The sequence below is a fragment of the Rhinoraja longicauda genome, chromosome 1, assembly GCF_053455715.1.
Source record: "Rhinoraja longicauda isolate Sanriku21f chromosome 1, sRhiLon1.1, whole genome shotgun sequence".
NCBI classification, from domain to species: Eukaryota; Metazoa; Chordata; class Chondrichthyes; order Rajiformes; family Arhynchobatidae; genus Rhinoraja; species Rhinoraja longicauda.
Window position 1 is genome coordinate 112,409,419 of NC_135953.1, and position 144,179 is coordinate 112,553,597.

General features: G+C 41.9%; 1 pseudogene; it reads right to left on the reverse strand.

Annotated features, from left to right (window-relative positions):
* Positions 1–14,775: 14,775 nt before the first annotated feature.
* On the reverse strand, positions 14,776–94,607 carry LOC144592751 (uncharacterized; annotated as a pseudogene).
* Between the last annotated feature and the right edge of the window lie 49,572 nt (positions 94,608–144,179).

Consider the following 144,179-nt stretch of genomic DNA (forward strand, 5'->3'; position numbering starts at 1 on the left):
CCCAGTCTGAGGTTCAGAACGCTCTGGAGCAGGTTTTCATCAAGGATCTCTCTGTACTTTGCTCCATTCATCTTTCCCTCGATCCTGACTAGTCTCCCAGTTCCTGTCCCTGAAAAACATCCCTACAGTATGATGCTGCCACCACCATGCTTCACCATAGGTATGGTATTGGCCAGGTGATGAGCTGTGCCGCTTGGCATTCAGGCCAAAGAGTTAAATCTTGGTTTCAGCAGACCAGAGAATCTTGTCAACTGTGGGACCTTATAAGACAGGTGTGTGCCCTTCCAAATCATGTCCAATCAATTTAATTTACCACTGGTGGACTCCAATCAAGTTGTAGAAATATCTCAAGGATAATCAATGGAAATGGGATGAACATAAGCTCAATGTTGAGTGTCATAGCAAAGGGTCTGAATACTTATGTAAATGTGAAATTTCAGTTATTTCTTTTTAATTACTTTGCAAACATTTCTAAACATCTGCTTTCGCTTCTTTATTCTGGGGTATTGTGTGTAGATTGCTGATATATATATTTTTTAATCCATTTTAAAATAAGGCTTTAACGTAAAAAAATGTGGAATAAAGTGAAGGGGTCTGAATACTTTCTGAATGCACTGTATATTACAATTTCTCATCCCTTTTGAACAAATTCATGACAGGAGCACAACCAAACTGGAACTGGTAACCCATAGGATGTGACACACAAAAAAGTAATTTGGTGAATTTGCATTCAAAAGCATACTAAATTAGCCATAATGCTGTGAATATTCACAGCAAGCCTTAGAGATGGATGCAAAACTAATTGAAGGGTAGAAAACAATGAATTGGATATTTGAGGGTTCAATAATTCGGTAGCTACAATTTCTAAATTACGTTTTAAGGAAAAGAATCATTGTATTGTTCAATAAAATAACAGATACAAATTGGCCCATAAATCAGTGATGACTTCCTGCAGGTGCAACCTATCTTCCATTCATTTCTCCTAAGTACGACCTATATCTCTTGTTCCCTTCTCCACTGACTCAGTCTGAAGAAGGGTCTCAACCCAAAACATCACTATTTCTTTTCTCCAGAGATGCTGCCTGACTCACAGAGTTATTCCAGCCTTTTGTGTCTGTCGTCAGCTACATTACTTGGCTCTTATCCTGGAGCATTGCAATTATTTGCTCTCTGTCAAATCAACAACTAATTCCAATTTGAGTTAAATTTGCTCCCACTTTCCTTTCAGGCCATGATCATAACTCGGTTTGTGAATCTAAGTGCGAATTTGCATATGATACCAAAGTGTATGATTCTGACACTATGGAATTAATTAAAAAATATATGAGTTGGCATATGAAATTTAATCCAGACGAGTGTGAAGTATCAAAGAAAATAGGCAACATGCATACTTCATAATGACATGGAAAAGCTAAAAGAGATGTTGAGAGCTCTAATTACCATGGGGATCCCAACAAAAATTGGCCTTGTATTGCATTTTAAAAAAATGATGATCAGTGAGAGTATGGGAATAAATTAAATTGAAACTGAGAAGGGACAGATGGAAGCAAAAATGTTTCATTGTTTGCCTGAAAATATTAGCCTCTTGCCAAAAATGAAGGCGCAAATCAAAAATGATTGACATAGGCATCTTCATAAAATTATAATATGCACTGAGTCCATCTGCAGCCATCCTGGGAATCCAGGGGTAATACAATTCTGGGTATTCCAGGATTCCTTGATATAAGAATGACAGTCGATTAACAAGATTGTCCCAGATGACACAGAAGAATTGGAGAAATTGTAAAGCAGCATAAAGAGGAAGGTTGAAGAAATTTTCACAGCACTGTCATGATTAACTCTCCATTCAACTTCGATATGTACTTTGCTCATGACTTTTGCACAGAGTTTTTGGGCAATTTATATCTAATCTAATGTAATATTGCATAAAAGTGATATTGTATCTATTTCCATCCACTTCCAGGTTAGAAATTGAAGTTCAAATTATCACCTGTGTCCACCTTGAAACTCAGAGGTCTTGGGTTAAAGTTGTGTGACTGTTGTGCTTTTGATGGAATCATAATTTTCCCCAGGACTGATAGTCTAATATAGAGTTCCCAATTTTATAGAGTAAACCATTGCCATGATCATCTCAGGATTGTGAACATTGTGCTGTGCTGTGCTGGAGCTGGAGATAAATTTACACACTAACATCTGTTAAGGCATAATATCTCTTAATATGATATTACTATAATATCTCTAAGACATGTATGCCTTGACTTTGATACTTTTCTTCACATCCCCATCACTGTCTCCACTTCCCACACTTTCACAGCCCTGCATTCTGCCACTGCGACACAACCAACATGTTATACAGGATTGTGAGATGACGTATATTCCCAATAAGGTGGCAAGGAAAGTTGTGACAGCCATCACACTGGAAATGTTCAAAATGTCAATTTGTACCCACACCTGAAACAAGGTTCAGAACAGGGCAGCACAGTGGCGCAGCGGTAGAGTTGCTGCCTTACGGCGAATGCAGTGCCGGAGACCGGGTTCGATCCTGACTACGGGTGCTGCTTCTACGGAGTTTGTAGGTTCTCCCTGTGACCTGCATGGGTTTTCTCCGAGATTTTCGGTTTCCTCCCACACTCCAAAGACGTACAGGTTTGTAGGTTAATGTAAAACCTGGTAAAGGTTGGTAAATGTAAAAATTGTCTCTAGTGGGTGTAGGAAAATGTTAATGCACGGGGACCGCTGGTTGGCGCGGACCCAGTGGGCCGAAGGGCCTGTTTCTGCCCTGTATCTCTAAACTAAACTAAACCATGTTGTCTGCAAGTACTGGCTTCTAGGAACTGTTTGAGAATCAAGTTTCAAAAAAGACCTGTGTCAACTACAGTATATAGTATATTTACATGCAAATCCTTCAATCTTTTAAAGGAAATTATGCTCCTTTTGAGTCACATTTAAAGAAAACACATTACTTGCTATTGTTCCTAACCTTGGGCATTCTCCCCTGAAGCCCTGATCCATCTCTGCTGATCTTTCATCATCCTGACCTAAGCCACTTTCATCAGCCTCCTACATTTTTCCATTCATCTTCAAATTCATTCCTGCTCTTCCTTCCTGCTGATTCTCATCTCAACCCCTTGATCCCCAAACCTTTCCAATATTCCTGAGTTATTACCATGGTAATTGTATATCAATGCTCTTGTAGGAATGAGGCCCAATGTCAGGCTATTCAGGACCAAAAGTAGGTGGTCTATCTAACAGCGTGTCTAATCGTTCTGCAGCTGCGGCTCACCGGCAGTCTCTCTGTCTTTTTTTTGTTTTTTTGTCTATTGTCATCTTTTAATGTACGTTTTGTTCTATTTTTAACTCTGTTTATGTGGGGGGTGGTGGGGGGGTGGTGGGGGGGGTGGGGGAAACCTTTTTTCTAATCTCCTCCTCAACGGAGATGCGACCTTTACCGTGTCGTGTCTCCGGTCGCGCTACGGCCTAACACCGTGGAGTCGGCGGCCTCCAGCTGGGATCGACTTTGAAGACTCCGGTCGCAGGGCCTGGACTTACCATCTCGGAGGCTTCGGCTGTGGGCCCTGCAGACCGCAACATCGGGAGTTCGCAGGTCCCTGGCTGGCGACCGGCTTTCGGGAGCTCCAGCCGTAGCAGCTTCGACCGCCCCGGAGCGTGAGGTTTGATCGACCCGCCCGCAGGGCCTTCATCGCCCTGCGTGGCCTGGCCGCGGCACTTTCCATCGCCCGGTGGGGGCTCAGGACTTTCATCGGCCTGCTCGGCTCGGCCCTGGGACTTTCCATCGCCCGGTGGGGGCTTCAAAAGTTGGGAGCCTCGATCGCCTCGTGGCGCCACGGGAGAAGAATGAGGAGGAGATAATGACTTTTCTTTGCCTTCCATCACAGTGAGGGTGTGCCTGGAGCAATCACTGTGATGGCTGTTTGTGTTCAAATTGTATCTGTGTGTCCTGTGCTTTTTGTTGTCTACTGCTGGACCCTGACGTGAGAGGACGCTGGCGCTGTTTGTTCGCCGCTTCTCCGTCAGGATAGTTTGTCTGTTTGTTTTTATGTTATGACTGTTTTTGTAAAGCGCTTTGAGCACCTGGTAAAGCGCTATATAAAATAAATGCTTATTATTATTATTATTATAATCATGTTTGAGATAGTTATGGTCCACGTGTATATATTGCACCTGATGAGATATTTTTGATAACGACTATAAAGTGTAAAGAAGATGAGGTTTTTGACATGTACAACAAAGCATTCAAATGGGCCGTCGTTTATGTCCCAAAGAGTTTCAATACCAATAAAGGATTTTTCAATTGCAATTGCTGTTGTATTATTACTTTGTAACAGCCCAATATCGACAGCTGCAATCACAAAGTTTTTGTGGTTAAACCACCCATAATTTTACTCTATTTTACGCTTTTGCTGGCAAATATATGCACTTACCATAAAACTCAATAACACTAAAACCAGTGTCAATAGGACCAGATTCAATACATTAATTACAGAAATAATCTACCTGATTTTGACAAACACTTATTGACTTCAGCAGACTTTAACAGAGGTCAATGGGAGTAGACGTAAAATCACTAATACACCACAGGCTTTGACAAATCATGTACCAGCTGGAGATGAGAGGGATGAGGGGCCAAGATAGGAAGGAATAATGCTTGTACTCTACGAGCTTTCCCCTGCGCAGTATTGTGACTGAAATACTGCGGGCAGCATGGACTGCCTGAGAATTTAATACAAGAGAATGGCTGGGAGCGATGTCATCACATGTTAACAAAGTATTTACTCATTTACTGTGGTTAATTATCCTATTTGCCAAGGACAAACAATGCACTGGAGGAACTCAACGAGTCAGGCAGCATCTGTGGAAGAAAATAAACAGATGACGTTTGGGGTCTGTCCATTTTTCTCCACAGATGTTGCTTGACCCGCTGAATTTGTCCAGCACTTTTTTCTAACTCAAGGTTCCAGCATCTGCAATCTCTTGTGCCAGCATGGAATCTATTTACCAACACATCTTTTGATGTGGGAGGGGATGGAGCACCCAGGGAACAGCCGCACAATTACGAGAAAGTGCAAACCACACACAGACAGCACCTGAGATCAGAATTGAGACCAAGTCACTGGAGCTGTGAGACAGCAGCACTGTTTGTTGCACCTTTTGTGGTCGAATCTCCAAGGAAAGCCACTTCCACTGTCAGCATAGCCATGGTTGTGGAGCAGTTCATGACGCAAACGCGCCATGACTTCATGCAATAATCTTGTCTGGTACTCAGTTGAATTTGCTCGTGTTCATTTAATAAGCAGGACATCATGGGAGTTACAGATGTTGGAATCTTGTGCATGACACGAAGTGCTGGAGCAACTTAGTGGGTCAGGCAACATCTGTGGAGGGAATGGACAGATGACATTTTGAGTTGGACCTTAATCTGACTGATAGTTCTCCCCCCGTTTTGGTTTAGATCATAGAATGTATATGTATACAGCTACCAGACTTGGAGGGCATCTACAACATACGATGCCTCAGAAAAGCCACCAGCATCCACAAAGACTCGTCACACCCCTGCAACAGTCTGTTCGAATTCCTTCCATCGGGCAGACGATACAAGGCCTTCTACGCCCACACCTCCAGACTCAGGAACAGCTTCATCCCCAGGGCCATAGCTGCTATGAACCGGTCCTGCTGAGCCGGATTGTCACATTGCACAGTGATCCAGCACAGATCTACTTGCACATTATTCTGTCTTAAAACTGTTACAATTTGTTTCGTTGGGTTGCTGTTGTTTAAATTAACTAAATTATTGCATCGTATGGGAGGCGCATTCCCAATCTCGTTGTACCCCTGTACAATGACAATAAAAATATATTGTATTCTATTGTATTGTACTGTATATGCTTTGGACTTTTATAATCAGTGTGTATGTAGTGGACATAAAACTTGTGTATATGAACATAAAATTTCCTATTCAATGAAGGTGGATTACCATTTTCAGTTATAGGGTGTGAAGGATGAATAACTACCCATGAAGTCTCCACTCCGACTACATTTTATGCTAAGAACTTGTATGCAGCGCTGGACTTATATAGGCCGCAGATGTGGTTCCATCGTGAGTACATTGCAAACCATCATTAGGAGGCACAATTTCCTGCAAATGAAAGAACCTACGACAACAAAAAAACTACTGGAGGAACTTAGTACATTCAACAGGATCTGTAGAGGTAATTACTGCTTTGGGTAAAGACCTTGCACCAAGACAGTTCAAAAGTAGCACACAAATCTTTGTTTTCATATGGGAGGGTGAAACCAAGGTTCAAAAAATTAGCTGAAGAAAAATGAATGAGGGCTGATATCAGGGACTTACGTTGTGAGCTGGAATTGCAGAAGCTGATAATGCTCAGTCAGACTGTGGAGTGAAGGTTCTGATGATGATGTTGATGAGCCTATATTTATGTGATAACTTACTCCACTCAGGACGTCCCAGAGCACTTAATAGTTAATGGAATTATGAAGTCACTGAATTATGTAACACACATAGGAAGCATTTGGCTCATTATGCCTCATGTTCATTCTTTGGAAGGGCACATCAATTAAACACACAGCCAAAAATATATTTTCACAAATATTATTGGAAGTTCTTACTGAATTGTTTTTTCATTGCAACTGATTCCAAATCAAAGTATTTTTTTATATTTAAAATAAATCTTGATGTGACCCCTGGTTCCTTTGTCAACTATGTAAAATGTGTTCATGACTCTCCCCCTTTCCCACCTCTATCCCCACTACTGGCTACTGGAGTTTTTCTTTATTTGTCCCATCAAAATCTGTCATGTATTTTTTACACCACAATTTGAAACCTTCCTCAAGCTAGTAAATGTGGAGCAACATTGCTCCATTGCCCAGAACACTCTCTGCAGAGTTTTCTACAGAAAAAAACCCAACACACTCTATGAAAAACGGCTTTCAGAGTCATTCAAGGCTGCAGTTGTGGCCGCTGCATTCATCATGAGATTACTTTGTCAGCCCAACTCCCATTCATGCTACCCTCATTAGTTCCTTTACTGTGAGTTACAGAGCTTGGAAAACCTTTGACCTCTGGTTATATTACTTAAACTCATTTTTATTGAGCAATTCAAACTTAACTTATTTAAATTACCAACTGCCTCCCCTTAAGGGATTATTGGATCAGTGCAGAGCTTGGTCCTGATAAATCCTGAAATTGGCTGGTATGCAGAACATTTCTGAACTGCTTTCAGTTTTTTGTGGGAACCTACATTCCAGCCCCCATTATAGCGAATAACTCACTCACTCTCAGGTGGAAAACCCACATCCCTCATCTCACTCCACTCCTGTAAGAAACTTTTGACTACTTCCAAATGAAGATTTATTTTCTAATGAACTGCTCCAGAGTAACTTACCTCTAAAACACAAATGCGACTTGGTATTGATGCAGTAAGATAGACTCAGTAACTTCTTCAGGGTGGCACAATGGCGTGGCGATAGAGTAGTTGCCTTACAGTGTTGAGACCCTGGTTCGATCCTGACAATGGGCACTGTCTGTATAGAGTTTGTACATCCTCCCTGTGAATGCGTGGGTTTTCTCCGGGTGCTCCATTTTCCCCCCACATTCCGGAGACGTGAGGGTTTCTGTTCATTGGCTTCTGTAAAATTGTCACAAGTGTGTAGGAACTAACTAGTGTAGGGGGATCGCTGGTCAGTCTGGACTTAATGGGTCGCAGGGCCTGTTTCCACACTGTTTCTCTATGGTAAACTAAATTCATCTGCATAAAAGAGTTGACAGATCTTAGCACTCGTAGCTTTTCTGTTACATAATCAGTTTATCATTCTAGGTAAACAATTCATTGCCTTTTCTTGCCAGTTCCGTTATATGCCATCAACCTTTAATATTGACTGAGCATTTCTCCCTGCACTAGCATGGCCTTGACGCTGCCAGACCCGTTAAGTGTTTATGGCATTTTTCTTTATGTTACTTCAAATTTCTACCATTTGCAGTTTTTCTTTTACTGGCATTTGTGTTTCTCGCTATACAGTCCCCATCCTCACATTATGACCTCTCAATGGTTCAATGGTGCATTTATTGTCACATGTGTGAAGTGCTAACACAGTGAAATACTTTTTCTTACAAACAGTCCGATCCTCAATAAGCAAGTGTACAGAAATAGTCTACTGAACCCGCATGCAAGAGGCGCCATGTTTTGGCGCCATTTTCAAAGTCCATACTCCAATTCTTATGAGCGATGCCTGTTCCAGGAAAACCCCAGTCTGTTGCGAGCTTCCAGCCATTTCCTTCCTTGGACGCCGCGCCCCTCTTCTTGCCCATCCACCTTTGTTTTCTGGGGGTGCCTCCCGCAGCTTATCATGGGGGTGCGGTAGGCCAGACCCCAGTTCCCATTCCTATCCTACCAGACTTGCTCCTCGCCCCTCGTCATCATCACCAGCTCCCTCCACTGAATCTCTGTTCTTTGGGGCAAGCAGGGGCTGATGCAGTGGGCTCCCCCTTCTAGGCCGGCGGTCCACCAGGTCCAACAAACTGCGCCCAGGATGAGGTGTTCCATTCTAGGGCATTGGAGATGTCCTAATTCTTTAGGAAACGGGGGTTCCCCTCTTCCATTATAGATGAGGCTCTCACTATGGTCTCCTCCGTATCCCGCAGCTCCGCTCTTGCTCCTCCTCCCCCCATTCATAACAAGGATAGTGTTCCCCTTGTCCTCACCTTCCACCCCATCAGCCGTCGCATACAACAAATCATCCTCCAACATTTCCGCCACCTCCAACGGGATCCCACTACTGGCCACATCTTCCCATCTCCACCCTTTTCTGCTTTCCGCAGAGACCGTTCCCTCCATAACTCCCTGGTCCACTCGTCCCTTCACACCCAAACCACCCCCTCCCCACATACTTTCCCCTGCAACCGCCCTTTACCACCCCCCTCGACTCCATCCAAGGACCCAAACAGCCTTTCCAGGTGAGGCAGAGGTTCACCTGCACCTCCTCCAACCTCATCTATTGTATCCGTTGTTCTAGATGTCAACTTCTCTACACCGGCGAGACCAAGCGCAGGCTCGGTGATCGTTTCGCTGAACACCTCCGCTCATTCCGACTCAACCAACCTGATCTCCCGCTGGCTCAGCACTTCAACTCCCCTTCCCATTCCCAATTTGACCTTTCTGGCCTGGGCCTCCTCCATTGTCAGAGTGAGGTCCAGCACAAATTGGAGGAACAGCACCTCATATTTCGCTTGGGCAGTTTACACCCCAGCGGTATGAATGTTGACTTCTCCCACTTCAGGTAGTCCCTCTATATCCTCTGCCCCTTCCCAGTTCTCCCACCATTCTTCCTGTCTCCGACTACATCCTATATTTGTCTCGCTCCTTCCCCTGACATCAGTCTGAAGAAGGGCCTCGACCTGAAACGTCACCCATTCCTTCTCTCCTGAGAAGCTGCCTGATCCGCTGAGTTACTCTAGCACTTTGTGTCTACATCCAACAAACTGGTGTCCGGCTCGGTGGGGTCCCCCTGAAGCCCAATCTGCCAGTTCTTCCATAAGGCGCAGGGACTGGCTGGGTGGGTTCCCCCCTGAACCCACAATCTGCCGGCCCAGGTCTTCAGTTCAGTTGCACTTCAATTTACTCCTCAGAGTAAATTCAAGTTTTGATGAGTGGTATTCTCGGTAAACTTGTGCGAGGTGTAGGATACTCAAATCAGGAGGGATAGCTGGCTGTGAAGACAGAAAATTAAATTACGAGGAGGCAGTGCTCTTTTGTTGACAAATAACATTTCACGTAGCTCTGTTGGTTGCTGTACATCAATCTAGTCTCAAACCTTCTAGCAGTGCTGGTATCCTGTACAGGCACATATCTAGTCTTAAACCTTCTAGCAGTGCTGGTATCCTGTACAGGCACATATCACCACAAGAAAGGGCTGCAGAGAGGGTCAATAGGCTAAGTTCTCATGAATGGCTTCCACTCGAATGGCTTCCACTTTAAATGTGCTATACAAATAAAATTGACTTGACTTGACTTGACTCTGAAAGCTATGGATTCATAAAAAGGGTTTTTGAAAACTGAAGAGGAGTTATTGAAAATTAAATTAACCAGTCAAGATACTACCCATCTTGTTTAGATCAACTCGATGAAAATCTGATTTCGTTGGATCCCGATGACCCTGAATCACTCACATTTCTGAGTCAGTTCCAACCCTTTTGGTGGTGGACTGCAATAGATAAATCCATGGAGTCAACTTTCTAGGTGATGGTTATAGCGTTTATCTACCAATTGTCGACCCCTCAGCATTAATCACATTAAATAAATTGCATTGGCATTTACTGTCTGCTCTTTCTTTCTTGATTAGTACGGGTGTCAGGGGTTATGAGGAGAAGGCAGGAGATTGGAGTTAAGAGGGAGAGATAGATCACACATGCTTGAATGGCGGAGTAGACAATGTGTCGAATGGCCTAATTCTGCTCCTAGAACTTATGAACGCTAAACAAGGGTCGAATCGATGACAGCAGCAGAGTGTTTTAACATTTTGGAAGAGAGTTGCCTTTTAGTTCAGGTGGCAGCCTTATACAAATAAAGTGTTGGTAATTAAGCATTTGATTGATCGGTCCACCATTATAGCTATTTTTTGTTCTCTGTAGACAGGTTTCTTATTAGTTCCTTTAATTATACCAAGCTGTTAAGAGAACCAGAAGCATTGGAAACCTGAGGAGAAGTTTTTGAAAAGTAAGTTAATCAGGCAGAAAAATGAAAAGACAAAACAACACAAGAAGGTACAAGTGATTAAAAAAAATGCAGGTATTATTGAATTTCAAACTAAACCAATAACATTTTATCAACACTTATTATAGGCCAAGATGAAATTTCTACTTTGGTATTATGAACCCAATTGTTCTACAACAAATACCCTTGATATTGATTGAGGCATTTGCCTGAAATATAATACAGCCTGCACAACCACACCACTGTTGAGGAACAGACACTTAACAATGTATTGATTATTTTATTTTAAGCTATCTGTTAACTATCTGAGTGTACTGAGGTAGAATGATTTCCTGGTAATTGCTCAGTAATAGAAGTTGGACATTGTTATCTTTAGGTTGAAAGCCATTGTTCAATTATGTCATAGTCCAAATTGAGTATCATAGGGACATTGGTACATTGCGAATCACAGATCAAACTGAATTTTAACTATTCCATAAGCATGTTATATGTTCCAGACTGCTGCATCAAAATCCTACACAAAATTCAACATAAATAGAAAAAGTAATTTATTTAACATTAATTATGGGTTTAATGGGATATGTGTCTTCTGGGAAATTTTAACATCCACCAGAGCTTTGCTTTCATATGTAAACATAATACTCATAGAACTTAAAACAAGGGCTTCTAATGGACCACATCTGGATCTTTCTACAAATATTGCTGCATCCTGAGAGCTGTTTGACACATGACACAAGCCTTAATGAAGTCGGCTTCAAGGGAACAATATGTGTTTGTGGGCAATATTACATTTACTACTTTGCTTCCTTTTATTGAATACAGGCATTTAAATTGAATTAACATACTTATTTTTTTAATCAAATTGCTAAATGTAACAGTTACCTGTCGTGCACATCTTGTGTGTGCACCTTAACAATAGTCTCAAGGTTGTACATTATCCTGAGTATTGTCCAGTTCAGGACTCAGTGATTTTTATCATCATGGCTCTCATCAGCAATATCATGGGCTGACTTCTTCACCAGTTGTGGGATACAAACTCAACATCACAGATTTAAAAAAAATTATTATGGTCTCAGGATTGTGCTCTGTGGAGTTTCTGAAGTCTATCACCAATTTTCACAATTCGAAACAATTCATAATTCTAAACCCTGCACTCTTGCACCTTCTTCAATTTCTGATCCATTGGGATGTCTCAGACCACAGTCTTTAATGCAGACTGAACCAATTTTCCTTGTGTATTGAGTCAGAATCTTTACACCTTTACCTCTATTTTCTTCTCCAGATTGTTTGGAAAAGTCATCCAACTTCTGAGTATATTATTCACTGACATTTCATAGGGAGTATATCCTTGTGTTAGTGAGATAAAGTTTGATAGCTCTAAAATAATTCTGCAGGATGTGTATTCAATCGATCATCCATGACCTGTTTCTTCAAAACCTTCTTTACAGAGCAAACTGATCTTTCCACTACCTCTTTGTGAGGTGGGGATAAATCAAATGATGCTCTATTCTATGACTCATCAAGAACTGTTCAAACTGAAAGATCTGAAGTGTGAACAAATATCTGACATAACTTGATCAGACTGTGTGAGACAAATATTAATCTTTATTCATTAATTATATGGTCTGCAGTAGTGCAAGTGTCTATATCTTTGACTTCATGCCACTTTGAATGGTTGATGATGTCTAAAGGAGTGATCCACTTTGGTTTGGAAAGTCAACATGAACTCAATTCAAGCTGACGTCAGCTATTTCCACAACTGAAATGGTGTTTTAGGACAGTTCCACCAAACATACCATACATCACCTAGTTGGGTCGTCTATCTTTGTTGCTGCCAAGTGAAAAGACAATTACCTCAGCCACTACCTTTATTTTTACTGTATCTTACCATCATGAATAAATCCTTCAATGATTAAATTCTGGCATTCCTTTGGGTAAACTTCTCTGTGTCCCAGGTTGGTAGGCAATTCGTGCTGTTTTGTGTTAAAACGGCTTCCTGTCTTCAAACAGACTTGTTACTGAATTTTTCAGTCTATTCAACGCCAAACTGTACATCGCGTTCAAAATCCATAGAATGGGTCTTTCTGTGAGTATCTAGTCACGTCAAATTTAGTCTATTGTCATGTGTACGTACAATGAGGCACACATACAATGAAAGCCTTGCTTGCAGCTGTATCACCGGTACATAGACTCAGAGAATACACTAAACATAAATTTTACATATTGTAGATGTACACGACAGTGAAAATAAATAGAATAAACAAGGCAGTAGAGCAAAAACACAATTCAAAAATAAATCCATGGGAGTGCAGGAGCTGGTCCACAGTGTTCTGTTTCTGAGTTGGGATTAGGGCTGTGCAGGTCCATTCAAGAACCTTATGGTTGTAGGAAAATAGCTGCTCCTGTGCCCGGTGGTGTGGGACTTCAGGCTTTTGTGCCTTCTGCCCCATGGTAGCAGTGAGAAGAGGTTCCAAGTCCAGATGCTGGGGATCCCTGATTCTTGAGGCAGCACCTCACGTGGATACTGTCGATGGTGGGGTGGGCTGTGCTGATGATGAACCAGGCTGAGTCCACTGTACTCTGTAGCCTCTAGCATTCAGTGCATTGCAGTTGCTGCGATGCAACCAGTCAGGGCACTTTCCATAGAGCTTCTGTCAACGTTTGTTAGTGTATTCATGTAACATGCCAAATCTTTTTACATTTCCAAGAAAACGGAGGCGCTTGCATGCTTTATTAATTTATGCATCTATGTACTGCGCCCAGGACAGGTCAACTGAGATATTAACACCCAGGAACTCTTAACTCTTTCCATCACTGACCTACCAATTAAAATTGGCATGTAGTTTCCTGTCTTCTTCTTTCTGAAATCAATGATTAATTGCTTGGTTTTGTTCACTTTGAGTGAAAGAGTGTTGTTGCAGCAACCAAGTGTCCTATCTCCCTCTGAACGTTGACTCATCACCACCTGTGTTTCGGCCAACGATAGTGGTGTCATCGGTGAATTTGCAGATGGAATAGGAACTGTACTTAGCCACACATTCATTGGTATAAAGACAATAAAGCAAGGGATTTGCATGCAGCCCTGAGGTGTACCTGTATTGATGGCCAGTAAGGAGGTGATGTTGTTACTGATCATTACCTCCACATCTGGATACAAACACAGCTTCTTCCCACAAGCGGTAGTTCCACTTAACAGCTGCAATACATCACTACATTCTGATCTCTAAGCCAAACACATGAATTCTCCAAGTGCTCTTTAGATATTTACATGTGCAATATATACTAAAGCTGCCCATTTTTACTCTTGCACTTTACATTTTTTTATTATAATGTTTTCTTTAATTATCTGCTGCATATTCTGTTTTTGCCATGTGCGAACAAATCACCAAATTCATTGTATGTGTACATATTTGGCCAATAAATTGATTCTGGTTCTGTTTCTGATTCTGATTCTGATTCTGATTCTGATTCTGATTCTGATTCTGATTCTGATTCTGATTCTGATTCTGATTCTGATTCTGATTCTGATTCTGATCCTGATTCTGATTCTGATTCTGATTCTGATTCTGATCCAGACTGATTGAGGTCTGGCAATGAGTAAGTCACACATCCGGTTGCAAAGGAAGGTGCAGAGGATCAGGTCTTGAATTTTGGTGATGTTGAATGTTGAGCTGTAGTCGATGAGCAGAGCTTGTGTTCCTGCAATCCAGATGGTCAAGAGCAGAGATGAGGACCTGTGGGATAGCATCTGCTGTTGATATGTTGCGATGATAGAAAAATCAAAATGAAATCAGGTAATTTCTGAGGCAGGAGTTGATTCATGTCACAACCAATCTCCTGAAGTACTTGTTTACAGTGGAAGTAAGTGCTACCTGCAGTGGTCAGCGCCATAACTCTCATCACCATGTCAGAGACATTGATAAAATACATCTCTTGATGCTCCTGAACACATCATCAGTGATGTAACCTGGGTGTTTCGGGTCTTTCAACATCGGACACCCTCGCCCAGCGATCCAGCCGTGGTTGATCAGACCACGACTTGTGTGCAGGTAGTATTCGCTCCTCCCCATGGACCTCCTCTCCTGATCCAAAGCATCTCTGCTGCCTCTTTGGTGTTCTTGATGACTCTTCTCCTCTCCATTCCGGTGATGCCCAATGCACTCAAGGCCTTGCAGAACGATTGCCCTGCAAACTTTCTGCAGCCAACCTCGATGGGCATACACCTTGCCTTTGCCTTTGCTTATGGCAGTCTATGACCAGCTCTCATACTTGGTCTTCTTCCTCTCGTGGGCCTCCTCCAGACGGTCCTCCCACCGCACTCAGTTCCAACAAAATGATGTTTTTGGTAGCCTCTGAGACCAGGAGGATGTCTGACCTCAGCTTGGTCATGGCGATGTGCCATGGGAACTTCAGCTGTTTCACCAGGTCTACAGAAATCTGCCAGTCCTGTGCAATCGCCAGGATTCCCGACGGATTCTTGGCTGCTGTGGTTCTTGGCAGCTGCACTCCAGCCTTCACAAAGGTGATCATCTGGGTGGTGGGGCGTACTCGTCTGCAGCTGCTGATCCCCATGCTGATGGCTTCTGCAATGGGTTTCAGAAGCTGGTGATGACGCCAGGGGTACCGGCTTTGCCAGGATGTGTTCCAACATCCCCTTGCCTGAGCATTGCGGACAACCCGGAGATTCCCCTTTGCCCCAGATGAAGAGGTTTGATGGGCTGGGCAGGACATCGTACACTGCCTGGACCAGGAACTTGATACACAATGGTTCAGCCTGCCAGAGCTCAGTCCATGTGGCTTTTTGATCCATGGCCTGCTCCCACCTTGTCCAGGCCCCCTGCTGCCTCAAGCCAACCGCTTTGCTAGACCTCTCCTCCTCCACCGCTGCCCTCACTTCCTCCTGGACCAGCCTGCGCCTCTCCTTCCCCTTGTCCTTGTCAAACTGGGGAGTTGGGAAGGTTCCCAGACCAGATCTTCCCAAGTCACTACTCCCACCAGGACTCCGTGGCGTATCCGAGACTCCGCTTGCAGCACAGCTTTGCTGGCTCTCCACATCCTTCCAGTTTTCACCTCCACCCCTGCCTGAGCCACCTTGGGGTCACTGGAGTCCCTGTACAGCATCACCTCTCAGGCCCAAGTCACCTTAAGCTCCTCCTCTAGGGACTTCAGGGGCAGCTGGAGCTTGGTGTTATTACCATAAAGGGCGATGCTGCTAAAGGTCCTGGACAGTCCCAGCCACCTCCTGAGGAAGCTGCTGACTTTCCTTTCCAAGCTCTCTACGATGGAGATTGTAACTTTGTAAACATCAGTGGCCAGAGTATCCTTGGCAGGATACCAGGCTGGTAGATCCACACCTTGAACTGACCGGTCCACCGCGCTCAACCAGCTGGTCTCCAGATCCTGACAGCTTGCCTGGATTGATACTGTATCCTTCGGGCTGCTGTTAAACTCCTTGCCAAGACTCCTCACTGGCCTTTCGGAGACAGTTGGGATTGGTGTCCCTTCGATGCTGAAGCGGAAACTGTCCATGACTTTGCCCTTCTTCAGCACCAGCGTCCTTGATTTTCCTGGCTTAAACCTCATCCTTGCCCATCCAATCAGTTTCTCCAACCCTTGCAGGATCCACCTGCCTCCCGGCACTGACACAGTGGTGACAGTCAGGTCGTCCATGAAGGCCCTGATTGGTGGTTGGCGCATTCCTGACTTGGTCCAAGGGCACCGGCACTCTGGTTCAGCAGACTTGACGATCATGTTCATTGCCAAGGCATAAAGGATCACAGAGATGGTACAGCCTGTGATGATCCCAACCTCTAGTCTGTGCCACTCTGATGTTACTGACACTGCTGTGACTCTCATGCTGAACTGGTTGTAATAGTCCAGGATGAGATCTGCCACTTGGCCCGGCACATGACGCTTGGCCATTACTGTCTGGATCAGCTTGTGTGGGATGGAGCCATAGGCGTTGGCCAGGTCAAGCCAGAGCACTGCCAGGTCTCCCTTGTTCTCCTTGGCTTCTCTGATGAGCTGGATCACGACTCCCTTGTGCTCTAGACACCCTGGCACTCTAGATACGCCTCCCGTTTGCACTGATGTGTTGATGTAGTCATTGTTGGAGAGGAAGTTGGTCAGCCGCCTCGCTACTATGCTGAAGAAAATCTTGCCTTCAACGCTTAGCAAGGAGATGATCCTGAACTGGTCGATTCTCTTGGAATCTTCTTCCTTTGGGATCCAGACTCCTTCAACGAATCGCCACTGATGCACCACTTTCCCTCTCCTCCAGATGACTTTCAGGATCTTCCACAACCGTTTCAGTAACGGGCAGTTCTTATAGATCTTGCAGGGGACTTTGCTTGGGCCAAGGGCTGAGGCAGATCTTGCTCTCTTCACAACGTCCTGGACCTCTTTCAGGAGTGGCTCCCTACTGTCAAACTCCTTGATGGGTGAAGGTGGTTTTATGAAGATGTTGCACTGGCCCAGCTCCTGCTGCCTGACTGGGTCACTGTAGGTGGTCTGGATGTGCCGATCGATCTCCTTAGAGCAAGGTAAACTCCCACTGTGCTTCTGCCCTAGCAGTTGTTTGGTGAAGCCGAAGGGGTTGGCTGTGAAGGATGCTCCTTTCCTGGCTCTTTCCTTCCATCTTCTTCGATGCCACTCAGTTCTACGGAGGGTTAAAAGCGTCCTCCTCAGGATATTTCGCAGCTCAGCCAAGGCTGTTCTTGCTGACCTTTCCACATCTGCATTTCATACTTATAGTTGGTTGTCCATTGCCATCAGTCATTAGCCTTTTGTCCATCAAATTGGGGTGCTCATCCTCCCCGCCCTCTCGGGCACCCCTGGGGGTATTTATCCATGAGTTGATCTGTAGCTAAGTTGGGTCTCCTCCTCACAGAGGATGCGGGATGGGCTGCCAACCAACCCCGCCCCGGTTGCCGTCTTTCCGAGCTGCCCACTGTCTCTCCAGTCGTCACCACCCTGTTCTTGGTTGTCAACCAGCCTATTCCTGGTCGCCACTGGTTTTGCCAGCACAGTGATTGATAAAATACATCTCTTGATGCTCCTGAACACATCATCAGTGATGTAACCTGGGGTCATTGGGTGTTTCAGGTATTTCGACATCAGACGCCCTCGCCCGGGCGACCCAGCCATGGTTGATCAGACCGTGGCATTCGCTTCTCCGCATGGACTTCCTCTCCTGATCCAGAGCCATCTCGAGGCTTTCTCTGCTGCCTCTGTGGTGTTCTGGATGACTCTTCTCCTCTCCATTCCGGTGATGCCCAGTTATGGAATGGCAAAAAAAATCTCCATGTTTTATGTGGCTTCTACATGGAGTAACTTTGATAAAACATTCACTGTGGAACTTTGTTTCAATGTTGTAAAACCCATTTCTTTATCACGCTGAGACAGTTGTGTCACTTTCCTCTGCATTCATTATGGGAAAGATTGTATTCATACCGAGTACCCTATGGAGAAGTATGTAGACCGTGACCAGAGTAAGTTTTGGGTGAAAATTTGTCACTCATATACTATTTCCAATGCTTCCTTCTCAATTTGTGCATTAAACAAAAATAAATCAGTGTGAGGGATACAGCCACAATGGTATCTGTGTTGTACTAACAATGACTCACTGCACAGGAGTTACTTGGACTAGTTATAGTTTTTTGCTAATCTCTATTCCAATACCATGTGTCATTTTTATTAAGAACAAGTGAAATGGTATCTGCAGCAAAATCTGGTAGGAATCTGGTACAGTATTGAATCAGCCAGTCTGGAATTCTGTGTTAGGAAAAATATAAGTGTTATAAACCTTAATACTTGTAAATGTGTCCTCAAATATACTTTCACATTGTTGCAAGAGGCTGCTCAAAGCTGTTAATGACTTCTTTACATTCCATACATCTTCCTAACAGGTGAGCTTGTTAACAAAACACAGCCACTATAATTGGTAGATTTGTCTTCTGCCTATTGCAAATGGCCACACGTATGATTTATCCTAATGTCCTCAGGGCTCCCCAGAATATGTTGTTCATTTGGAAGTGCTTCTCACAAAGGCATCTGTCTAATCTTCCAATGAGAAGTGCTCCTTTCAATGACAACAGTTTGTGGGCCATGTCAATATTCGTATCAATACTGATTATTGATCCTTCCATTAATTGTGAAATCACTGTTAGAATTTTATTTATAATCGGTGTTGATGTTCATTGTATTCAAGCAAAGATAAATACAAAATGCTGGAGTAACTCAGCGAGTCAGGCAGCATCTTTGGAGAAAAGGAATAGGTGATTGGTCCATTGTTGGCTGGGGACGTGGTGATACAAACGGTGAAATTAGCATAAGGACTGTGGCGGGGGAGGGATGGAGAGAGAGGGAAAGCAAGGGTTACGTGAAATTAGAGAAATCAATATTCATGCTGCTGGGTTGTAAGCTGTCCAAGCGAAATATGAGGTGCTGTTCCTCCGATTTGCATGTGGCTTCACTCTGACAGTGGAGAAGGCCCAAGACAGAAAGATCAGTATGGGAGTGGGAAGGGGAGTTAAAATGTTTGGGAACTGGGAGATTGCATAGGCCAAAGCGGACTGAGTGTAGGTGTTCAGTGAAACTGCCGTATTCAAGCAATAAACCTTATATTGGCCTTCCATCTCTTTGTTTTGTAAACATCCTTTCTGTGGTCTTGACTATAATTGTTTCCCATCCATTGGCATTTTTTTCAATTGCTTTTATACTTGTTCAGTGTGTGTTGCCAAGCTTTCTATATGAATGATCTGTGTCTTTTCTGCCACAATTAATAGCATTTTGCACCTCTAAATATATTTGCTTGAGTGAGTAGTTCCTAGAACAATGGTACTAAGGTTTCTCTCTCTCATCTATGTTTGAGACCACTTGCTCTCACATGACCTAGACTTGCTTCTTAAATGTGCACCAATTTTCCTGCCATTGGTGTGTGTACTATATTTACATGCGCATGCTGCACTAGCTGAAACACTGGTATTTATCGAGGTTGCTTGCAGAGGAGAGCCTTTCTTGTGTTCTGCTTGCATAACTTGAACTGGATTCATCCATGAGTCCACACACAAATCTATCTTTTAGAGTGTGATCCAAAGTCTAAATGCTGTGACAGGTTTTCCAGAATTTTTAAATCATTCCTCCTTCCTCTGTCTTCTAATTGTAATGCTATTATTTCTGATGGTGATGGTTTTCTAACTTTTATGCTACGTTACTGAATGGGACATTGATTGTCCAATTGAATGCACATAGATTTGACAACAGCACATAGTGTCAGGCTCTATTTAAACTAAGGCCATTTTACATTTGCATTTGTTGGTACCATGCAGAGATTCACCTTTGCTCAAAATCAATAATGCTGGAGGATTCCATCCTTTTGATTGATTAAATAAATGAAAAGGCTTCTCTCCATGGTGTCAGGACAACTACCTCTCTCTTTAATGTCAGCAAGACGAAGGAGTTACAGTAGTTATCAACTTCAGGAAGTAAGGTGGAGTACATGCCCCAATCAAGATCAATGGAGTGGTATTGAAAATGGTTGAGAGCTTCAAGTTCCGAGGCATAAATATTACCCATAATTTGCAGTGGACTAACTACATTGAATTGACACCAACACGTCTACTTTCTCAGAAGACTGACAAAATTTGTCCAACAACTCTGACAAACTTCTACATGTACACTGTAGGAAGCATATAATTGGATTGCATCACAGCATGATGTGGGAACAGCTCTGCCTAAGACCGCAAGAATTTGCATTGAGTTGTGAATGTAAACCAGTCCATCACACAGACCAGGCTCCCTACCATCGACTCCATCTATACTTCTCACTGCCTCGGGAAAGCAGCTAACATAATTAAGGAGTAGACAAAATTAACTGCAGATGTTGATTTACAAATAATGACACAACATGTTGGAGTCACTCAGCAGGTCAGACAGCATCACTGGTGAACATGGATAGGTGATGTTTCGGGTTGGGACCTTCCTTCATGACCGTTTTCACCCTGGCCAATCCTTCTCCCAGCACTATCAGGCAGAAGATACAGAGAAGCTTGATATCACCAGACTCAGGAAGATTTTTGCTTCTGTAATATGACTTCTGAATGGCCCTTCCATAAATCAGGGTACTGTCCAGATTTTTAAGTCTACATCACCTTGCATTTAACAGAATTAAAATCCTATGCCAATGACCCATTTGATCAAGATATCATTATATTCCTCGATAATCTTCTAAATTGTTCACTATACCAAACTATTTAATGTTATTCACAAACTTACTTACAATGCCACCTTTATTCACATCCAAACCATTAATATAATAACGAATAATTGTGGACCCAGCACAGATCCATGTGGTAAATCATTTGTTATTGGCCTCTAGTCTTAAAAAAAAGCCTTGTATTACCATCCTCTCTTTCATATCTATAAGCCGATTTTGTCTCCAATTGGCTTGTTGACCCTAGATCCCACATGATCTAACCTTCCAGGCCATCTGACTATGCACGGCCTTGTCAAGTATGTCTTTGAAACGATTTATTAGCATCTGCACTGGTGTAAGGTTCGTTAACTGTTATCAGAGACATAAATATTATGTCTGAAATCAGAAAGAAAAATTAATTAGTGACAATTCGAAGCCAAACTTCAAATTAGATAACAATCATGGACTACTACCCACACCATTCGTGAATTGTAGAAGAAACAAGACCATAATGAGTTTACAAAATGGAATGTAGCATTTTGCTATTTTAACTTTTTTTTAATCTTCAAAGTGAAGGATTAATGATGTGGAATGAATTAGTTTGCTGCTGTATTACCTTGTGCCAAAACAAATAGTCATGTCTGATGTAGCATGGGTGAAACTTTCTTCCCTTTACCACATTAACCAATTGGATTCTGAGTATTAATGCCAAGAGTGTATTTTATAATGATCCTACGATTAATATGCTGCTTTTACACAGTGGAACAATATATAATTAATATGCTTTGATGAATAGTGATTTATACATTGGCAAGTTTCATGATGTGCTCACGCTCAATTGAAACTGCTAACAATAATTTTATGTTGGATTTCTTTTCCAGCATGCAAAATATGTTTCTTATTACCTTTTCATTGTTCAGAATAAAACTTACTCCAAAATTAGCATTTAACTGTCTATTATGATTGTCACACTGCATTAAAGATTGGTTATTATGTTAGTGTACCTAACTGGGGTATTATTATTGAGATCCAAATGATTTAATATAAAGAATTTGGTTAATAACACAGCTGTAGCTGAATGACTATTATTTGCTGAGGTTTTGTTTGCAATTAAATGAATATTTTGTACAGTGATTCAAGATTTCGGTTTTCCTCTGGGCACCACTTTATATATGCTCCTGCATTTCACATTAACGTGATATTTTCATGACTTAAATAATATTCTAGCACAAAGTGGACATAAATGGTATTGGCTTTAGAATGGGAGTAGAGCTACATGAACTGGAATGGTAAGCTCATTATCAACATGATGATTGACCTTTATTAACATGATGTGAGCCACTTGAAATAGTTTCAAGGGTTTGCTTCACCTTGGTAATTTTCTAATTGACTAACTCTAATTCTCTGCATAGACTGCATTTATGTTGCAATGTCAGATCCATGTCAATACCATTCAAGGCAAGACGCCCTCAATCCCTGATTAAAGAAAATCATGTAAGGAGGCGCATTACAATGATAAAAGCTGGGATTGCTATGGCAATCTATTTTGAAATTTGAAACAGGGGATTCATTCTGCTTGAAACAGAGCTTTGCATTTGTTTTAAGTTTTCTTTGATGACCAGTTTTGTTTCATTTTTAATCCCTGTGTATTTTGCAAGAGATTGACTTTTTTTCATGTTTACGCGGTACCACAGCAGACTAATATATACCAGAGGTTTAGAATATGATCTATAGAAGTATTCTCAAATCCCACCATGGAAGCATTGAATTTAAATTATTTAAAAACAAATTCTTAATGCAATTAAAAAAACCCTAATATCAATAACAGTGATCCTCAAAGCAACCAGACTGACAAATGACCAATCTCACTTTTATAGAATGAAGCCTTTTGAAGCTCATCTGATCTTTTTATTACTCCATACAAACTGAATTACAGTTAGCTTTTAATGGTTAACTTGTAACTGCCCTCTGAAGGAGACAATAAATGGCCAATAGTTAGGATTTTGTATTCCTTCAATAGATATTTTTATCATTGGCAATAGATATATATCTACATCAAGGCTACAGATGATTTAGGATGGTCAATAAATGTCAATGCTGCGTTTTCTAGTGAATAAATTAAACACTATACCAGCGGATCTCTAGAATATATATATATTGCATTACCAGTCTGCATCCATGTCCTCCCACACACCCCAATAATGCCATTGAGATCTATTTTTCTTATCCTTCGGTTTCAGGAACTCAGTTGTTTACAACCTCAACCCATCACAAGTTAGTTCTTTCTCCTTATTTGCTTTGTTATTTTAAAGCACTCAAAAGAGGAAAGTTGAATTCACCAAAAGGCCAGGAAAATGATAGGATTGGTTAGAATAGAAAATTTGCAATTTACGTCTGACTTTTGACTATGTAATATTGGGCAAAGTGTGAAGCCTGAAGTGCATCTGATTCTGTTCGATCTCAGAGGACGGTTTTGGTAAAATTACACTTTTTAAAAATTGATAAATGTCCACATCAAGGCTATTGTTAATTACAAAAGAAAGATAAATGTTGTCACTTCAGTTATATGGCATTTGCTGGGAAAAAATATCTTTACATCTTTTGCATGGGTAACACAGTGGCGCAGCAGTAGAGTTGCTGCCTTACAGCGCTCGAGCACTGGGTTTGATCTTGACTATGGATGCTGTATTTATGGAGTTTGTGTGTTCTCCCTGTGACCGCAACACTGGCGCAAACACTGGTTGGTGGCTGTGGGATTCCTCTAGGTGTTGCAGGTTTCCTCCCGCATTCCAAAGACGTGCAGGTTGGTAGGTCAATTGGCTTCTGTAAATTGCCCCTAGTTTGCAGGATAGAGCTAGTGTATGGGCGATCATTAGTCGGCATGGGCTCGGTGAGCTAAACTGTCTGTTTCCACATGGTCTTTTTAAAGGTAAAACCAATGGAGACATATATATATTTTTTAAATTTGAGTATTTCTGTAAGGGATAAATGACCTGCTTCAGTCTGGAACCACATGATATAAAGGAAGAAAGTGTAGTCAGAATTCAGAATAGTTAAACCTCCTGAGTAGGCTCGCTGTAGTTGGGAAGCAATTGTGGAGTCAATAGATCTTTATGAATTATTCATTTGTTGTTCATATGATTAATTTTATTTTTAGTGATGTCTTGTGGGATGTTTGTGGAATTTTTTGCAGCATAGTCTCCAGGCAAAATGATTGCTGGAATGTGAATGTTTAATTATGAAGCACCAGCAATTGAATTGTAATAGGACTAATATTAAGGCTAAAGGGCTTACAAGAATACATCCTTAAAGAAAAAAGGAAAGTAGGATTAAAAATTAGGTAGTTAACGACCCAAGAGGCTTAGTATTGAAAGACAAATTCTATATTGTATTTTCACAAGACACTCAAAAACAATATCATGAAAGTTCAACTTCACTTAAATAAAGATAACTTTTGGATTTTTCAAACAATAATCTAATGCAATATCATGCATCCTCCAATTAAATATATTATTTCAGAAATTTCCAAAGGGGATCGTTTACTGTAGTAATGACAACACTTTGGCAAGAGAATGAAGTAAATGGCTAAGAATGCATTTCATGGCATTTTTGTCAGAGTTCAACTGGTGTTCTGCAGTCAGTAAAGCTGATGTAGAAATTTAGGACTATTATATTCATAATTATAATATAGAGTGTGAATTAATGAGCTACAAAAGTGGTTCGGAGTACACATTATTGAAGTGTCTAATTGCAGAAAATGGTAATAAGGAAACAGTAGCCAACCAAAATTAATTATTGAGAAACAATCTTCCTTTTTAGCAGACATAAATATCAACAACCAAGTTGCCTATGCAGCTGTGATAATCACAACTATAACACAGGATATGGCAACAAGTGGGAAGAGAATCAAACAGATTTTTAAAATGGCCCAGACGCTGGTTGCTGGCTATATGGCTGTGTTTAGTGGAAAATCCAAACTAGTCAAGATAATTATTGTCCATCAAGCTTGTTGACATTACTAACATAAGTCACTGAGATTATTCGATTTGAATGCAATTAGAACATAGAACAGTACAGCACAGGAACAAACAAATGTAGGTCCCTTACAGTCAGAGACAGGTGAATTTATAATGGGAAACAAAAAAATGGCAGAACAGTTAAACAAATACTTTGGTTCTGTCTTCACTAAGGAAGACATAAGACATAAGGAAGGGATGAACTGAAGGGAATCCACATTAGTCAGGAAATGGTGTTAGGTAAACTGTTGGGACTGAAGGCAGATAAATTCCCGGGGCTTGATGGTCTGCAACCCAGAGTACTCAAGGAGGTGGCCCTCGATATCGTGGATGCATTGGTGATCATTTTCCAACATTCTCTCAGCTCTGGAGTAGTTCCTGTGAATTGGAGGGTAGCCAATGTAACTCCACTTTTTAAGAAAGGAGGGAGCGAGAAAATTGGGAATTATAGACCAGTTAGCTTTATATCGGTAGAGGGGAAGATGCTTGAGACGATTGTTAAAGATGTTATAGCAGCACATTTGGAAAGCAGTGACAGGATTGGTCAAAGACAGCATAGATTTATGAAAGGGAAATCATGCTTGACTAATCATCTGGAATTTTTTGAGGATGTAACAAGTAGAATGAATAAGGGAGAGCAAGTAGATGTGGTGTACCTGGACTTTCATAAAGTCTTTGACAAGGTCCCACAGAAGAGATTGGTGTGCAAAATTAGAGCACATGGTCTTGGGGGCTAGGGTATTGACATGGATAGAGAATTGGTTAGCAGATAGGAAACAAAAAGTAGGAATTACCGGGTCCGTTTCAGAATGGCAGGCAGTGACTACTGGGGTGCCGCAAGGCTCTGTGCTGGGACCCCAGTTATTTACAATATATATTAACGATTTAGACGAGGGAATTAAATGAGACATCTCCAAGTTTGCGGATGACACAAAGCTGGGTGGCAGTGTGAGCTGCAATGAGGATGCTATGAGACTGCAGGGTGACTTGGATAGGTTGGGTGTGTGCAAATGCATGGCAGATGCAGTGTAATGGTATAATGTGGATAAATGTGAGGTTATCCACTTTAGTGGCAAAAACAGGAAGGCAGATTATTATTTGAATGGTGTCAGATTAGGAAAAGGGGAGGTGCAACGAGACCTTGGTGTGCTTGTACATCAGTCAATGAAAGTAAGCGTGCAGGTACAGCAAGCAGTGAAGAAGGCTAATGGCATGTGGCCGTCATTGCGAGAGGATTTGAGTTTAGAAGCAAGGAGGTCAGAAGAAGGATCTCAACCCGAAACGTCATCCATTTCTTTTCTCCAGAGATGCTGCCTATCCCGCTGAGTTACTCCAGCTTTCTGTTTCTATCTTAGGTCCTAATGCAGTTGTACAGGGCCCTGGTGAGACCCCACCTGCAGTATTGTGTGCAATTTTGGTCTCCGAATTTGAGGAAGGATATTATTGCTAATGATGGAGTGCAGCGTAGATTCACCAGCTTAATTCCAGTTGCAGTTTAAGTGTAGGAAGTAAATGCAGATGCTGGTTTACACCAAAGATAGACATAAAGTGCTGGTGTAACTCAACGGGTCAGGTAGCATCTCTGGAGAAAAGCAATAGATGACGTCTTGGGTCAGAAACCTTCCTCGGACAATTTAGGTGATCACTTTGTGGGACACTTCCATTTATTTCACAAAGGTGACACTGAACTTCCTGCATCTCTGATTCTTCAACCTACTCTGATTCTCTCCCCTTTGTCTTTGGCTTACACTCTCCCAATCGGATCTTCTTGTGCAGGATTGGGCCAGTTGTGCTACAAGATTATCTATCTCAATGTTTTTTTTTCACCGTTCACAGTCCTTGCCTAAACTGCCAGGCTTTTTCAGAATTGGTTTCAAGTGCAGCAACAGATTTGACCTGTATTTCACAGCTTAAACATGTCCCTTGGTTGGTTGCTGTCTTTTTTTATAATCATCCCTCATTGATTTAACAATAGAATGACTCCATGAACAACATAATCACCTTGACCACCAAGGCCTTAGCAAATTAAAAATATTCACTGTGGCCTTTCTATCCCTCTCACAACTATTCTCTGTAACTTAAAAGTAAGTTGTTGTTTTCGCATTTAAATAAAAACAGGAATGTTAGGACATAGTTCACTATGACTGTGTGGTTACCATAGCGTACTACGGTTTCCTCCCACACCCTAAAGATATGCAGGTTGGTAAATTGAATGGCCACCGTAAATCATCCCCAGTGTGTAGGTGAGAGGTAGACTCTAGCGGGAAGATAATGGGAAAGTGTGGAGAACAAAATTAGATTAGGATTCATGTAAAAATAGGTGCTTGATGGTTGGCATGGACTCTGTGGGCCAAAGAGCCATGTTTTGTGTTGAATTTCTCTATGCCTTTATGACCATGAGGTGTTTTGTGGTACTCTGCCCATTGTTGTTTTGTTTTTGTTTTGTTTTGTTTTTATTTCAGAGTCCCAGTGTCTACAACTTTAGATATACAATTACTGTTTCTCACTTTCCACGTTTTGATGAAGAGTCTTTGACCTGAAATATTAACTCAATTTCTCTGGGTGTTTCAACACTCAGCGAGCAGGTAGCGTCTGTGCAAACTAAATAGAGTATTTACTATTTTTTGATGTCATATTTATATGGATTTTTATCTGACTGGATTCACACCTCCATCAACACCGCCCTCTGATTTATTAGTCTACTTTGACTGCTGGAAAGGTGAGACTATCCGATTTTCCCCTTTTCTCCCCCTGGAGATAAACGCTGCAACCAACGCTTAGAAGCTTTGCTGCTCTGCACAACACAGATTGGCAACTCAATGGACTGTGTTGAATCAAGTCTGTGTGCAATGTCATTTTGCTACTTCCCAGTGAAACCACGCAGCCCAAGCTTGCAAAACCTGAGGAACTTACGATTCTGACAATTGTAATCACGACTTTGCAGCCTGCAATATCTTGGCACAACATGCTTGCTACTGAGAGAATTGTTTTATTGAACCTACAGCTGAAGTTATCATTTTCCATCTTCCATTTACTGCTTTTTAAAGATTAAATTGGTGCAAAATACACTTTCTGTTTGCATAAGGATTGAAAAACATGTTCTATAAAATGTATTTTTAGTCTGTTTTAATTAAAATTTAATATTTACATCCAGATTACTATTTGTTCTTCAATGTTCTGAAGTTGGGTAAATTTGCCAAAGAACTCTCTGTGGCAGGAATGAATAATACTCCTTGCAACATGAAAATAAGTCATTTTTGCAGGTGGCAAATGCTGGCCTAATGATTTTCATTCACTTAAAATGTTTCACAACAATGAAACATTCAGTCTCATTAGATGATCAAGAACCATAAATCCAATGCGGACAGAATACATGTTTAACTATCTGTTAAGTGTAGGATCAAAGCACAAATCTAGTTCAGTACTCAACAGCTGGAATCATAGGTTTAGAGGGATATGAAGCAAACACAGGCAGGTGGGACCAGTGTAGATGGGGCATGTTAGTCGGCGTGGGCCAGTTGGGCCAAACGGCTTGTTTCCATGCTGTATAACTCTATGGAAAGAACAAAAGGAATGTCTGTGATCACATGGGAACCAAGAGAGTCTCAATGGCACGAGTGATGGCGGTGCTGGCATGTGAAGGTGATGAAGCTTGTTAATCACAGCTGGGGAAGATGCATATGGAAGAAGATGAATGGAGGTACAAGGAACTGCAGATGCTGGAATCTTGTGCCAAATAGCAAATGCTGGTGAAACTCAGTTGGTCAGGCAGCAGCTTTGGAGGGAATGGAGAGGCACCATTTCTGCTTTAGTCTGATTTTAAGTAAGGTGGAGAAAGCTGATAACAATCGTTGGGGCCAGGACAAAGCTTGGCAGGTGAAAGGTGTAAAACGGGAGGCAAGTCTGGCTCAGAACATGGTCGTAAAGCAGGAGAGCAGCAAGAATCATAGAGGGAGAGCCATGAGAGATGATCAAACAGAATTCCAATTGGAATGAGGAGCACTTCTTCAAAGTAGACAAACATTGAGGGTATTTTGCAGTTGAGCAGTGAAATTGAAACACAAGGAACTGAATTTTGAGCAAAATATAAATTACCAAAAACATTGCTACAGCTAAGGGATATAACATATTCTTTGGCCCGGAAGAAAATGTTGGGAATAATCAGCTGGTCAGGCAGCATCTGTGGAAGAGGGAAACCAGATGTAATGTTACAGCTTGACAACCTTTGTCAGATATGGTCAGCTCTGCTCCAAATTGGAATGACTGATTATCTGAAACTGTTCTTACCTTAACCAGAGAGCAGTGCTGATGGTGACCCTTGGACTATTCTTGATCGGAATTTGTTGGCTTTACCTTGCACTAAAGGTTATTCCCTTATAATGTTTCTACACACTGTAAATGGATCGATTGTAATCATGCATTGTCTTTCTGCTGACTGGTTAGCAAGCAACAAAAGCTTTTCACTGTACCTCGGAACATGTGACAATAATCTAAACTGAACTGAACTGTTGAATCTAATGTTGAGTCATAAGTTCGGTAACATCCCTTGGTGGAAAACCACTGCCATTATTTCTGCTTATATCCGGTTTTATTGAAACAGGTTAAGAGCCTAAAGATAGACACATTTGATTCACTCGTGTCCTTCAGAAAATATCTGCAATCTTTATCTGGTCTGGCCTGCATGTGACTTCAAATCCATCAATGCTATTCATTCTTAAACGGCCCTGCAGGATAGGACTCTGAAGGACTTGCTAGTGACACTCAAATCTTAATAAATGAACAAATAGACAAAAACAATTACAGGTTTACACCAAAGATAGACACAAAATGCTGGAGTAACAGTGGGACAGGCAGCATCTCTGGAGAGAAGGAATAAGTGACACTTTGGGTCGAGACTCTTCTTCAGACCGAGAGTCAGGGGAGAGGGAAACAATATATGGAAGGGTACAAAGAACATGTAAGGTGTGAAAGGAACAAATCAAAACAGATGCTGATCAATGAAATGTACAATGGTTCATTATGTACAATATACAATGTTTCCCTAACGTTTCTAGATCTCACTGTCTCCATCACAGGAGACGGACTATCGACTGACATCTATCACAAACCCACTGACTCACACAGCTATCTAGACTACACTTCTTCACACCCTGCTTCCTGTAAAGACTATATCCCCTACTCCCAATTCCTCCGTCTACACCCCATCTGCAGCCAGGATGAGGTGTTCCATACTAGAACATCTGGGATGTCCTCATTCTTTAGGGACCGAGGGTTCCCGTCTTCCATTATAGATGAGGCTCTCACTAGGGTCTCTTCAATATCCTGCAGCTCCGTTCTTGCTCCCCCTCCCCCCATTCATAACAAAGACAGAGTCCCCCTTGTCCTCACCTTCCACCCCATCAGCCATCGCATACAGCACATAATTCCTCATGGGATCCCACTACTAGCCGCATCTTCCATCTCCACCCCTTTCCACTTTACGCAGAAACCGTTCCCTCCGCAACTCCCTGATCAACTGGTCCCTTCCCACTCAAACCACCCCTTCCCCAAGTACTTTCCCCTGCAACCACAGGAGGTGCAACACCTGTCCCTATACCTACCCCCTCGACTCCGTCCAAGGACCCCAACAGTCTTTTCCGGTGAGGCAGAGGTTCACTGGCACTTCCTCCAACTTCATCTATTGTATCCGTTATTCCAGGTGTGGACACATGTATATCGGTCAGACCAAGCGCAGGCTCGGCGATCGTTTCGTGGAACACTTCCACTCCGTCCGCCTAAACCTACCTGATCTCCCGGTTGCTCAAAATTTTAACTCCCCCTCCCATTCCCACACTGACCTTTCTATCCTGTTCCTCCTCCATTGTCAGAGTGAGGCCCAGCGTAAATATTTCACTTGGGTAGCTTGCACCCCAGCGGTATGAACATTGATTTCTCTAACTTCAAGTAGCCCTTGCTTTCCCTCTTTCTCCATCCCCTCCCCTTCCCAGTTCTCCTACCAGTCTTACTGTCTCCGACTACATTTTATCTCTGTACCGCCCACTCCTTTGACATCAGTCTGAAGAAGGGTCTCGACCAGAAACATCATCCATTTCTTCTCTCCAGAGATGCTGCCTGTCCCATTGAGTTACTCCAGAATTTTGTGTCTAACTACAATGGTTCATTGTTGGATGAGGGGAAGATGACAACAAGGCATAGAAACAGTAATATTAATCAGGAGGAAAGTGAAACTAGTAGAACTAGGGCAGGGCAGACATCGAGAGAGAGGGAAAGCAAGGGTTACTTGGAGTTAGGGAAATCAATGTTCATACCATTGGGTTAAAAGCTGCCCAAGCGAAACTTCGACCTGCCTTACAGTCCCTGTTGATATTTCCAACATGATCTGTTTTTATTTTTAATTTTATTGTCATTTAAGATTGGTCAGTGTGTATTTCTAAACAGCAAACTGATGTTGAAATAGTAAGAATTAAATATTTGTAAATGGCTTGGTCTATTTTATTAACAGAAAGAATATCCAGCTGACCCTGTTATGAGCACGTAAACCGCCCCACTCAATTTATTTCGTGTATTCTGCAGAGTTAACAACTGGGAAAAAGAAAACACAAGTCTGTGCACAAACTGTGCCACAGATTCATCTGGCCATTAACTCCATTTACCATGACAATAATGTAGCAAGGCAACAAGATTTTTTTTTACCTTACATCTGCACTATCTTACAGGAAATCCATAAAATGAATGACTTTCATAAGGACTTCCATGCACAGCAGATTGCAAGAAAATTTCAGACTATTCCCAAAGGATTTAAATTGTCAATATTAAATGTTCCTATGCTGAGGAAAGGGAAAGCACCTGCTGAAAGTTTGGGATGTCCAAAATGCTTAATAGCAACAATTGAGTTTCACAACTGACTGAACGACGAATATAATACAAGCACTTCTATTACCCATTATTTGCTGACTTTTCTAGAGTAATTTGAATGTATTTAAAGAGGTATATTTCATTTTCATTTTAGATATTGATGGGAAACGCCAAAATGATACATTTTGGTTCATTGGGAATATATTACAGCCATAGATATCATTCATATCAATGTTACCTTGCAGTATTTTAATTCTTCCAAATACTTTGATGACAACATAATTCAATGAATAGTCTTGTGGATATATATCTCCACCTTTCAAGGAAATTTTGCACTTCCTAAATTCAACTTGCAATCACAACAAATATTTAGACTTACACCTTGACTTGTTGGATGGCAGGAGGCAAGTATCTGCTGAAGTAATGAAGGATGAAGTTGAACAAGACTTTAGAATCACAGTAGGCTTAACAGGTAATAAAATCATGAACCGTTGCAGTTAAAGGAGGCTTCATCTTCGGACACTTGTATTAAGACATCAAATGTGACACATCATTTATTGTATATTGGAGAGCAGTGATCTCTATCCTTCTATGTGCTTTTGAGGTTGGAGCTACCTACAGCGGATGCCTCGACATTGGAAATATATAGCTAACACTGATTCTTCTTACCCTCCAAATTCAATGGATATGCAAACCAAAGTTAACATCCTGTCTCAGATCAAGGTTCCTCAGCATTGAAGTCCTGGTCACTCTTAATTGGCTACATTGGGTTTGACTCATCAATCACATACTTGACACCTGACACCCAAAACAGATACTCTATTCCAAGTTCTGCCAAGGGAGGAGATTACCAATGTGACAAAGAAAAAGATTCAATTATGTGCTCAAAGCTATATTGAAGAAGGTTCCACGCCATCACCATATCCTGGGAATCTCTGACCCAGTACCACTCACAATGGGGATGGAGTATTCGAGATGATATTGAGTACATCAATACATGCTTCAGGAGCACAAATAAACAATGTTTGGTCTTCAATTGTGCATTGATTTCCCTTTGAGTTTTGCTATTGAAGTTATTTCCTCACACTTCTGTGCAGCATATCCCAGTTCATTCAGCTCACTGAATAAACATCTTTCCTCCTATTCCCCTGATTCTTTTGTGAATTATATTACATCTGTGTTCAATCGTTACCAGATTTTATGCTATTGGAAAAACTTTCCTTCTGTCTTCTACCAGTATAAAAATTACTCATGATTTTAGTATGTCCATCAGATCTCCTCTTACCCTTTTTGCTTCAATCTTTCCACAGAATTGTTGTCCTCCATCCATGACCAATTCTAAGAAATCTTTCGTACAATTTCTGATCAATGTTGCTTAGAATCAGCCACATGATTCCGGTTGATTCATCACCTATGATTTATAAAGGTTCAACCTATTTTTACTGCTTTAGCATGCTATAATAAAGGCCAGAATTGCATATATTTTCAAAATTGCCCTCCTAACTTGCCTTGCCACCTTCAAAGATTTGTATACATACACTCCCAGGTAGCTCAATCTCTTTACAACAAGCTTATATTGTTTCTCTTTTCCTGTGAGAACGCATTAAACATGTTCAACCGATGCAGAGCAGCATTCAATAAAATAGTTAAGACTCTGAACTACAAAACCTCGACAATAGAATATAAATCAGAAGAAATAATAAATTTTATGTGGCTCCAGTTCATCTGCCAAGTAATATTTTCACCCACTCTCAGCAGCATCTGTGCAATGATGCAATTAAAACACAGGCAGTACTTACCACCACTTCCCTCCCAATGACATACAAGCAATTTTGCTAGAACTGGAAGCAGGCATCCTTTGCGTATTTATTTCTTATGACATCAATAGGCCTATTGGCATTTGGCTTAAAAGTAATTCTACAAGTCATTCACAAAAACAATTTCAAAATAAGTTAGGAATTATTTTTTGACAAAATAATCTCTTTTTATCAGGACAATTGCTTATTCCTCCAATATCCAACCTTGTACGTTCTCCCTACCATTATATCAACACATCCTAATTTCCCATATTCCTGGCTCGCTATCAACTTACTTGGACTAGTTAATACATCCTTTCATGATGCAGCTGCCCATGGAGGGATTCAACTAAGCCTCTAAATTACCTTGACATCAACGTAGATGGGTTGCTCAGTAAGCCTGGTGATGACACCAGAAGTGGATCTATTGCAGATGGTGAGGAATGCTATCAGAAGATGTAGCAGGATATAGACCAGCTGCACAAATGAGCAGAGAAACGGCAGATTGAGTTTAACCTGAGCAAGCGTGAGGTGTTGCACTTTGGCAGGTTGAATGTAAGCGAGAGAGTATACAGTTAATGGCAAGACCCATTATTGTATTGATGTGCAGAAGGATTTTGGAGTCCAAGTTCATAACTGACTGAAGGTGGCCGCACAGGTAGATCGGGGGGTTAAGAAGGCACATGGTATGCTTGCCTTTATTGCTATTGGCATTGAATATAAGAGTCAGCAAGTCATGATGCAGCTCTATAGATTCATCGTGGAAACAGGGCTTTCGACCCACCATATCTAAATGGACCAACAATCATCCATACACTAGTTCTATGTTATCCCAGTTTTGCATTCTAGACACTAGGGGCAATTTGCAGAAACCAATTAACTTACAAGGCTGCACATCTTTGGAATGTGGGAGGAAACCGGAGCACCCGGAGAAAACACATGTGGTCACAGGCAGAACGAACAAACTTCACACAGACAGCTCCAGTAGTAGGAATCGAACCTGGGTCTGGTATAATGCAATAGCTCTACCACTGCCCCACTGTGTTGCCCCTTTTGTAAGGCTGCATTTGGAGTATTGCAATACAGTTTTGGTCACCCCATTACAGGAAAGAGGTGGAGGTTTTGGTGAGGGTACAGAATAGTTTTACCAGAATGCATCCGAATAGAGGTTTTCAGTTACAGGGAGAGGTTGGATAGACTTGGATAGTTTTCTCTGGAATGTTGGAGGTTGAGAGAAGATTTGATGGAATCATGTAAATTATGAGAAATGTCCAACACTAGAAGGCATAGCTATAAGGTTAAAGGGGTAAGTTTAATGGAGATGTACAGGTAAGTTTTTTACCCAGTGAATGGTGGGAGCCTGAAATGCACTGCCAGGGGTGGTGGTGGAGACAGTGACATTTAAAAGGCTTTCAGAGAGGCACATGAAAATGCAGGAATAAAGGGATATGGATCAAGTACAGACAGGTAAGATCACTTTAACTTGGCATCATGTTTGGCAGAAGGGCCCATTACTGGTTTGCGCTGTTCTATATTATAAATGGCACAATTACATCTTCTTGCGCCATTACCCACGGCACAGAAATTCTTATGCCCTACCAGCACAATTTCAAATACTCTCTGTACAACATAACTTGATCCAGACATCTGCTTTCAACTTTCTCCCTCTCACCTTTGATGTATGGATTCTAATATTTGACATTTCCACCTTGGGAAGAAATATTTTGGCTGCCTACCCTATCTACACCCCTCTTTATTTTAAAAACTTCTATCATGTCACCGCTCAACCTCCAATCTATTGATGCAACAATAATGAGACCATTATTGGTGCAAACTTTTCCAAACAGGCAAGTGTTAGAATGAATCTACCCATTTCTTGCCTGTTAGAAAAGTCTGATGAAAATCTATTGCAGAAGAGAATGTCAACTGCTGAAGGCTGCACAAGGAAGAAGCTACAGTAGTGATAACATTGTGAGATGAGGAAATTGTTGGGGAAAAAAAAAACTTTAACAGTTTGGAAAGGATGTGACTGAGTGAGGTACATGAGGCTGATAAAGGCTAAAAAAAACGTTAATCAAAAACCATACCAAATAAAATGATTGCGAATTCACAGAATTAAGAATAGAATATTTTTAACGGAGGATTCAAGAGGCTGTTTTTCAAATAAATAATAAATTATATGGACTAAAATAATGGTGGAGGCAAAAATCTCATTTAATATTTATATACACTGAGGTGGTGTGAAGATTTCTGTGCAGATGAATCAATAAGAATCATTGAGTCTTTTGTACTTGCTGTGATATTCTGATTTTGACTTATATCAAACACTCAGCATAAATGAAGGGGCTCTTTTTAGATCCATCTTACCAGAAAAACTTTAGAGCACAAGCTGGGCCACTTCTTCCCCAACTATGTATGGATACAAGGTTTGACGGGTCTATCATCTTCTCATTCTATTAGTTAGATATTCATGTCGGCAATACAATTTCCTGGAAATAGCTCTGCAATCTTTGATATTTACAAAGTCTGTACTTACATATCTTATTCCATCTGGTTTCACTGTAGTTTCTAGTGAGTCAGACCAAAGAGGCAAATTTTTTTAAAAGGCGCTAGAAATCTGAAACATATACAGAAAATGCAAGGAACACTCAGCAGGTCAGGCAGCAACAGTGGAAAGAATAACAGAGTCAATGCTTCAGGTTGAAAACTCTTCAAGCACTTTGTTGTGAACGCTTCTTCCATTGCCAAACAATATAACATTATCATCAGGCCTGGTTGTCAGGGCACAAAGAATTTGCCACCAGACAATTGAGCAGAGGCAACATGTTAGGTTTTAAATTTTTGTTGATTTAAAACAGAAGCGAAGATGCAGAATTTTATGTCATTTTTAGATACAAAAAATAATATCATATACATGTGTAAATCAATTCTGTCACAACCAAAACTGATGGGATTGAAGATGACTTATTTGCATGTGTTTTATCAGTTCTGAGGTGGCTAATGAGCCCAGTATGTGAACTATACATTCCTCCATGGATGAGGAAGATGACAGTTAATAGGCCGAGGCTGTATCATTTCCCCAACACTTTTTTTCAATCTTTCTTGCCACGTTAAAATCTCACTTCCAGTAAACTTCCACAGGAATGAAGCAATTCTTCAGAACTAATAGGAAACTATTCACTCCAGAAGCAGGCATCCTAATTTCAATAGAGACCTACAGTAAGCAGTTGCATTCAAAGCCTCCTTAAAAGATTGCTACAGTTTATATTGGGTGGCACCATACTGCAGCTGATAGAGCCACTGCCTCACAGGACCAGGGACCCGAGTTTACTTCTAATCTTGGATGCAGTCTGTGTGGAGTTTGCACCTTTTCCCTGTGACTGCATGGGTTTCCTCCGGGTGCTTCAGTTTCCTCCTGTGTGCCAAAGACATGCAGGTTTTCAGGGTAATTGGCCTCTGTGAAATTTCCCCTTGTGTACAGTGAGATAGAGCAAAAGTAGGATAATATAGAACTAGTGTGAATGGGTGATCAATGGTCGATATAGACTTGGTGGGCTGAAGGGCCTGTTTTCCTGCTGTATCTAAATAATTAAACTAAATAAACAAGTTTCACTGACTCCTGAGTCACTGGCCCATGATAGCGTAAAGTAGAGAAGAAGCTTCAAGGCCATGCAAGGGCAAGGAAAGGAGCATCTCACAGCTGATCGCTCCAACTGTGAATTAGTCTAGAAACAAGGAACTGCAGATACAGGTTAACACACGAAAGGGCACAAATTGCTGAATTAACTAAGCAGGTCAGTCAGCATCTCTAGAGAACATGGATAAGTGACATTTCAGGTCGAGAGCTGACCTGAAATGGACTGAAGAAGGGTCTTGACACAAAGCATCAACTATCCATGATCTTCGGAGATGCGGCTAACATGCTGAGTTACTCAAGCATGTTGTGTCCTTTCATGAATATGTCTGCATTGGTCTCATCGGTCACTTTGGAATCTACAAAAACTGGAGTGGAAACAAACCAACTTCAATCCCAAGGGACTTCCAAAGAAAGAGAAGAAGTGTCTCGACCCAAAACGTCACCCACTCTTTCTCTCCAGAAATGCTGCCTGTCCCACTGAGTTACTCCAGCTTTTTGTTTCTTTCTAAAGAGAAGACTTTGTTGTCTAATTACTATGATATATGAGATTAAATGAAACAAAACAAATTAACACAATTGAGTGAAACTTTGGGGTAATGGAAAATGAATTAATGTAAAAAGTCTATTTGACAAGAAAATATTCTTGATTTAAAGGGAAAATAAGGGCTCAAAGGGATCTTCACCCAGAAAATGGCATTCAGAGTTCTGTGCAAAAGTCCATTTTTTGTTTCAGATGAAGAAATCTTTAATCATGCTGTATACAATATGACAGCATTCAATGCTACCAATCGAATATAGATAAAAAGCATGTTCTATTGGCACTCCATCTTTGGAAAACACGAAAGCAAATTACTGCGATAACATTCAATAAAAAAATTATCAGAATATTACTGAATTTAGGACAAGGAATAAATGATGTATCAAATCATAAATTGAATGGCCTGGGATAAAAATGGATTGCTCAACCTTTGTTTGCGGGACAAACTTATTTTTTTGTTTCAATCATTGGTTCCCTTTTCAATTTCACTTCATTGCTTTTGTGCAGGTTTCTCTTGCTTTTAACATCAAACACCTTTGTCACATTTCATATCTCTTTAATTTATTAGTATTGCCATGGTTACTGGAATTTCTGCCCTCCATCCTTAGGGCCATTTTGCTATCGTTGGAGAGCTAAAAGTAGAATCAAGGAACAGGACTAGGTTATTTAGCCTCATGAACCTGTCCTGCTATTATTTTCATATTCCCTATTGCCTTTCTTTTCTCCATTTCTAGTAACACCTTCAGTTAACAAAAATCTATTAACATCAGATTTAAAATGAACTGTTAACCTTGCATTAATATGGGTTGACAGGGGAAAATCCCAATTTTTTCCCACTTTTTTCTTCCTAACTTTACTCATGAAAGGCTGGATTTTAATGCTGATACAATGCTATACGAGCCCCCCCCCCCCCCCCCCACCCCCACCACCACCACCACCACAAATCAGTGATCTTCCAAACAATGGATGTGACTTCTCAATTTTTATTATCAGTTCTTCTCTATTTAATCTTCTAAAGCAGCACCAGATAATGTCTTGTAATAAATCGTTGATGTCCAGATATCTTTCTGGTCGAGAATGAAACTTTAATGTCCACTTACTGATAGAATCGTAGAGTTATATTGTGCAGAAACATGCCCTTCAGCTCAACTAGCCCACACCTACAACATGTCCCTTCTACAATAGTCCCATCTGCCTGCGTTTGGCCCATATCCCTCTAAATATGTCTTATCCGCGTTCCTGCCATAATGTTTCTTAAACATTACAGTAGTACCTGCATCAACTACCTCCTGCAGCAGCTCGCTCCATATACCCACCACCCTTCGTGTGAAAAGGTTACCCCTCGGGTTCCTATTAAATCTTTCCCCCCTCGCCTTAAACCTATGTCCTCTGGTTTTTGATTCCACAACTCTGGAAAAGAGACTCTGTGCGCCTATTCCTCTCATGATTTTGTACACCGCTATAAGACTTCTATATTGCTGTGTATATAATTATATTCAAACCTAGTTTGATCTCCTACTAAGGTAACTTCTGGGGTAGCTCATATATTTTTGAAGCTTCCCTAAACAAGAGCACATTTTTAATTTGTATTTGTTATTTTTCTAATGAAAATCTATCAACATAACAAGAAATTTAAGTTTCACTTTCTGAATTAACTTTGAAAGTAACAATTATGTGCTCGGTACTAACTGATGACTATCAGTTGATTGGAAGGGGCATAAAGTTGATTGATTCTGAAAAAAATTGTGGATATCATGATGTGTTGTTAACATGCAACCTTTTTTATTTAAAGCAGTCTTGATATAAAATTATAATGACTGGAAGCACTAATGATCATTGATTGTTTTGCTTATTGGGTGGATGCTTTGGTACAGAGTCAATAGAAGATGGAACAATACAGCACAGGAGCAGACTCTTTGGCCATAATGACAGTGCCTAGCATGGTACCAAGATCAAGTCTTATCTGCCTGTACATAATCCTCATTCCTCCTTTCCCTGCATATCAATGTGCCTGTCCAAAAGTATTTAAAAATGTCTCTGTCATATCTACTTCCAACACCACCCTACCCGCCACACGTTCTAGCTCTGTGTAAAAAAAAACTTGCCACGTGCATCTCCTTTAAAATTTGCTCCACTCACCCAAAGCTATACTCTCTAGTATTTGATATTTCCATTCCGGGAAAAAGGTTCTGACTGTCTACCTTATCTGCGTCAATGTTGAATGTGGCTCACAAAAAGCAAATTAGCCCTGCATTATTTAAAATTTAAACGTAACAGAAGTTGTTAGTAATACTCAACAGGTTAGGCAGTATTTCTGGAGAGAGAAACAGGGGTAATAGTTCTAGTCAATTACCTTTTATCAGAACACTAGACATGCTGGCTTGAAGGGCCGAATGGCATACTCCTGCACCTATTGTCTATTGTCTATTGACATGTTTGTTCTGCACATGTGCGGATGCGGCGGCCATCTTAGGTGAGTGCCAGATCAACGGGGCCCCCAACTGCGCATGCGCGGTTTTTTAAACTTTAATATGTGAATAACTTTAAAAATATAACACCAATTTGCATGAAATTGCATCCATAGCACCACAGGACAATGGCCCAAAATTGCTGCACTATCGTGTACCATTTTGACTGTAATTCAGGAACAAACAAGAGTGTTAGTATACAGATGTCATTGAAAATGGGTGATGTTCATCATGATTTCTCATTGAACCATACAGAATTCTTAAGAAGCTTAGCAGGGCAGATGTAATGGTGATGCTTCCCCGGACAGTATGTCTAGATCCAAAGGTCACAATTTCAAATAAATCAGTCAGCCTTTCAGGACATAGTTGAGAAAAAAAAATCACTCAGAAGGTGATTAACTTCTGGAATTCTCAAACAGGTTTAGAGGCTCAGTAACTAGTCATATTCAAGTCAGAGAGACTGAACTCGGTGGTGAGATGTGAGTTTACTGTAGGAAAATGACACTGAGGTTAAAGATCAGCTGTAATCTTATTTAACGATGGAGCATAAATGAGGGCCTGCTCCGTCTTCTGCTTTCGGCATTCCTATTGTCTTGTGCAGCAGCAATCATGGGTTTTTTCACCAGTGTGCCACAGATGTTTGCACATAGCTTGGTCCATCCAACCAAAAGTTGTGGTGGTGATTATTTCCACTTATACAATCAGGAGGGAACATTTGATTGACAATGTGACACCTTCCACTTCAGCACAAGTGCCGCGTGACTATTGCAGTAGAATCTCAGAACATTGACATTCAGAACCTATTTGCAGCAGGCTAAACTTGGCTACCATTATAACTATGGATTATAGTAACAACAGGGCTTGCAATGCCTCAGAGCAGTCCAGCAATTGTTCCTCCATCTGAAGGGTGGCTTGATGACCATGATGATCCAGTGTGCAGACAGCCTGCAGTTGTTCATTATCATCTCCAATAATTCTCATTGATTTTTAAAAATCTCATTGCTGCTAGCAAAGCTAGGATTTATCACCCATCCTGGATGGGTGGAGAGAACAGACCCAATGTCTATGATATGATAGAGACCAAGAGTGACTGGTTAGCATAACTAACAGCAATGCTGACTGACAGGGGGTGGTGAAAGGTTGCTAATTACAGCTGATCTGTCTGGATGAGATGTAAATAAAAGGAAATGAATGAAAACAAAGCAATGCTATGAATGCAAGATGCACAAACTGCTGGTGGTCATGTTAAATAAGGTAAGTTTTCATTTTTTAATTGAAAATGATGAACTGAATTTAAATTCCACAGCTGACATGGTGGGATTTGAACGTGGCTCTTTGCAGTATTTGTTCAGGCATCAGGAATACAAGTCCAGCAACATTGCCACTGCACCCCCGTCCTATCTAATTAAGGCTCATCCACACAAAGGTTTGATGAATTTGTTGTTTAAAAAAATGAAGATGTTTATATTGGTACTGTGGACAAATGGAGGCTCAAGGTAAGATTTGGGAATATTAGTGAATAGGAATTCCAGCTCCTCGAATTGGACTTGAATAACATTTTTTTTTAGAGAGAATGCTTTGAAAATGGTTTTTGTTCGTTCCCTTCCCACTAATGCCCTCTTCTCCACCTCATCCTCCACCAGAACACGTTGCTCCGAATCATCGGTTGTCTGGTCGAAAAAGATCTGCCCCTTCATGTTCTTGTGTAGCACACCATGACAATTCTTCACTCCACCTCTGCTGAATACAGTACAGCTCCTCCAGAGAATGTTGGCAGTGAAAGCATTGTTTCAGCTTACCTGTAATCTGCTCCATCATCTTTCAGATGATTATATACTTCTTATGTGCCCAAGCTCTGCACTGGGCTCATCAGACATGTTTTTATGGGTGGCTTTTGTTGCCCAACAGTCACTCTTTGGTTTTCCTTCATGACTCGTGAGGTGGATTGAGGCAGAGGGAAATCATTAAGCTGGCAGCCAGGATATCTAATTTATATAAATGGCTTCCTTACTTATCAGACTCCAGCACCTTTGTGTCCTCGCTCATTACCTGTTGCCTCTGCCTCCATTTTTACTGTCTGCTCCCTCCAACTGGCTCCTCCTGCCCTCACTTTTTATTTTCCTTTTCTCCCTTGTCCGTATCCACCTATCGCTCACCTGCATCTTTCTCCCAAATGCACTTTTTCCTCTCCCCTACCTGGCTCTATCTGCCCATCCTCCTTCACTCCTTTTCGGACCATCTATCATCTTCTACTCTCTGTCTCAACCCTCTCCTTCTCTTCTTTACACTGGCTATCTTGCCTCTTTACTTTCTCTTGTCCAGCTTTCTTCTCACCCCCCCCCTATAATCAGTCTAAAGAACGTTTCCTGACCCAAAATTTCACCTATCCATTTTCTCGAGAGATGCAGCCTTACCAGCTGATGCTGACTTACTCCACCACTTTGTGTCCTTCTCTTTACTCTCAATCCTGATACAGGATCCCAACTCAACACATCAATGTTTTCTTTAAAGTTGACAGATGCTTCTCAATCCATTGTGTTTATCCAGCATTCTGTTTTATGCTCCAGATTTCAGCTTCTGCAGTCCCTTGTGTCTCCAGCAAAATCACATGTTGTCTCCAGCTTCTGGACTCGTGCAAAGTAAAATGTAGTTCTGATGAAGATTAATATGCTGTAACTGATATATTAACTACACTTCGCTTTTCACAGGTACAAAATGAGATGCTCATTGTTTCCAACATCTCCGGTTTTAATTTCCGATTTTTGCATTTTTTTCATGTTTTAACTGTAGTTAGTTCTCACTAGGTTGAGAGTTAGGAATGTCCCTTTTGAAAAATTAGGTGACAAACTGTGAAACATTGCAAAGATCCATTGCACCAGGTTGGAAAGAGCTAGTGGAATAAATAAAAAAAAGACACAATATGCTGGAGTAACTCAACGGGTCAGGCAGCATCTCTGGAGAACATGGACAGGCGACATTTTGGCTCGGGACTTTTCTTTAGATTGGTGTACATGTTAATTTCTTGGTCAGCTTGATTGCCTTAGGTAACGTAGTCCTGAGCTTATGCTGAGGTGGTCCAGCAAGAGTAGATGTTGGTTGATGAGAACTGGGGGATTTCTGTGACTTTAATAGCAGAGAATGTGAGACTGAGGACTTTGCTAGTAGAATAGTGATTCCTGCCATAAACATGACAATGTTTGTGTGCATAGAGAGTTGAAGATAAATTGGAACATAGGGTTGATGCATTTCAACAGTGGTCCTGGCAATAAACATCCAAACTCCATTGATGAAATAATATTTTCTCATGTTGTAACTTCCAGGTAAATTGTCAAACAGTGGACCAAATATTTATAAAAGAATAACCGATTTTGTTTCTTTCATTTTGGTGAAGAATAGACAATATTGGGGATCAAAATTTAACTTGCGAGACACGATGGTCAAGTACAAGGATAACCAAGCTGATTCGCTGGTTGCGAAATTGGGCCACCATGTCTTGTTCTTCTGTAAAACACAAAGTGCTGAAGTAACTCGGGGATATTCTGTGGGTGGAATGAATAGATTATGTTTTCGGTTGGGACGTCTTCAGTTCCTTGTATCTCCGTTGTACTTCCCTGTTGAGCTTCAATAGTCAATAGTCAATAGTCGTTTATTTGTCACATACACATAAATGTGTAGTGAAATGAAACATTACCCGCAGTTAAACAATAAGACCAATAAGAATAATCAATAAAAATGCAATAACACATACAATCACAACTAACACCAAACAAAAAGAAACATCCATCACAGTGAGTCTCCTCCAGTCCCTCCTCACTGTGATGGAAGGCCATAAATGTATTTTTCTCTTCCCTGCCGTCTTCTCCCGCGGTCAGGCTGTTGGAGTTGCCACATCGGGGCGGTCGGGGCTCCCGACATTGAAGCCCCCGCTGGACGGTGAAAGGTCCACGGCCTATTCCAGGCCGCGCCGGACGGTGAAAGGTCCGCGGCGGGCCGACCCAAGCCCCGCGATTCGGGGCGGGCGAAGACGCTGTCGCTGCCGCTGCCGGTGCTCCCGATGTCGGGGCCCATCCAGGGGCCTGCGGGCTTCCCACGTCCACGCGGCCCACGCCGGAGCCTCCGGAGACGAGTCGCAGCCGCTCCCGCAGCATCCGCAGGCCAGCGCCGCAGGTGGTGAGTCCGGGCCACGGGCTCTGCGAACCAGAGCCCCAGGTGGTCCCAGGTGCATGGCCGCTGGTAGGCCGCAGCGGGAACAGAGACACGACACAGAAACAAAGGTCGCGTCTCCGTTCGGGAGAGAGAATTTTACAGTTCCCGTTCCCTCCCACCCCCCCCCCCCCCTCAAACATAACATACAAACCCTACACCATATTAAAACTACAATTCAGACAAAAACAACAAAAAACACAAAAGACAGACGGACTGCAGGCAAGCCGCAGCTGCGACGGCACATGCATGGCCCCCAAAACAAGTAAAAGACAGTAACTAGCACATCAATATCTCCGACCCACCTCTGGACTCAACATTTGTACCGAGCCCCATAGCTTTAAGCAATGACTTTGCTGATAAACAAAAAGTGACACCATTCATTTCACTTCGGTTGTCGAGCCTGTGGTGACAGATAAGTGCAGATAGGTAGTAATTTAAAAAATACAATTAGTTCTATTTGAATAGTTTTTAATGTTTCTGAGCATATCAGAGAGTACTCGGCCTCCTCAGTAAGGTAACCTTGCTTGGCTTTTCTTGTCTGGCAAAAGTAAGTCCACATGAATAACAAATCTGAGCTGAACAATGCAGCCTGCCATTTCGAACTGTGCCTACAAAATCTGGATTTATGGGCTAACTAGTTCCTACCCTTCCACCATTTAGGTGCTAGCTACAGAATACAATAGCTTCAAGTGATACTGATATATTAGTGATGCATTTTGTTCAAATATCTAGACAGTTCATTACGATTAAGTAACTGGATGTGAAAGCTTGTTCTTCCTTTTTGTCTTTGTCACTATTGTTCATCTTAAATATTTTCAAGTAATTTGGTTTATTTAAGCAAGATTAGGAAGTTGGGAGAATAGCATTATCCACCTGTGCAGCTCTAACCATTCATATGAACAAAGCAGAATTATTTTAAAAATTTAGCAAAATGCTGATTAATGCAAGAAAGATCTTTTCATTTACAAAATTGCAGAGAACATCCCACCATTGAATATGCTCCCTATGATCATTTGTGAAATTCTTATTCAGCCTCATGTAATTTTCTCTTTCCATCTCGAATTAGGTTTATTTTAACGCTGAATGCTTTTAATTTGCTTTTGTGTACTGCCACAGCAAACTATTCTTTATTTCATCTCCCTCTGGCACTCTAAACTGGAAAAGTTGTTTATGAATCTTGCTTGCAGGTTTCATATTCGGATTGGTAATTTCTAAAGCCTCCCCACTGAGTAATGTAGCTTGAGTCCACTGTGCTGAGCTGCAGAATTCAAATGGATATGAGGTGAACTGTACAAATTAACCTTGAATTTGTTTATTTGTACATTGAATTCCAACATGCCTTGAATACCAGAGGCATCAACACAAAAATAGCATGTGTGCTGCAGTCATCAGTGTGCAATGGTGCTGCTTGAAAGTCTCAAGGCTTTTATTTGTTCTGCTCTGATCAGAAGCTCCATCTGTGGCTGTTTTGCTTTGTGTGTTTCCCTTACCCTGTCCGTTTTAGTGTGCTTCTCTTTTCCTTGGGAATTATAATTCACCCCCTTTGTTTCACTTCCCTTTGGCATATTCATCATAAACACTTTGAGGGCTTGAAAGTCACATCTCCTCATTTTTAGGCACTAAATAGAGTGTATCAGTTGCTATAAAGAATGACCCACAAACCCAAGAAAATATCCCACTAAATGTCCGAAGCATTGAAGCAAATATTAAGCATGTCATAAAAGGTGGGAACATATGAACAGGCAGTCAATCGATACCTAAATGTTAATCAACATATTCTGGTCTAGAATGTATTTCCGAGTCTCTCTTCAGTTTGCAGAAGTGTTCCCACCTGAAATGCTGTCTATCCATTTACTTCCATATTCTGGCCCATTGAATTCCTCCAGCAGTCTCCGCAAGATTCAAGCTTCAGCAGTCTGTGGTGTTTGCGTATTTCAGACACTCTTGGGTGAGGCTGGTGATGACCACTGGAAAATTGGTAGTTTGTACTCTATCAATAATGATCTCCTCCTCGAAACGTTAACTCTTTTACTCTTTCCACACAGGCCAAACAAAATTTTCCAGCATTTTCTGTTTTCACTTTATAACATATAGTGTTTAAAGAATATATTTATCTGGATAAATGTAATCTAAGGGGGGAGGAGTGTGACAAAGTGAGTTGCACAATTTGTTGTACTTGTCTGCCTTGAGCCTCTATAGTGCATGCGTTCCAGGGGCACACTGCAGCAGCAGAAAAGAGGAGTGGGCTACGTTCAAGTTAATAGCACATGGTTCTGTTTTATTCTCTGAATTATTATAATGTAGCAAATTGGGGACCAGTTTTTAATTATTACTGGTGTTTTAATTATTTAAGGGTGGGATATGTGAGACAAATGGTGTAGGGGTGGAATTATTGTCAAGGCCATTGCTGTTAGAAGTCAGCAGTTGCATGTATTGGATCAAGATCCACTTGCTGAATTACCTCCAATCTACAAAATGTTTTTTGTGACCTTGCAATACTAGTTACATTCCTGCTCAATACATTTGAGAAACTTGACTTACTGAATTATGACACAAAATGTTGGCGTAACTCAACTGGTCAGGCACTATTCTTTTGGGTAGGGTCCAGGCGTAAAACGTCACCAACCAATGTTCTCTAGAGATGCTGCCTAGCTGGCTGAGCTACTCCAGCTCTTTGTGTCTTTTTATGTAGAAAATTGCCAAACATAATAAATCCGCAGCTTGCAAATGTGTCATGGTGGGTTAAGTTAACATTTTGATCTGTTTACAGCACTGATGCATATAGTCTTTTTGATTTTTGATTACTTTCAACTTCACCTCTTTCATATGCTAGGGTCGATATTTGACTGTCTGTTGCCTATTCCTCACTTGTAAGATAGAAAACCAGAAAATGAAAATTAGTATGGCCCCTCAGCCTCCCCATTAATGCCCCATCATGACTAATATTTTTTTGTCTGATTAATGTATGATTTGACTTTTACTCCCTTCAGTATGTGGCTGCTTAAATAAGGAAATTGACTTTGTTTTACTCAAAGAATCACATTTGCAATTTCCAAGTACAGATGTTTGAAGCATCTGCTTGTCACACAATACTTCTTGACTGCCAGTTCTTACCCTTTGGGTCAACTAACTGTTTGGCATATCTTTGCTTCTTTGGAAATTTTAGTGGAAGTGAAACATTCTGTTCCTGATTCCCATACGTGATTCTTCTTCTTCTTATTATTATTATTATTATTATTATTATTGGGTGTCCATTATGAACAATGGTGACTGCCTTCCACTCTAGTCTTGCATATTCTGCTCATATGGCTGTGTTCCACCTGCACTCCTTTCGTCACATCTGTCTGTTGTCTCTACTTTTAAATTAACAGTAAACTTTACACCCAAAGATAGTTCAGTGCCATCACTGGCTTGGGCAAACAGTATGACCCCCTTTTGGTTGTGTCTGAAATATGCCCGACAGTGAAGTAGACTAAAACAAACTCAATAATCTATCATATATTTTCCAAAACTATATCATACACATGGAACATTATTATATCCTGAGTAGTTGCGCATCATTTGGAAATGTCTTTCTATAAAAGGCTTATATTGATGAATGTCAGCAATAGAACACATTAAAGCAAGCTATATCTTCTGCCTTGCACAGCATATTAGAAATAGTTATATGTATTATGGTTCTGTAATAATGTCATGCTAATAAAGAAAAACATTTACACTCATTCTTTCCTTAATCTATTGGAATTGATGATTGTGTGTTAAAACTTAGTTTCAGTTTAGTTTATTGGCACATGTATCAAGGCTTTTGTTGCGTGCTAATCAATCAGCAGAAAGACAAAACATGATCACAATCGAACGACTCAAAGTGTACAGATACATGATAAGGGAATAACATTTAGTGCAAGATAAAGCCAGTAAAGTCCGATCAAAGATAGTCTCAGGGTCACCAATGAGGTAGATTGTATCTTTGATCGGACTTTACTGGCTTTATCTTGCCTAAAACAAAAACTAGCAGATGTGTTTCAATTACATAACATTATTTCAATATATTGAACCTGACTTTAAATATCCTTATAAATAACAATACTTTGTTTTCTCTCCAGTAATGGTGAGTAGATAAATTCAGCCGTTAATTAACACCTATTTTCAAGGCATGAGGATTCAGTGGCCAAGAGTAAATTTGTGTGAATTCCCAACCATGTACCTTGGGGAATTTGCTCAAAGTATCAGAGGTAGATCTAAGAACGTGCTTTCATTAATTTCAAGCAGGAATGGCTGCCAGATATACACCGATCAGCCAAAACATTATAACCTGATGAGCCAAAACATTATGACCACCTGCCTAATATGCTGTTGGTCCTCCATGTGCAGCCCCATGCGCAGCAGGGTGCGATGCACTGTGTATTGTCACATTCCTCCCGTGATCACCATTAAAATTTTCTGTGACTTGTGCCATAGTAGACCTTCTGTCGGTTCGGACCAGACGGGATAGCTTTCGTTGCCCTCGCACATCGATGAGCCTTGGGTGCCCAACACCCTGTCACCAGTTTGTGGTTTGTCCCTCCTCGGACCACTGTCGGTAGGTACTCACCACTGCTGACCGGGAGCACCCCACAAGCCTTGCTGTTTCAGAGATGCTCTGACCCAGTCGTCTGGCAATAACAATTTGGCCCTTGTGAAAGTCGCTCAGGTCTATACTCCTGCCCATTTCTCCTGCATCCATAATATCAACTTCAAGAACTGACTGTTCACTTCTTGCCTAATATATCCCACCCCCTGACAGGTGCCATTGTAACAAGATAACCAATGTTATTCACTTCACCTGTCAGTGGTCATAATGTTTTGGCTGATCAGTGTATATGTCTCTGTTATTACTTTCAGATTTAGTTAAGTAAAGCAATTTATTTTAAGCATTTTTAACATCTGTATATTTTGTTAAATTATGAAACACATCAATATTATTGAAATCTTCTTGAATGTTTCTGCATGCCAGAAGAATTTGTCGCGACTTGCCAGCTTTAATAGCCACCCATGTCAAACAGCTCTACTGACTGTCAGTCATTTCAACAGTTGCATGACCAGGGCTTATTCTAGCCTCGTAATATGAGGGGTTTACAAGCCAATTCCTCTGCTGTTGTACAGGGTCTCAGTCCTGAAAGTTGCAGCTGGGATTTTTAATTAAGTGGATCTCAAGCGATGCACATATCTTTATCCATTGGCGATCAGTGAACATTGGTCAGTAACCTCACAAATCAAGAGGTCCAACACTATTAGTTTTAGTTTAGTTGAGAGATACAGTGCAGAAACAGGCCCTTCGGTCCACCAAGTCTGCGCCGACCAGCGATCACCCCATACACTAGCACTATCCTACATACGAGGGCAATTTTACAATTGTACCAAAGCCAATTAACCTACAAACCTGCATGGCTTTGGAATGTGGGAGGAAACCAGAGCACCTGGAGAAACCCATATGGTCAAGGGGAAAACGTACAAACACCATATAGACAGGATCAAACCCAGGTCTCTGACGCTGCAAGGCAGCAACTCTATCACTGCACCACCTTGTGATATTAGTGATATTGAAAACTAATTTGTGTTACTTAAACCCATTATGGCACAATACAGAGGTTCATGGTTGGCACATTGAACCTCAAATTACTGGCCATTAAGGTAAGCAATGTTGCAAAAACCCTTCCGATTACGCTGCTTACTTAAAAATGCCCGACAGGATATATATGCACATGGAAATCACTCACCAAAATTCCTGGCCCAAATTGGCATGGGTTACCGTGCAGTTCCATTTTAGCCTCAGATTTTATAAACCTCTGTACCAGAGGGAATAAATAAATACATTTTAAGAAAACTATCAGGATGAGATTCCATTGAGAGGTACACTACTAAAATGCTGGTGAATTGTTATGCAGGCCTTACATGTGATCCAGCATTAGAACGCTAATCCAGTCGATAAGATATAGTGTTTTCCCGGTGTAAGAAAAGAGATCTCCACAAATCGCTAGACCAACGGACATCAGCAATGCATGAAAAGGGTATGTTCATGAGTTGCAAATAAACATTAGCAGAATGAAACAACCAGGCAATAGAAGTAGGACTAAAGTTTAATACTTTGAAATAGAGAAGAAAGTCACATAATTAAGGAACATATGTAGCACAGTAAAGAATACAGGCAGAAAACCCCCCCAATTATTTTAAACAGAAAAGATTATCAGTTTATTCTCATACAGTTTATGTTTTGTGTAGAGAGGTTAGGGTTATGCAGAGCTGGGGAATGTAAATATCTCGCTCATTAGCTTGGGTTAGCATGCAAACATCAGAAAAAGCAAGAATGTCAAATACAACAATTGGATTTTCCTATCATAAATGTTAACATAAGGTCATCTTATTAGGTTTCCAGAAAAAGCTTTGCTCACTGAATATGAAACAAAAAGTACAGTGAGCATAGAAAGTGTGTGCCATGTGTAATTGCTGATTATATCAGTGGAGCTGCCAAAAACATAATTTTGAGGATACACTGTGCAATGTTTTTATCTTTTAACTGATAAATGCAATTATTTTCAAAATGTGTATGAAAGCATGCTTTTTCTGTTTTGCATCAAGACGATATTTTTGAAAAGTATTTTATTGATTCCATTCAGACATCATGAGGACATCAAATACATCAATAAATCCAAGTTTCTTCTTTCTTTCTTCCTTCACCCGCAAGATCACTATCTCCTAAAGGGGCATGCTTCAGCAGGTTTTAGAAGCCCAATGTTACCTCACCCATGTGATTATATTTCATCTGTAAGATTTAGGCTGTGAAGATCATCAGCCTGTTTGATCATGAGCAGATTTATGAACGTCATATCCTCAACCAAGAACCACATTGACATCAGGATCATGGATCATGGATCATGGATTATTTTACTTCTCCTAGCCTGGTCTCACACTACCAAAGAATTCTCCTTGGTCAAGATAGCTTAAGAGTACATAAGCCTAAAGGAGACACAAAATGCTAAAGTAACTCAGTGGGACAGGCAGCATCTCTGGAGAGTAGGAATGGGTGATGTTTTGGGTTGAGACCTTCAGTTTGAAGAAGGATCTGGTTTAAACCTTTAATTTAAACCAACATCTGCAGTTCTTTCCTACACATCCAGTACATAAGCCTACTCTGCTTCTTCAACAACTTATCTAATGTGTCTCTTATAAGTGGTTAATATATTGTAAGAGAGGCCAATAACACCACCTGTTCTTTTGCCTTGTCCTGTTTTCCCGAATACAATTGTCATTTTCTTTTAAAATCTAAGAGAAAAGCAATCACCCTTAATTAATCAAATTGCAATTAAAGGGACTAATATCTAAAAGTGACCCAAATGTTTGCTAACAAAGCAACTCCCAATAAAGTTTAGCATCTAAATCACTGCCTTATGGAGCAGATTTATTTATAATTTATGAGAGTTATTTTGCATTTTCGAAACAAAACCCCAGGGAATTGTTTCCTTTATTTTTCTTTCTGAAAAATGTCTGAAGTCTGAACTTGCTTTCACAACCTGACTGGTTTCACAGCTTGCTTTCACAACCTGACTAATATCAAAGGATGATATTTATCTAAAGCTGAACTTAAAAATGTAGGCTTAAAAATCACTAAAACTTTAAATAGTTTGTCGATATAAAATACAATTTGAGTAATAAGCTGAAAAATGTTGTACATTAACTTCTCTGATGCTTCTTCCACATTTATTCAAGGCCATAAATGCGGCCTTCCCATCATTTTAATTTCAAATTACAGCTAAAATGGACTGCATATTTTGATTAAAAAATCTCAAACGTTAATTGGTCACTATTGGCTGCCAAAGACCTAACCCACCACACTCTTCCACTGAAAATACAAGTTAGGAGGGATTTTAGTTTGGAAAGATGCTAAATTGCTTTTCAATATTCTAAGTAGGTGCTAGAGACATTTGCTGTAGAATTTAAATTACTATTGATGGATGTTTTATTTAACAGTTTATGCAACAGTTTTAAAACGATGCGTGGTTACCTAAAAACACCCTGATAATTACATTACTTTTCCTGGTTTTTGGCAGTGAGACACACCTACTGGAATCATCGTTTGCACTTAATTATGGACTAATTCATTTAATGGTTAGAAAATCACTGATAATGCATGCCTGAGCTTGCTTACAAACTAACTTACTCGTGTACACTGAAAATTGACTGTTTTTGTAATCATATAGATGAGGTTATTTTTGGTTGTTCTTCTTTTAATTTCGAGAGGCTGATTTTAGCTCCTGACAGGAACTGGGCAGGAGTGAGTCAAGTTTAACTGTTCCTCACTTCATTCTCATCTATTCATGTTCATAAGAGATAGGAGCAGAATTAGGCCATTCGGCCCATCAAGTCTGCTCAGCCATTCAATCATGGCTGATCTATCTCTCCCTCCTAACCCCATTCTCCTGCCTTCTCCTCATAACCCCTGAAACGATACAATACGATACGATAGAACTTTATTTATCTCAGGAGGGAAATCGATCCTCACCCGTACTAATCAAGAATTTATCTATCTCTGCCTTAAAAATATCCAGTGACTTAGCCTCCACAGCCTTCAGTGGCAATAAATTCCACAGATTCACCACCCTCGGAATAGATAAATTCCTCTTCATCTCCTTCCTAAAGGAACGTCTTTTAATTCTGAGACTATGACCTCTGGTCCTAGACTCCCCCACTAGTGGAAACATCCTCTCCACATTCACTCTATCCGGTAAGTTTCAATGAGGTCCCCCCCTCATCCTTCAAAATACATATTATTGAAGCTCGAGATTCCCTAAAAACAATTTTAAATTGCACAACCATAAAAATGGAGAACCCTGAAAGGTGATTGAAAAGATATGATTTCTCCCATTTTGATTAAAATGAACGTAAATGTAAACAAAATTGAAACTTACCAGATTTAAATTTAATTTAATGTTATTTAATTTAAAATGGAAGTTTAAAATAAATGACACTTGTCGTAAGATAAAGCAAACATCATTAAAATAAATCTAAAGTGAATACTCAGTGTTTTGTTAGACTTGCCATGATTGAATTTTCTGAACAAAATGTTTCAGAAAAATGCAACTTCCCTTCACTTGTCTTGTTTTCTATCCTTTAGATGCACTGTGTAATTGTCTGTGAAGGAAAGAATGACAGTCAGAGAGCAATGAGCCATCGTGATGAAAAAATGGCTGAAAACCCATCTTTGATGAATCAGTGTTTAATCCACAGTTAATACCCCAGAAATAAGAAAGATCGAGATGCAGCGGGAAAACGTTATGAGGATATGCCATTCATCCAATTAATCATCTAGAGCACACTTCCAATGGCAGTTCAAATTAAGGTTGTCTTCAATGGTTATTTCACACAAGCACTTCAGCAGTCTGAAGAGGGTCTCGACCCGAAACGTCACCACAATCTGAAGAAGTTGTTACAGAAAACAATCACATTTAAATTTGCTAGCTTTGTCAATGAACAAACATCATTCATAACAGGAAGGAGGACTTTCACTTGTATAAGACATTTCGTGATCAAGAACATCAAGAATGACCATAATTAACAGTTGTGGGTGTGTCTTATTGCCGTAGAATGAATGCAACCCATGAGGCCATGCACACATCTAGTGCTGAGGTGGACCTTTACTGGCTCACGTACCTATCTTCAACTTTCACATTTGAAAAGAGCAAATGTTGTGCACCATAAAATGGTATGTAACTACTGCCAGAAAAGGTTTACTTCTGTACAAGGTGTGCGCATGGACTCGTGTGCTTCATTCATTATAAGGCAATCAATCTCGACCATCACTTTGATGATTTCTGCTGTGTTTGATCACAAAATGCCTTCTACAAATGCAACTCTTCCTTCATTTCACGGAATGTAAAATTCAATTTCCTCAATATCCATGCATTTTCCTGGAGCTTCTGACAATAATTATTTTTCCATTTAATCACACAAATATTTTGTGCCTCTACTTTGCGGCAATCATCACCAAAAGCTCTTCCATTACTGTATTTCCAGTTTATGTTCGTAGAAACTATCCCTATCTCCTGTTGCAGTTTGTTGCTTTAAGGAAGACAGATTGGAGATTGTACACTATCATGAGAATAATGAATTTGTCCTATAGTTTTTAACGGAGGTATGGTTAGATTTCTTTGCGCTTGAACAGGGGACGTACAACTGACAAGGTGATAGTTGACAGCTTTAATCAGCTGAAACCCCCATTCCAAAGTGGAGCAATTTCCATCATACATCATTGCAATTAACAGATGGCTAAGGGTGAACTATTTTTATATGTCTTTTTGGTGAATGTATTTCTTCAACTTTTTTGACTTTGTGATTGGAATGTTTTCTTTTTATTTAACAGTGATTCATAACATTTCAATGTATTCTCTAACTTTGAATACTTCCAGAAAAAAGTACCAGTTTATGAACTAACCAAAACTTTGTGATAAAATAACAGAAATAACAAATAAATAGCAACAGGCTTAAGATAGACACAAAAAACTGGAGAAACTCAGCGGGTCAGACAGCATCTCTGGAGAAAAGGAATAGGTGACTTTTCGGTCCGAGACCCTTTTTCAGATGTCAGACATCTGACCCGCTGAGTTACTCCAGCTTTTTGCGTCTAACTTCAGTTTAAATCAGCATCTGCAGTTCCTTCCGACACAACAACAAGTTTAAGTCTGTTTTCCTTATAGCTGAGTGTAAATGAGTTATTCCCAGCCAGCGAAGTAATATTTGATGAAGCCCCATCATTGAAATGAGTATTAGTTTAGTTTAATTTAGTTTAATTTAGAGACAGTGCAAAAACAGGTCCTTCGGCCCACTGAGTCTGTGCCAACAAGCGATCCTCCTACACTAGCACTATCCTACGGACCAGGACACTACATTCTTTACCAACGCCTATGAACCTACAACCCTGTACGTCTTTGGAATGTGGGAGGAAACTGGAGTATCCAGGGAAAACCCACATGGTCACGTGGAGGACGTACAAACTTCGTACAGACAGTCCCCATAGTCATTGAACCCAGGTCTCTGGTGCTGTAAGGCAGCAACTTTACCACTGTGCCATGTGCTGCGCCATGCTGCCTAAAATCATTTGCCACACAGCCTTATTCCAGATTCAAATAACAGAGCATGTTTCTTCTCCAAAGTAGTTGTTTTTCCAAGCATAAGACTTTCAACCGATTTTCTCTTTCATCTATGCTGAATAATTGAACTGTCATTATTAGATGGTCATCTTAAACAGCTCATAAAGTACTGCCCTGAGATATAGGGATGGAGCTAATGACCATAATAAAATGGAAGGGATGAATTATTGGATATTCTAAGTATAAAGTCAAGTGCGACATTCTGATGTTTTATCAGCTAGTAGGGCAAAAGAGATTTGACTGAGATTTTTCTCTATTCATATTTCATGCGTCATTTCAATGATTTGTCATCCAGACAATGTAACCTGCCCAGTCCATTCAATCTTCTCTGATCCTAATTTATCGGTAGTTGAAGCAACCTCCTACCAACATCTCACCAAAACCTTTTATTTTTCCATAGATACTCAGGCCTCAGGACTTGGTGATCTACATTCAGGCTGGATCAGAAAAACATGGACCAAATTTATTGCCTGCTCATGCTCAGGCATTGGATTCTTCAGGAAATAGCATTAAATGGCATACAGTATGTTTTAATGTCTCAGCACAAAATTCAATAGTACGTATAAAGCTCAAGGAATTCATAGAAGCAGACATTAACTGTTTGGTCTGAGTCTGCAATGTTAGTTCAAAGTCTCCGCCATCTAGACCATTGCTTGAGGGCCCAAGACATCTTTTTTTTCAGCTAGGTGACTTCTTTAACTATTCAATATTATTCTCCTATCTTTAGATGTCCACTGCATCACACATATCATATACCTGAACATCCATAGTCTATTCAACCCAACCTCTTCTATTATCTGTCCAGCACTATTTCCTACAAGGTAGCTAGCCCAATCCCCTTGATCTGTCCACGTCTTCCGTTGATTGCCGAATCCACATTATCTTCTGCTCAAACAATCTGTCACCACGCTTCCGCCTCAACTTCTTTCATCATATCCCCAACATAGACATCATTTGTACAACTCCACCGCATCATCAGTCCAATTCTTCAGTCCGTCCAAGCACCTCAACATCTATACAAACTCCCAGCATCACTCCATGCCCTCCCCACCCGCTTCATTATTGGTCCTCACTAACAAAATCTGCCAAACCTTATAAGTTCCCCAGCAATTTTTTTACCTGAGCATGATATTCTCAAATTGTGACCTTCATAATGGCAGGAGATCATGGAGGAAATTGTACTTTGCGTCTACTACACAGTAGAGTATCAGAATATGGACCAGCAGGCCAAACCAAAGCTGACACCTAAATAACTTCACAGTTGTCTGTACCCTTTGGGCATAAATGAGATGACAAGGGAAATCAGGAGAGGACGATAGAGGTTTTCCTGTCTTCTGAATAATTGTTAAGATAAATCAGGTCAACAACCTTATAACCCTGGGATCTTATATTCAACTTTTACACTTTGTACAGTACTCACTGCATGATGCACAGGTTTGCATGGTACTTGTACTGCAGCAGATTTATGCATTCGACAATAAACTCAACTTGGAAAAATACCTCAATGCTTCACTTCATTTAATATTAACAGTAAAATAAGCTATCCTGAACATTCAAATCCTTTTTTAAATTGAATTAGCAACGACTTGATTTTTTTGCAGCCATTGACTAAAACTTTTGTTTTAAGCAGTGAGCAATAGGTTAGGGGAATTACTCAGCCAGCAAAACAAGGGATCTGAATTAAAGTGGAACTGAGGCTGTGGCTGAAGCCCCCAGGGAAGTTGGTAATGGGAGTGAATTATGTGCTGGATACAGTAACAGATGTGATAATAGAGCCTAAGGGTATATTGTCATCAGGGATTTCTGTTAATTCTGGCAAAAAATACACTGAATTTGAAAGGTAATGCAATAAATTTTCTTCTGCGCTTCTAATATTCCAGGCTTCCTACTTATTGTCTTCATTCAAGCTTCACTTCTTTACTCGAAACTCGGACAGGCCACCAAATGATTCCAGGACCTTCTTCTATCATTCATACTTGAACCAATGAGGTGAGTAAATGTTTAATTTGAGGAATACCTTGATGTTGGATTTTCTGGACTCTTAAATTCTTTGCTCATTAATTTTCTTCATGTAATTTCTTCTCTCTTGAACTGGTTCTAGCTAAATGAGCATGCTATTTGTTTCAATGTCTACATTATCTTCTCTTCTGTGAGTGGAAGGGCCCTGGGTAGTGTTGTAGAGCAGAGTAATCCAGTACAGGCACATAGTTCCCTGAAAGTGGGGTCACAGGTAGATAAGATGGTCAAGAAAGCTTTTGGTACATTGGCCTTGATCTGTCCATGCACTAAGTGTAGAAATTGTTGTACAAGATGTTGGTGAGGTCACACTTGGAGTACTGTTTTCGCTTTTGGTCACTCTGCTATTGGAACAATGTCATTAAGCTGGAAAGGGAACAGAGAAGATTTACAAAGATGTTGTCAGAATTGAGGGCGTGAGATATAGGGAATATTTGGCAGGCTAGGACGTTATTTCTTGGAGCTCAGGAGGTGGAGTGGTGATCTTATGAAGGTGTATAAAATCATGAGGGGAATAGATAGGGTGAAGGCACAAAGTATTTTACCCAGGGTAGGGAAATTAAACACAAGAGGGCATATGTTTAAGGTGAGAGAGACAAGATTTAATAAAAACCCAAGCAGCAACCTTTTCACTCAGAAGGTGGTGAGTATATGGAATGTACCAGAGGTAGTTGAGGCAGGTACAATAACAGCATTTTAAAGATGTCCATGGACAGGAATTGTTTAGAGGGCTATGGGCCAAACATGGGCAAATAGAATTAGCTTAAATGGGGCATCTTGGTCAGCATGGGAAAGGTGGGCCAAAGGGCCTGTTTCCATGCTGTATGACTATAAATATGACTCTATAATTCTATGAGTCATAGTGTTATAGAGTTATACAGCATGGAAACAGACCTTTCAGCCCAATTCCTCCATATGGACCAAGATGTCCCATCTACCTTATCCCCCACCAGCCCCGTTTGCCTCATAACCCTTTAAACCTTTTCTATCCGTGTGCTTGTCCAAATGTCTTTTAAATGTTGTTACAGTACTTGCCTCAACTACCTCCTCTGGCAGCTTGATCCATATACTCACTACCCTTTGTGAGAAAAACTGCCCATCAGATTCCTATTAAAGCTTTCCCCTTTCACCTTAAACCTCTGCCCTCTGATTCTTGATTCCCACACTGGGTAAACGATTCTGTGGATTCACCCGATCTATTCCCTTCATGATCTTGTGTATGTCTGTAAGATTACCTCAGCCTCCTGCCCTTCAAGGAGTAAAGTCCCAGGCTGCCCAATCTCTCCCCCTAGCTCTGCCCCGCAAGTCCTGGCAGTATTCTCTTCTCTGCACTCTCTCCTGCTTAACAACATCCTTCCGAAAGGAGGGTGATCAAAACTGAGCACAATAATCTAGGTACAGCCTCACCAATGTCGTGTGCAACTGTGACATAACATCACAACTTCTATACCAAATACCCTAACTGATGAAGGCCAATGACTCTGCTTACACTCAATAAATAAAATATTCCAAGGATCTAGGTTCCCGAACTTTGCTTGCAATATGTATAACATTAGTTAGGATATAGAGAGAAGGGGAAGGGGGGAGGGGCAAGGGGCAAAAAAACATATAGTCACACGTGAGAGGACGCTGGCACTATTTGTTCGCCGCTTCTCCGTCAGGACAGTTCGTTTGTTTGTTTTTATGTCTTGACTGTTTTTGTAAAGCATCTTTGAGCATTTGGAAAAGTGCTATAAAAAATAAATGTTTATTATTATTATTATTATTATTATTATTATATATAGATCAAAGACGAAAGCCTTGTTAAAATGGAAGGCAAGAGTCAACAATGTTAAATTGACATATGTAACAACAACAACAGAACAATGAAATTCTTACAGAGCAGCAGACCAGGCCTGTGAATACAATACTCATAGATATATAAATAACCAAAAATTCAATAAATTAATAACCACTATACTAGTGCAAGAACCCAAAATCCTTTGTTAAACCAATACAGTTCATCATTGAAAAAAGTTTTCAAGAGCCTAATGATTGTTAGGAAGAAGCTATTCCTGAGTATGATAGTCATTGTTTTCGGACTTCTGTACCTTTCCAGTGGTAGGAGTGAAAAGAAAGTGTGGCCAGGGTGATGTGGGTCTTTGATGATATTGGTTGCCTTTGAGAGGCAGTGCCTCCAATAGATCTTTACGATGGCAGGGAGGTCAGTACCTGTGATGGACCAGGAAGTGTCTACCACTCTTTGCAGTCTCCTTCACTCCTGAGCTTTCGAGTTGCCAAACCAGGCTGTGATGCAACAGTCAATACGGTTCCTACGGTACACTTGGGGAAGTTCAAGGGAGTATTCATCCAAATTTCCTCAGTCTTCTAAGGAAGGAAAGACATTGATGAATGTTGAAAATGCTCCAACAGAAAATAAAAAACAGAATAATCTGTAAATGCTCAACAGGTCAGGGCAGCATTCATAAAAGAAAACGGAGTTGAATTCTGCACTTGGAAAGATAAAAAAGCAAGACATTGAAAGAGAATAAGAGAGAGCAAAAGAAAAGTTGAAAACATTCTGCTGCTTTTTCGTAGTTAATGTGGAAGTAGATGTCATATTCTGATTGCAAAATCTGCTTCTACTTATTATATTGAATTTCCTTTTGGGTATGGCAAATCAGCTGACCTTTTGCCTGAGCTGTGTGTATAAAAAGTTTGGAATGCAGCAGATTTGATCTCACAGAATGATAAGCATGGCCAACACCAGCCAACAGTAATTTTATTGCGTAAAACCAACCACTACATTTGATGGAAGATTCAAGAAACTTCAAATGCTGGAATCTTAAGCAAAAAGTACAAGTAGGAACTCAACAGTTCAGGCAGCATTTGTGGAGGAAATGGACAAACATCAATTCAGGTTGAGTCCCTTCTTCAATCAATCTGAAGAAGGGTCCCTATACAAAACGTCATCGGTCCATTGCCTTCACTCCATCCACAGATGCTGTCTGCCCCGCTGAGCTCCTCAAGCACTTTGTTGCTTGCCATTTGCTGGAAAGATTGCTTCAGCGATCAACACCTCTTTCTCTAACACTTTCTTACCTTCCTAAGATGGTAGTTTAACAACACAGCAGTCCCAGTTCCATACCACACAGAGTGGCTGCCTTACAGCGCCAGAGGCCCGGGTTTGATCCTGATCATGGTGCTGTCTGTATAGAGTTTGTACATTCTCCTTGTGACCACGTGGGTTTTCTCCGGGTGCTCCGGTTTTCTCCCACATTCCAAAGACATGCAGGTTTATGGGCTTCTGTAAATTTCCCTAGTATGTAGGATAGTGCTAGTATATGGGTGATTGCTGGGCGTCTTGGACCTGGTGTGCCAAAGGGCCTATTTCCACGCATCATCTCTAAACTAAACTAAATGGTGAAACTGAAATGAAATGTATATTCAAGGAATGCTGGAGTAACTCAGCAGGTCAGGCAGCATCTCAGGAGAGAAGGAATGGGCGACGTTTCGGGTCGAGACCCTTCTTCAGACCCTTCTTGAGTCTGAAGAAGAGTCTTGACCCGAAACATCGCCCATTCCTTCTCTCATGAGATGCTGCCTGACCTGCTGAGTTACTGCAGCATTTTGTGAATAAATACCTTCGATTTGTACCAGCATCTGCAGTTATTTTCTTATACTACCTGTATATTCAAGGAGATTTTTCAAATTTATCTGCTGCTTCATTACTAGACCCGAGTGCCAAATAAAATATTTTTATCCAAACAAAATATGTTTAGATATATTCAGCTACAACAAAGGAAGTGTTCATTTTGGAGAAGAGAAACCAAAATAGAGGGAGAATTTACACCATTAGCATTGTTCACTTCATGAGGAAGATTGCAGGCAGCTGGAATGTCAATAATCGGTAAATAAATTCAAGAAGTCTAACACCTAACTCTTTTCTGAATGTTCAGGATGTGCCTTAACAAATTAGACAGCTTTTACTGAGCTTAATGCCTAAAGTAGATAATGCCTGCAGAAAGCTCCACAGCAGCATTCAAGATTCAAGATTCAAGATTCAAGATTCAAGATTCAAGATTCAAGATTCAAGATTCAAGATTCAAGATTCAAGATTCAAGATTCAAGATTCAAGATTCAAGATTCAAGATTCAAGATTCAAGATGGGTTTATTGTCACATGTACCAATTAAGGCACAATGAAATTCGAGTTACCATACAGCCACACCAAGTGAAAAGCAGTAAGGCACACAACCACGTAAAATAAAATTTAACATAAACTTCCACCACAGCGGCTCCCCACATTTCTCACTGTGATGGAAGGTAATAAAGTCCAATCTCTCCCTCTTTCTTCTCCGCGGTCGGGGCTGTCAAACCATCTGTGGTCAGGTCCATCAAAGCTCCCACAGCCGGCGATCCGAGGCCCTTGCGTCGGGGTGATGAAACTCCCACGTCAGGACGGTTGAAACTCACCACGACTTGGAGCCCCGACTCTAACCAGGGACTGCGATGTTTAAACCGGGCTCCAAGATTTTAAAGTCCACGAGGCCGCGGTTGGAGCTTTCCACAGTCGATCAAGGAGATCTCAGCTCCACGATGGTAAGTCCGCCTCGCGCCCGCAGTTGGTGCTGGGTCGGTCTCCAGGAAAGGCCGCGCCGCTCCACGATGTTAGGCCGCAATGTGTGACGGAGATATGACACGGAAAAATTGCATCTCCATCAAGGGAAGAGATTGAAAAAAGTTTCCCCCAAACACCCCCCCCCCATAAAACATACTTTTAACACACACTTAAAATAACAAAACAAAAAGAAAAGACAGACAGCTAGACAGCTTGGCTAGGCAGCCATCGTCGGCATCCCCTGGCATTGATTTGGCTTCAGGCATTCGTGATAAACAGTAGCCTACATGAGGTCTAACGGATAGTTTTTTAATAAATTAGCAGTCAGAAAATATATTAAAAAATACTCCCGTGAATTTGGCCCCAGGAAGGTCAAGTACAATCTTTGAAATCCAATGATGTGAGCTTCATCATAGCACCATTCAATGTAATCAAACATGAAGTGAAAACAAGAGTCACAGTTCAGCACTTTTCACCACATGCTTTTCAATGTGCAAAGCCATTTTATTTTTTACCCCATTTGGCCAATGGAGGGAATTGATAATGAATAATTTCTAAAAGGGACCTTTCCAACAAGGATGTGTAAGAAAATAACTGCAGATGCTGGTACAAATCGAAGGTATTTATTCACAAAATGCTGGAGTAACTCAGCCGGTCAGGCATCATCTCAGGAGAGTAGGAATGGGCGACGTTTCGGGTCGAGACCCTTCTTTAGACTGATGTCAGGGGGGCGGGACAAAGGTAGGTGGAGACAGGAAGACAGTGGGAGATCTGGGAAGGGGGAGGGGAAGAGAGGGACAGAGGAACTATCTAAAGTTGGAGAAGTCAATGTTCATACCACTGGGCTGCAAGCTGCCCAGGCGAAACATGAGGTGCTGTTCCTCCAATCTCCGGTGGGACTCACTATGGCACTGGAGGAGGCCCGTGACAGAAAGGTCAGACTGGGAATGGGAGGGGGAGCCCAGGCTCAGCCACTGGGAGATCAGATTGGTTAGTGCGGACTGAGCGCAGGTGTTGAGCAAAGCGATCGCCGAGCCTGCGCTCGGTTTCGCCGATGTAAATAAGTTGACATCTGGAGCAGCGGATGCAATAGATAAGGTTGGAGGAGGTGCAGGTGAACCTCTGTCTCACCTGGAAAGACTGTTTGGGTCCTTGGATGGAATTGAGGGGGAAGGTAAAGGGACAGGTGTTGCATCTCCTGTGGTTTCAGGGGAAAGTGCCCGGGGATGGGGTGGTTTGGGTAGGAAGGGACAAGTGGACCAGGGAGTTACGGAGGGAACGGTCTCTGCAGAACGCAGAGAGGGGACGGGATGGGAAGATATGGCCAGTGGTGGGGTCCCGTTGTAGGTGACGGAAATGTTGGCGGATGATTATCTTTTTCCTCTTAATTTGGATGAAGGAACTTAAAGGGACTGAGCTATTTAAAAGGCACTTGGACAGGTACATGCATAGGAAAGGTTTAGAAGGTTATGAAGCAAATGAGGGCAAATGTGATGAACTTATGACTAGTTTAGATGGGGCATCTTGGTCGGCATGGGGGAGTTGAGCCAAAGTACCAGCTTCCGTGATGTATGATTCTATAACTTAATTACACGATGAGCCATCGAGAGAGGTTGGGCAGGCTAAGATTTTATTCCTTGGTGTACAATAAACTGAGATGATCATATCAAGGGGTATACAATCATAAGGGGCATAGACAGTGTTAATGCAAGCACGCTGATAGGTGGAATCAAGAACTAGAGGGCATAGATTGAGAGAGGAAAGATTTATTAAGAACCTTAGGGGCAAATTTTTCACCCAGAAACGGATACACAAATGTGCATGTAGTTGAGGTAAATACATTAACAACATTTAAAAGACATTTGGACAGGTACATGGATAAAAAAAGCTTTAGAGGCATATGGAACTAGTCTTGGTGGGCATCTTGATTGGCATGGACATGTTGGGCCAGAGTGCCTGTTTCCAGGCTGCATGTCTCTCCATGGGCATTGAGTAAACCTTTACTGTCCTGTCATGAGTATCATTATTCTGCTTTGGATAGGGACCTTCATGTAAAAGCAATCAATCTCTCTTTTCAATTCACCGCACATTGTGTAAAGTTATCATGAACACCATCAGTTGATGCTTTACGGAACAGTAATAATGGCTTTACTGAATCGTAATAAACACATGAAGTTAACAGCAACTGCTTCACTTCTTGGAATGCAACTTCTTGGGTCCTTGTTTATTTCCACATTGTCTTGCGATCCAACAACATATGTCGGTCCAAAATCTTCATTGTGAAGATGACAAGAAATGTTCACAGCTGCTGTGAAGTTTTAAGAAACCCACAGCTCTGTTCAGCTGGTGCAATGCTTGACCTTGGTCTCAACTGGTAAAATCCTTCCATGTCTGTCTTATATCTGAGGCACACCTGTTTCTCACACCCTGGACTCCATCCTTGGAACTGATAAAGTTCAACTTCTTGATTTTCCTATGTTCTTGTTTTGATTTTCCCCATAACAAAATACCATCTAACATCCAGCATAACAACAGTTTATTCTATTCAATTTCCTTTGGAAAATGCTCAGGATCAATCTGTTCCATTGGAGCAGTCCAAAAAAATAGCATTAATCATTAAATGTTTAAAAGAACTTCTGTCTAAATCAAAGGTAGGCACAAAATGCTGGAATAACTCAGAGGGTCAGGCAGCATCTCAGGAGAGAAGGAATAGGTGACGTTTTGGGTCGAGTCCCTTCTTCAGACTGAATGTCTAAATCAATCTGCTTGTAGCCTTGTGTCTTGTCAAGGATTATGAAAATCAGTCCATCCCCAAGCTGCGAAAACAAATCATCAAATCAGATATAAGTGACACCTTTATTTTCTCTGTTCAATTTGCTGTGTGATCTCCATAGACGCTATCTATTTTTGCCACAAATTGACTGGAGCAACGCAACAAGGAAATCTCATTTGGTTATTAGCCCCATTCTGTTGCCTGCTTAGTTCCAACTTCTCCTTCAGACTGTAAAAATAATGAAATGCAGATGCTGGTTTACACAAAAGGACACAAAGTACTGGAGTACCTCGACCAGTCAGGCAGCGTCATAAGAAGGGTCTGAAGAAGGTTCCCAAGCCAAAGTGTCACCTATCCATGTTCTTGAGAGATGCCAGTACTTTGTGTCTTTTCTCATTCAGGCTGTCAGCTGCAACTCATGGTTTGAAGAGCTGATACACAGCTTTCTCATTCAGGTTAATCTTGGCTTTCATAGTTTGAAAACCTCATGGAACACCTTTGGGTACTTGTCAACTATAAGTGTTGCAGTGCCTTCATGATCTTAATATCTCTGCAATCCAGATTTATCTTTGAAAACAGTTTATCAAATTGTTGTTTTTCCTGCAACAAATAGAAGTGGAAGCTTTGCTTTAATTTAAGCACATCTCGCTTTAACTTCATACATCCCTGTCACTTTGATACTTTCACCAGAGATGGTATAAAGGAAGTGAATAGTTCTTTGACCTGTATTATATCATTTGGCATCTGGCACATATGTTTCTGTTTGTGAATCACAGGTACTGCTGCACCAGTGTCAATTTACATTGACATGCATTTCTTCAATGTACATTGCTTTGCAGGAAAGCTCAGTGGAACTCTGACTTAATTTGATCTATCCATGTTCTCCTTTCTCACCAGTTTATGTGAATTAAGCTCTTTTTATTCTTCCAATAGGCTTCACACTGCTTGGTTGTCTAAATTTGCCATGGTCATGCTCTGAGAAGCATTAGGTAATAAAAAATGCTGTCATTACAGTCATTTTTTTTCTGGATGCTAATTTTAGTTGTTAAACTAGTATTGATGCAAAGTAGTACTCAGGGTGCGGCAATGATACAGTTCAGCTAGTTGAATCAACTCTTCAAATGTCTCCTGCTTGCAGCCAACTAAGTTTTTATCAACTTGCAATTCTTAGGGTTGATTTCTTTTTTCCATTCTTCACTGTCATTTGTGCCAAAAAAGTTTCAAACATTCCACATTTTGAATCCAAAAATCAATTGAAAAATTTTGGTCATTTTGTGTGATTTTTTAGGAAGGAACTGCAGATGCTGGTTTATATTGATGAACACAAAATTCTGGAGTAACAGGTCAGGCAGCATCTCTGGAAAAAAGGAATAGGTGACATTTCAGGATGGAACCCATCTTCAGACTGAAGATCATCTTGTACTTGTTTCAACACAATGGATGCAAGCATAAATGACCCAATTTAACCATGCTACTCCACACCTCCAAAAGGACCAGACTTGGTGACAGTCACTCCGCCACCCATCCTGGCTAATCCTCTTTCATCATCTGCCAGTTATCATTACTGCACTGTTCACAGTAAAAATAATATCTCAATTTTGCACATCTCACCACACACCACGAAGAGCCATTTAATTAAGAAGGCACAATGATGTGATTTGAAAAGCCACTGGCCCATAGGTTCCAGCGATTCAGGCTCAAAACTGACCTTTGGTGTTGTCTGTGTGGAGTTTGTGTGATCCCCTTGTGATTGTGTGGGTTTCCTCCAGCTCTTCCGGATTCCTTCTACATTTCAAATACATGTATTTCGTTCGTCCAACCGGCAACATTAACTTCCTAGTATATATGTGAGTGGGAGAATCTGGTGCGAATTAAGAGAAGGTGGAGGGAATTGAATGGGATGAGTATGAGTTTGGAGTGGGGAGTTATTTAGTTGTGAGCACAGATTGGTTGAGAGGCTTCTTTTCATGCTGCATGACTTTAAGCACTCTATTTTTGACACTATCGGATAACTTTGTGACAGTACATGACCAGTGGTGGCACTGTTGTGCAGCTGGTAGAACTGTTGTATCACAATGCCGGAGGCATGGGTTCTATCCTCACCTCGGGTGTTGTCTCTGTGGGGTTTGCATGTTCTCCCTGCAACCATATGGATTTTCTTTGGGTGCTCCAGTTTCTCACATCGCAAAGGCTGTGGCTTTCTAGGTTAATTGGCTTCTGTAAATTGCCTCTATTGTGTAAAGAGTGGATGCAAAAGTGGGATAACATTGACCTGATATGAATGGGTGATCAATGGTCATGCAAACTCAGTGGGCTGAAGGACCTGGTTCCATGCTATATCTTTCAATCAATCAATTGCTCCAAATAGAATCACAACAGCTTTTGCAAAGACCTCTTCCAATAACTACATTGGTGAGGCCACACTTAATCATTGTATTCAGTTTTGGTCACCCTGTTAAGCTGGAAAAGGTGCAGAAAAGATTTGAGGATATTGCAGGACTCGAGGGCCTGAGCAATAGGGAGAGGTTGAGCAGGCTAGTAATTTATTTCTCAGAGCACAGGAGGATGGAATGGAATGGAATGGAATGGAATACTTTATTGTCACATGTAACTCGGCACAGTGAAATTCTTTGCTGCATACCCAATTTATACAAACGAGGGCGATCTGATAGAGCTGCACAAGACCATGAGAGGAATAGATAGAGTATATCCACAGATTCCTTTATCCAGAGTAGGGGAATTGAGACCCAGAGAACATAGGTTTAAGTTGTGGGGGGAAAAGCTTTTATAGGAATCAGAGGTCCAGCTTTTTTACATAAAGGGAGGTAGGTGTATGGAACGATCAGCCAGAAGAGACAGTTGAAGCAGTTACCATCATGACCTTTCAGAAGCATTTAGACAGGTACATGGATAGGATTGGTTTTGAGGGATATGGGCCAAACACAAGCTAGTGTTAGATGGGGCATGTTGGTCGGCATGGGCATGTTGGGCCAAAGTTCTTGTTTCCATGATACATGACTCTATGAGTTTATAACTATGTTTGTAGAAACAATGTCAACTGTCCCAATCTCCTCCGCTTTATATAACTTTAATACATAATTTGTCTTATTTTACTTTTTTTATGTGCTGTTTTCTGCTGAGAGTAAGTTTTTTTTAATGCCAGCTGTTAACTACAGAAACTTAAAAGGCTTGATTTTGAAAGGCATTCGATCTTTTAAAGGCTAATAATTTATTTTGATGGTCCATTATACATAAAGCTACCAAATTCCAAGGTTGATGTACTATATCAAAGAGCTGAGAAAAATAGGTATGTACTATGCTTTAAAAGTTTTCCCTTTTGTTTTTGCGAAGGCATAGTGAAGGGAAAATAATCACAATTCAGGATAAGATTGAGAGTAAAAGCGTAAATGAAAAGTTGAGCCAAATTATAAAGTCGTGTGTGGCCATGGATGTAACATTTTTCCAATTGAAGAGAAAGGAAGCAATGGAACAAAAATTATTTTGCAGTTTTCAGTACAGTGTCCATGGACATTTGGACAATCTAAGCATGTGGTCGCTTTTATCTCGGATCAGAATCTTGAGGAACCCACTGTATCATATAAACATTGATGCCATGATTTTTATTTTATTACATATTGCAACAGATTATGCTTAAAAACAGTGGATATAATGAAAATAAAAGAAGATTAAGGGGTAGACATTTAGGACTGAAATGAGGAAAAACTTCTTCACCCATAGAGTTGTGAATCTGTGGAATTCTCTGCCACAGAAGGCAGTGGAGGCCAATTCACTTGATGTTTTCAAGAGAGAGTTAGATATAGCTCTTAGGGAAATGGGGAGAGAGCAGTGATGGGGTGCTGATTTAGGATGATCAGCCATGATCATATTGAATGGCGGTGTTGGCTCAAAGGGCCGAATGGCCTACTCCTGCAACTATTTTCAATGTTTCTGTTTCTGTTTCTGTTTCTATGCCCCGGTCTTTTCTCGCCTCCAGCTCTTCATCCCACCTACTCCCACACCCTATGTTCAGTCTGAAGAAGGGTCCCGACCTGAAATGTCATCCATTCTTATTCATCAGGCTATCCAAAGCAAACAATGCAAAGAATAAATACAAATGGCAATGTTTTTCCGCAGAGAAAGACGTGAAGACGAGCACATTTTGGACAGTTAATAGAGATTTCTTGAGAACAGTGTGTATTACAGTCAAGGAGGTGATAGAGGTCCTATGGTATACGAGGGTTGACAAATCTTCCAGACATGATCAGATACATCAGAGGACACTGTGGGAAGCTAGAAAATAAATTGCAGGAGTCCTGGCTGGGATATATGTATCATCGTTAGACATGGATGGGGTGACAGAAGACTGTAGAGTGGCTATCGCTAGAGGGGCAAGGATGGGTTGTGCCAGAAGGATTGTTTCCATGCAATATGAGTCTTGACTCTATGACTCTATGGCACATATGAAGTGAACTGCATTTATCTTGGGTGATTTTAATCTGCATATGAATTGGACAACCAAACCAGCAAAGGTTTCATAAACAAAAAGTTTATTAAGTGCATCAAAACAGCTTAGATCCCAAGAGTCTGGAGTCAAGAATGTTTAATTGTCCTGCACACCGACAAAGGAACAATGAAATTCTTATTTGCAGCAGCTTAGCTGTAAAAGCAGCACATACAGATGATATATAATATATTGTTTAAAGTCAATGAATTACTAACCGTAATTCAAAACCCAATAACTAGTGCAAAAACCGAAATCCTTAAATGCAACCAAAGACAGTCCATAGAAGTTCATAGTTCCTGAGGTTAGCATGGCATAGTGTCCAAGAGGCTGGTAGTTGTTGGGAAGAAACTATTTGTGAATCTGGTAGTCATGGTTTTCAGGCTCTGCACACTCAGGCTCTGTACACTCTTCCTGGTGGTTGGAGCGCAATGAGAGCATGGCCAGGATGATGTGGGTCCTTGGTGATATTGGAGCCCAGCACCCCTCGATGGTGGGGAGGTCAGCACATGTGATGGGCCAGGCAGTGTCTATACCCCTCTCTGCAATCTTCTTTGCATCTGGTTGTTTGAGGCCAGGCCAGTCAGTATGCTCTCTACCGCACACCTGTAGAAGTTCAATACAGTTGTCGTCGACATACTGAATCACCCTAATCTTCCAAGGAAGTAGAGGTATTGAATACCTCTCTTTGTGAATGCACCTATGTGCTGTGCACAGGGCAGTTCTTCAGAGATATGCACACCCAGGAACTTGAATCTGTTAACTCTCCATCACCATCCCATTAATGAAGACAGGCTCGTTGATCCTTGACTCTTCTCACCTGAAGTCAACAATCAGCTCCTTGGTGTTGCTGATGTTAAGAGCAATATTGTTATTCTGGCACCATTCAATCAAATGATCGATCTCCCTCCTATACTCTGAAATGTTATTACATGTTGTGTAGGAAAAAACTGCAAATGCTGGTATAAATCGAAGGTAGACAACAAATGCTGGAGTAACTCAGCAGGCCAGGCAACATCTCTGGAGAGAAGGAATGGGTGACGTTTTGGGTCGAGACCCTTCTTCAGACAGATGTCAGGGGAGGGGGTGGGACAAAGATAGGATGTAGTAGGAGACAGGAAGACTAGAGGGAGAACTGGGAAGGGGGATGGGATAAAGAGGGAAAGAGGAACTATCTGAAGTTAGAGAAGTCAATGTTCATACCGCTGGGGTGTAAACTGCCCAAGCGAAATATGAGATGCTGTTCCTCTAATTTGCGCTGAGCCTCACTCTGACAATGGAGGAGGCCCAGGACAGAAAGGTCAGATTGGGAATGGGAGGGGGAGTTGAAGTGCTGAGCCACCGGGAGATCAGGTTGGTTAAGGCGGACTGAGCGGAGGTGTTGAGCGAAACGATCACCGAGCCTGCGCTTGGTCTCGCCGATGTAGAGAAGTTGACATCTGGAGCAGCGGATACAATAGATGAGGTTGGAGGAGGTGCAGGTGAACCTCTGTCTCACATGTAAGACTGCTTGGGTCCTTGGATGGAGTCGAGGGGGGAGGTAAAGGGACAGGTGTTGCATATCCTGCGGTTGCAGGGGAAAGTACCTGGGGAGGGGGTGGTTTGGGTGGGAAAGGACGAGTGGACCAGAGATTTTCAGAGGGAACGGTCTCTGGTGAAAGCAGATGGGAAGATGTGGCCAGTAGTGGGATCCCGTTGGAGGTGGCGGAAATGTTGGAGGATAATTTGTTTTATGCGACGGCTGATGGGGTGGAAGGTGAGGACAAGGGGGACTCTATCCTTGTGCCTGTGTACCAATCTGTGCACCAATGCACAAAGACAAAAGAACAGTTTTTCCATTGTAACCATGGTTTAAATTCACTGAAAATATTCCTGAAATTATTGCACATTGAGGCACCCAGTAAATGATTTGTTTTATGTTGCACACGTTTAGACTCATTGATTTATAGACATAAGAACTGCAGACATTCTCTTTGCAGAGAAAATATGTTCTATTGTAGGAATGATGTACAGTTCACGGAAACATATTGTGATGCTTGCATGTGACATCGATCTGGTAATTTATTCGATCATAGCAAGTTAATAGAGGAGATTCTCTCTGATGTCAATACCAAATGACTGAGTACTGGTGGAACTCACAGGACAGTACTTAGCAAGTGCCAGCTCAGACAAGGGCAGGTGCATCAGCTTAACAAGTATGTTTAATTGGTGCATATTATTAAAAAGCGCTAAAGCGCATTATTTTTTCACAGGGCACTTCTATTTGCAACTATGTTTGGGTTGTCAGGACCCGACACAGGCACAAGGATAGAGTCCCCCTTGTCCTCAATGAATGTGCTGTGGTACGCAATTGCTGATTAACATTTAAGGCCTTCCTGGGAATGCCAAAGTCATGAAAGACAGGATTATCTTCTGAAGGTAAAATGGACTGGCTGAGGACATTTGTCTCCTAAATAGATCAAGTTGGTCTGCTAAGGGTGCATGTAATCCTGCAATATTTAATAGGATTCCTGTATGGATCAAAGTGTATTCAAAATTGCCGCTAAATATTTGTAAGCTTCAAAAATGCAAAACTCATCAAATGTGCATTGGTGAAAGTCACCATTTTACTTATCCTACCTGCACCTGTGTTAATAATTTTTATAAATGGTTCCATGTATAAATCTATCTCCCTTCTGTGCTTCCTGACAACATAGGATGCCATTTAGCCCATAGAATCTATGCTAGCTCCACATACCCATCCCATTCACCCATTAATTTTCCTTGCAGCTCCTTCTTATTATCTTATTAATTCTACCCTCACCTACATACGAGGGATAATTTATGCTGCTCCATTAATCAACCAACCCATACATCTTTGGGATGTGAGGCAAAACAAGAGTACCTAAGGGAAATTCATATGGTCACAGGGAAAATGTGCAAACTCTATATAGATATAAGGTCATAAGGCCATAAGGAATAGAAATAAAATTAGCCCATTCGGCCAATCAAGTCTACTCTGCCATTCAATCATGGCTGATCTATCTCCCTCTCCTAACCCCATTCTCCTGCATTCTCTCCATAACCTCTGACACCTGTACTAATCAAGAATCTATCTATCTCTGCCTTAAAAATATCCAACGACGGCCTCCACAGCCTTCTGTGGCAAAGAATTCCACAGATTCACCACCCTCTGACTAAAGAAATGTCTCCACATCTCCTTCGTAAAAGAACGTCCTTTAATTCTGAGGCTATGACCTCTTGTCTTAGACTCTCTTACTCGTGGAAACATCCTCTCCACATCCAATCTATCCAAGCCTTTCACTATTCTGTTATTTTACAGTAAATGTGCCCCCCCCACCCCCGCACCTGTGTTAATAATTTTTATAAATGGTTTAATGTATAAATCTATCACCCTTCTGTGCTTCCTGACAACATAGGAGGCCATTTAGCCTATTGAGTCTATGCTAGCTCCACATAGCTAGGATAGGATATCAGGATAGAATTTGAGTCACTGGAGCTACGAGAACCTCCAAAGTTCTTCGAAGATTCACAGAATCACAGCCTCTTATATTCTGTGTTTCAGAATGTTGCATGCAGATATTACAGTTTTAAAATAATTCATCAGTTATCAACATTCCTTTGTAACGATTCATCCTTGTTTTCACTCTCTTAGAGTAACCTTCAAATTTCTGTTTCCTCTTAATTAATTAAAAATACCGTCATCCTTTTTGTGTGATGAACGGGTGTGATAAAGGACCCTTATTTCATTATACGTTATAAAGCATACTATGTTTATCTCTACTTCAACTACTAAGCCTTGTAATCTAAACACCTAAATCTATCATCTATTGGCTCTCCTAACATGGCATCTGAGTTACCTTCACTATGTTGGCCTCTTTTCCCATCATGCTTCCCCAGCATATATGGCCTTTTGTTATATATTTTACAAATCTACAATTTTTCTTATAATTTCCAGCATTTCCTACAGTACTTACCCTTATACTTTTTCTTTCTGAAGTACTGAACAATTCTTTTTTAACTGATACAACACATGAAATTTGAGCAAAAGTAACCTGCAAAGTCTCCAATGATTGTCCATTTAACAAGAGCATTGCTGAACTTTTATGCCATATCAATTTTTTTTAATTGTCCCCATACCATAATTTCCTTAGCATTCAAACATCTATTCTTGGTTAATTTAAGGAATATTTAAGGGGAGCGAATTCAAGAACCAGAGGACATTGATTTAAGGTAAGAGTAGGAAGCTTTAATAGGTATCTGAAGGACAACATTTTCACTCAGAGGGTGGTGGGTATTTGGAACAGGTTGCCAGAGGAGGTAGTTGAGATAAGTACTATGGCAGCATTTAAAATACACTCGGACAGGTACATGGATGGGAAAGGTTTTGAGGGATATGGATTAATTGTGGGCAAATTGGACTAGATTAGATGGGGCACCTTGGTTGGCAGGAATGAGTTGGGTTGAAGGGCCTATTCTATACTGTATGACTATGAGTCTATAGTATGTGTGTCACAAGAAAGATCACAATTGTCTTTAAGAAGATGGTAGTGAACTGCCTTTTGAAGAGTTGTAGTCCAATCCCAGCAATAATGGAGGAGCATAAATCCATTTCCAAATCCTAAAGGTGTATGATTTGAAATTGAACCTGAATAGGGTGGTTATATTCCTATAAGCCTATTAATCATCTCTTTTTTAGTGCTAAATGGCATAGGTTTGAGGTACTGTTGATTGATGAAGGATGATCGACCATCAACATTCGCTCTCAATAGATGCTGTCTGACCAATTGAACAATCAAAGCACGTTGAAACAAAAACTGAAAAGTCCCAGCATCTTGAGATTTATGTTTCAGTTACTATCATACTCGGATTTGGAGATTAGGTTTGTTATCTAGCTACAGTGTATTTCATTGTTGATATTAATAACAGCAGTGGTCAACTAGTGGTGGAAGGGTATTAAGAAAAAAGAAGGATGTGGGTCAGGGTTGAAAGGTGGCACAGAGCCAGGGGATCAGTCATGAACTATGGGATCAGCTATCAAGACTAAACTGTGAAGGGATTTCTTCTCACAACTTCATGTGGATATTTGTCTACAATCTAAAAAGTTGTTGATGCTAATGCTATAGTCATACAGCTCAGAAAATAAAACCTTCACTCAGTAAATCCATACTGACCATCAAGCAAATTTTATCCTAATCCTACAAAATTTTGGTTTACTATGTACATTCAAGGATGAGGTGAACAAATTTCTGGTCTACAGGAGAACCAAAGGTTACTGGGTTCAGGCAGGAAAGTGATGCTGAGGGTGATGATCTCATTGAATGGGTGGAGCGAACTCAAGGAGTCTACGCTTCTATTTATTTTGCCTGTGTTTCTATTTACGAAATCTGACCGGCTGTTCCTAAACAAGGTAACATGCCTTCATGACTACGTCCAGAGGCTATGACAGCCACTATTATTATAAAGTGGTTTGAGAGGCTTGTCATGGGGCACATCTATGTCAGTCTTCTTGATAGCCTTGTTCTGCTGGAATTTTCCTTGCGTAGCAACAGCTCCTGTGTAGAAGCCATCTTCTGGCCCTGTACTAATCCCTGGAACATCTGGATAACAAGGCACATACATTACCCTCCTATTTATTGACTGCAGTTCTGCCTTCTACACCATAATTCCAATCAAGCTCATCCCTAAACTCCAGGACCTGGCACTCAGCAACCCTCAGTAACTGGATCGTTGGCTTGCTGGTCATAGATAGCAATGAATTAGGATAGGTGATAAAACATCCTCCAAGATAATTCTCAACACTGGCACCCTGCAAAGCTGCTTTCTTAGCCCCTTTGACTGGCCACATTCTGCTCTAGCTCCTTTGACAAGTTTGCAAATGACACCACCGTGGTGGGTCAGATCTCAAACAAAGGTGAGATGGAGTATCGGAAGGAGACTGAGAATTAATGACATGGTGTCAACACAACAACATCTCCTCACTGTCAGCAAAATGAAGGAGATGGACATCAACTTCAGGAAAGAGGGTGGAGTACATGCCTTAGCCTGTATCAATGGTGCTGAAGTGAAGATGGTCAAGAGCTTCATGTTCCGGGTGTACTTGTCAATTTGTCCTAGTCCAAACACATCAGCGCTATGGCCAAGAAAGCACACCACACCTCTACTTCCTCAGAAGACTACGGAAATATGGCATGTTTCCAACAACTCTTTCCAATTTCCATAGATGCACCACAGAAAGCTTCGTATCCAGATGCATAACCTCTTGGTATGGCAACTGCTCTGCTCAAGCCTGCAAAGAAATGTATAAGATGATATCCAGCTCCTCATCTCCACCAAGTCAATCTCCACCACCACACACTCTACCCTGACAAACTGCATCACTGAAATAAAATCTTGGCTTCAATTCAATTTCCTCAAACTCAACTGCGACAAATCTGAAATCATCATCATTGGACCAAAAACGCTCACCAAATCCACCCACAACTTCACCCTCAATATTGATGGTTTCCCAGTATCCACCTCCCCTCACATCCGGAATCTTGGAATCATCTTTGATCAAACCCTCTCCTTCGACAAACACATCAAACACATCACCAAGACAGCCTTCTTCCACCTCAAAAACATCGCCCGTCTCCGTCCATCCCTCTCCTCCACAGCTGCAGAAACCCTCATCCACGCCTTCATCACCTCCCATCTGGACTACTGCAACAGCCTCCTCTATGGTTCACCCTAAAAAATCATCAATAAACTCCAATAGATCCAGAACTCCGCTGCCCGTCTACTCACCCACTCCCCGATCCGTGACCCTATCACCCCCGTCCTTTACAAGCTCCACTGGCTCCCCATCCCCCAGAGAATCCAGTACAAAATCCTCCTCATGACCTACAAAGCCCTCCATAACCTGGCCCCATCCTACCTGACCGACCTCCTCCACAGGCACACTCCCACCTGCACCCTCCGCTCTGCTGCTGCCAATCTCCTATCCCCCCACATCCGGACCAAACTCAGATCCTGGGGGGACAGGGCTTTCTCCATCGCTGCTCCCACACTCTGGAACTCACTACCCCAAACCGTCAGAGACTCCTCCTCACTCACCACATTCAAAACATCACTGAAGTCTCACCTGTTCAGCACTGCCTTCAACCACTGACCGTCATCTCACCTTCTTTTTTCCTTTTCTGTTCGTTTACTTATTTATCTATTTACTTTCTTTTCTATGTTTTAGTAAACCCTGTAAAGCATCTTTGAGTGTTTAGAAAAGCGCTATATAAATGTAATGCATTATTATTATTATTATTATTAAGATTATTAAGGGGTTGGACACGTTAAATGCAGGAAACATGTACCCAATGTTAGGGGAGTCCAGAACAAGGTGCAACAGTTTAAGAATAAGGGGTAGGCCATTTAGAACTGAGATGAGGAAAAACTGTTTCAGTCAGAGAGTTGTGAATCTGTGGAATTCTCTGCCTCAGAAGGCAGTGGAGGCCAATTCTCTGAATGCATTCAAGAGAGAGCTAGATAGAGCTCTTAAGGATAGCGGAGTCAGGGGGTATGGGGAGAAGGCAGGAACGGGGTACTGATTGAGAATGATCAGCCATGATTACATTGAATGGCGGTGCTGGCTTGAAGGGCCGAATGGCCTCCTCCTGCACCTATTTTCTATTGTCTATTGTCTATTGCAGAGAATTGTGAACGCAACCCAATCTTTCATTTAATCCAGCCTCTCCCTGTTCAACGCCATGCACACTTCATGTTTCCATGGCAAAGGAGCCAACATAACCAAGGACCTCTCGTATCCCGGTCACTCTTTTTTCTCCCCTCTCCCGTCGGGCAGGACATACAAAAGCTTGAAAACACATACCACAGATTCAAAACCAGCTTCTTCCTTGATGTCATTTGACTCTTCAATGAACCCTCACAAGCTGAGGATGAATTCCCAATCTCCAATCTACTTTGTTAAGGCCCTTGCACTTTTTTTTCAGCGCATTTTCTCTGTTGCTGTTACACTATATTCTATATACTTTTTCATTTCTCTTTTACACTACCTGATATGCTCATGTATGGTTTGAATTTGCCTGGATAGCACACAAAACAAAGTTTTTCACTGTCTCTCGTTGCAAGTGATAACAATAAATTAAACCAATTAAACCCTTTAAATGGCAGTGACCGTGTAAAGATATAAGGGCACGTGTGTCAGGAAGCTCAAATGACATAGAATTCCAAAGACCTACAGCCACCTAAGTGAAAAATAAATCTTTCTGCAACCTTTTATATTATTTACTTTATTGTTAGATCTAGAAGTATTGTCAATAATGCATGCAGCAATGACTGTATGGTGATGGTAGAGGGATATTAGGTTTGTGATGGTGGGTGATGTGTGAACTGGGTGGGCTGCATTGTCCTGGATGCTGTCAAACTTCCTGAGAGTTGTTGGTGTTTCTCCCATCCAGGAGATCATTCCGTCATGCTCCTGACTTTGCCTTGTCAATTGTGAAAAATGCCTTGACTGTTTTAGAGGGACAAGCACCCTCTGGAAGATAACGAGCCCCTAACTTCCTCTTGGAGTCACAGTAATTTTGTGGCTGGCCTTATTGAGGTTCTGGTCAATAGTAGCTCCAAGTTATTGATGTGGATGCATCGGCAATGGTAATACCTTTGAATGTTAAGGGGAGGGAAATCCGGCCATTCAGCGGTGCTGCTTCTTCCTGCATACAGGCAGCAACTGAAGAGGTGAGGACTGCGCAGAGCTGGTCTGGGGAGGCAGAGGAACACCTATGGGACTGCTTGGAGTCAGTAGACTGGGCCATGTTCAAGGACTCTGCAACGGACCTGAATGAATTTGCCACAGTCGCTACAGACTTCATAAGGAAATGTGTGGAGGACTGTGTTCCTACAAAAACCATCCGAGTGTTTCCTAACCAGAAGCCTTGGATGAACCAGGAGATCCGCATTCTTCTGAAGACCAGATCCCAGGCATTCAGGGCTGGTGATGCAGTGGTCTATAAGAAGTCCAGATATGACCTTGACAAGGCCATCAAAAAGGCCAAAAGGGACTTCCGCTCAAGGCTGGAGGATCGGGCGGATGTTTGGCAACTGTGGCAGGGCTTGAATGCCATCACCTTCTACAAGGCGAAATCAGGAGGCAGCTCAAGCGACAGCGAAGCATCACTCCCTGACGAGCTCAATGGGTTCTACTCACGCTTTGATAGGGAGTACACTGATGAGCCTTCCCGAGCAACCATAGGTTGGTATTACATTGATGATACTACAGTCACAGTCACAGAGGCCGATGTCAGAAGATCCTTCAGGGGGCTAAACCCTCGGAAAGCGCCTGGACCAGTCGAGTTCTCAAAACCTGTGCCGAGCAATTGGCTGGAGTTTTTGCGCACATTTTCAACCTGAGGTTCCCACCTGCTTTAAGAGGGCCATCAATAATACCGGTGCCTAAGAAGAGTAAGGTGACGTGCCTCAACGACTATCGACCAGTGGCACTAACGTCCATGACGATGAAGTGCTTTGAGACGTTGGTTATGATACATATCAACTCCTACCTCTACAAGAACCTCAACCCACTATTGTTTGCCAACCATCACAAACATGGTGGCAAGACCAACTGTTATCTGTATGTACATAATACAAATAACCTTACATTCCCTCCATATCCATGTGCCTATCCAAAATCCACTTAAATGCCACTATTCTATCTGAGGCATAGTATCGCCACCACCTCCAGAAGAACTATGCAAATGCATCGCCCTGATATAATTGCCTGGTGGTGGGAAATGGGGCCTCACTTTGAAATTGCCAAGGTCCTGACATTCTATTGCCCACATATTTGCCTCTTGAACCAGATACAGACTAGATTTATTTTTTGTGTGCTATAAGTTGGTCCTTAAATATTTTTGCCAATTCACTCAGTTCATTGTTGGCCAACAATGCACCAAACCCTTAACTGGGTCAGTCTTTAGAGGGTCTGCAAAATTGCCTGAGTGATTCTCTATCTATTCTGCAAGGCACATCATTTACTATTGAGTACTCTGGGGATAATTTACATTTCAAAATTATGGATTGGTGTCTTTGTGTTTTTTTTCCTCAAAGCTGTTAGATCTCTTCTTGAGTAGAGATGCCTCGTAAATATTTATCTCCAGAAATATTTCTTCCAAATTCTGCTTAAGATTTCTTGCACTTCTACTTTCATCTTCCTTTGTAAAGTTGAGGCCAAATACTTAATACTACAGTAGATAATGTCCTTGACTCGCAACAGTAAGATGGCTCATTTCCTCTTGAAATTTCTTCATCCACATTATTATCCTTTAATGTCATGTACTTACATCAACGTAACCTCTGCATTGTACTAAACATTTTGTTTTGAGTTTTCTTCTGCATTAACATTCATATTAGATTTTCCTTTTAAGACCTTATTCTAATCATGGACAATGCCAATTTTTGTCCTGGGTGATTCTTATATTTAGTATTCTTATATTTTTTGCTGACAATGGAACTGATTTTATGAATATGTATCTCAACAGAGTTTAAGGTTTAGGAACATGCATTGTGAATTTGTATTAAAAAAAAATGAAAATGCTGCTCAGTGGGTCAGGCAGCAGCTATAGTTGGAGGTATGGAGGTAATGATTCATGTCAAAGATCCTTCATAGATCACCGTGGCGGCATGGTGGCGCAGCAGTAGAGTTGCTGCCTTACAGCGAATGCAGCGCCGGAGACTCAGGTTCGATCCTGACTATGGGCGCCGTCTGTACGGATTTTGTACATTCTCCCCGTGACCTGCGTGGGTTTTCTCCAAGATCTTCGGTTTCCTCCCACACTCCAAAGACATACAGGTATGTAGGTTAATTGACTGGGTAAATATAAAAATTGTCCCTAGTGTGTGTAGGATAGTGTTAATGTGCGGGGTTCACTGGGCGGCGCGGACCCGGTGGGCCGAAGGGCCTGTTTCCACACTGTATCTCTAAATCTAAGTCTAAATCTAAAAAAATAATATATTCTGCTTTTAGTTCAATATTTGAGCACTGCATTTTTGTATCTTCTTGAACCATTGAAAATTAATACATGAATAAAGCACAACCAAATGTGCTTTCATTTACTCGCATGAGAAACTGTTCTATCAAAGCTGAAGAAGAAATTTTTTCCTGCATTCAAAATATTGTATGTATGTTTAACCTTAGCACTATTTTAACTGTTATAGGCAGCCTTCAGTAAAATTTGGACTTCCATTCTGCTACCTAAAAATGCAGTTAGGTTATATAACTGCTAGCAGATCAATTTCAATCATTATGTATGATAATGAGTAATATTAATAACTGAACACTGAAGTTTTAATTACATGCTTAATCCCATTAAGCTTTGTGAATGTAGGACACACATTAAACTTCTCAAATCTATTACTGTCTTTGGCTTGCCACAAGTTATCCAGTGAACTAAAGCAGTGAGAAAGATAGTAAACGTATTCCATCCACAGGACCTAAGTCACAACCAAGTCTACGATTTTTATGTGTAATATATATTTAATTTGATAATACGTTGCATCATCCATATTTAATGCTACACTTGCCCAACATTACAGTGAAAAGAGTTAATGTAGAATATACAAAAAGAGTAACGTGGCATGTAGCAAATGGGACAGTTTAATGCATTGATCAGCTTTGTTCCACTTACAGCATTAAATCCACTTACACTTTAAAAAATCTGAAATTAAATCATTGAAGTAAATAGCTCTATGGGTACAAATGAACAAATATAAAATCTTTAACCTCTTTAATTCAGTTGGTTGCTAAAACCTGTGGGTAACAGTTAGCTCTAACTGCTGCTTCAATTCATCTGACAACAAATTAATTGATGCCCTATTTCTGTTTAACTCTATGTTAAGTATTATTGTAAATAGATTTACATTTGAAAAGCAACTTGACAATGTTGATTGAAATTAGGAGCAAAATAGATTTGAACAGAATAACTATTCGTATCTTTCATTCAGATACCAGGGTCACCTGCAGTTCTGTGGGCTCAATGTATCACATCAGCATTACAGTGTAGCATAGAGAGTCTTAGAGTCATAGAATTAAGAAATAGGCCCTTTGACCCAAGTTGCCCACGCTGACCAACATGCCCCAGCTACATTAGTCCCACCTGTGTATGTGACCCATAGATTTCTAAATCTATCCTGTCCACATACCTGTCCAATATTTTTTTTCAGCGTAACAATAGGACCTGCCTCAATCATCTTCTCTGGCAGCCCGTTCCATACACCTCCTACCCTTGGTGTAAAAACATTGGCCTTCAGTTTCCTATTAAATCTTTCCCTTCTAAGATTAAACCTTTGTCCTCTGGTTCTTGATTCCCCCTACTCTGGGTAAAATATTCCATTTGCCCTATCTATTTATCTGATTATCTTATACACCTCATCGTCCTGCACTCCAAGGAATAATGGCCGCCTGCTCAACGTCTCCCTATATCTCAGCCACTCAAGTCCTGGTAACATCCTTGTAAATCTTCTCTACACCCTTTCCAGCTTAATAACATCTTTCCTATAAAAGGGTAACCAAAACTGAACACAATACTCTAAATCTGGCCTCACCAATATCATAGTCATAGTCATACAGCATAGAAACAGGCCTTTCTGCCCAACTTGCCCACACCGACCAATAGGTCCCATTTACACTAATCCCACATGCCTACATTTAGCCCATATACCTCCAAACCTATTCTATCCATGTTCCTGTCTATATGTTTCTTAAAAGTTGCGATAGGACCTGCCTCAGCTACCTCTTCCGGCAGCTCATTCTGGCAGCTATACATCCAGTATAGTCCCTGGTGGACTCTTCGGAATTGATGACCACAAGATACAAGATACAAGATTCCATACATCCACCTCCCTTTGTGTAAAAAAGTTAGGTTCCTATTAAATCTTTCTCCCTCATTTTAAACCTGTCCTCTGGATCTCAATTCTCATACTCTGTGCAAGAGACTCTGTGCGTTTACCCAATCTATTCATCTCATAAATTTTGTATACCTCTATAAGCCCTCTATATCACCCCTCACCCTCCTGTACTCCAATTTATCTTGGCAAAACAAGAAATCTTACTTTGAACTTGCATCAGCTTCTTTTCCTTCCAACACGTTGAAGAAGGGTCACAATCCATAACATTGTCTGTCCATTTCCCTCCACAGATGCAGCCTGACCTGTAAGAGTTCCTCCAGTACTTTGCTTTTTTCTCAAGATTCTGGTATCTGTAGTTTCTGGTGTGTCTCGAGGTTTCCAAATAAATGGAAACCCAGTGCCAGAGCAGTTGAAATTTAGGAGCTTTGATATCTGAAAGAGAGAATAACAATTATATGTTGAGAAACCAAAGCTGTTAAAGTTTGTGGTGACTTAGATTGCAGCCTCTCAGATTTAATATAAAATTCTCCCACTTAAACAAACTAATTTTCCCTATCTGTACTAGAATCAGTAATTTCTGTTACAAATCGTCCCTCTGTGATATTGGGTTAACTTTTCTCTCTCCATCAGTACAGCCTTACCTGCCAGGCATGTCCCAAAGTGCTGCTTTTGCAACAAATGACACTGACAAAGAAGCAATATCACCTTTTAACTGTTTCTATCTATGCAGTTGATTCAATAACTCTTCCCTACAGCAACTCTGGTCTTGCCAACAATAAATATTTCCTGTGCCCTATCTCTCAATTGTCATCTCTCCTACAACATTAGAGTACCATATTTAATCTCTTTCCAGTTTTTATGGTGTGTATTCAATCTGCAATAATAACCTTATTTCTCTTTCCTGCTGAATGTCCCTTGCAATTTCTTTTTTTCTTCCAGAATAGATCATTGGGAACATCAAATACATTGACTTTATCTTCGAGGCAGCATTTACGTACAGCCCCTTTTGACCACATATTAAAGGACACAGAAATTACAAGATTTGTAAGATGTGATCTTCCTTTCCAAATCCAGGAGGGCCTGCTAATCCATTTGGATTTGTTCAAGTCTCAGGTAGCAAATAATATATGATCATGAACATTCCTTGGGAGTCTCCTGAATGAACAGTAGCAGAGTGGGGAAATAAGCCATTATAGTAGATTTCCTAAATGAAACTTGATGAGAAAACCATGAGGAACCATGAAGGAAACCAGAGCAGATCATTGATTCAGGGAATTTGGGGGTATATAGGGAGTAGCTTAACTTGTAATTGGAAAGGAGGCATGTGACAGAAACTGGATGTATGATTCTTACTCACAAAGAAGTCCAAACCATCCGCAACCCATACATAAGAGGTAAGGATGAAGGGGACAAGGGCTCCAAGAAGTTAAGTGGTTGTAGTGGTATTTCAGAATAAAGACCTAATGCATGGAAAAATGTTGGCAGGGAAGTATTGAGCTAATAATGTTCATTGTGTTCTGATCAGGTCTGGCAGTACAAGGCTTGAGTATTGCGTTCAGTTTCAGTTTTCTGCTGTAAGAAGGATGTCATTAAGCTGGAAAGATTGCACAGAAAATCTACTAGGATTGTGCCCAGGACTCGAGGACCTGAGCTACGGGGAGAGGTTGGGTAGGATAGGGTTTTATTCCTTGGACTGCAGGATGCTGAGGGATAGTCTCATAGAGGTGTATAAATTCATGGGTGGAATAGACAGGGTGAATGCAGAGAATCTTTTACCTGGGGTCAGGGAATCAAGAACCAAAGGATAAAGTTTTAATCTTAGAGGGGAAAGATTTAATAGCAACCCAAGGGGCAACTTTTTAACAGATTGGTATGGAACGAGCTGTTAGAGCAGAGCATTGTGACATGTACTTTAAGAGCATTTAAGGGACTCTTGGACAGGTAAATGGATTGGAAAGGTTAACCCCAAAACATGGAAAATGCGACTAGCTTAGGATAAGCATCTTGGTCGGCAAAGGGCCAATTTCCATTCTATTGCCCTTTTTGCTAATCTATTTTGACTCGATGGTTCGAAGGCTAAATTATCTGTGCATTAAAATTAATGTCAGTTGGGCTTAAGGGGATGAAAATGGCACCATCACCTGGTATGGATATATCTGGAAAAGTAAAACACATGCTGGGGGTTAATTCAATCTTTTTACGAGTGCAAAAATTGTAAAGCAAAGATATCTGAAAAGTTCAAAAAATTAAACAAAAAGCCTTGTAGCAAGAAAAGTCAATACTTACATATTTAACAGGTATGAAAAGAAATCAGTGGGAGAGACTCCTACTCATATCTAAATCAAATACAGACCATTCCAAAAAAACACTTGCAGATTAAGCAATGGTAGATTAATTGAAGTCCTTTGTAAAGGTTGGAATAAAGAGAAAAACCTGGCACACTGTACTCTCACCTCTTGAAAGCTGGTCTGCTTCCAGGACAAAATGATAGAATGAAAGTCTCATCTATTTGAAAGCAGCAAGGATTTCAAACAAATCATACTCCTGCACCTATTGTCTATTGTCTAAGTCAGATAGCAGGTCTGCAGTGTACTATTGTTTATATTCCTCTATGACTTAGCACTGTAAATGCAATCTCATTCAAGGAGCCTTTAAGGGTGGTTTAAGGCTGATGTCGGGAAGCTCCAAAGTTAAAGGAGGTTCAACTAGCCCCGACCCAGGGTCTGATCACCCGGCCCGGGGAGCTGAGATCCCCCCGATGCGTAGAGCTTGATCGCCCCGAAGCGGAGGGCTTGACCGTCAGCTCCGGGAGCCAAGATCACCCCGACAATAGAAGGTTCGAGTGCCCCGACCGCGGGAGAACAAAGAAGGGAAGTAGATTGAACATTTTTTGCCTTCCATCACAGTGAGGAATGTTGAGGAACCGTTGTGGTGGATGTTCATGCTAAAAAATTATTTGGGTGTCTTGTTGCTCTTTATTGGTATGACTGTATGGCAAATCAAATTCCTCGTATGTTGCAAAACATATTTGGCTAATAAAGTACTATTATGATTATGATTATGATTTGTGATGAAAGAAACAAAAAAACAATTCAAACTTGAATTGAATGTGATGCCATTCTGTACCTGGACCTGAAAAGCAAAGTATGAGGTAGGTTAAGACAAAAATGCTGGACTAATACAAGTTCAGGCAGCCTCTTCAGAGAACATGGATAGTTGACATTTTGGGTTGGGACCCTTTTTCAGATTGATTGTGAGGGGGAGGAAGAAAGCTGGGAGAGAGTAATGGCAGGACAAAGCATAACAGATGATAGGTAAACACAGGCAAGTAGGGATTTTGATGGTCAAAGAGGCAGATGGCCAGAGATTAAAACCGAAAGGTAGGTCGCAAAAGTATTGGAGTTGCACATTATGAAACCAGAGGAAGGAATGTGGTTGGAGGGGGTGGGGGAGAGGAGAAATAGGTGTGTGTCCAGGTGGGACACAGGAGACGGGAGTGGGGGGGGGGGGGTGTGGCACACAAAAAAAAGGAGGGGTGAGGGGAAAAAGGGGAGGGGGGAGATTTGTTTCTACATTAGGACATTAATTCAATCTTTTTACAAGTGTTAAAACCTGTATTTAACTGCAGTAAAGGTACAGTGGGCATTAAAGCTACAAAATAACAACAAGAGTCAAGAAAGTCAAGAGTCAAGAGTGTTTTATTGTCATATGTCCCAGATAGAACAATGAAATTCTTACTTGCTGCAGCAAACAGAATATGTAAACATAGTTCATTGGAAACAATATGATAAACGAGAGAGAAAAATAATTCAGTGTGTATAAAAACACATACTCACAAGTACACACACACATACATACATACATACATACATACATATATATATATACACATTCACACATTCTCAAAAAACAAACAATAGTAGAATAATAATAATAATAATAATAATAATAATAATAATAATAATAATAATAATAATAATAATAATAATAATAATAATAATAATAATAATAATAATAATAATAATAATAATAATAATAATAATAATAATAATAATAATAATAATAATAATAATAATAATAATAATAATAATAATAATTTATTGTAGTTCAGAGCTTATTTGAGGTTGTAGTGTTTAACAGCCTGGTGGCTGCAGGGTAGAAGCTATTCCTGAACCTGGATGTTAGAGTTTTCAGGCTCCTGCACCTTCTTCCCGATGGCAGGGGTGAAATGAGTTTGGCCAGGATAGTGTGGGTCTCCGATGATGCTGACTGCCTTTTTGAGGCAGCGACTCCAATAAATCCCTTCGGTGGTGGGGAGGTTAGAGCCAGTAATGGACTGGGCAGTGTTCACTACTTGTTGCTCCAGGACATTCAAGTTGCCGAACCATGCCATGATGCAATTGGTCAAGATGCTCTCTACTGTACACTTGTTGAAGTTCAAGAGAATCCTCTCTGATGTACAAAATCTCCTTAATCTACTCAGGAAGTTGATGTGCTTTATTTAAATTTGCATCAGTGTGCTGGGTCTAGGAAAGATCTTCGGAAATATGCACGCCCAGGAATTTGAAGTTTTTGACTCTCTCATATTGATAAAAACAGGATTATGGGTCCTCATCCTACCTCTTCCAAAGTCCACAATTAGTTCATTTATTTTACTGATACTGACAGCCAGGTTGTTGTGCTGGCACCATTTGGTCAATCGGTCGATCTCACTTCTATACTGACTCATCATCACCATCTGTAATTCGGCCAACAACGGTGGTGTCGTCGGCGAACTTGAAGGAGTTCACACTGTGTCTGGCTACACAGTCATGAGTATAGAGTGAGTAGATCTGGGGACTGAGCACGCAGCCTTGAGGTGCTCCCATACTGATTGTTAATGAGGAGGTATTTCTGCCATTTTGAACAGACTGTGGCCTGTGGATGAGGAAGTCGAGGATCCATTTGCAGAGGGATGCGCAGAGACCCAGTTCCATGAGCTTGTTAACCAGTTTTTTCTTTCAAAAAATGTATTCAATTATTTAAAAATAATATTTACAATGCAATAAAACAAAACAGAACCCACCACCATAATACAATACAAGCAAATATTCCAAATGAACAATTATACAACTATATTACAATCCTTGTCCAGGATGCACTCAGGGTGCCCAGCGGTCCCGGAAATCCCCCAGGGCACCCTTGGACAGTGCGTAGTCCCTCTCCAACACCACCCGGGCGCGGACATAACTCCGGAAAAGGGTAGGCAGCTGGCTCAGGCAGAGTCTTCTTCTGCCTGGCACCATGACTCGTGAATGACCAGGCCCAGGAGCAGCCCAATGACATCTTCTGCCCTACCCTCTCCCCTAAACACAGGGTGTCCAAAGATGAGGATAGTGGGTGAGAAGTGCAGCCAAAAGGCAAGGAGCAGCCCCTTTAGATATTGGAACAGGGGCTACAACCTCACACGCTCCATACACACGTGGCACAAAGACTCTTCCAGCCCGCAAAAGCGGCAGGCGGCTGGTGAGTCTGTGAACAGCGAGAGAAACAGGTTGCAGGGGACTCCTCTGTGCAATGTCTTCCACTCCAGGTTCCCGATTGAGAATCCCTGCGTAGAAGGGCCCCACCAGTGGGCCCCCTCGCGATCGGAAGGCAACACTGATCGCCACTTAGTGTCCGGACGGTGGACCAGGGCAAGGGGTGTGGAGCAGGAGCCCGTACAGGACATGCCTCCCTATGTCTCAGAGGGAGATGAACAGTGTGAAGGAAAGTCGGCTCATGTTGTGTGGGACCGGCTCCCGGGAAGGATTACGGCGCCTGGGTCTGACGAGCACTTCCGGCTGAGCGGGGGTTTGCTCAGCCGCAAGTACTCCACACGTTTGAGCCCCCACGACATCCGGTGGGGCGTGACAAGGGTCGGCTACTCTCACACGCGGGCCATCACCCTCCGTCAGTGAAGGGGGGGCGTGGTCGACGGCAACCAGGTTCCAGACTCTCAGCAAGTCCTGGAAGAAGCCGGGCATCTCCAGCAGGACGGCACAGCTAACGCCACCATCGGGATCCGCGTACCTCCTTGAAGGCAGCGGCCCCGTTGGAAAAAGTGCGTTGCCAGCATGTGCCACCTGGGAGGACATTCCGAGTGCAGGTATCTCTGCAGGGTCCTAAGGCAGAGAGCAGCCAACTGGGTGCAAATGCACAACAGCGACTGACCGCCCTCCTCAATCGGAAGACTCAGGACCGCTGCAGAGACCCAGTGCTTCCCGTTGCCCCAGAAGAAGTCCACCAAATTCTGGATGATCCCAGCAAAGGTGGCTGATGGGACCAATGTAGTCAATCTGTACCACAGCAGGCAGACCATGAGTTGGTTAATGACCAACACCCTGCCCCGTTAGGAAAGCACCCTGAGGAGACCCGACCAGCGCCCCAGCCGGGCAACGACTTTCAACTCCAGCTCCTGCCAGTTCACCGGCCAGGTCTCCGTGACAGGACTCAGGTAGACTCCCAAGTAGTGGAGCACCACGCGAAAGACCTCATCTCCTCCGGGAGGGAGTCCACCTATCAGGGACCCACCAAGAGTCCAGAGCATGCCCGTCAACCTCCTCCGCAGCAGAATAAGGAATGGCTCCACACAGATGGCGTACAGTTGGCCTGACATGGGGCAGCCCTGACGTACTCCTCTGTGGAACGGAATGGGGGCCGTCAAGGATCCATTGACCTTGACGAGGCACTCCGCGGTGGTGTATAGAAGTCGGCTCCGGGCCACAAAGTGTTGTCCGAACCCGAACGGCCGAGAGTCCTCAGCGGATACTCGTGATCCACCCTGTTGAAAGCCTTCTCCTGGTCGAGGGAGAGGAAGGCAGTGGGTACACTGGTCTCCTAAGCCAGGTAGATCAGCTCCTGGACAAGATGGATATTGTCCTGGATGGACCGGCCCGGGACCGTGTAAGACTGGTTAGGGTGGATCACTTGGGCCAGCAATGCCTCAGCAAAGATCTTGTGGCCGGTATCGAGGAGGAAGACCGGATGCCAGTTCTTTGGAAGGCGGAGATCGCCCTTCTTGAGCAGAAGGACCAAGACAGCCCTCCACCAAGTCAGGGGCATCTCTCCAGTCGCCAGGCTCTCCCTCAGGACCATGGTGCAGTCCTCCCCCAGGGTCCCCCAGAAAGTGCGGAGGAACTCTGCTTTCAGGCCGTCCAGGCCAGGGGATTTGCATCTTTGGATCTGATGGAGGGCCGCGGTCAGTTCATCTAATGTTAAAGGGGCAGCAGCTTCCGGGCCGACCGTGGCTAGACCTTCCCACAGATCACTGCACTCGTCCCCGCCGGAGCTATCCAGTGAGAACAAGGTCCCATAAAAGGAATGGACCGCCGCATTGATCTTTTCTGGTTGGGTGACGGGGGAGTCATCATCAGCGAGCAGCTCCACTAACTGCTGACGGACTCCCCGCCACTTCTCCAGCGAGTAGAAGAAGGGTAAACCGCGGTCCAAATCGCGGAGCATTTGGATCCGCGACCTCACGTACGCGCCTCGGGATTGCTGTAACTGCAGCTCCTTCAGTGCGTCCTTCTTCACCTGGTATTCCCTCCAGAGGGTCGGGTCCCTGCCGGTCTGACTTAGACGCGAATCCAAATCGAGCAGGTCACTCCCGAGCTGTCTGACCTTGGAATCGTGTCTCTTGGTCGACCCCCTAGTGTACTCCTGACAGAAACGCCGGATGTGGGCCTTGCCCACGTCCCACCATAGCCGCAGGGAGTGAAATCCTCCCCGCTTCCCCTTCCACGTGGTCCAGAACCTCACAAACAAGTCCCGGAAGCGGCGATCCTCCAGCAGCCTGCTGTAAAAGTGCCAGTACGTGGATCCCCCCCCACCCCGCGTGGGCGCGTGGGGTAAACTTCGCCCACACCAGGTGGTGGTCCAAGCACAGCACCGGCCGCACGGAGGCCCCCAAGACACGGGAGACGTACGCCCGAGAAATGTACAGGCGGTCGATGCGAAACCCCCCCCCCCCCTGTGACCTCCTGAAGAAGGCACTAGATTTGGGGTGGTGGTTCCTCCAGGTGTCTACCAAGTCCTGAGGGAGAGTAGGGCTGGTTTCCCTGCCTACCATCCCTAACTCCACAAGCATGCTTTTTTTTTTTTATCAAAAAATACTTTATTCAAGTTATAAATATCATTTACAAACCATCATTTTTAAAACAAACCCATCCGACATTCCCGGAGGTTACATATTCAATACAGGCATTTACTTAGACCTTTACATACATTTACATACATATCCCTTATTTGGAGGGGCGTCTCTCTCCACCACACCCTGCCCCCCATGTCCAGCAGCGGAAGGACCCTAGACTGTGGTCCTCCCCCACAGGGCCTTGGCGTTGGCTGCACCGAGCTTCAGAGCGTCCCTCAGCACGTACTCCTGCAGTCTGCAGTGGGCCAGTCGGCAACATTCCTTGACGGACAGCTCGCTCCGCTGGGAGGTCAACAAGGATCGGGCAGACCAAAGGGCGTCTTTCACCGAGTTGATGACCTTCCAGCAGCACTCGATGTCAGTCTCGGAATGCGTCCCTGGGAACAGTCCGTAGAGCACAGAGTCCTCTGTGACGGAGCTGCTCGGAATGAATCGTGACAGGGACCCCTGCAGACCTCTCCAGACTCTCCTGGCAAATCCACACTCTTTGAAGAGGTGGGCCACCGTTTCCTCTCCGTAGCAGCCGTCCCGAGGGCAGCGTGCGCTGGTAGTGAGGTTCCGGCGGTGCAGGAAGGATCTGACTGGGAGGGCTCCCCTCACCGCCAGCCAAGCCAGGTCTTGGTGCTTGTTGGTGAGTACTGGCGATGAGGCATTTTGCCAGACAAGCTGGGCTGTCTGTTCTGGGAACCACGCCACAGGATCCATGGAGTCATTCCCCTGCAGTGCCTGCAGGACGTTCCGTGCTGACCACTGCCCGATGGACTTGTGGTCAAAGGTGTTGGTCCGGAAGAACCTGTCCACAAACGACAGATGGTTCGGCAATGTCCAGCTGACTGGCACATTGCGTGGCATCTGCGCCAGGCCCATCCTTCGCAACACCGGGGACAGGTAGAACCTCAGCAGGTAGTGGCATTTGGTGCCCACGTGCCTTGGCTCTATGCTCCGCCTGATGCAGCCACACACGAAAGTGGCCATCAGAATGAGGGCGACGTTGGGCACGTCTTTACCCCCGTTGTCTGCCGACTTGTGCATTGTGGCTCGTCGCACCCGGTCCATCGCCGACCCCCAGATGAAACGGAAGACGGCCCGGGTGATCCCCGTGGCGTAGGAGGGAGGGACGGGCCACACTTGCGCCAAGTACAGCAGCCCCGAGAGCACCTCACACCTGATGACCAGGTTTTTCCCCGTGATGGAGAGGGAGCGCTGCTTCCACAGCTCCAGCTTCTTCCCCACCTTGGCTATCCACTCCAGCCAATTTTTGTTACATGCCCCAGCCTTCCCGAACCAGATCCCCAGCACCTTCAGGAAGTCAGGCTTGATGGTGAAGGGGATGGAAGATCGGTCGGGCCAGTTGCCAAAGAGCATGGCCTCGCTCTTCCTGCGGTTTACCCTGGCCCCTGCATCGTCCTGGCTGGGTTGTTCCTGGGCTTCCTCAGGTGCATGATGCGGGACTCCCTCCCCAACAGGAATCTCCCCTGCACCATTTCACCCGAGCGGTCCCCATCACCACTCTTCCCAGAATCCCCTGCAGAGCATGGGACCGGGGCCAGAACCAGAGGGCGGGAGTCTTCCTCCACCACAGTACTCCCTTCCCCCCTGGAGGATTCCCGTACGCCCCCCTTCCGCTCCTCCCTAGAGAGATTTCTCCTCCTTTTTTTCGAAGAGGAGGAGCTCACAGACTCTGGGGTCCCCTGAGCAACCTTCGTCTGCGGCTCCCCCTCCTCCCGCCCGATCCCTCCTGCCCCCCGGCTGGATTATGGGGCCTGCGGAGTCCCTAACTGGAGGTTGCGGGATGGGTGGAAAGTTCTTGTCTCCGGGGCTTTTGTTCCCCAGGTGTTTCACCGTCTTTGCCACCTTGCCCCCCTTCTTTTGACCCTCACCACCCCCACCCGCGCTCCGCGCAACCCTAGGGTTCTCTGACTCAACTACAGTGGGAGTGGGAGTGGGGGTGGGAAAGGTGGGGGGGGGGGCATTAGTGGCACCGGAGCAGAGGCTCCACCCCGGGATTTGGGGCAATTCCTCCGAATATGCTCCACTTCCTTGCAGGTATTGCACCTTGGATACTCCGATGTCCAGAAGATGGTGAAGTCTCGCCCATCCTGCTGGACACAGAAGCGCCCGTCGACTATCTCCTCCTGGTCCAGCAGCATAGTCGGCTGGCGACGGAGGGAGAGAACGTGCTGCAGCTCCTTCCTGCAGAACCCCATGGATATTGGGGTGATGTCCGTGAGGACCTTCCCCAGGGTGTTAAGGTGGGGAAGAAGGGTCTCATTTGCGATGAAGGGCGGGATGTTGATCAGGACCACCCGCAGACACGCAGTCCTCCAGGTTCATTTGGGGGGGTAAGTAGCACCTGACCGCATCCTTGAAAGATAGGTTCCTCATGGGGAACCAGGCCTCAAGAGGAGCAGCCGAAGCAGCGCTGCTTTGCATAACTCCTCAAAGGCCCCGATTCCCCAGAACACTGACCCTGCTTGATATCAGGCGCTACAAATAAGCAAAACACTTACACAAAATACCAAACAGACAGTCCAAATGGCACAAGGCCAAGTCCACACACACAAAACAAATGTGGAACAGTTCGAGGGAGGGAGACGAGTGGTGTTGCCTCGAAGGTTGACAATGGCGGCTCCCACAAAAACTGCTGCGTCACAACCTCTTATCCCGGCTTTCTCGGCTCTCCTGCGTTCCCTGGCGAGCTGCAGACTTTCGCAGGCAATCCCCACTGGTCTTCGCTGCTCCTGCAGCAACGAAAGGGATTAGCTTGCAGTCTTTGTTGTTGGAAGCCTTCTAACTTCACCGCTCTTTCCGAGAGAAAGAAGGCTCCGTCATTTCCAGGTCTGAAGGCCGCAGAAGAAGGTCGAGACGGTGAAGAAAACCTCCCACACCATATGAAAGCCAGACCAGCCCAGTCAGCAGCGGCGAGGGGGAGGGGTTGTTCCGGACGCAGCTGTAACAGTCCAGAAAGTCTTTCTCCCCCTGTTGGTGTGTTACAGTTTCCTGACAGGTTGCCAGTTGTGGGAGCTGCGCAGTTTGCTGATAATACTGCTCGTCGTAGCCCCAAAACACGCAGAAACTTTAAAAAAGATTTCTGCAGCATCGCAGCGATACCCAGAGATGTTTAATTGTACCGCTGTACCTCCTCCGAATTCCAAAAGATGATTAATACTCACCCGTTAGTGGGTTTGGATCGGAGCTCCACAGGGTAACCAGCTTGGAGCGGATGATGGTATTGAACGCTGGGCTGTAGTCTATAAACAACAGCCTGACTTTGTTTTTATTATCCAAGTGGTCCAGAGCAGAGTGGAGAGTCAGTGACATTGCATCCTCCGTTGATCTGTTGTGACGGTCAGCAAACTATGGTGGGTCGAGGTTCTTGTTTCGGCAGGAGTTGATATCAACAATAACCAACCTGTCAAAGCACTTCATCACCACAGACGTTAGTGCCACTGGTCGATAGTCGTTGAGGCAAGTCATCTTACTCTTCTTGGTTATTGATGCCCTCTTAAAGCAGGTGGGAACCTCAGACCTCAGTAATGAGAGGTTGAAAATGTCCACAAAAACTCCAGCCAATTGCTCTGCACAGGTTTTGAGAACTCGACCGGGTGTACCATCAGGTCCAGACGCTTTCCGAGGGTTCACCCCCCGTGAGGCACTTTCTGACGTTTGCCTCTGTCACTGGGACTGTAATACCATCAGGGCATAAGGGTGCTCGGGAAGGCACATCAGTGCTCTCCCTATCAAAGCGTGCGTAGAACGCATTGAGCTCGTCAGGAAATGATGCTTCGCTGTCGCTTGAGCTGCCTCCTGATTTTACCTTGTAGAAGGTGGTGGCATTCAAGCCTTGCCACAGTTGCCAAACATCCGCCTCATCCTCCAGCTTTGAGCGGAAGTTCCTTTTGGGCTTTTTGATGGCCTTGTCAAGGTCATAACTGGACTTCTTATAGACCACTGCGTCACCAAACCTGAATGCCCGAGATCTGGACATCAGAAGAATGCATATCTCCTGGATCATCCAAGGCTTCTGGTTTGGAAACACTCAGAAGGTTTTTATAAGAACACAGTCCTTATGAAGTCTGCAACGACTGTGACATATTCAATAGACAATAGACAATAGACAATAGGTGCAGGAGTAGGCCATTCGGCCCGTCAAGCCAGCACCGCCATTCACCGTGATCATGGCTGATCATGCACAATCAGTACCCCGTTCCTGCCTTCTCCCCATATCCTCTGACTCCGCTATCATTAGGAGCTTTACCTAACTCTCTCTTGAAAGCATCCAGAGAATTGGCCTCCTCTGCCTTCTGAGGAAGAGAATTCCACAGCTTCACAACTCTCTGAGTGAAAAAGTTCTTCCTCATCTCCGTTCTAAATGGCCTACCCATTATTCTTAAACTGTGGCCATTGGTTCGGGGCTCCCCCAACATCGGGAACATGTTTCCTGCCTCTAGCGTGTCCAGTCCCTTAATAATCTTATATGTTTCAATAAGAACCCCTCTCATCCTTCTAAATTACAGAGTATACAAGCCCAGTCGCTCCAGACCTTCAACGTACGAAAGTCCCGCCATTCAAGGAATTAACCTAGTGAACCTACGCTGCACTCCTTCAATAGCAAGAATGTCCTTCCTCAAGTTTGGAGACCAAAACTGCGCACATTACCCCAGGTGTGGTCTCACTAGGGCTCTGTACAACTGCAGAAGGACCTCTTTGCTCCTATACTGAACTCCCCTTGTTATGAAGGCCAACATTCCATTGGCTTTCTTCACTGCCTGCTATACCTGCATGCTTCCTTTCAGTGACTGATGCACTAGGACATCCAGATCTCGTTGTACTTCCCCTTTTCCTAACTTGACACCATTCAGATAATAATCTGCTTTTCTGTTCTTACCACCAAAGTGGATAACCTCACATTTATCCACATTAAACTGCATCTGCATGCCCACTCGCACAACCTGTTCAAGACACCCTGCAAACGCATAGCATCTTCCTCACAGTTCACACTGCCACCCAGCTTTGTGTCATCTGTAAATTTGCTAATGTTACTTTTAATCCCTTCATCCAAGACATTAATGTATATTGTAAATAGCTGCGGTCCCTGCACCGAGCCTTGCGGTACCCCATGCGTTACTGCCTGCCATTCTGAAAGGGACCCATTTATCCCCACCTGCAGTACTGAGGTAGGTGGCCTATAAATTAAGTAACCAATTCAATGAAATTCACCCTTTTCCGAGGCTGCACCGCTCCCTAAAAAAAAAAATCAAGGTCCTGATAATCCCCCACCTTCTGAATGCATTTTGTCCCTGACCCCAAGATTCTCCTCTCCATCTGATCAATGAAGTCTTGGGCCAAAGTCACATCTGAAATTTGAACATGCCAAATCGACAATCAAAGCAATCATCAGTGCCCTTCATCTGTGCTCACTGTAATAGATGTAATAATGTACGTATTTAACTGATGGATGAGATGTAATTATTGCATCTCTTAAAATGAGAATGTTCTTTTAAGCTTCATTTCTTTTCAGACCAAAATCCTTCAAAATATATTTGCTTTTGGTTTACCACCACCAGATATACAAACATTTATAAAAACACTCCTCTTGAAGATTAACTTTCTAAATGACTTATTTTCTAAAGGACTGCGATGATGATTTGTCCCAGAATTGCTTTTAAAATGATTGAAATCAAAAGTCAGTCCGAGCATAAGTACGAAGCGATCTGCATCACCACAGAGAGATGTCAAAGACATTTTAACAGCTGTCATGGGCACTTCTGATGCTCATCAGCCACTGACCTTGAACAGAGCACTTTTTTTATACTGGAGAAAGCACAGGTGATGAAGCTGGGAGCTGGGCATTCTGTCACATCTGCTGCCGATCCTGGCATTGAACGGTGGAAACAGTGCCAAGTCCTTCCTTTAAAGAGTAAAACTGAAGCTTTATGTATCTCTTGTTAGTTGGTGGAAGGTAACTGAAATTTCTTAGAACAAAACTGAAAGTTCTGCAAACACACAGGTCAGATGTCATCAGCAGAGAGAAATAAAATTTCCTATCGAAGACTATTCGATAACTGGAGGATCCTGTTAACTGCAGCTTCCAGGCAAGAATAAAGATGAGGTCTTAAGGTCATAAGTGAGAGGAGCAGAAATAGGCCTTTCAGTCCATCAAGTCTGCTCCACCATTCAATCATGGCTGACCTATCTCTCCCTCCTAACCCCATTCCTAACATACAGCAGCAGTCTAAAATTTCAACTTCATTCAATCTCCTTCTCCCAAAGCTCTGGGAAAAAGTGATTTGGTAAATATGGAAGTGCAAGATGGTGGGTGGATGCAGGTAATAGTTCTGTCAATCACAGTTGGTAAAATCCTCCGGCAGGGAAAGATAATACATGATGGTTATCAAACATTACAGCAGAATCTTGATCAGTTAGGCAGGTGGGCTGAGGAATGGTTAATGGAGTTTAATACACATAGGTGTGAGGTATTGCATTTTGGGAAGTCAAACCGGGCCAGGACCTTGACAGTGAATGGTAGGGCTCTAGGGAGCGTTGTAAAGCAGAGGGATCTAGGAATGCAAGTACTTTGTTCCTTCAAGGTGGCATCACAGGTAGATAGGATGGTGAAGAAGGCTTTCGGCACAATGGTCTTTATCAGTCAGAGTATTGAGAATAGAAGTTGGGATGCTACATTTGTGAGGCCACACTTGGAGTATTATGATCAGTTGTAGTCACCCAATTATTGGAAAGGTGTTAAGCTGGAAAGAGTGCAGAGAAGATTTACATGGATGTTGCCAGGACACGAGGGCCTGACCTATAGGGAGAGGTTGAGTAGGCTGGGATTTTATTCCTTTGATTGCAGGAGGATGAGGGGTGATCTTATAGAGGTGTATAAGATCATAAAGGGTATAGATAGGTTGAATGCAGTCTTTTACCCTGTGTAGGAGAATTAAGAACTAGAGGACATACGATTAAGGTAAAAGGGGAAAGATTTAATAGGAACCTGAGGGGCACCTTTTTAACTCAGAGGATGGCAGGTATCTGGAACGAGCTGCCAGAAGAGGTAGTTAGGCAAGTACTATCACATCATTTAATAGACATAGGTACATAGAGAAGAAAGGTTTAGAAGGATATGGGCCAAATGCAGACAGATAGGACTAGTGTAGATGGGGCAACTTTGTCAACATAGCTAAGTTGGGCTAAAGAGCCTGTTTTCATGCGGTGCGACTCTGACTTCATGTTAGAAACTGCTATGCTGTAAGTGGAACTGCCAAAACACATTAAATGGAGGCAGATAATCTTGTAAGAGATAACATAGGAAGCAAGGTAAGAAGTAGAAACAAAGTTGCAGGAAATTTGTTTGCCTTGTAATAGACTTTGCTGTGTATTCTCAGAAATAACATTGTGTCAGGCATTTTCAGCTTCTCATATTGCAGCATTCACTATATTCAGCTATTGCCTATTTGCTCATCTGTTTCGAATTGACAAAATAGACGACCATAAAAAATCTATTGTGAAGAGGATCACCTTGGTAACACATGCCAATGATAATGGTACCACAGTAAAACATTGCATTAAGCCAATCTGGAAAATGCCAATTTTGATCGATCTTGGCGATTTACTGCAGTTGAATTTAGCCAACATCATAATGGGCTACCAATGTTCCTGGTTGAGGAAAGGTGTGAACCTAACCAGATTTATTCCCTTCCAGAGATCTATATTAGAAAATGCACAGCTATGAATATCAGATAAGATTGACAGCATACTCAGCTATAATACCCTACTTTTAATCAACTGCCATATTATAAAAGCATTCATTTTCCTGCTGCATCTTTGAAGAATGGCCAAAAATATGAGGTGCTAAAGAGATTCATGCTCCATTAAATGGTACCTACCCAGTGAATCAAAGTAAAACCACGTGGAGATATTTTAAAGAATCAAATTGATACAAATTAAATGAAGAAAATTACTACATTAGGTTCATTATATTGAAAACTAAGTCACACGACAGAGTATAAAGTTAATTTGAATAACAGTAATTGTACGTTTTCAATTCTTCATTGTAGAATAGTAGTTATGTATTCGGCTACGTTTTGAGAGTCCCCATCTAACATGTGGGACTTTCTTGGTGAAATTACAGTTGAGAAAATCAGGCAGAAAGTTTAGTACCCCGTGTTCCCCAATAGCTCAACTGTGTTTTGCAATGCAATAAAAAGTCAGTCACTGGGATGAGTAGATGTAATTCACCTTATTAACTCTACACACTCAATATGGAAGTCAGAAAAACAACGGAGCATTAAGAAATAACAGTTGAATTAAAGATAAAATTATCCTTCACTTTCCACAAAAAATAGATGTTGCTTTGCAATAAGAAAAGTGCAAAAGACAGAAATGTACCATATGTATAAATACTTCTCAAGTAGACCAGCATCTGCCAGGAGCAAATTTAGGTAAAGGATTAGTGGGCCCCACAGGAATTTTTAAACTTTTAAATTTTAATTGCCAGGAAATCCTGCTGGGCCAACTGATCTCTACACCTACAGTATATTCCCAATACATTGTCCCAATGAGCAAATTATTTGCCGGAAGCATAGTTTCATTAGATTTCGTCTTAAACGCATACTTAAGAAGTAATTTTCTGATTCTGTGCTCCTGTTGGGAGCTTCACTAGCCAGGAGCCTAAAGTGCAAGAATTACACATGAAGATTATTATAAATGGTGAGAGAATTGCTGTGCTCTTGGGAAATTTACAACAGTTTTGTTTATCATTGACCAGCTCTCACTCCTGAATTATAAAGAGCCTATAACTCAGTCAGTATATGCAGTTAAAACTGAATTAGCACAGTGGCTGAAAGGAAAGGTGTATAAAACTGAATATTCATAGAATCAAATTTTAATACAAAACTTGTTAGTTGTGTACTTTAAATATATAACGTAGAAGTATATCATGTCATAATGTCATAAGTGATAGGAACAGAATTTAATACCATTCGACTCATCAAGTGTACTCCGCTATTCAATCATGACTGATAACTCTCCCTCTGAACCCCATTCTCCTGCCTTCTCCCCATAACCCCTGACACCCGTACTGATCAAGAATCTATCTATCTCTGCCTTTAAAATATCAATTGATGGTCTCCACAGCCTTCTGTAGCAAAGAATTCCACAGATTCACCACCCTCTGACTTAAGAAATTCTTCCTCATTTCCTTCCTAAAGGAACGTTCCTTAATTCTGAGATTATGACCTCTAGTCCTAGACTCCCACACTTGTGGAACATCTTCTACCACATCCACTATCCCAGCCTTTCACTATTCAGTAAGTTTCAATGAGGTCCCCCTCATTCTTCTAAACTCCAACTATTACAGGCCCAGTGCCATCAAACACTCATCATATGTTACCCACTCATTCCTGGGATCATTCTTGTAAACCTCCTCTAGGCGCTCTCCAGGGTTAGCACATCCTTCCTCAGATATGGTGCCTAAAATTGCTTACAATACTCCAAAAAGAATGGGTCGACAGGGCTTATATTCACTGGAATTTAGAAGGATGAGAGGGGACCTCAGAGACACATATAAAATACTAAAGGGGATTTCACAGATTCACAACTGTCTGTGTGAAAAAGTTTTTCCTCATCTCAGTCCTAAATGGCCTACCTCTTAGTGTTAAACTGTGACCCCTGATTCTGGACAGGCTAGATGCAGGATAAATGTTCCCGATGTTGGGGGAGTCCAGAATCAGGGGTCACAGTTTAAGAATAAGAGGTAGGCCATTAAGGACTGAGATGAGGAAAAACTTTTCACACAGAGAGTTGTGAATCTGCGAAATGCTCTGCCACAGAAGGCAGTGGAGGCCAATTCACTGGGTGTTTTTAAGAAAGAGTTCGATATAGCTCTGAGGGCTAACGGAGTCAAGAGATATGGGGGGAAAGCAGGAGCGGGGTACTGATTTTGGATGTTCTACCATGATCATATTAAATGGCGGTGTTGGCTCAAAGGGCCGAATGGCCTACTCCTGCACTTATTTTCTATGTCTCTATGTCTATGTAAATGCGGCCTGACCAGCGCCTTATAGAGCCTCAGCATTACATCCCTGTTTTTATATTCAAGCTCTCTTGAAATAAATGCTAGCATATATATATATGTATATATATGATATGATCAGTCAGAGGGTGGTGAAGGTGTGGAATTCTCTGCCTCAGAAGGCAGTGGAGGCCAGTTCGTTGGATGCTTTCAAGAGAGAGCTGGATAGAGCTCTTAAGGATAGCGGAGTGAGGGGGTATGGGGAGAAGGCAGGAACGGGGTACTGATTGAGAGTGATCAGCCATGATCGCATTGAATGGCGGTGCTGGCTCGAAGGGCTGAATGGCCTACTCCTGCACCTATTGTCTATTGTCTATTGATATGATATGATATTGCATTTGCCATATATCTGGATATCCAAGCTACCAATTGATTTTGAAACCCGTTTGAGGTTTACTCATAATCATAATCCAACACGTCTACAGACTCAACCAAGTGAAAAATATACTCATTTGTGTCCTTTGTATTAAATCATGGATTGATTAATCCCAGATTGATGAAAACAAGCATGGTTGCTTTGACAAACTCTGACATCTCACTTCTAAATGCCATTCAGCTGTGAATAAAAGCCTTGTCTCCTTTTACAAGTAGTTTTACTCTTTTTATGTTGTTTCTTTAAAAACCCATGCATGTGGTAACTGGCTCTTTTTTTAATGTATTCCAACATTCACTATAGTCCAGACATAAAATATATCCCATTGCCTCTCATAATATGTACAACAGAATGCAGCATCCCGCAGAAGCTCAGAGTACTTCAATGAAATAGCTTTTAATACTTGAATTATGAAAAGATTAAAAAGACATTTCATTTGGTTTTAACTACAAAATAATCACTGCTGTCAACTATATTGTTATTTAACCACCTATAATTACTTTCAAAATTCCTTTTACTCTTTGTTATACTTTATAAATTATTTAAGAAAATTATTTTTTGTTGGGCAGTGTCATATTTTTTTTAAGTTTTTGAAATACTCCTGATGGAATTTATCAAAAGGGGATATTAGATGGAAGCTCTGAATATCCTTTTTTGGACTATCCAACATGCGGCAATAATTGAGAATCAAATCTGCACAATATTCCATTTCACGCACCTTTACCCACACAAAAAAATTGTAATGTATTACTTTAATTTAATTTTACAGTTGGAAAGTAATTTTTCATGGCCTAAATGTGACAGGTTATGGCAAATTCTAATGTTATATTTGTAGCAAATGTTGGGGGGAAAAAGACAAGTGTGTAAATATGCTTCTGCCATTTATTTTACATTGTCCTACCAGTGTTTGGTTGTGTGTATAGGTTTGCATTATGCCATATAAAATACACTGTTAATAACTGATTAGCGCCACTTTCTAAATTTCTTTTTATTAAACTTCACAGAAGCTGATTTTGACTGCAATCTCAAAAAATAATAGGTATTAAAAAGAAAATGACTAAGTACAGCTCAATATAAATCTGTTCAGTGCAATACTTTTTGAGCCAACTAGTAATTGCTGATGCTTATCTGTGTGACACTAATGCCATGTTGTTCAGAAAAGAAAAGCAATGTATGTTCAGGGGTTTACAACTGTTATTATGCGGATGTAAATGTAGACCTAAAAATTAATAAGTAAGATCTGCATGTGATGGACTGGTTTAAGCTGCCAATTTACAAACCTTGCACGTATTTCACAGGTTAACTGACTTGCTTTTGAAAGATTTGGATTGGTTGCTAGGAAACCTTATTTTGTATTCTTTTCGGTTTCCATACAGCATTCACTTTGAAATTGATGAAACTGTCCCTTTAGGTACAGAGGGATTTAGGCTGACTTAGGCAGAGCCAGTGAAATTACAGCACAGATAAGCAAACAGTCATGTTCTTCTTGCAGGCTAAAGTGGTCTTTTATTTTGAGAAGCCAAACTAAAGGACCAGGGGTTGACTTGCGGGTCACCACCAAAACCAGATGGAATAAAAGAGGTGAGATAAATTAGGAAGTAACAACAAAAAGTGATATCCAATTTCCCCTTTCTAAGCTTGAACTCAGAAGGGGGGAAAAACTGGGGGATACATTGTGACTTTAAGTAAGATGGTTGACAACAAGTCACCAAACCACTTAACTTCTGCAGGAAAATGTCAATGGATTGGTTAGGTAGCCACAAAGGTAGTAAATTGAATGTAATCTGGAGAAGTATAAGATAATATAGTTGGCTAGGGTAAACAAGGCAAGGGAATGCATGATAAATAGTGGAACATTTGAAAGTGTGAAAGAACAAAAGAGTTTTGATATTCATGGTTATAAATCTCTGCAGGGAACACCACATATATATAAGGTGGTTAAACAGGCATCTTGTTCTCTTGATTTTAGTGGCTGAGACAGGGAAGACAGGGGAGATTAACTAGAACACGTAAAGCCCTAGACCACTGTTAAATAAATGTTCTAATCATTACCACAGAAAAAATGTGTTAGCACCATAAATAGTGGAGAGGAAATTTGCAGGGTATGACCAGGCTGAAACATTAATGTGGTGAGGTGAGGATTCTTTTGGAGCAAAGGAGAATGTTCAAAGATTTAACAAGAGGTATATAAAATAATAAGACACATAACTGTATATACAGCAGAGAAACCAGTAACTAGGGAAAAAGATTTGTTAAGAGAGATTAAAGGAGAGTTGAAAAGTTACTTCATTCAACAACTGGTGGAAGTTTGGAATCCAATGTCTAAAAGGATGTCATGGGCAGAAAACCCAACCACATTTAAAAAGTAGGTGCATGAGCAAAGAAGTTTCACAACTACAGGGCTATGGAACAAAAACTGAAAAATGGTATTGAAGTCTGTTTCAAGCTGGAAGGTTGTAACTTGGGGCCTGTCCAACTTAGGCGATTTTTTTGGTGACTGCTGGCGACTGTCAAAGTCGTAGCCGATCTCCGAACTTGAGAGTTTTGAACTATAACACCATGTATGGGTTACTTAAAAACCAAGCTTCCTTGTAACAAGGCATAAACTGTATTTACTTCATGTTTATTAATAGGTGTGGATTAATAACGTGGATTTTTGTGAAAAGTGTGTGGGCATTCTTTGAAAATGTAAGGGAGATGCATATCTGGTTTCTGGGTTGCATATCTGGGTTTGGAGCCCAGTTTAAATGTAATGGCTGATGTCAAAAACATTGCGAAAAAAAGCGGCACGGTGGCGCAGCGGTAGAGTTGCTGCCTTACAGCGAATGCGGCGCCGGAGACTCAGATTTGATCCTGACTACGGGTACTGTCTGTACGGAGTTTGTACGGTCTCCCCGTGACCTGCGTGGGTTTTCTCCGAGAACTTCGGTTTCCTCCCACACTCCAAAGACGTACAGGTATGTAGGTTAATTGACTGGGTAAATGTAAAAATTGTCCCTAGTGTGTGTAGGATAGTGTTAATGTGTGGGGATCGCTGGGCGGCACGGACTCGGTTTCCGCGCTGTATCTCTAAAATCTAAAAATAAAAATAAAAATGTAAAAATACCACGCTGTCAATGCTTCTCCGGCGTCCTAAATTTCGCTGAAATCACTGAGAAGTCGGTAAGTACTTGAGAGTTTTGAAATAAAACATCTTGCCCGGGTTATTTGAAAACCAAGCTTCACTGTAACAAGGAATAAACTGGATTTGCTTCCAGTTTACTAATAACTATATATATTTTTTTTAATTTATAAGTGGTTAAGTGGATTTTTGAGAAAATTGTGTATGCATTCTTTGAAAATGTAAGGGAGATGCATATCTGGTTTCTGGGTTGCATATCTGGGTTTGGAGCCCACTTTAAATGTAGTGGCTGATGGCCATAAAAATCGTGAAAATTCCCACGCTTACCTGAATGTTAAATTGTGACCTCCAATCTACCTGTCAAATGTCCTGACGGTAAATAAATTGGTTAAACACAAGCATTTTATGGTATTTTGAAATGAATTTACTTATTTTAATATTATGTGCTTCTAAATGCATCTAAGAGAACCTATCAAACCTGGGGACAGCATGCGACAGCGCCCGCAATAAGCAACGATACCTGCCGACAAGCCAGCTGTCGCCGAGAAATTTCAAACCGGATGATTTGTCAGTGACGCACCGAGATCCCCTACGATTTTTGAAAAACTCCTCACGATCATGCCCGCGACACCCCGGCGAACTGTTGGCGACAGCCCAGTCGCCGCAGTCGCCTTAAAATCGCCTAAGTGGGACAGGCCCTTTAATTCTTGGCCCACATTTTTTTTACTATTTATATTGATGATCTGGAGGAGGGAGCAGAGTGTAAGATTTCCAACTTTGCTGAAGCCACAAACAAAAGTGGGAAGGCATGTTGCATTCCTGATACTTGGACTCTGCAACAGAATATTGATAGACTGAGTCAGAGGGCAAAAAATTAGACTCAAAATTCAGACTATTATCCATTGGGGGAAACTTGTAAATAAAGGAAGTACGGTGGCTGAGAACTGTTCTTGCACACGATCCACTAAAAGCCAGCAGGTAGATGCTACAAATCGCATGGAAAGCAAATTGCATATCAGAGCTTAGAAATAGGAAAGCATTGTTATAATAAGAAAATAACTGCAGATGCTGGTACAAATCGATTTATTCACAAAATGCTGGAGTAACTCAGCAGGTCAGGCAGCATCTCGGGAGAGAAGGAATGGGTGACGTTTCGGGTCGAGACCCTTCTTCAGACCTCTCGACCCGAAACGTCACCCATTCCTTCTCTCCCGAGATGCTGCCTGACCTGCTGAGTTACTCCAGCATTTTGTGAATAAAAAGCATTGTTATAATTGTACAGGGTATGATTGACGCACACCTGGACTACTGTGAACAGTTTTGTTCCCCTTATTTAGGAAAGATGTACTGGCATTGGAGGTTGCCCACAAGAGATTCTCTTGACTAATTCCTGGGAAGAGAGGTTTGTCCTATCATCAGCAGTTAAAGAAGTTGGATCTATTTTCTTTGGAATTAAAAAAAATGAGAGGTGATCTTATTGAAACATATACAATTCAACAGGAGTCTGACAGGGGAGATGTTGATGTGTTTCCCCAAGTTTCCCCAAGTGGGACAGGCAGCATCTCTGGAGAGGAGGAATGGATGACGTTTTTGCTTGAGACTTGACCTGAAATGTCACCCGTTCCTTCTCTCCAGAGATGCTGCCTGTCCCGTTGAGTTACTGCAGTTTTTTGTGTCTATCTCCTATTTACTTCTGTATTTTTCTTGCATAAACGAGTGAGTTTCTTGCCAGTAGGTATCTGATAGGCTGAATAATCTCCTTCCAGCCATAAATTTCTATTTTGATCATTCTATTGAAGCTCGAGTAACTCAACAGGTCAGGCAGCATCTCAGGAGAGAAGGAATGGGTGATGTTTAGTCTGAAGAAGGGTCTCGACCTGAAACATCACCCATTCCTTCTCTCCTGAGATGCTGCCTGACCTGCTGAGTTACTCCAGTATTTTGTGAATAAATACCTTTGATTTATACCAGCATCTGCAGTTATTTTCTTACACATTCTATTGAAGCTAATGGATTTGCTATCATACACTTACCCTATCATGCAAGGGCAAGCTCTACCTAAATTAAAGTAAATTCTGAAATTCAAATACATTTGCTGGAAATACTTGAAACATCTGCTCGTAACTATATCTGTAGTCTTGGGAAGAAAAATGTTGGTTTCAGCTGAAATGTGATGACAAAGTAACAGCGTGCAGGATATTGCTTTTGTTTCACAGAGAAAACCTTACCAAGGTGTTTTTAGAGAATCACTAACCACAGCAATGTGGAGAGAGATAAGAAAGATTGAAGTAGAGTGGAGGTTGAGTAAAGAAAACTTGATGGAAAGCTATATGATTGCAACTTATTCAGAAGTATCCAGTGCCAAGCAATGATAAATGTAGCTAAGAGAATGATGAATGATTCACCAAAGTATTCAAGTCCTTCATTGTCGAGACATTTAACGTTAATAACAAGATTACCATTGGAACATTGAGTTGGAGGCCAAATTGCTGATTAAATTAAACTCGTCGTGAAGTGATGAATAAGTTCAGAGTTAACGAGAGAATTGCAATGTAACAGTGTAAAGAAAATAATGTATACATCAGTGGGGTAGTCATAAACACACAAATTGAGGGATTGGCAAAGATTACCACTGGGACACCAAAGCTTTATTGGACTCCAAATGCATCTGCCAGGATTAGAACTGATTGTTCAATGTAACTTCATGTCAATTAGAATTAAAGGGATATAATGGAGCAATGCATGGATTTTATTTTCAATGACCAGATATGAAATATTGGAGGTAAAAATATTTCTTTTTTAGCAGGATTAGTTATGGGAGTGGTAGAGTCAGAATAATACAGCATGGAAACAGGCCCCTTGGCCCAACCTGTTCATGCCAACCGATATCCAACTAAGCTAGTCTAATTTGTCTGCTTTTGACCCATTTCTCCCCCAAACCTTTCCTTCACAAATAATTGCTGCTACCCCCTAACTTAAATGAAGAATTGAGAGAATTTATAGGAAATCAGTTTAGTTTAGAGATACAACATGGAAATAGGTTATTCCTCCACCAGGTCCATGCTGTCCATTAATCACCCGTTCACACTAACCCAATGTCATTCCATCTTTCTCTATATCCTAGGAGCTATTTACCTAAATAATCTACAAACCAACACCAATCACAGCAAGGTCTTGATCAGTTGGGTAAGTGGGCTGAAGAATGGTTATGGAGTTTAATGCAGATAAGTGTGAGGTGTTGCATTTTGGGAAGTCAAATCAGGGAGGACCTTCACAGTGAATGGCAGATCACTGGAGAGTCTTGGAGAGGAGAGGGATCTTGGAGTGTAGGTACATAGTCCCTTGAAAATAGCATCACTGGTAGATAGAGTCGTGAAGAAGAGTTTTGCACATTGCCTTCATCAGTCAGGGTATTGAGTATACTTTAGAAGTTGGGATGTTATGTTACAGTTATACAATATATTTGTGAGGCCACATTTGGAGTATTGTGTTCAGTTTTGGTTAGCCTGCTACAGGAAAGATGTTGTTAAGTTGAAAAGAGTGCAGAGTAGATTTATGAGGATGTTGACAGGACTTGGCCTGAGCTATAGAGAGGCCATTGATAGCTGTTTGTTGGAAGTCAAGAAGTTAATGCAACTTGGGTGGGGGAGCACTAGAGAGAGAAGGAATGCCACGGGCCACCTGAAGTTAGAGAAATCAATACTCATACCACTGGGCTGTAAGCTACCCAAGCGAAATATGAGATGCTGTTCCTCCAATTTGCGTTTAGCCTCACTCTGATAATGGAGGAGACTTAGGACAACAAGGTCTGTATGAGAATGGGAAGGAGAATTAAAGTGTTTAGTAACCGAGAGATATCTAACTGACAGATATCAGTTTATTCAATGAGTGAATACTGATTAAATTGGTGAGTTTATTTCTACTGGGTCAACAGGATTAAATGGTAACAGAGTTAAAACTACAGATATATACAAGCCAGGTTGCTGCTTAAATCTCACCCTCTGCTACAAGCTGAACCATACTTCCCTGTAAACTGAATGTCAGGGTGTATCAGGTCAACAAACATTTTGTTCAAGGATTTACACCTGAAAAATTCAAATGCCCACAAGCTCCAGGTGAAACATGTTAACATGAAAGTTTCTTCTTGCTCTATGGTAGCGGAAACTACAAAGAAATTTAAAGAGCAGAGGCCATATTTGAGTTACAGTGGGCAAGTGGAGACTCATAGTCGAGAGGGTAGGATTGAGGGAATGGTTAGTCTTGAATCAAAAGAGTGGTCTTTGGTTTAAGATTTGAAGTATTTGAAGTGAAAAATTGGTGGTTTGGTCCCTAACCTGTTACAAGATTGAAAGGGAATTAGATGGCCCATACAATATGGCATTTAATGTTCTTTTTATCATCTAAGTAACGCATTAGAATGCCAGAACCTCAGGAATACATGAATAATGATATTGTATGATGTCATTGGGATCCTAGTATGATGTTAACTGCTAAGCATAGAAGGTACTCGAGGTATTGCCCTTGAGAAGGTACTCCAAGGTATTGAAGGTACTCAAGATACCATATTCAAGGCACTATTGTAACAAAGGTTTACAATGATACCCATTTACGAGCTCTAAGAATGATTTGCCATGGAAAAGTTTTGATTTCCTTAGGTCTTAGAGATTTTTTTTCTGGCTTTAATATTTTCAATGAGCAAAAGCCTAATGATAAGTAATATTCTTAGAACCTTAGTTTGCTTGCAAAAAGAGTAAAGACCAAGGACAATGATAGCATGTAGCCCGGCCTACTCTCAACTGCTATGTCTCATTCAAAGAGAAATTGAATGGGGAAAATTGCTCAGAGTGAACAGTCAGATTGCAGAAGGCAGCGACTCTCTTCAGGCCTGCTGTTACAGTCCATCACTCTCTCCATCAAAAACATCCACTTACTAATGGTCCAGTTGGCAATGTTTTGCCAGTGGCTGTTAACTTTCTCCCCTCAGGCTCCTTCCTGGATGGTGCAAGAGACATTTTATACTTTTCTCGATCTGTATTTCATAAATGCTTCAATCAGATAGTCAGTGCTCTCTTTGCCAGTGAAGAGCTGCATTACACTCCTAAGGTAATATCACGGTTGAGTGCTTTAGCTGTGAGGGGTGACTGAGAAATTAAAACATTTATCAGTGTTAAGGAGAGCTGCTGTAGGTGACTAAATATATAAATGTTTTAATAATGTAAATAGGGACAAGGAATTTATTTTTGATTCAGTGGAGTTATTACACCATAAGGAAGTTTCCCAGAGACAGTATTATAAGCAGAAACCCCAATACATTTTAAGAAAGAAAAAGGATTGGAAATTTTAAATGGAATGGGAAATAGGCAGAGGAATAGGAGTGAATACATTGATCAGCAAGATGGTTGAGACAAGAACAGGTCATTTCAAATGTTTTAATACTTTAAAGTGGATGGAAAATAGCTAAAAAAAAACAAGGGAAACAGACAGAGTATGAGAAATTATTTCATGATTGTTCTATTTTTTGAATTGTGGGCCGAATAAAAATGTGTTTTTGCATTCCTGCATTCTAAAATTCTGCAGGCAGTGTTTCAGACAAACCCATTTAAAAAAAGATGGCAATTGTGCTTGAAATATGAAACTTCAATTCTTCAGGCCAGTTTTGGGCGGAATCCTGTTTTAATCCTGCAATGTTTGACAAGGCCAGTGCGTTAGTTGACGGTGTTTGTAATCCAGATGTTCAGAAGCCTACAGAATGCATTTGACAATCTGGGGATTGAAGTGTTTTCTGTCACATGCACAGTTTAACAGCTGCCATATTAAGAGAGTGTGATGCTGGACATGACTGAACATTTTATGTTTGGGGCAGTGCCAATGAACATTGTAAGGTAGGAGACTGTTTAAGGGGTCATTTCTCAAATGTAGAACTTGACCCATACTAAATGAATTTAGATAAGCTCCCAATTCCATGTCTTTGTCTTGACCCTGTGTCATCACTTGTCATATAACATGATGGATTAAAATTAGCAAATGACTAAACAAGACCAAAGCAGAAATGCCATTAAAAGAGCTTGTTGTTATATTATTTAAATGAGCCAGTCAGTGATAATATTTATATGGTACCATATCAGCATGTGGTTGAGTCTTAAGGGTAAAAGTAGATCAAAACAAATAAAAGCTTGGAGCGCTGTTCATTAAGTAAAGCACCTTGCGGCGATACTTTATCCTTGCTCAACAATATGTGAAAATTAAGGTAGCAAATCTTCCTTATTAAAACAGTGCCTGCTCATCGAGAATGTCGTTCGGCTGGAGCTTTGGAAGGAATATGTTTTGTGTATATTTATTTCTTGAATAAAGTATTTTTTGATAAATAAAAAAAAGAAAAATGCTGCTTAGTTTAATTTCATTTTGTGTGGAAATGAATTAAGTTCCTTCAGAATGAATGTACATGGCCTCAGATAGGGATCTCATCCTTGCTGATGCCATTCAGCCGCTATGGCTGGGAGGGTGTTAGAAAGTCTGTTTAATCCAGCACTGTTTGTTGACTCCAAATTTCAGTATAAATTAAACCAAGCATGTGACTGCTGCGGCTGAAATGATATCAGGGAATTACAGTAATATTTTTAAATTTACATATCATGAAAACAAATTAATTTTTAAATGGCAGTTTTTGTTTTCTGCATTTTCCAATCATATCATATCATATCATATATATACAGCCGGAAACAGGCCTTTTCGGCCCACCAAGTCCGTGCCGCCCAGCGATCCCCGTACATTAACACTATCCTACACCCACTAGGGACAATTTTTACATTTACCCAGCCAATTAACCTACATACCTGTACGTCTTTGGACTTCTTGCTCTCCTGCAAGAAGTTAGTTTTACTCAGAGACATGGTTTGCTAAAAACAACTTTCTCGTACACTTGGCAGAAAGTCAGGGCACGGTGACTTCAGAATTTTGTGAGATTTTCTTCAACTCTCACTGTAATGTTTTCTTGCTGCAGTTGCAGCAGGAAATACCATGGATCCGAAATACTTTCATGGTACTTGATAAAATACAGAGCCAAAATGAATCTACTTACTACTGACAATGAAAACCTTCAATAACTTAGTCTTAAATGCTAAAGCTAGTAGTTATGCTGCTTTCTGTTCCAAATTCTTGATGCAGAAATTTTATTGTAATGTGTAAATATTTGTTTAAGGCTAGTGATTGTATATCTTTAGAAACTCACTCACAAAGCATATAGCAACGCTTACGTTGCACATTCCATGATTTTCTTTACAGCTCCTCTGTGCATTTGGTGTTGAATGGCATGCCGTGCGTGTGCGGATGGCGCTTTTATAAAATTCATTGGCACAAGCTTAGCCCACAGATGGTACTGGGGCTAAGCTTGCAGAAATACACCTGCTATAGCATGGCTAAAGGGCAAACTGCCTCAGCAGGTCCCAGACTGTGGCGTTCAGAGCTGGCACTAGCTGCAGTTGTATGCACTTTAAGAAAGGAAACGTTTGCTCCTAGAGGTGTTTCTCAATTGATTCTCCCACATCATTTCTCCATCGAGGTTCCCATTTCCCCCACAAGCTGAACATAAGCTCAATTATTTTCCTGTTCAACTGATTATGACTTCCCGTGACTCAATGCCTTTCTCAAACTTTCCTTGAGAGCTGAAGTAGAGGCAGGAGTACGCCATGTAGTTCAATGTGCCTGTTTTGCCATACAGTATGATCATGGCTGATCTTCTATCTCAGCTCCACTTCCCTGTACGGATAGCATATCTCTTGATTCCATTAATATCAAAAAATATCTTGATTTTTTCCTTGAATAAATGCAGCAAGTAAGCCTATAAATTGGCAAGCCCCTAGTTTGAGTTGGTCACTCTTAATTTTTGTACGTTTCAAAGAAACTATCAATCATTCTTCTAAATTCAAGGGATTGCAGTCCTGCTCTGCTTATTCTCTTCTCAGATAAGAATGAATAAGTTTATTGGCCAAGTATGTGCATATACAAGGAATGTGCCTTGGTGCTCTGCTCACAAATGACAACACAAACATACAGTTAACAATTAAGAATAAAGCATAACCACATCAAAACGATAAGGATACAACATTACAGTCTAAACATGTGAGTTAAAATAAACCAGAGCAAAAAAGAGACTACAGACTTTGGTTATTGAGTAGAACTATCTCACTCATGGGAAAAAAGCTGTTTTTATGTCTGGCTGTGGCTGCTTTGACAGTCCGGAGTCGCCTTCCAGAGGGAAGTGCTTCGAAGAGTTTGTGGCCAGGGTGAGAGGGGTCAGATATGATCTTGCCCGCTCGCTTCCTGGTCCTTGCAGTGTACAGTTCGTCAATGGGGGGGAAGGTTGCAGCCAACAACCTTCTCAGCTGTGCGAATGATCCGTTGCAGCCTCCGAAACCCACCATCCCAGAATTAACCTGATGTACCTTCTCTGTAAACTATCTATTTTAGTACATCTTTTATTGGTAGGGAGATCAGACATGTGCACAACACTCTTTATGCATACTCACTTGGGCTTTAGATAATTTATTAAGTTATCTCTAATCTCATATTCAGAGATAACCTAACGTATTCAATAGACAATAGGTGCAGGAGTAGGCCATTTGGCCCTTCGAGCCAGCACCGTATTCATAATGAGAGCCAGTATACCTTTGCCTTCCTCATTGTTTTATTAAATCTGCAATCATGTTTGCAGTACATTATGAGCGAGGACACTCAAATCCTTCCAAACACCAACATCTTTCACTCTATTACAAGTAAACAATAAAACATTCTTGCCTCTTAAAAAGACACTACCACTTACTATTTTATCCATTAAAATGCATGACTTGACATTTTCCACATGATATTCCAAGTTCTTAATCCTTGCCTCTTCACTTAACCTCTCCATATCAACCTGAAACCTTCTTCCATCCTGCTCGCAACCCACACTGCCACCTAGCTTTAGATATATTATATTCAATCACCAATCCGAAACATTAATATAAATTGGGAACAGGTGGGGTCTTGAATGGATAGACACAAAATGATGGAGTAACTCAGGTGGTCAGACTGAAGAATGGTTCCGACCCAAAACGTCACCTATTCATTTTCTCCAGTGATGCTGCTTGACCCGCTAAGTTACTCTAGCATTTTGTTTCTATTTTCAGTATAAAACAGCAACTGCAGTTCCATCCTACACAAGATCTTTGTGGCACCCCTATGATTATAGACTGAACACAAAAATGCCCCATTTATTTCTACTTGTTCTTTAACCAATCTTCAATCAATGCTAGTGTAATATCACCAATATCATGTGTTCTAGCAGTATTTAATAATCTCTTGTGCAGCACCTTATTGAAAACTTTCTGAATATCCAGGTACTAAATCGATTGGTTAGCCATTATCTCTGTAGTAGTTACTACTAAAGAGCCATTATCTCTGTAGTCGTTACTACTAGTTGGTGTTCCACATAAATCTGTGTTGACTCTGTCTCATCCTTTGAACTCTCTAAATGCTCTGTGACTACATCCTAAATAACAGATTCTAGCATTTTCCCTGTTACTGATGTCAAACACATTGATCTATGGTTTCTGCTAACTCTCTATCACCCTTTTTTAAGTAACATGGTTCCATTTGCTACTTTCTATAGGAATTGTTCTGGAATCTATGTCTTCATTATCCAGTATCTCCTTCATTGCTACCTATTAAATCCCAAGGTGCAGGTCACTAGGCCCTGAAGATATTTTGTCCGTCAATCCCATTAATTTCTCCAGTGCTAGTTATGTTTTGTTATTTCTGGAAGGGATTTTTTGGTTTCTTCTGTGGACCAGATCATTTTTTCTGTCATTTCGTTATTGCCCAACATAATTTCTCCTGTCGCCAACTGTAAAGAACCCACATTTATTTTTGTGAATCTGTTCCTTTTTGCATATCTACAGAAATTAGGTCTCCACAAGTAATGGGTGACGTTTTGGGTCAAGACCCTTCTTAACCGTCATCCATTCCTTCTCTCCAGAGATGTTGCCTGTTCTGCTGAGTTACTCCAGCTTTTTGTGTCTATCTTCGGTGAACCCTACAACGCCATGAAAGAGTAGGTTATTAGACTCTCTCCTGTTAGGAATGGTCATTAGCTGGCACTTTCAGGACATGAATGTTACGTGCCCCTTATTATCCATTGCCTGAAATGTACGTAAGACTTACTGAATGCAAGCGTGGGTTGCTTCATTCGCTGAGAAGTTGCAAATGGATTTTTTTACAATAATCAGTGAACATCCTCCTTTTTAAAGTTATGATAGAGGGAAGGCCATTGAGGAGGAGGCTGCAAATGGTTGAGCCTAGTACATGCGGATTATCTGCAATGGGGCTCTGGGGCTGGAGTGATTGTCCATCTCCAAACGCAGCCATCTTCCTTTGTGTGAGATATGACTCCAACCATTGGAGTATTGATCACATTGCCACTTCCCTTTTACCATGGCACCTTGATAATGCATTCATTTAAATATTGTCTTGATGTCTGGAATTCAGCTCCTGGATGAAGCCTCTGATGCAGTCTGGACGGGGGGTGGGCCATGTAAAACCCAAACTGAGCATCTGTGGGCAGGTTATTGATGAGTAAGTTTGCTCGACAGCATTATTGACAACATTGTCCATTACTTTGTTCATGATTGAGGGTTGGCTGATTGGACATTAATTAGCTGGATTGGATTTGCCTTGTCTTTGTGAACAGGACATACCTTGGCAATTGTCCATATTGTCAGATGGATGTCAGTGTTCTAACTGCATTGGAACAGCTGGGCTTAAAGCTTTGCTAGTTATGGAGCACAGGTCCTCAGTACAGCAGCTGGGATGTGGTCTGATGCCAAACCCTCTTTTGTATCCAGCGCTCTCAACCACTTCTTGATATCTTATGCAATTAATTAAATTGGCTGTTGACTGGCTTCTGTGTGTGGTGCCCTTTTTTTAAATTCATAAAAATGCCCAAATTCTTGGTGGAAGTTTCTTTTAACATTAGAATGCAAACAACAGTTGCCTGTACTCGTGGTAAATCTGCAAGGTTTCCACATCCCTTTGCCAAGATGTTACTTTTTTTTCACTGTAATCAAAGTAGAAGAAATTATTCGAGTGACTCCCATGGTCATTGTATCTACGCTACTTAGATTTCCAGAAGGCATGTGATAAAGTGCTGCATCAATGGGTATTGAGGAAAATAAAAGCTCATGGTGCAGGTGACTCATTAGCAATGATAGAAGATTGGCTGGTTAACAGGAAACAGAGTGTTTCTTTGATTGGTAAGATGTAACAAGTGTACTGTAGGGATAAGTGCTGATGCTTCAATTTGTTATACAATTGATTAGGTCACAGGCACCAAGATATGGTTACTAACTATTCTAATGGCATAAAGATGTATGTGAAATGAATTAGTAAAGATTGCATAGAGTCACAAAAGGGATGGGGGACAGAGAGAGTGCATGAGCAGAGATCATGCAAATGGAGTATAATGTGAGAGAAGGAGAAATTTAACATTTTAGCAGGAAAACTTAAACATTACCATTCTATCCAATGGTGAGAGATCGCAGAACTCTCAGATGCAGAAGTGATCTGGGTGGCTTTGTGCAAATGTTGGACATCTGAAATAAGAATAAAGAATGCTCAACTAGTCAGGCAGCATTAGTAGAAAGTGAAACAGTTAACATTTCAGGTCTAAGCTACTTCATCAGTACACAGAAGAATCAGAAAATAAGTATATAAGAAAGTGTGGAGGGAACAATGATTATGATAAAGTGGAGACTGAATAGTGCAAGTGGTGGTGATGTCAGCTGAGAGAGGGTACTGAAGGTTTGTTGATTGCAGGTGATGTGTCTGGAGCAGATTTATACAGAAGGAAACAAATGAAAGCTGCAAGCAAAGATGACAGGATGGGAACTCCTTTTGCAACAGTTGTGTTACTGAATGAATTAAATAAGAAGGAGCAGGTCATGTTAACTTGTCAACTTTAGATATAAAGATGCCACAATAATTTATTTGCACCCGCGACTTCCCTTGTTTACAGTGAAGATGTTTCCTGCTAGAGCGTGCCGGAGGATTCCTACCTTTGCTTCATTGGACTGATTCTGATTATTTTATGCTGCCTGGCACAGACTTATCTTCATGGGAATAGGAAATGGATGGACAGAAATCTGATGTTCCCATTTTACAGATGCCAAATACGCACCTTACAGACTAATATAGCAGGTGGTACACACATGCTCATAATGTGCGCTGTCCATCACGTCGGCCCGAATGCTTGGTGGGCCATCGTGGTGTACAATAGAAGAGTGTAAACATAAAAACAGAAACTGCAGATGCTGGAAATCTGAAATAAAAACAGAAAATGCTGGAGTCACTGAGCTGATGGAACAATATCAAATTGGGTAGTGACCATGAGAGGTCATCAACCCGCAAGATTAATTCTGTTTCTCTCTTCATAGATGCTGCCTGATCTTTTGCTTATTTTCAGCATAACATGTTGTTATTAAATCATTTTGAAACACTTTGTGTAATGTTAAATTGAACCCTAAATCAATCTAATAAATTCAATCAGTAAACTTCATCAATCATCAGTAAACTTCAATACATTCAAAACTCCGCTGCCCGTCTACTCACCCACCCCCCGATCCGTGACCATATCACCCCCGTCCTTTACAAACACCACTGGCTCCCCATCCCCCAGAGAATCCAGTACAAAATCCTCCTCATAACCTACAAAGCCCTCCATAACCTGGCCCCATCCTACCTGACCGACCTCCTCCACAGGCACACTCCCACCTGCACCCTCCGCTCTGCTGCTGCCAATCTCCTATCCCCCCACATCCGGACCAAACTCAGATCCTGGGGGGACAGGGCTTTCTCCATCGCTGCTCCAACCCTATGGAACTCACTACCCCAAACCGTTAGAGACTCCTCCACACTCACCACGTTCAAAACATTGCTGAAGTCTCACCTGTTCAGTACTGCCTTCAACCACTGAAGGTCACCTCACCTTCTGTCTCCTTTCTCTGTTCGTTTACTTATTTACTTATTTATCTATTTATTCATTTCCCTATGTTCTCTAAATCTCTGTAAAGCGTCTTTGAGTATATGAAAAGCGCTATATAAATAAAATGCATTATTATTATTATTATTAATAAGCAATATATGATTTTCATTGACACCAATGTCCTTAAAGTTTTTGATATGTCTATCAATAATACATCGGAGTTTTTAATGTATCATTCTATCATAAAGGCAATTTAATTCCTCTACACCTCATTTGACTCCCAATGAGCAGAATTTAACAGGGAGATAACACTAAGCTTTAACAATATTGATGGCTTCCAAATAGAACAAGGTGACATAGAGACATGAATGACAGATGCTGGAATCTTGAACAAAACACAAAGTGCTGGAGTAACGCAGCAGCCGAGTTGATCCCTGGAGGTAATAAATAGGTGCTGGTTGGATCAGGATTTTAAAAATATATTGACTCATGATGTGACATTTTGGACCAGGACCCTTCTTCAGATTGAAGGTGATATAGCTTGTTTCTAACTGGTCAGACCTCCCCATTGGTCACCTATTACCCTTTCACAATGTAAATTAGTTCAGCTGCTTAAATATTGGCTTATTTGTGAGACAATATTTCTTGCTCAATTTCATGCCAGGAATCATGAACCATTAACCTTGTGCCGGTTGTCTCTTTTGCAATTTATGGTTGCTTTCTGAAAGTCACAAAGTGTGTGTCTCAAACTTTGCATTGGAGCAGAGGTAACACCTATGTAATGTCTGAAAAAGGGTCGAGCCAAAACATCATCAAGTCTGAAGAAGGGTCTCGTCCTAAAATGTCACCTGTCCATGTTCTCCAGAGATGTTGTCTGGCTTGCTGAGTTACTCCAGCACTTTGTATCCTTCTGCGTATTAACCAGCATCTGCAGTCCTTTGCTTCTATATTATGTAATTAATTATCCTTGCATGAACGCCTGTACATAATAGCCATTGATCCTTCAAAAACGGTCTTATGCTGGCTAACATTTGGAGAAAACCTCAAAATTGCTGCCTTCCACTGTCAGATCAATTGTTCCTGCATGTTTGGGCAAATTTTTCTCCTCCTGAAGTGACAGGGAATTCTCAGCAATGGAAATGAAGGAAAAGAGCAGGTTCTGAGTTCCACAGTGGAAGAAAATCAGAGAGTGGGAGAGGTGGTAGTTGGTGCATTGGCAGAGAATATTCAGTCACAGGGCAAATTTACAGGTACAATGAAAAATCTTGCTTGTAGCCGCATCACATGCATATAGACTCAGACAATACACAAAAAACAAACTACACATTAATATTACTTAAATTACACATAACAATTATAAATGAAAGAAGTGTGTTAAGAAGTTTCTCGACCCAAAACATCACCTATTCCTTCTCTCCACCGATGCTGCCTGACCCGCTGAGTTAGTCTAGCTTTTTGTGTCTATCTTCGGAGTAAATGAAAAAAGATTGTGAAAGAAAACAAGACATCAGTGCAAAAACAAGCAAATAAAACACACGCACGCGCGCGCACGCGCACACGCACACGCACACACACACACGTATACACATATATATATACTTGTTTTATCTGGTTTCTATTGGTGAGTCCACCTTTCAGGTTGCTTTTGCCAATGGGAATTGCTCCCCATTCTGATTGACCTTACGCCCACTCCACGACCTCAATTTAAATCTTCCTAACCGATCCAGGCCCTCCGACATTCTTCTCTGGACTATTTCTAATAATTTCTCTCTGGCCAAAACTGTTTTCACCCTCTTTGATAGACTCTGATCACACTGCAAAACACAATTCAAGAAAAAAAAAATCAAGCCCATGGTAGTCCGTGGAGGTTATCTGAAATATTAATGCCCAGGAATTTACAGCTGCTAAATCTCTCCACTGCCGATTGCCAAACCTCCACTGCTGACCCAATGCAAATAGATGTATGGTCTCGTACAGATAATTTCTTAAAAACATTTTTCAATGTTTTCCTTACTAGTGGCTATTCCATGTTTTTCCTTAATTATTAGGTCCAGGGTGTCAAATAATTTTATTTGGACTGTTTTATTTTCCAGCCTGCATATTAAAGAAACCCCAACAAAAAATGGGCTGAGAAATGTCTTAGCCCAAGTATTATCTTTGCCTTCTGCTTTCTCTGGTCATCTGGCATGCATCAAACCTAACTCCCAATTTTTTTTGAAGATGTTAGCTTAAAATACTACTTCAGGCCTTCAGCAGCATTTTTTTTAAACGACCATATCGATGGTTTGCAATGCAATGTCTCACAACCAGCTACCATCACATATATATGCCTCCTCTTTTTGAATGTGACTGTGTCTCTCTGTTTTTTTCTCCCTGGAAATCATTCACTAATAGAAACATCTTCACTTATTTATTCATACTCCCTGCCATTATTACTCTTTATATTAAATTATAAAGTATAAAGTACTTTTATTGTTATCCAAAAGCATGTTTTTGGACAAAATTATTTTACCCACAGTCAACAATGAGAGGCAATAAAAAGAAAGCAATAAAACACACAATCACAAAAACCAACATAAAACAAAAATCCTCCAGTCACCTCCTCACTGTGATGGAAGGCCAGAATGTCTTCTCTCTTCCCTGCCATCTTCTTCTGCGGTCAGGCAGTCGAAATTGGAAATTGGCAGTCGGAGCGGTCAGGGATCCCAACATTGAAGCCCCCGCCGGCCGGTGGAAAATCCCGCGGCCTATACCAGGTTTATATATATATACACATATATATATATATATATATATATATATATAAGAACTGAGTGTACTGTGCAGTATAGGTTTTGACACATTGTTGTACCAGCAACAATAATTGGTTGAATATTGACTACGTTCATGAAATATTATATATATATATATATATAGCGAACACAGAACATAGAACAATGTAGCTCAAGAGCAGGGCTTTTGGCCCACTATGTTTCTGCCAAACATGATGCCAAGACCTACAAGTAATAGACAATCTTTATCCAAATTCTGCTGGAACTGTCTAACAATCACAGAAAGATTGGTATGGAAGGTTGTGCTACATTATCCAATGTTCTATCAGTGCACATTGCAAAATAGAGTCCAAGCCCAATTGGTCTGCACATTACTGACATAAACTTGCATAAAAGATATAGATGCTTGGATGGACATGTAATTCACAAATAATTACAATATCAGGTATTGATTTTATTGATTTTTTTTCCAAACTGCTGACAGTTTGCGGACTGAATTGAAAGCTACATTGAATATTGTGCCAAGATTTCTCAAGTTAACAGACGGATTCCTTTTGGACAACTGGTCAATGTTGGATTAATTGACAAGTTTTGGCCCTGAGGGTTTATCCTTTAAATGTTGATCATTGAACATAAAACTTGAGATGCACATCCATAGAAGCAAGGATTAAAGGTGTGGAAGATGGAGGGGTGACAAAACAAGAATAATATTGAGAGTTGGAATGATAGCATACATCAAATCAATTTGCAAATTCAGAAAGAAATTTGTTTTATGCATGTGAAAAATGTTCTTAAGTTCACATGGCCTAACTTAATCATGACCATCTTTAAGGAGAAAAAACTGATTACATTAACTACAAAGGAGTCTCCCTTCGTTCGGAGTTGTCTCTTTTCAGTGCTCCCTGAACAGCAAGTGGATTGAATCCATCTTGGGGTTGAAGGGGGAATGATTTAATAGGAATCTGTGGGGTAACTTTTTCACACAAAGGGTGGTGGGTATGTGGAACGAGCTGCCAGTGGAGGTAGTTGAGGCAGGGACTATCACAACATTTAAGAAACAATTAGACAGATATATGGATAGAACAGGCTTAGAAAGATGTGGGCCAAATGTGGGCAGATGGGACTAGTGTAGATGGGACATGTTGGTCAGTATGGGCGTTGGGCCGAAGGGCCTGTTTCCACGCTGTATGTCTCTACCACTCCAGAGGCATATTCAACATGATTTTGACCAATATGATAAGTATGGATAGGGTAGACAGAACCTTTATCCCAGGGTGGAAATGTCCAATACCGGAGACCAATGGGCTCATGACAGAGCTACCTCAGTACAGACTGATGTGAGGCAAAGCGGATTCATCATCCCAATACTTTTATCAATCTTTCTTTTTTGTATATTGCACCATTTAATGCCAGTATTTGTACTATGAAATAAATATATGCCTGTTTACACATAAAGAAGTGAGAACTAAATCCAAGTGAAAAATTCAATTCAATTCAATGATTCAATTATACTTTATTGTCACATGTACCCAGCTACAGTGAAATGTGCATGTGTAAAGCGACCTTCTACACTCATCATTTTACTTGCATTTGCTAATTAGTTAATCATAGACATCTAATAACTACTTTTATTTCTAATGACAGTGAAAGTCAAATCAGGATTTGTTAATTTTGAGGTAAAATAATGTTTCTGGACCTAACTGTCATAGTTAATTGAAACAATTTGACCTGCAAATAAATGGACCATATTCACCTTTGTAATACGAAATAAAAAGTAGTGAGCAGTGAGACACAATACTGCACTTTAATAAAGGGGCATTAATAAAATTGAATGGTTTGTCTACAACCAAAGAAATTAATTTCCTCTGGTTCTTGATTCCCTTAATTTGGAGAAAACAGTCTGTGCATTCACTCTGTCTATTCCTCTCATGGTTTTATATACCTCCGTAAGATCACCCTTCAACCTCCTGCGCTCAAAGAAATAAAGTTCTAGCCTGCCTAACCTCATCTTATTGCCCTGGCCCTCGAGTCCTGACTTCATCCTTGTAAACCTTCTCTATACTCTTTCCAGCTTAGAGTGTCGCTTCCAATATGGGTGACCAAAACTGAACACAATACTCCAAAGATGGTCACAAAATGCTGGAGTAACTAAACGGGTCAGGTAGCATCTCTGTAGAAAAAGAATAGGTGATGCTTTAGGTCGGAACCCTTCTTCCGATGTGAAACATTACCTATTCCTTTTCTCCAGAGATGCTGCCCAACCTGCTGAGTTACTCCAGCATTTTGTGTCTATCTTCGGTATATAAACCAGCATCTGCAGTTCCTTTCTAAAACAATACTCCAAATGGCCTCTAGAGGATTAAAATTGGTGAAATGGATTTTTTAAAGAACTTTACTCTTGGATTGACATTTGTAAAATCAAAATATGGGAGAGGTGGTTGTTGGGTGGCACATTGTTGGTTTTCCTTTTTACTATCTCATCCAAAGAATTGATCAGGGAGAGTATGTGGTTTGAGGTTTAGTCAGTTGTCTCTGATAAAATGCCCATTGCCACACTTCATTTGTTTGTATATGGAGGACATTGCACATTAAAGATGGTTTATTGTGTAAATCATCTCTACTGTGGATGCAACATTGCCCCAGTTACATCAGTTAGAGTAAGTTACTGTTGACCCAGATAACAATATGGTTGCTTAATGCTCTTAAATGACAATTGAGTTATTTGAGTATGTTTTTTGGGGGAATGAATCAATATTTGAGTTCTGATTAGTACATATGCATAGTTTAAACTGGGAAGAAACTGGAAGAAAGCAGAAATATGATTATCTAATATAAGACTTCAGTATAACATTCATCATGCCATTTTTAAAAAGAGTTTGAGAACACAAAGATATGATGCAATGAGCGCCTTTATTCGAAGCGCAAAGAAAAATTAGTCAATTGCATCCCTAGGTTGAATTATACTGTCAGTTCCAAATGTCTCAAATGAAACCACTGTGGAAAAGACCAGTAAAAGAAATGTTACGCAGTAGTATGTGAGGGTAAGTGCTGAAACCATCACTAAACTCATCTGTGCTTGGGAGATAGCAGGAGGTGGAAACAAGATTTTGTTTTGAAAGTACATTCACTTATCTGGAAAAAATAGAGACATGTAAGGAAAGAATAATTGGTATCAAAAGAAGTTTTATGTAAGAGGAATGATTTCTTGGTACGACCATTCTACTGGATCCTTGACTTCCAATCCCATTGACGACAATCAGTGAGGATAGATGACAACACATCTTCCATGATAATTCTCAACCCTGGTGCCTTGCAAGGATTGCATTCTCAGCCCTATGCACCCTTGACAGTGCAGCCAAATTTTGCTCAAACTTAATTTCCAAGTTTGCAGATGACGCCATTGTGGTGAGCTGGATCTCGGACAATGACAAGATGGAATACAGGAAGGAGATACAGAGCTTAGTAACGTGGTGATAGACAACAAACCTCTCCCTCGATGTCAGCAAGGCAAAGGAGCTAGTTATTGACTTCAGGAAGTGTGGTGAGGTGCACACTCTAGTCGGCATCAATGCTGCCAAAGTGGAGTCAGTCAAAAGTTTAAAATTCCCAGATGTAAATATTATCAACCATTTGTCCTGGACCAACCACATTGAAGCTATGGGAAGAAAGCACACTTACAGCTTTACTTTCTCAGAAGGCAAAAGAAGTTTGGCAAGTCTTCAACAATTCTAACCAACTTCTATGGATGCACTGTAGAAATCACCTTATCATGATGCATCACTGTTTGGTTTGGCAACAGCTCTGTCCTAGTCTGCAATACATTGCATAGGGCTGTGGATATGGCCTAGGCCATCGCACAGACCAACCTTCACACCATTAACTCCATGTACATTTCACACTGTCTCTGGGAAGCCGCCAACATAGTCAAGGGCCTTTTCCACCCCAGTCATTCCCTCTTCTCCCTTCTCTCATCAGCCAAAGGACACAAAAACTTGAAGGCACATAACAAATGTTTCAGGAACAGCTATTATCAGACTGCTGAATGGTCCTGATGGAAGTCCCCATCTTCCAATCTACCTTACTGCGGACCTTAGGATTTTCTCTGTAGCTGTAAAGCAATAATGCTGTAACACTACATTTTGGACTCTTGTTTTTTTTTCTCTTTGCACTACCTGTTGCACTGATGTATGATTGATTTTACTCATGTATGGTAAGATTTGACTGGATACCACACAAACAAAACTTTTCACTCTACCTTGGTGCACATGCCAATAATAACCCAATACCAATACAAATACCAATATCAACAAGATAGCGGCAGTCACTAGTGCTAGAAAGAATGTTATATATTTTACCCAATGCAAAGATAAAACTCCACAGAATCTAACGATTAAATGTAAATCAATGTTCCCTCAACTGTCCAATTTCGGTGCAACCTCCCAAAGAAACTAATATTCCAACGATATTCCCGGTCAGACTGAAAGTTCTGAAACTTTAAAACTGTCAATGTCAGTTTGATTTCATAGAGACATAGAAAATAGGTGCAGGAGTAGGCCATTCGGCCCTTCGAGCCTGCACCGCCATTCAATATGATCATGGCTGATCATCCAGCTCAGTAACCTGTACCTGCCTTCTCTCCATACCCCCTGATCCCTTTAGCCACAAGGGCCACATCTAACTCCCTCTTAAATATAGCCAATGAACTGGCCTCAACTACCTTCTGTGGCAGAGAATTCCACAGACTCACCACTCTCTGTGTGAAGAAATGTCAAGCCCTGCCTAAAAATAACAATGGAACTCCACTCAACCACAGCCTCAATTTGTATTTGGTGGCTTGCAATGTTATCTATCTATCTGTCTGTCTGTCTGTCTGTCTGTCTGTCTGTCTGTCTGTCTGTCTGTCTGTCTGTCTGTCTGTCTGTCTGTCTGTCTGTCTGTCTGTCTGTCTGTCTGTCTGTCTGTCTGTCTGTCTGTCTGTCTGTCTGTCTGTCTGTCTGTCTGTCTGTCTGTCTGTCTGTCTGTCTGTCTGTCTGCCTGTCTATCTGTCTATCTATCTCTCTCTCTCTCTATCTGTCTATCTGTCTATCTTCCATTTATTTATCTATTTATTTACCTATTTATTTATTTATTTAAATTGAAATCGTTAAAAACATTGGCATTAGGTGCTGGTTTCAGACGGGCACTGTGATGGACGCACCACACACCTCTGTCCTCCATAGAGCTGGCAAGCTCCTCTGTTGTCTCTACATATGCGTCTTCCATCAACGCCTTCAGCATCGTCTAGTTTGGTCGTCCCAGGTTCTGTCTTCCATAGGTGGGTTCCGACAGCACAACATTGTTTGTTGGTATTACTGGATGGCGGTGGCAATGACCAGCGAGCCTCATCCTTCTCGACCTGATCTTCTCAATCAGAGGTGGAATCTCCCCATAGAGCTGGGCGTTGGTAGTTTGGTCCCTCCAACTGACATTTTGAACTTTTCCGATCATTCGGGTGTAGATACCATCGAGAGACTTCGACAGTGCTCGAGTGAGAGTCCATGCCTCGCATAATAATATTGTCTCTACAGTTGCATGGAAGAATCTCAGTTTGAGAACGTTAGACATCCGAGACGTCCAGATTTTCCGCATGTTATTGAGGGCTTTTCATGTGAGAGCTTTCTGGACCTTGATGTCATTCTCCGAGCTCTGCATCCTTACTCCCAGGTACTTGAAGTCATTCACTTTCTTGAGAGATGCACAGCCACTGGTCTTAAGAGGCTCATGGTCACCACCATTGAACGCCATGTACTCCGTCTTCTTGGCATTGAGGTGAAAGCCCACTTTCTCGTACTCCGTCTCGACCCTGCCGAGCAGCTCATGTTCCTCCCCAATTTGGTCTGACAGCAGGGCGATGTCATCAGCGAAGTCGAGGTCTGACAAGTTGGCTGACCCGATTCTTCTCGAATGCCTTTGGGTGATTGTGAAGCTGAGGTCCTCGTGTTCCTTGAGCGCCTGCCTCATTGCATAATCAAGGACAATGACAAAGAGAAAGGGTGCCAGCATGTCTCTCTGTAGGACCCCCACGAGGATTTTGGACACTTTGCTCTCGCCATCCAGGGTGGCAACCTTAGCCATGGTGCCCAAGTGCATATCCTCAATGGCTCACAGGAGACGAGGAGGGATATTATAAGCCTTCAAAATCCTCATCATTTTGCATCGATGAATCGATCAAGCGCCTCTTGCAATCAATGAAGGTTAGGACGGCCGGCAGGTGGTTATTCCTCACCTCCTCAATGATTCTTTGGAGGGCAAGGATCTGTGTAACCGTGGTCCTCTTCTCTCTGAAGCCATTCTGATTGTAACGTAGCTTCGGGTCGATAGCACCGCTAATCTGGTTGAGAATCAAGCGGTTGTAGACCTTGGCCAAGACACATGTCAGGCTGATGCCACGATAGTTGTCGGTCTTGTTCAGGTCCCAGATATGGGGACAGGGATGATGTTGGATTATGACCATTGTGTGGGCTTGTCATTCGTCATTAGCACTGTGTTGCAGAATTTGAGCATGATGTCGTCGAGCTCACCGTTTTTCAACACCTCTGGAGGGATGTTATCAGGGCCTGGACTCTTCCCTTGCTTCATCGAGGTCTTCACTTTTCACAGCTCCTCCAAGGTAAAGGGGCCGTGGTGAATCTGTACATCTATAAGCACAGTCTCAATCTCCTCATCTTCCTCAATGACAGTTGGAGGTGATCCAAATAGGTTCTTTTAGTGGGTGAACCACGTGTTGATTCGGTCCTCTGGAGAATTCCCGTTGACTTGATCTGACTTGGCCTTCCTCCTGCTACTGATCTCATTCACGACACTCCATGCCTCGCTATACCTCTTGCCATCGTTGGCAGCCTCTACTCCCTCTATCATTCTCGCAACGTCCTCCTCCTTCAGTTTGTCGTACACCTCAAAGAGTTGGGATTTGGCTGTCTTCAGGTCCTCTCCCTGAGATTTCTGAGATTGCAAAATATCTGATTTTGTTAAAAGTTCTGATTTGGAACTTTTGTTGGCATGAAACTGATCGCAGCGAACACAGATTCTAATAAATCTCATAATTGAGCTCTTGGATCCTGTTCTTTATCTTAGAGAGAGAAATTGATTTGGTGTTTATGTGCTAAAATAAGATTTGCTGTGTTCCAATCTGCATCGCCCACATCTCCCACATCCTTGCCGGTCTGATTGAAACCACTAACTAGCTGCAGAGTTCACAGGGAAAGCAGAGAAAAGGGAAAAGCAATTTGGGAGGCACCCTGGAAGTGGATCACAGTTATGCCTCTAAGTGTTATGTAAAATTAGTGCTTCAGGCTGTGATTATTTCCATTTTAGCCTATTAAGAATTCACCATGAATGGAACTTTTTAAAAAAAGTTCTACTATAATAAATAAGAATAGCAACATCTCAAAAACTAAACTGAAACTTGTTTCCTCTTTTTGAGTGACAGTGAATAGTCAGTAACCATTCTCAGTCAAATATTGGAAGCAATGCTACCTTCTATCATTCTTTATCCTTATAGACTGCCGCTGAGATTATATATTTTTTTAATTCGCCTGTCTACCAACCCTTAATTTCCAGACAGCAGCTTGAGTTTGAAACAAAATTGAAAATCCTGCAGCTCCCATTTAGTTAGTACTAGAATAGGGTGGACCCGTTGGACCCAAACCTCTCCTGCATGGTCTGGCACCCTCCCCTCCCCCACTCCACCTGCCTCCCCCTCCCCCTCCCCTCCCCTCCCCCACTCCCCCCTACTCCTCTCCCCCTCCCCCTACCCCCCACTTACCCACTCCATCCTCCCTCAACCCCCCTTATCCCCCCCTCTTCCCATCCCCTACACCCCCTCACCTACTCAATCCCCACTCAACCACCCTTCCCCCCCCCCCCCTCCTCCTCCCCTCATCCCCCCCTTCATTATCAGGGGCTCTACGGTGGCGGCGCCATTCCTGCCCCGCAGTTCCTCTCTTCATTTGGGGGGAGACGGGAACCTCCCCCCCGCCTCCTTCCGGTCCCACCTCTTCTGCTCCACTCCCCCACCCCTCATTGGCTGCCGCTCCTATCACTCGTGCCTGTCCCATCCCATCCCCTCCTTCTGGTCCCACCACTTCTGCTCTCCTCACCCCCCCTCATTAGCTGCCACTCACACCAATCAAATGGCGATCTCAAAATGGCGATCTCATATATGACCCGTTGGGCTTCCATTGTGACGTCGAACATGTAGGTTTACTGCGCAGGCGCGGCTGACGGGTACGGCAAGTGGAAAAGGAATTTATTAAAGTTTAAAATGTCAATAACTTAAAAAATATTTGCTACTTGCACACCGCAGGCCAATGGCGAGTAAGGTGGGTCTAAAATTGTTGCGCTATCATGCATTTTGGCTGTATTTCGGGAACAAACAAACATACATACAAACAAACAAACAAGATGAGAGTTTTAGTAATATACTAGCAAAGCGGGCCCGTTGGGCCCGATCCCACACCCCCCATTTTCTCCTCCCCCAGCCCCACTCTTACTCTCCCCACACCCTCCCCTTGGGCGGAGGGAGGGAGGGGGGAGAGGGGAGGGAGGGGGACCTCCTCTTTTCCCAGTACCCCTCTTTCACCAACCACCAAGTCCACTCCGCACGACCCCTGTTGTCCTACTCCCCAGTCCCCATTCTCATTCCCCCCCATTTTCTCTCCCCCAGACACACTCTTAGCATCAGTGTGGGAGAGAGGAGAGATGCAAGGGGAGAGAGGAGAGGTGAGCCCATACGCACAGACGCACAACAGCGCCACGCTGAAAGCCTTCAATAAATCAGTAGGAGGGGGGTTGCGCGAGTTTTTTGACGTCACACGCTGAAGGCAATTGAAAAAACGGCTGCTTTTAAATTGTTTTTTACTAAAACCTCTGTAAATTAAAAAACACGCGACCGAATCAAATAAAAAACCCATTTTCCAGCAGAGTTCAGCGCGGTGATGAAGGCGGTGCAAAAATCGTGGCGCTACGGTTCACCGTTTTTTTCAATAAATCCGCTTTAAACCTCCGTAACTTAAAAAATATGCGACCAAATTAAATGAAAATATCACGGCCGAGCGAGCGCGAGATTGGCGATTAAGGCGGTGCAAAAATTGTGGCGCGACGGTTCACCGTTTTGCCGTAATCACTGTTACGTATATAGAAACAGATATATTCACAAGATCTGAGGTTTAGTAATATATAGATATAGATGTATTAGTCTTGAATGTGGTTTGTGAAAAGAAGTACAATTTCAGAGAAGAAAAACAATGCTTGCAAATTCAGTACAGAGTGATTAAGTGAAGAGAGAACAATGGGCACATGACTGCTCTTTGTGCCACAGGCTGTTCATTCACATTACTTACTTTGGAGAGATTGATCACTTGGGAGTTATAGTCAGGGTAGACCAGGATTCGGAACTAGTGGGGAATTTAAAGAGAAAGGAATAAGGAAGTGGATATTAAGGGGGAAAGCTCAAAGAAACTGTTAGAGAAAAGGGATAATGCTGATGAAAGTGGGGATTAATTGAGGGGTGGGAGCAGGAGAGGGAAAGTCGATGGAAAATTAAGACACAAGAAAACTAATTATGAGCGAGATTGTGTATCTTTTTTTCTCATTTGTTTTTGGATTTGTCCAACACTAGAGGACAGAGCTAAAAGGTGAGAGGGGAAAAGTATAATGGAGATGCTTGGAGCAATTTTTTTTTCACACAGAGATTGGTGGGAGCCTGGAACGCATTGCCAGGGATGGTGGTGGAGGAAGATGTGGTAGCGGTGATTAAGAGGCTTTAAGATAGACACATAAAAGTGCAGGACATAGAATGGCATTGGGTGAAATAGAGTTGGTGAGATATAGGCAAATCATTCGGTTTAACTTGGCATCATGATCGGTGCAAATACTGTGGGCTGAAACATAGAAACATGGAAAATAGGTGCAGGAGTAGGCCATTCGGCCCTTCACCGCCATTCAATATGATCATGGCTGATCATTCAGCTCAGTAGCCTGTACCTGCCTTCTCTCCATACCCCCTGATCCCTTTAGCAAAAAGGGCCACATCTAACTCCCTCTTAAATATAGCCAATGAACTGGCCTCAACTACCTTCTGTGGCAGAGAATTCCACAGACTCACCACTCTCTGTGTGAATAAATGTTTTCTCATCTCGGTCCTAAAAGACTTCCCCCTTATCCTTAAGCTGTGACCCCTGGTTCTGGACTCCCCCAACATCGGGAACAATCTTCCCGCATCTATAGCGATGATTAAGAGGCTTTAAGATAGACACATAAAAGATTGTCCTATTATCTCTGAAACCAGTTAATGCTAAACTACACCTTATAATGAACAAAACCAGCAATGGTAATAGCTGAGCTTTTACTTCCAGGGAAGTGCGTTTAGTTTAGTTTAGTTTAGTTTAGGGATACAGTGTAGAAACAGGCCCTTTGGCCCACTGAATCGGTGCGGACCAATGGTCCCCATACACTAACACTATTCTGCACACACTAGGAACAATTTACAATTTTACCAAAGCCAATTAACCTACAAATCTGTACGTCAGCGCTGCCGTCGCAGCTGCGGCTTGCCTGCAGTCCGTCTGTCTTTTGTGTTTTTTGTTGTTTTTGTCTGAATTGTAGTTTTAATATGGTGTAGGGTTTGTATGTTATGTTTTTGGGGGGGGGGGGGGGGGAACGGGAACTGTAAAATTCTCTCTCCCGAACGGAGACGCGACCTTTGTTTCTGTGTCGTGTCTCCGTTCCCGTTGCGGCCTACCAGCGGCCATGCACCTGGGACCACCTGGGGCTCTGGTTCACAGAGCCCGCGGCCCGGACTCACTACCTGCGGCGCTGGCCGCCTTCGGATGCTGCGGGAGCGGCTGCGACTCGTCTCCGGAGGCTCGGGCGTGGGCCGCATGGACGTCAGAAGCCCGCAGGCCCCTGGATGGGGGCCGACATTGGGAGCACCGGTAACGGCAGCGTGTTCGCCAGCCCCGAATCGCGGGGCTTGGGTCGGCCAGCCGCGGACCTTTCACCGTCCGGCGCGGCCTGGAATAGGCCGTGGACCTTTCACCGCCCAGTGGGCGCTCCAATGTCGGGAGCCCCGACCGCCCCGACGTGGCAACGACAACAGCCTGACCGCGGGAGAAGATGGCAGGGGAAGAGAAAATACATTGTGGCCTTCCATCACAGTGAGGAGGGGACTGGAGGAGACTCACTGTGATGGATGTTTCTTTTTGTTTGGTGTTAGTTTGTGATTGTATGTGTTATTGCATTTTTATTGATTATTCTTATTGGTCTTATTGTTCAACTGCGGGTAATGTTTCATTTCACTACACATTTATGTGTATGTGACAAATAAATGACTATTGACTATATTGACTATTGTCTTTGGAGTGTGGGAGGAAACCTGGGTATTCCAGAACAAGGGGCCATGGTTTAAGAATAAGGGGTAGGCCATTTAGAACTGAGATGAGGAAAAACTCAGTCAGAGAGTTGTGAATCTGTGGAATTCTCTGCCTCAGAAGGCAGTGGAGGCCAATTCTCTGAATGCATTCAAGAGAGAGCTGGATAGAGCACTTAACGATAGCGGAGTCAGGGGGTATGGGGAGAAGGCAGGACCAGGGTACTGATTGAGAATGATCAGCCATGATCACATTGAATGGCGGTGCTGGCTCGAAGGGCCGAATGGCCTCCTCCTGCACCTATTGTCTATTGTCTAAAACCCAAACAGGTCACGGGGAGAACATACAAACTCCGTACAAACAGCACCCACAGTCAGGATCGAACCCGGGTCTCTGGCGCTGTAAGGTATCAACTCTCCCGCTACGCCATCATGTTGCCCCATTGTTGTTGGAACTTCAGGGAAGACAGAGAAAAAAGTTGTATCTTCAATACATCACTGTAAACTTCCCAATGCATGTCATGGCTTGTCCACACTGCGAGTCATTCAACCATTTCAGCTTTCTCAAAATACATTGCATATGTATGTGTTTCCTCTCTACAGAATTGGCTTCATGGAAGAAAGCAGAGGATGATGGGGAAGGTTATTTATCGGACTAAAGGCCGGTGACGAATGCTGTGCCACATTGCAGTTTGTGGTTTATATTAACAATTTGGATGAGAAACTACAAGGCATTGATTCATAAACTTGCAGATTGCACTATGGTAGGTGGTATCATGAAGATGACCATCAGTAATTACAGCAGGATCTTTATCAGCTGGGCAAGTTGGCTGAGTAATGTCTAATGTCTAAATTCAGATAGGTGCGAGGTGTTATATTTTGGGAAATCAAACTTGCACATTGAAGGGTAGGGTCCTGGGTAATGTTGTACACCAGAGGGATCTAGGAGTATAGCTCCTGTCATAGCAAGGACCTGGATCCACTATAATTTGCCTACTGCCACAATAGATCAACAGGAGATGCCATCTCACTGGCTCTCCACTCTGCATTGGACAATCATAGCCAATAAGAACACATACTTATAGCTGTTGTTCATTGACTACAGCTCAGTGTTCAACACCATCATCCCCTCCAAACTTGATACCCTCAGGGAAGTGGGTCTCTGCACATCCCAGTCTTTTTGATAAGATATAGTGTAATCATCAGTTTCCTGAGTCAGAGGTGGATCCATGTTAATTGGGGAGCTAACCTAACCTGTCATTATCTGCTGACATTTGGTGACAGACATCAATCGCTGCTGAAAGATCATAAACTAGGTGAAAGATTCTCTTTGGTCTACGGAAAACTTGGTGGACTACCAGCACAATGGGAATCTGGGAATGTTGCTGACTGGCCCATTCCAGGAGTATGTGCTGACGGACTAATTGAAGCTTGGAGCAGCCAATGCCAAAGCTGTGAGGGGGAGGATCACAGAGTCCAGTGCGGAAAACCCTCAAACAAGGGAAAGGATAGCAAGGGGCCACTTGAGCAGCAAGGGTGTTTTGTTTAGAGATAAATGTGAATCCTCCTGAGTATGACACCATTGAATTTATAGATGCTGAGAATGTCTGAAGACGTTTGCACAGTTTTTGTTTTTATATATTTTTAAAATTCTGAATAAACTTTATTTTGGGGGGAAAAATACTACAGCTCAGCATTCAATATAATCATCTCCTCCAAACTTGTTAGCAAGCTCAGGGAACTGGGTCACTGCGCATCACTTTGCAACTGCATCCTCGACTTACACATCAACAGAGCACAATCCGTATGAATTGGCGACAACACTTACTCCTCGATAACCATCTGCAGAGAGACACCTCAAGGCTGTGTGCTCAGTCCCCTGCTCTATTTACTAGACATGAGGGAAAGAGATTGTCTGATTGTATCATGCCAGAACAACCGGCTTGCCCTCAACGTTAGAAAGACAGAGGAGCTGATTATTATCTTCAGAAGTGGGAGGCCAAGGATCCCATGAATGTGTCTTCATTGATGGGACAGCAGTGGAGAGTGCCAACCATTTTCAAGTTCCTGGGAGTTCATATCGCTGAAAATCTGTCTGGGGCCTACAATCATAAAGAAAACCTATCAATGTCTTAGAAACACTTGCTTAGAATATCGAGGAGATTCAATATGTCGATTAATGCTGTCTTGACCATCCACAGGTGTATGGCAATGAGCATATTGACTGGTTGCATCTTGGCCTGGTTCCGCAATGTGAATTAAGGAACTAAGGTGATCACAAAAAGTGATGGACACCATCAGGTCCATCACAGGTATTAACTTCCTCACCATTGAAGGGATCTACAGGATGTGCTGCCTTAAATAGGCAGACATTATCATCAAGTACCCACACCACCCTGGCCACACTTTCATTTCAGTTCTGCCATCAGGAAGACGGTATATGAATCTGAAACCCAAGACCTCTAGGTTCAGGAACAACTTCTTCCCAACAACCATCAGGGTCTTGAACATTACAAACACCAATTAAACTACAAACTACAAACTGTCTTGGTTGTACTAGGGACTTTGTTTTTTTTTCCCCCACTAATCTCTTTTTTTTAATGTTTATGTTTATTATGTTATCTATGAGCAGAGTGTTATGCTGCTGCAAGTAAGAATTTCATTGTTCTGTTTTCAGTACATATGAAAAGTTAGACACTCTTGGCTTGATTGCAGGTGCATTGTTCTCTGTAAGTGGCCATCACTGGTTGATAGGGCAGTAATGAAGGCTTTGGCACATTGGCCATCAATCAGGGTATTGAGGGTAGAATTTGGGCATTTATGTTACAGTTGTACAAGGCACCATATTTAAAGTATTGTGCTCAGATTTGGTCACCCTGCGATAGGAAGTATGTCAGTAAGTTAGAAAGAGTGCAGAGAAAATTTACATATGCTGCTAGAACCTGAACACCTGGACCACAGGGAGAGGTTGGGCAGGCAAAGATTGTACTCCCTGGAAAGCAAAAGGCTGAGGGATGATTATAGAGGTGAAAAACAGCCAACATAATCAAAGACATAATCGCATCCTGGTCATTTTTTCTTCCCCCTGTTCCCATTTGGAAAAAAAATACAGAAGCTTGAAAGCGTGCACCACCAGATGCAAGTACACCTTTTTTCCCTCTGTTATCAGGCTTCTGGACATTTCTTCCATAAGCTAGGGAACTGTCCGATCCAGCTCTACCCCATTGAGGACATTGGACTTTGCACCATATGGAACTGATCCCCTACAATACTGTGAACGAGATTCTCTGTATCTTCCACTTTGCACGATCTAATGCACTTTAGTTTAACCTGATTGTATTTATGTATAGTATTATCTGATCTGATTAGATAGCATGAAAAATGAAGCTTCTCACAGTACCTCATAAAAGTAATAAATCTAAACCTAAACCAGGTGAGTAAAAGGTTCATTTTAGTATAGTTTAGAGATATAGCGCGGAAAAAGGCCCTTCAGCCCACCAAGTCTGTGCCGACCAGCGATCCCCACACATTAACATTATTTTACACACACTAGGGGTAATTTATAATTTTACCAATCCAATTAACCCACAAGCCTGTGCATCTTTGGTGTGTGTTAGGAAACCAGAACTCCTGGGGAAAACCCACACGGGTCATGGGGAGAATGTACAAACTCAGTACAGACAGTACCTCTAGTCAGAATCGAACCCGAGTCTCTGAAGTTGTGAGGCACCAACTCTCCCGCTGCGCAACCATGCCGTCCACTAATTGTCCACTATAATCTTCAGGGGGAATTGATGCAAAAGTGGGGAGAATAGATTACAGGCAAAAACTGTGAGGAATGAGACTTCGCTGAGTTGGCATCAACTCTAACAAAAACAGCATCCCTCCATGTCATAACAAAATATAGAAAAGAACATTCATGAAACTCGACACCATCTGGGCCAAAGCAGCTTATTTAAGTAGCAATGCTATCAAACACCCTCACCATTTATTCTCTCCGGCACCAGTGCACAGTGACTGCAGTATGTGCCATCTGCATAATACATCGCAGTTACTTACCCAGAATACTCCAACATCACTTCCCAAACACAGGGCTGCTACCATCAAGGGAAACAAGGGTACAAGTTACATGGGAATACCATGGCCTGCAGACTTCCTTTCAAGTAACACAACATTCTGACTTCAAAATATATAACCTGTCCTTCATTTATGCTTTGCCTAAATTCTGGATCATCGTACCCAATAGCATTACAGAAGTACATTCAAAAGAAGACAGCTCACTCTCACCTTCTAAAGGACAATTGCAATTGGTCAATAAATGTTGATCTTGCGTGAGATGCCCTAGTTTCAAAAATATTTTTTAAAGTGGCCACAAAATGTTGTGTCATGTTTTGTTTCTGCATTTGACCACGAGTTTGTCACCAACTTCTGTAACCTTTTGGGGTAAATAGTTGCGGTCCCAGCACTGAGCCTTGTGGCACTCCACTCACCACTGCCTGCCATTTTGCAATAGACCCGTATATTCCTACTCTTTGCTTCTTGTGTCCAACCAATTCTCTATCCAAGTCAATACCCTACCCCCAATACCATGTGCTCTAATTTTGCTCACTAATCTCCTGTGTGGGACCTTATCAAAGGCTTTCTGAAAGTCTAGATATACTACATCCACTGGCTCTCCTTCATCCATTTTACTTATAACATCCTCAAAAAAAATCTTGAAGATTAGTCAAGCAGGATTTCCCCATCATAAATCCATGCTGACTTGGACCAATCCTTTTACTGCTATCCAAATGCGCCATTATTACTTGTTTAATAATTGACTCCAGCATCTTCCCCACCACCGATGTCAGGCTAACTGGTCTATAATTGCCTGTTTTCTCTCTCGCTCCTTTCTTGAAAAGTGGGATAACATTAGCTACCCTCCAATCCACAGGAACTGAACCTAAATCTATAGAACATTTGAAAATGATCACCAATGCATCCACAATTTCCAGAGCCACCTCCTTGAGAACTCTGGGATGCAGACCATCAGGCCCTGGGGATTTATCAGCCTTTAGTCCCATCAGTCTACCCTAATGCAAATTTCTTTCAGTTCCTCTGTCTCCCGAGATCCTCTGTCCTCTAGTACATCTGGGAGATTGTTTGTGTCTTCCTTAGTGAAGACGATCCAAAGTACCTGTTCAACTCTTCTGCCATTTCCTTGTTACCCATAATAATTTCACCCGTTTCTGCCTTCAAGGGACCCACATTTGTCTTTACTAATCTATTTTTTTTAACATACATAAAGAAGCTTTTACTATGCTTCTTTATATTCTTAGGCAGCTTACCCTCATACTTCATCTTTTCAGCACGTATTGCCCTTTTTGTTACCTTCTGTTGTCCTTTGAAAGTTGCCCAATTTGGCTTACCGCTACTCTTTGCTATGTTATACATCTTTTCTTTTAGTATTATTCCATCCCTAACTTCCCTTGTCAACCACGGTTGCCTCTTACTCCCCTCAGAATCTTTCTTCCTCTTTGGAATGAAATGATCTTGCATCTTCTGGATTACGCCCAGACATTCCTGCCATTGCTGTTCCACCATCATTCCTGCTAGGAACCTTTTCCAGTCGACCTTGGCCAGCTCCTCTCTCATGCCTTCATAGTCTCCTTTGTTCAACTGCAACACTGACACTTTTGATTTAACCTTCTCCCTCTCAAATTGCAGGTTAAAACTAATCATATTATGGTCACTACCTCTAAGGTTCCTTTACCTTGAGTTTCCTTATTAAATCTGGTTCATTGGACAACACTAAATCCAGAATTGCCTTCTCTCTGGTAGGCTCTAGTACAAGCTGCTCTAAGAATCCATCTCCGAGGCACTCCACAAACTCCCTTTCTTGGGGTCCATAACCAATCTGATTTTCCAAGTCACCCTGCATATTGAAATCCCTCATAACCACAGTGGCATTACCTTTGTTACATGCCAGTTTTAACTCCTGCTGCAACTTACACCCTATATCTAGACTACTGTTTGGGGGCCTGTAGATAACTCCCATTAGTGTCTTCTTACCTTTACAATTCCTCAATTCTATCCACAGTGACTCTACATCGTCAGTCCCAATGTCACCCCTCACAAGGGACTGAATTTCATCCCTCACCAACAGAGCTACCCCAGCTCCTCTGCCCACCTGCCTGTCCTTTCTATCAGATGTATAACCCTGAATATTCAGTTCCTAGTCCTAATCCTCCTGCAGCCACGTCTCTGTTATCCCCACAATGTCATATCTACGAATCTCTAACTGAGCCTCAGGCTCATCCACTTTACTTATACTTTGCGCATTCATATATAATACTTTTAATCCAAAACTCACCTCACCTTTCACATCGAATCCTATTACACCTGGCCATCATGAGCTTTCTGTCCCATTAATTCTGAGGTCTTTCTTAACTTTTCCTATACTCTCTTTCCCTTTAACCCCCCCCCCCCCCCCCATTTAGTTTAAACCCACCCGTGTAGCAGCGGCAAACCTGCCTGTCAGAATGCTGGTCCCCCGCCTGTTGAGGTGCAACCCGTCCCTTTTGTACAATTCACCCTTACCCCAAAACAGATCCCTGTGGTCTACGAATCTAAATCCCTGCCCCCTACACCAGCTCCTCAACCAAACATTCAGATCCTCTATCTCCCTTTTCCTGCCCCCAACAGCACAAGGAACTGGAAGCAAACGGGAGATAACCACCCCCGAGGTCCTGCTTTTCAGCCTTCTTCCAAGCTCTCTAAAGTCACGCTGTAGAATCTCTTTCCTCTTCTTCCCGACGTCGTTTATGCCGACGTGCACTACCACTTCCGGCTGCTCACCTTCACTCTTGAGGATGCTCTGCAATCAGTCCGTGACATCCTGGATCCTGGCACCAGGCAGGCAACACACCATCCTTGAATCCCACTTGTTTCCGCAGAAACCCCTGTCTGTACCTCTCATGATGGAATCCCCTACTACCACGGCTCTGCCTGATGTCGGTCCCTTCAGCTTTGCCTCAACACCAGGTTTTGCCTCGCAGACTTGTCTGCCGCTCAGACTGGCAGTACCTTCTGTCCCGACAGCTTCCAAGAGGGTGAACCTGTTTTCAAGAGCTACAACCCATGGGGTCTCGTGTACTCCATTTCCTTCCCTTCCTCACCGTCACCCACCTTCTCTCTTCCGGTACCTTTAGTGTAACAATCTCGCTGTAGGTCTTGTCCAGGAACTTCTTGTTTTCTCGGATGATCCTGAGGTCATCCAGTTGCCTCTCCAGTATCCCAACAAGGTCCTTCAGGAGCTGAAGGTCTGTGTTGAAGGTCTGTGTTGATTCTGGACACACCTTCCACAGTTCTAGCAGCGAGAGGCACCAGCGGTGACTCTGACCTCCCACATCCTGCAAACATCACACTGACTCAGCTTACCTGTCATTTCTTTACAGCGTCTTACCCTCTCTAACTTTTGGCGTAGTCTCCTCTCTCAGCCTCCTCGCCAAAGATTCTTGAGCCAAAGACTCACACATTACTCGACACGGCACATACCTCGACACGGCACATACCTCGACACGGCACATACCTCGACAAAGCTGCTCCCTGACAGGCCATACCCTTAGAGCAAGCCTTGCTTATATTAGCTGATAATTGACTAATTAGCTAACTTGCCAATTTACTCATTTAATTCTTTAGCCAATCCCTGCACTCACTCCTTCATCTGTGGCCGACTTTGAAGGTCTGTGTTGCAGGCTGGCCCTGACCCGTTTTTAAATCACCTGCTCCTGTAAAAATAAAACAGGAGAACAAGAATAAGTGTGAAGACAAGCATTTTATCACAATGATGACAGGGAGGCGTCGTCAAGGAATTCACCCTATCACTGGTATTCCCTTTTATTCCTTTCAGTAGTAACCCAGATGTAGAGGTTGAACTTTTACAAAGCTAGCAAAGGAAAACTAGGAAAATAACATCAGCATTCAAGTTTAACTATGTTTCTGCTCCTTGCCTGAAGTTGCTGTTCTTTCGACTACAGGAAGAATCAGTGCCTGAGCTGACATTTGTTTTAACAGAAAGAGATTGGCATCCAGTTCCAGAAAATTGTCCCAAATGCATTAAAACATTATTTATTTGTATTGTTTAAGCTATTGTGAGCAGAAATCAGAGTCTCCCATTGTTACCTTGTTAATTCTGTTTTGTTTTTCCCTGATCTATCCACCCCACCTCATTATTATTGTCAGAAGGTTCTGAGACAGCTCTTGTTGGTCAGTTCTACACTTGGCATTTCTGGCATTTGATCACTCTTGTCAAAGTACTTCCATTCAATTGCTTTATTGATTAACATGATTTTCCTTCTTTTCCATTCTCAACATCCTGCCCTTCCGAAAGATTATACACCTTGATATATTTAGCTCTCATTCATGCTCAACTGGTAACGAGTTCTCTCTAATGAATTCTACATCATACCCTGGAAGATAAATTTATGTTTCTAACTTAATTGTTTTATTCCTTATGCTGCGGCAGTCATGTGGAGAACATTTGCTTGGTTAACCGTATCCATGCTTCCGACTACTCTGATGGTCTTTATAATTAGTTATTTTGTTGCCGATATTCTGCAGAAGGCATTTTGCTTAGAAATTAAGAGCTAAAAATCCTAACTATAAACATTGCATGATTCCACAAAGTACTCAATAAATAGTTGATAATGAATCACATAAGTTGGATTGTTTGCATAGTTATTAAATGGCCCGTAAGTTTGATTGCATGATGGGTGGTTTTTCTGCACTACAGACCTCAATTGCTTCATAATATCAATTGCAAATTCCAGTCATTAGATTATAACACTCCTCAAAAAATTTACCCTGCTTTCTTGAGTTTGACCTGCCCACATGCCTAGAGCAGGAAGAGCATATGGGGGTAATGTCAATGATAACAGTGCTCATTTGATATTTAACGTATAAAACTGACCCATGTATATGCAGTTACTACAGAGATGCCCCAAGTTTGGTTGGACTTGGTGTGTTAAAATGTTGTAGTGTGCAGCATAAGCACTATTATTTTCATATTTTCATATTTCATATACAGCGCGGAAACAGGCCTTTTCGGCCCACCAAGTCCGCACCGCCCAGCGATCCCCGCACATTAACACTATCCTACACACATTAGGGACAATTTTTTAAAACATTTATCCAGTCAATTAACCTACATACCTATACGTCTTTGGAGTGTGGGAGGAAACCGAAGATCTCAGAGAAAACCCACGCAGGTCACGGGGAGAACGTACAAACTCCTTACAGTACAGCACCCGTAGTCATGATCGAACTTGAGTCTCCGGCGCTGCATTCGCTGTAAGGCAGCAACTCTACCGCTGCGCCACCGTGCACCACTACTTCAGAATTAATCTGCAAAACTAGATGAAACATTCCCCTCATTGAAAGAAGTGGTCAATCTCAATCGGAGTATTTCCCAATGGGGGCTGCATGGAATATTTACTGGTTGTCTCTGAATGATCACTGGGGAGTTCATCAGACCATAAAAGATCTATCTGCGTGGGAGCCACAAACCAGCTGCAGGGAGCAGAGGATGGGGAAAGGTGATCATCTTCAAAGGTGTGTGCATGTACCTCTCATTGTGATTACTTACCCCCGGTTGCAAGTGATCCCATGCACAGCATGGTGCTGAATAATCGGTTATGCAGGGATCATAGCACATTGCACTGTGCATAAAATAATAAGCTGAAATCATTAATAAACAAAGAGTTTTCAAATATCTGGAATATTGCAAAATGCAGTTGGCAGTTGGTGTGTGCAATATTTCGATGTCAGAATGGAAACCCATTAATTCACATCTCTTTGACAATCTTCAGCAATGTTTGCTCTTTATTTTTTACTGACTCATAAACCAATTGTTCTGTTCACATGGGAGGTCCACTCTCAGTTTTTTTTGGGCGATGAAATATGCGGTGTTGACTTTATGACATTATTACATGTTCATCTAAGGCAACATGAGGGTCAGTCACATTAGTGTGAATTATCACCATTCATTTTTTGTGACAGTTGTAATTTCATTCATTAATGATTGGTAGCACAATCTACACTGGGTGAAATTGATTTTTATTCATGTAACACCTAATAAATACATCCTAATTGATCCAATTTCTAGGCAAGCATGAGCCACGCATGGAAATGAGGATCAGCAGCAGAACAAAGTTCTGCAACAGGGCAATGTAATGGGATCATCAATTATTCACAGGCTCGTTGAGGATGCAATGGAAGAAAAGTATATTGGGGTCATCCAGCTACATTTTAGTACCGCAAACAAATGGAGGCATATTTTCTCATTGATAATGTGAAATGTTCCATTCCACACAGAAATGATGCAATAATAGTGGTCTCAGTGTGCTTCCAAAATGACCAGTGGTAGAAGGGTGGGCTGAAGGGATGGTTCCCTTCACAGAAGAGTATGAGGAGGGAAGAAGAGCAATCCTTTGTCAACAAGTGCATATTTCTTGGAATAATCTTTTTTTTAAATCTACGCTCACCGTAGCTGCAACTTTAAACTCTGCACTCTATTTCCTTTCTTTTTCGCAGTACCTGGTATACTCATGTGTGGTATAATTTTCATGAATGGCATGCAAAGCAAAGCTTTTCACTGTATCTCAGTACATGTGACAATAATAAACCCATGCCAATACCAATTTGTCTATCTCTACATGTCTGAGGAACAAGTATGGAGACAATAGCAAAGGGAGTGATCAAGGTTTCAAGGTCAGTTTATTGTCACACGTACCAATTAAGGTACAGTGAAATTCGAATTAGTGATAACATAGAATATGGGTTATATAGAACAGTATAGCATGGAAACAGGCCCTTCAACTCATGATGTCTGTGCCAAATACAATGCCAATTTAAACTTATCCCATCTGCTTGTACATGGTTCATATTCTTCCATCACTTCACTGCCACCGCCCGATAGAAGTCTATCCACTCATTCATCTCATCATCTCAGGTCACTGAAATAATAGATTAAAAAATATGCCATTAATAGATAATAAGGCATGCCTTTAAAGCTCTTTCTCAAGAGGAAAAAAAATAATTCTCAGTGAACTTTCAGAAGTGTGTGACCTTAGCTAACAGTATATGTTTCCAGGGAGCTTGTATGACTCTTTTAAGGGGCTGTCCACTGTGTCATCTTACTAAAGTATAAATGGTCCAATTTCATTCATCGTTTACCTGGCACTTTATCAATGTCTTGCCTCTTATCTGGCTCCTGTCAAATGTATGTGATGACACATGTCAGGTAACTCAAACTTTAAAGAAAACTTCTCTGTATTCTAATGGATACACAAGAAACCACAGATGCTGGAATCTTGAGCAAACAACAACAAAGTGCTGGCTGAACTCAACCAGCCAGGCACCATCTGTGGTGGGAAATGGACAGATCGTGTTACGGGTCGAGACCCTTCTTTAGAGTCGGTTCTAAATCTGAAGCATTGATTGCCCTCAATAGAAGTAGTGGATGTACATCTTCTGGAGAGACTCACCATCTGGCACCTGGGCTGATGGATGCAATTTGGATATACACATTTCATCATCTTGATTAATCTCCAAGCCTCCACTGCTCAAAGGCTTTATGGGGCCAAGCCCGTGAACGAATGTGCTACCTACTCAATACAGCAAAGCCCCTGGGGGCAATGCACCATCTCCTAATCTCCAGAGGGAAACCTTTGCACGCGACTTACTCATGCAGCAGAAGTTCATCTTTAGGGACAGGGTTACAGTGTTACCTCCCATGATGAAATAATGTAAGGCATGATTAAATAATGTAAGATGTGAGATGTAAATGAGAATGATGGTTTGATGTTAAGTATATTTTGGAAAATATGAATTTAAGTAAGAATGTTGATTGCCAGAGATTGATGTCAGGTGAGTGATAGTGTAGAACATGTAGTGGTACGAGTGTGTTGATATGTTCACCTACGTTGTCCACCTGTGTAAGACCATTAAATGTTTTGTACATTAGAAGTAGCCACGAGATGTTATTTCTTTGCAGTATTGTTATTATCTTATCATTATCTCACTGGTCCTCTCGTTTCAGAAGCGTTTCCTTTCAGATTATGGTAGCTCCCTGGGTTCCCTGGAGATATAGTAGTTTTTTGTAATCCATGTCTCGTTCCACCTCATTAGAATGGTGTACACTTCTCTGCAAGTGCCACAATTCTTGTAAACAGTTTCACCCCAAGCCACACAATGACTCCAGTGTGGCAAGATGAGTTATCACCATCCATTTAAGAGAGTGACAGCATGATATCAATTAACTCAGATTAGTTCCATCTGGTGTGTGGAATTCCTGAAACTGAACACAGTTAGTGTGGGCTAATGAGGAAAGTACTGTGATTGGGGCTGCTTAAGCTTATAAATTCAAAATTCACACGCAAAACCCTGTGTGAGTGACACAGGAACAAAATGGCCTGTGTCCCACATGCCAGGGTCTCTGCATATTTTTTTCTACATGATTGAATTTCGAGGCCGATGTATCTTGTCTGTCTCACACCATATTTAGCATTCATATTGCAAAAAAAATCCACTTTGCTGCTACATCAATTTACATTAAATTGATAATGTTAAATCTTTTATTATTTATTTTGTGAAATTATTTTGCGCTTTTCAAGGAAGAACTTGGCTAGTCTCCTTCAAAGCTCATCTTCCCCAGAAAAATAAAATTTCACGAGCTGGTATATATACCATATTACAAATAACATTTTATTTTAAGAAGGTTGTCCTCTTTCAACACTTACTGTTTGATACACATGGGTCAAAAAAGGCTACTGTTAGTTCACCACCTCAAGC